This window comes from Magallana gigas, chromosome 7, assembly GCF_963853765.1.
Source record: "Magallana gigas chromosome 7, xbMagGiga1.1, whole genome shotgun sequence".
NCBI classification, from domain to species: Eukaryota; Metazoa; Mollusca; class Bivalvia; order Ostreida; family Ostreidae; genus Magallana; species Magallana gigas.
Window position 1 is genome coordinate 24,587,607 of NC_088859.1, and position 121,896 is coordinate 24,709,502.

General features: G+C 34.8%; 13 protein-coding genes across 27 annotated transcripts in view; 7 read left to right on the top strand and 6 right to left on the bottom strand.

The window, feature by feature from the left end:
* The window catches only part of LOC105332359 (protein phosphatase 1 regulatory subunit 42), a 10,302-nt gene extending 8,455 nt beyond the window's left edge, over positions 1–1,847 (top strand). For 8 of the 12 annotated variants that reach the window (XM_066065360.1, XM_066065361.1, XM_034456504.2 and 5 more), the window contains one exon: positions 1,123–1,847. In XM_066065360.1, the coding sequence (XP_065921432.1) occupies positions 1,123–1,276 (154 nt within the window). In that variant the 3' untranslated portion in view covers positions 1,277–1,847. The remainder of the gene's footprint in view (positions 1–1,122) is intronic. The other 4 variants (XR_004598180.2, XM_034456513.2, XM_066065364.1 and 1 more) reach the window with 1 other exon arrangement.
* A 2,284-nt stretch (positions 1,848–4,131) lies between these two features.
* Positions 4,132–6,292, bottom strand: LOC105345193 (uncharacterized). The gene is made up of 3 exons (XM_011453271.4): positions 5,931–6,292; positions 4,840–4,951; positions 4,132–4,575 (listed from the first exon to the last, which is right to left on the bottom strand). Exons 1-3 carry the CDS (start codon positions 6,178–6,180, stop codon positions 4,338–4,340), a joined length of 600 nt encoding a protein of 199 aa, XP_011451573.3. The 5' UTR covers positions 6,181–6,292; the 3' UTR covers positions 4,132–4,337.
* A 608-nt stretch (positions 6,293–6,900) lies between these two features.
* Positions 6,901–10,563, top strand: LOC105345192 (cartilage matrix protein). The gene is made up of 8 exons (XM_066066385.1): positions 6,901–6,997; positions 7,604–7,666; positions 7,848–8,165; positions 8,690–8,947; positions 9,056–9,073; positions 9,202–9,516; positions 9,895–10,301; positions 10,422–10,563. Exons 2-7 carry the CDS (start codon positions 7,609–7,611, stop codon positions 10,209–10,211), a joined length of 1,284 nt encoding a protein of 427 aa, XP_065922457.1. The 5' UTR covers positions 6,901–6,997; positions 7,604–7,608; the 3' UTR covers positions 10,212–10,301; positions 10,422–10,563.
* On the top strand, positions 10,423–11,303 carry LOC136270062 (cartilage matrix protein-like). The gene is made up of 3 exons (XM_066066386.1): positions 10,423–10,727; positions 10,878–11,126; positions 11,237–11,303. Exons 1-3 carry the CDS (start codon positions 10,556–10,558, stop codon positions 11,239–11,241), a joined length of 426 nt encoding a protein of 141 aa, XP_065922458.1. The 5' UTR covers positions 10,423–10,555; the 3' UTR covers positions 11,242–11,303.
* A 1,738-nt stretch (positions 11,304–13,041) lies between these two features.
* Positions 13,042–26,133, bottom strand: LOC105345191 (uncharacterized). 2 transcript variants are annotated; one of them, XM_020074101.3, is made up of 11 exons: positions 25,910–26,133; positions 19,503–22,496; positions 19,238–19,369; positions 18,600–18,926; positions 18,159–18,474; positions 17,947–18,068; positions 17,032–17,859; positions 15,116–15,281; positions 14,122–14,251; positions 13,437–13,649; positions 13,042–13,328 (listed from the first exon to the last, which is right to left on the bottom strand). In XM_020074101.3, exons 2-11 carry the CDS (start codon positions 22,492–22,494, stop codon positions 13,188–13,190), a joined length of 5,367 nt encoding a protein of 1,788 aa, XP_019929660.3. In that variant the 5' UTR covers positions 22,495–22,496; positions 25,910–26,133; the 3' UTR covers positions 13,042–13,187. The 2 variants fall into 2 exon arrangements, with proteins under 2 accessions (XP_019929660.3, XP_019929659.3); XM_020074100.3 differs by having other exon boundaries at positions 18,600–18,959.
* Positions 26,134–31,203: 5,070 nt separating this feature from the next.
* LOC117684410 (tripartite motif-containing protein 2-like) lies at positions 31,204–33,753 on the top strand. Its single transcript, XM_034456517.2, has 2 exons — positions 31,204–31,306; positions 31,481–33,753. Exon 2 carries the CDS (start codon positions 31,481–31,483, stop codon positions 33,362–33,364), a length of 1,884 nt encoding a protein of 627 aa, XP_034312408.2. The 5' UTR covers positions 31,204–31,306; the 3' UTR covers positions 33,365–33,753.
* A 2,492-nt stretch (positions 33,754–36,245) lies between these two features.
* LOC105345228 (uncharacterized) lies at positions 36,246–49,573 on the top strand. Of its 2 annotated transcripts, none has more exons than XM_066066741.1 (20): positions 36,246–36,496; positions 37,390–37,645; positions 37,965–38,113; positions 38,317–38,420; positions 38,529–39,006; positions 40,509–40,700; positions 41,149–41,247; positions 41,610–41,763; positions 42,206–42,543; positions 42,640–42,837; positions 45,282–45,380; positions 45,556–45,709; positions 46,200–46,316; positions 46,509–46,624; positions 46,918–47,004; positions 47,105–47,176; positions 47,331–47,430; positions 47,554–47,694; positions 47,914–48,002; positions 48,600–49,573. In XM_066066741.1, the coding sequence occupies exons 2-20, from the start codon at positions 37,426–37,428 to the stop codon at positions 48,690–48,692; spliced, it is 3,000 nt and encodes a 999-aa protein (XP_065922813.1). In that variant the 5' UTR covers positions 36,246–36,496; positions 37,390–37,425; the 3' UTR covers positions 48,693–49,573. The 2 variants fall into 2 exon arrangements, with proteins under 2 accessions (XP_065922813.1, XP_065922814.1); XM_066066742.1 differs by lacking the exon at positions 36,246–36,496 and adding an exon at positions 36,839–37,194.
* A 4,125-nt stretch (positions 49,574–53,698) lies between these two features.
* Positions 53,699–55,751, top strand: LOC109620852 (uncharacterized). Its single transcript, XM_020074104.3, has 2 exons — positions 53,699–53,804; positions 54,168–55,751. Exon 2 carries the CDS (start codon positions 54,168–54,170, stop codon positions 55,458–55,460), a length of 1,293 nt encoding a protein of 430 aa, XP_019929663.3. The 5' UTR covers positions 53,699–53,804; the 3' UTR covers positions 55,461–55,751.
* Positions 55,752–57,603: 1,852 nt separating this feature from the next.
* On the bottom strand, positions 57,604–70,336 carry LOC105345189 (adhesion G protein-coupled receptor L3). Its single transcript, XM_066067816.1, has 19 exons — positions 70,177–70,336; positions 67,315–67,466; positions 66,183–66,316; positions 65,277–65,404; positions 64,612–65,157; positions 63,961–64,040; positions 63,649–63,837; positions 63,326–63,503; positions 63,110–63,223; positions 62,787–63,015; positions 62,196–62,316; positions 61,972–62,075; positions 61,673–61,775; positions 61,293–61,446; positions 59,935–60,001; positions 59,694–59,760; positions 59,458–59,552; positions 59,200–59,368; positions 57,604–59,101 (listed from the first exon to the last, which is right to left on the bottom strand). Exons 1-19 carry the CDS (start codon positions 70,232–70,234, stop codon positions 58,976–58,978), a joined length of 2,814 nt encoding a protein of 937 aa, XP_065923888.1. The 5' UTR covers positions 70,235–70,336; the 3' UTR covers positions 57,604–58,975.
* A 4,751-nt stretch (positions 70,337–75,087) lies between these two features.
* LOC105345188 (solute carrier family 66 member 3) lies at positions 75,088–82,887 on the bottom strand. Its single transcript, XM_034456520.2, has 6 exons — positions 82,589–82,887; positions 80,774–80,856; positions 80,047–80,119; positions 79,481–79,547; positions 77,002–77,122; positions 75,088–75,592 (listed from the first exon to the last, which is right to left on the bottom strand). The coding sequence occupies exons 1-6, from the start codon at positions 82,732–82,734 to the stop codon at positions 75,456–75,458; spliced, it is 627 nt and encodes a 208-aa protein (XP_034312411.2). The 5' UTR covers positions 82,735–82,887; the 3' UTR covers positions 75,088–75,455.
* Positions 82,888–82,954: 67 nt separating this feature from the next.
* On the top strand, positions 82,955–92,250 carry LOC105345187 (radial spoke head 10 homolog B). 2 transcript variants are annotated; one of them, XM_011453264.4, is made up of 21 exons: positions 82,955–83,224; positions 83,359–83,434; positions 83,997–84,065; positions 84,504–84,562; positions 84,679–84,793; positions 85,122–85,328; positions 85,777–85,953; positions 86,153–86,294; positions 86,467–86,585; positions 87,041–87,227; positions 87,627–87,741; positions 87,960–88,042; positions 88,146–88,240; positions 88,518–88,571; positions 88,686–88,796; positions 89,129–89,290; positions 89,844–89,891; positions 90,848–90,988; positions 91,111–91,201; positions 91,463–91,615; positions 91,915–92,250. In XM_011453264.4, the coding sequence occupies exons 1-21, from the start codon at positions 83,028–83,030 to the stop codon at positions 92,145–92,147; spliced, it is 2,634 nt and encodes an 877-aa protein (XP_011451566.3). In that variant the 5' UTR covers positions 82,955–83,027; the 3' UTR covers positions 92,148–92,250. The 2 variants fall into 2 exon arrangements, with proteins under 2 accessions (XP_011451566.3, XP_034312410.2); XM_034456519.2 differs by lacking the exon at positions 89,844–89,891 and having other exon boundaries at positions 82,956–83,224.
* Positions 92,251–94,383: 2,133 nt separating this feature from the next.
* On the bottom strand, positions 94,384–111,659 carry LOC105345186 (tyrosine-protein kinase receptor Tie-1). Its single transcript, XM_011453263.4, has 17 exons — positions 111,344–111,659; positions 101,229–101,351; positions 100,880–101,017; positions 99,958–100,095; positions 99,517–99,654; positions 98,695–98,829; positions 98,089–98,226; positions 97,583–97,717; positions 97,267–97,427; positions 96,812–96,998; positions 96,608–96,718; positions 96,192–96,376; positions 95,963–96,076; positions 95,629–95,699; positions 95,303–95,440; positions 95,094–95,193; positions 94,384–94,758 (listed from the first exon to the last, which is right to left on the bottom strand). The coding sequence occupies exons 1-17, from the start codon at positions 111,429–111,431 to the stop codon at positions 94,705–94,707; spliced, it is 2,154 nt and encodes a 717-aa protein (XP_011451565.3). The 5' UTR covers positions 111,432–111,659; the 3' UTR covers positions 94,384–94,704.
* Positions 111,660–111,962: 303 nt separating this feature from the next.
* Positions 111,963–116,486, bottom strand: LOC105345185 (inactive pancreatic lipase-related protein 1). The gene is made up of 7 exons (XM_011453262.4): positions 116,342–116,486; positions 115,653–115,954; positions 115,238–115,466; positions 115,027–115,143; positions 114,525–114,647; positions 113,749–113,988; positions 111,963–112,042 (listed from the first exon to the last, which is right to left on the bottom strand). The coding sequence occupies exons 1-7, from the start codon at positions 116,391–116,393 to the stop codon at positions 112,032–112,034; spliced, it is 1,074 nt and encodes a 357-aa protein (XP_011451564.3). The 5' UTR covers positions 116,394–116,486; the 3' UTR covers positions 111,963–112,031.
* Positions 116,487–121,896: the final 5,410 nt, after the last annotated feature.

The window sequence follows — 121,896 nt, forward strand, 5'->3', positions numbered from 1 at the left end:
CGGCAAAACTCAAGTTTCCTGCATGGTGACATCATCAAACATCTATTGAGTCTTAAGTGCATCTAATACATGTATTAATATGGTCATCCATGCACGTTAGAACTGTCATTATGAAAAATGAGTTTATATTACCTAGCTTTCTGTTGTCAATTCATTAGAAGGGGATATCAATAGCTAGCTTAGGGGAAACCTGTAATTGTTATTTCAGTATCGAATGATTGAAATAAGGACTTAATTAACATTTCAGGCAAGATATTTTCTTCAATAAATTACACATGCAACCTTTACATTTAGTATTGAACATACATGTATATGTATCTTTATCGTTCTTTTACATGTGTAAGAATCTAGTCCATGTATATACATGTACATGTATCTTTTGTTAAATGTGTGATGTCTTTCAATAAGGGCTGGTCCCCTGGGATATGGCCGATCATGTACTTGTTTGATACGTGTGGGGGACACATATTACACCAGTGGTAAAAACTATTGTGCTTTGAGAGGATTCATAGGTTCCATCTGCAATTTGGGTAGCGGGTTGGAACATGGAAAGCATTTTCTTTTTCTTCATCGAAATGTTTTAATTTCAAAGGGATGTTGTTGTGAAATCATTTCTTTCTGTTGGAATGAACGTAATTGGGTGTTTGTGAATGATTTTTTTTATTGTGCTTTATGTGGATTTTTACTTCAAATTAAACAGAAAAAGATTTCCTCAAAGTTTTTCAATTTCAGTCAGAACTTAGCAACCATTTTATGCAAATCCCATCTGCTTTTTGCAGTGAAACAATTCCTTTTAAATATCTATGCAGTGCTCTGTGTGCTTTTTATCTTAAAACTGATTCACTTTCGTAATTTTAAGCAATTAATGATATATAATTTGCAACATATGTACCGTATATGTTATTTCTAGCTACAGTTAATTAATTTTTGCACATATGTGCCATCAAAAAACAATCAAAAAGTGCTTTTTTATTTTGAAGTTTTAAAAAAGTTGAAAGTTAAATTTGTTCTCATAAAGGATGTCTTTATTTCAAGTTAATTGCATATTATGTACTTATATACATGTACATTTATCTGTTGTGATGACTGACTAATCGCCTGTGTTTGTCTCCCCTGTTACAGACCTACAGAGGGTGTTGCCCCTTTCTCGCTCTCTGACAAGATTGCCTCAGCACCTGTCGGGCGGAGGCGGCAACCACTTCCTATAAGCTTCGAGTTCGGACACCTGGATCTAAATCGCCACATACAGAAAAACGACATCATCAACACCACGTAAACACTGACGACATGTGATACACACACAGGAAACACACACACAACAGTCACATATTCACATCCACCTGACTTTAATATATGTTACTATAAGAAGTTAACTATTGCTAGATTGGACTTGATCTGAATAATTTTCAGTACCATTTGTCACTAGATTTAGGATTTTTGTGTTCAATCATTGCTGTGGCTCACATTCAAAGTGTGGAAAGCTTTGGGTCTACTGCATTTTATTTCTCATTCTTAAATATTCTTTTGAAGTTCTCCTGTTCTCCTCAAACTAATATTGCTCAAATTTTCATTACCTTGGAGAACAACTACGTTATTATTTTTCTTGTCAACTGTCTGTATTTATTATAGTTGAAGATATTTTATGATATGCGCCCCATAACTTGTTCTAGACCTAGAAGTTGTTTGCCTCTCTTTATTTTTTATACCTATTTAATTTTCATTGGTGAGATTATAGCTGGTAAACTTTGTTTTTATAGTCAGGAGGTATAAATACAACATGTATTTGGTATCAGTATTAGAATTAATGTATTTATATATAAATTATTGATATGTGTCCATTTTTTTTTTTTAAAATAACAAGGCATTATTCCATTTTATTTGTATAGATGATGTAGTTTCATTGATTAATGTAAGTTGTAAGTACCGGTACAATAAAATAGAAGTGTAAAGACTTGTCAATGCCTGCAAGCATGACCTATGCACCTTTGTGTTGCTGTAGTCCAGTTCTGTCTGTGATATTTGAATAATGAAATGCTTTATTATTTTTATTTGAATGACAACACTCATATTGTCCATTCCATTGCCTTGTCCTGTGCATGAAAACAAAAATTATGTTAGTATTTATAAATTTAGCATACATACTGTTAATTTAAAATGATTAGGTTTTTGTTTTTTTTATTTTCACTAACATTTTCGGCTTATAAAACAAATGAAATAAAGTAAGCTTAAATTATCCGTCCATCATCTCCTGTTGGCTTATTATGATTCGGTGAAGTTTTAATTTTGGCTTTGATGGGCCGTTTGAACTAAAGCTTTGGACTTGCAATGCCTTTGGATATCTTGTGTTCTGTGAATCAGAAAGTGCTAAGTTGACACAATTCTTTAGTGACATTGAGCTGCTTGTTAATTAAATTTTAAAATAATCATTTTGAGTTTTCTTTCACCCTTTTTCTCCATTAGACATCAGTTGAATTTTACCGGAAAGTGAATTCTATGTACAATTATGTATTTATAAATCTGCATGTTTGACACTCACTTTTGCTGTAATTAAATTTCAATTTGTTTACTTCTGTTGTTCAAAGAACTGTTTTCTTTTTTCGCCTATTGTTTGTGATAGTAAATTTTTATGCACATTTTGTACAGTGTTGTGGAAGCAAAGCAATTTCTAAAATTGTAAATCAATATGCTGTGGCAATGGTGCAGTTTGTGATCAAATTTAAAGCAGACTATTTATGTTAAAATATGTGAACAGATCTTTTAATGCATTGTTTTGAAATAATTGAGATTTAAATAAAATGTAGAAAATTAGAGCAAAGATGTTTTCTTTCTACTCATTTGGTGTATAATGTACTGTCAGCAAAGATGTTGACATTGTAGTTCATTGGGTTATATGTACACATTGTCCCTTCTCAATAGGTTTTCAATAGATGTTAGGCCTATAGCAACTGCTCTTTTGTAAAATGCTAAAATTTAAACAATGGTAGAGACTTTTTAATAGAAAAAAATGTGACTTTGTTCTATTTTCTATATTTTCCCATATTTTCTGACACTATTACATAATCTTGTGAAATCACTGCAACAGTGTAAAAATAACATTAAGTTTAGCTAACCTTTTCACATTTTTAACGTCTTCTCCAGAACCACATGGCCAAAATCAACCAAACTAAGCACATAACACCTTTTTGTTAAAGCATCCTCAGGTAGCGTAAATTTAAGTTTGTTCAAATCATGATCTATGGTGGTAGAGTGGGGCCACATTTGGGGGGGGGGGGGGGGGGGAGGGGTAGACTTTTTACATGGGAGTAAATAGAGAAAAAACTTTAAAATTCTTCTTCTCAAAACCTGAAACAACAAATAGGCTATATTTTTATTTATAAAGAAATTTGAAAATCGTTTTAAACAAGATTTACTAAATTAAATTATCCAGATGTTTTATATTTGATTCCATAAAGCTGACCTGATCTGTTACAGCTATTAATTGTTGCTTAGGTGAGCAGTGTGGCCTTTGGGTCTCTTGTTAATTAAAAATTTTGTAATCCACAAAAACTCAAAATTGCTATAGTTTTGAATTTTTTGAATCACAAAACTGTATTGTAAAAAATATTTATGAACATGATAACATACCATTTTGCAGGTTTCGTTGAAAAGTACAATCATATTTGGACCAAGTGTTCTTAAGCGTGTCCCTTTCGGTAGTTCTTGTCATATAGTGATATCAACAACATTGAAAAGGTGATATCACTTATTTGATTAAGTGATATCATTTATTCGAAAAGGTAATTCGCCTAATCATTTTTTATGGAGATATCACCTATTCGAATAAATGAGATCACCAATGCAAAATGAATAGTTGATATCACTAAATTATTCGAACAAGTGGTTTCATTTATTCAAAAATTTGTCATTCAAGCTGAAAGGCTGACATATAACTGATTCAAAAAAGTTATATCATTATATGAGTAGGTGATCTCGTCTATTCGAATAGCTGACATCACTTACCGTAATTGCAAAAAATACCAAAAACGGCCTCTCATAAATCATTGTCGACCAGGAATATATAAAAATACCATACACTCCATCAATCAATATTTCACATATATTACTTGCTTTAATTCATTTATTTTAAAATACAGGTATTATAATCCAATGAATTTAATATATTACTTTGTTAAAAATTACAATAAATAATAATATGATATGTTAAATATTATAAAAAATATAATAAATTATTTATTGATACATTGTTATGCAGGTGATGAAATCCCTACAATTTGGCAGTGCTTTCTGATAAAAGTAATGTTTTCTTCTCGTAGAACCCTTTGCTCTCTAGACAAAGTTTACACACTTTCTTCTAGACTGGACGATTTTTCCCGCAAATATTGCAGAATAAACGATACGCGCTCTTGACGGTCGAGCATTGGCACTGTGACGTACGGTATGTGGAAGCGCGCGTACAGACGCTTCAGGTGCGTGGAGTACGCTCGCAGTTCGTCAAGCGTGGAGACCAGTCGCACGCTGTCGTCAGAAATACACTCGGGCTGGGGCTCTATCAGGAATATCACAGACGTCTGCAACCTTTATCAGAGATAGAGACATGCAATGTTATTTTCAAGTGCATTCAATTGATCAATGTTTCAAAATTGACTTGCAGATTTTGTGATATGTTTTATTGAAATTAAAAAAAAAATAGCAAAGCTTTTATCATTTATCCCGATAATGCTCATTTAAGGTTGTTTTTGATTTCACAAGATTGAAAGAATTGAGGAGGGAGGGAGGGAATACCTTTCTGAATGTGTCACATCTATTTAATTTCATGATATTTAAGTAATAAGGGGGTACCTTGCTATCATGTCGCTCAGTCCCTCCGTGTGGACCGCCCTCTCCAGCGCCTCCGGACCGAGGTACATCTCCATGTACGCCATGGGATCCAGACAACGGTCACACAGAAAACCTGAATATTGATGTAACTTTGTTAATTTGATCAGAAGTGGACCTTCTCTGGATTTTTAGTACTGGTAATAAAAAATAATTAGCAACGATTCAAGCACAAAATAAAAAAAATACGTGTTTGAAAAAATGATTTTATAACGGAAAACATACATTGATTGAATACGTAGAATTAGAGAAATAATGCAATTCACAGATAAAAAAAAAATCTTTTTAAGTATATCTGTTTGAAGAAACAGAATAATTATGCCGTTTCGATTCCTCTGAGATTCATTTTGGCAATTTATATATCCATCGATGATATTGTTATTATCGATAACAAATATGATAATCATACACACCAAACACCGGGGGGGGGGGGAGAGAGTTATGTTCCACATCCGTGTCTAGTCCATGATTTTTTAAAGAAGAGGTATCAGAGACTACAAATGATGTTTGTGACCTGAGGGGATGGGTCGTCTTGACATAGACCCGGGGTCGTTTGACCAACGTCAAGGTATCAGTATAATCAGCAACCTATCGTCTACTATTTTTTTTAAAAGGGGTGTCTTCTCGGACATCACTCGTGTTCTTCTGTCTTATCGATAAAGAGTCATAATGACTTTATCAAAGTAAATACAATTTTGATAAATATCTGAACTATGAAAATTCCTTTAATTTTTAAAACAGACGCAAGCATAAAAAGTATACAGTTTATCAGGTGTTATCATCGATCCGCTCCGTAGTAAAGTTTTGTGTTATTTTTTAAAACATGTTATAACGAGTCTAATTAAATGAAGTCTTGCTCTGACGCACTCACGGTCTTTAAATTATAGTATACAGTGCCAATCTGTCTGTTTATTGATTTATTCATATTAAAAAATATCCTCGATGACGATTTCTTTCGTATATAAATTCTTCCTATCCAAAACTCTCAAACAGCGGTTCGACAAGAAAAAAAAAACAAGAACAGAAAAAACCAATAAAAACAAAAAATCCCAAACCTCTCTGTGCAACAAAATTCTCCTTTTCAAGTTCGATATTTGCTAAAAGTATTTCTCTATTCAACTGCTCAAATAACTCCGGGGATCGGTCGGGATGAAAATCGTCTCGCCTCCACCCGTGACTGTTTATGATCCGCCTGGCCGTCTCTACCTCCACCCTGACCCCCGGTAGATAGGGGAGGAGGTCGTGGATTACGGTGGTTTTACCCGTACTGTGAGCCCCACTGATGTAAATTCTGAGTGACTCCATATCCAATGTTTATGTTTTATTTTCCATTTGATTTCAAGGAACCGATCTTATGTTAAGTATACATGTCCTGAACACGAGATATATACGCATAGATATGCGATACATTATTTCAAAATTAAAAACCACAAAATATTTTACAAGCAGTGGATACGTAAAAGAACCCTTTATACACATGATACAATTGAAGCAAAATACTCTGGGGGGTTTAATTCTATAAATTGTATAGCATATAGATCTATGTGTATACATTGAGTCAATTTAATTCATTTTGAACATGATACTATACAATGCAAGATATAATAGACATTTTTCCACAAACGAACTAAAATAATTTATATATGAAAGTTAAAAAGTGTTCATTGATTTTATCTTTGATGAAATAAATATGAAGTTTGCAGTTTCTAGACAGATTACAAATTATTTTATTTACTGAAGAGTGCAGTTTAAGTCGAGCATGGTATATTGACAGGATACATAAACATTTAATGCTAATGCGTACATGCATGTGTACACGAAGTAGTGGTTGTTCCTATAAACAGAATAATAATTCAGACCAAAACCTTAAAATAATTTATTCAGAGAGAGAGAGATAGAGAGAGAGAGAGAGAGTTTGTGGGTGGATGGCGAGGTATCCGTCTCCAACAAGTTAGAACAGTACACCGTTAGTCTGTGCCCGCGGTTCCCCGCAAATGACAGGTTAGCGTGTCCCGCTCTGGACACCCGATCCCCTCACGCCTGACATCGGAGCAGACGGCGCTGTCCGCGCACTGCGTCAGATTGAGACAGCAGCATCACAGTGATTCCGCGGGGCTCACAGGTAAATCTCAATTCTTATGTGTTGTTTTATTATATGAATCAATTCTGATAAGGTTTTAATATGATTTTTTTTTCTATGTGGTAAATAAAAGACAATGCCAACAATTAAACATTTTTCTTATTAAAAAAGTCATAAGATTATACTCCCTGATGTATGGTTTAAACAGTATATTTTAAACTAATTGGAAAAGCGGTAACCGTCTCTTGCGCTTGCAATATGAATTGAATGAAATATATAGGTAAATGTACGATATAGTATCGGTGCAAGGTGCGGTTTGAATGCGCCAATCTAATTCTCACTTGCTCTAAAAAAAATACTATTTTCTTTGTGTTATTTTTCTCAACTATATGTACAAACAAATTACAGAGATCAAAATGTTTCTTCCGACCGTAAACTCATGAGCAACAAAATTGCAGTTAGAACGTCAGAAGGGTATATGATATAAATGCAAAATAAGTTGTGGTGAACATGTCGCCAACTCCAAGAAACGCCCATGTTGGCGACCATCAATACACGTATAAATGATCGCCAACATGGGTATTAACTTCATCGTCCATATCCACATATCATGCTAGTTTATAAACGATTCTTGAATTCTTTTTCCAGTCAAAATGGGGTTCGGACTTTGTATCCTGGCGTTTGTTGTCTACAGTGTTCACGCTGCGCCTGGTAAGAACCAATCATATATCGTAAGGTCACGACCTTTGTATTCTACACATGTAGGCCTTAGGTTTGCGCTCTGCATGGCCAATTAAAGAATCGGCAAAAAAATGCATGCCATAATGATAATTGGTTAAGCTGTATTCTATAGACAATGCTGTAAGAATTTTTTTACTTTGGAATATTCCAGACAACTCAAGTTGTGGTACTAAAGGAGATATAATATTCCTATTGGACAATTCGGGTAGTATTTCCCAATCGAATTTCGAGCTCATGCTAGATTTTGTGAAAGACGTGGTTAAGAAGTTTGCAGTGGACCGTAACCAGGTACAGTTCGGCCTGGAGACATTTGAGACCGGGGTGCGGACGGAATTTAAGCTAAACACTCACAGCAACAGACAGGAAGTGCTAGACGCCGTGGACAGGGTGTCCTATGTCGGTGGGGGAGGGACTAACACAGGGGATGCCCTGCAACATATCAGAGAGAAGTCATTCTCTAAAGCGTTCGGTAAAGTTTATCTATTTTAACGGCCCATCCCCTCTTCAACCACGTTTCTTCTTAGCAGCTCCTTACCTTATTGTTACAAAGATAAAAAAAAAAGACCAATTTTTTTTTCTTCAAATTACTTAATTAGAGTTTATACAAAAGTTGACCTTAAGCAGAGAGAGAGAGAGAGAGAGAGAGAGAGAGAGAGAGAGAGAGAGAGAGAGAGAGAGAGAGAGAGAGAGAGAGAGAGAGAGAGAGAGAGATGGTATTTGGTGGGGAGAGTAAGAGTCCGACCGTCAGTTGTATTGTCATCAAATTCAATTCATATCATTTTTTTGTATTTATATTAATGTAAGTTTAGATATATACCGCCCATTCGGTAAAGTCATATCATTATTCTTTGTGTAGTGTGTTTTAAACATATGAACCAGTGTGGACTGTAAACTCGAATCAAAATTCTTATAATCCATCCTTGACATCTCATTGCGTTCCCTCAGCATGAAAAACCTCTGAGATAATTTAAAATTGCTTTTAAATCTTTTTAGGTCACAGACAAGGGGTGCCAAAGCTGGCCATAGTTGTCACAGACGGTGTGTCCTCCTCCAAGAACCGCACCAAGGAACAAGCTCGCCTGGCTCACCGCGCCGGTATCACGCTGATGGCGGTGGGCGTGGGGAAAAACACAGACCAGCAGGAGCTACAGGACATCGCCAGTGACCCCGACTCCAAGTACTTGTTCCACATCGACACTTTCGTGGGGCTGAAGATGATAGAGAGCATGCTGGCGTCATCTACCTGTACACGTATGCCATGTCTTAGCCAAGAATTCTCCTCCTACCAATATTCATATATTGTAACTGAAATGTAGCACGATGCACCCAATTTATATTCCGTCTTTTTTTTTCTTACAGAACTCAAAGGACAAGCAAGTAAGATACTGTCTTCTATTAATAATTGCAAATTGGTAAAAAAAAAATAGCCAAACTGAATCTTTACTTATAAATTTTTAACGTGTTCTTTAAGACTGAAGACCATTGTGTTGTTTCGCTTTTGCTAGGTGATTGTGGCAAGAAAGGAGCAGCCGATATTGTAATTTTGATGGATTCTAGTGGCAGTGTAGGGGAAGAAAATTTTGAATTGATGAAGGAGTTCACCAAGAGCATCGTAGACGAGTTCGTCATTGGTTCAAACGCTGTACAGTTTGGAGTAGTGATCTTCAGCACCCCGGTCACAGGGGCATTTAAATTGAACGAGTACACCAAAGCTGACCAACTGAAAGCAGCAATTGATGAAATCGAGTTCCAAAATGGAGAAACACATACAGGAAAAGCCCTCGAATATTTGCGAACAAAGGCTTTTACCGCTCAAGAAGGTATTGAATCATCTGTTAATGTTTGTATGCAAGTATAACCATGAGCACATTTAGAGTTCAGCAGATACGACTGATACCACCTCCATGTCGTGAATGGAAACAAAACTGGCGGTCAAACCTTTTGTCATTAGGGCCTATTAAATGAGTTTTGTTCGAGAGTCTATGATGTTAGACGTCCCCCGATTACTATGATGAAATTAAAACATATGCATCGACAAGGGTGGACGGTGCCGTATCGTGCATAAAATCGTTAACATACGTCTCAGACGGGCGTGTGAGCAGTTGAATTTGCTCTTATATATGCATAATACTTTGTCAAAATTTCATACATCATTTAAACTAAATCCCTATCTGACCAATAACATGGCATCGTTATAGGTTATCGATCCGATCCCAACATCCCAAAGATCGCCATTGTGATCACGGACGGTCACTCCACTCACAAAGAGAAGACCCAGGAGGAGGCGAACAAGCTGAAGGAGCAGGACGTGGAGATCTACTCTATCGGCGTGGGCGACGAGGTGGACAATGAGGAGCTGACCGAAATGGCCAGCAACAAAAACATATTCAGGGTGGACACCTTCACCGCTCTCCAGCATCTCAGACCACTGCTGCTAAGGCAGGTCTGTGAAGGTATAGAAATCAAAGGGTCCCACCACTCTAAATCAATGCCATTCGGGCTTTGTGATAATTGAATAATTAAAAAAACCATGAATTAATACTGTATTGTGCAGATTTCTTATGTGATAATTATTTTGTCTTCTTCCTTTTTTCAGCAAAAAATAGTAAGTACTCTTTCTTTTATTACTTCTGGCGCTATGACCAAGGAATTTTAATTAATGGCATTTGTTGAATAAAATACCAAATTTTAAACAACGAATCCAAGTTGACAAATTGAATTTTAGCTTGCCTGGGGAAATCTGACGTTGTTTTCTTACTGGACTCCTCGTGTAGTGTTGGGGAAGACAACTTCAGGAAACTGAAGCATTTTGTCAGTGACGTCACCTATAATCTGTACATTGATAAAAACGGCGTTCAGATGGGGGTAGAGACCTACGAATGCGAGGTTCACACAAACTTTGAACTGTTGAGATATCACAATAAGGTTAAGATGCAAACCGCCATCAACAACATGGAGTTCAAACCAGGCGGCACCGACACGGGCGAAGCCATCAAACATATGTGGACAAGGAGTTTCAGTTCCGAATACGGCAAGTCGGAAAGGAGTTAAATTAGTTTCATTTAAATTGATGAATTTCTGTAACCGTTATAAATATAGTAATGAATGCAATGCCAACAAGTAATTAAAAAAATATTCATTAAAGCATCTTTATAATTTTTTTTATTATATCTTTGAACAGGGAACAGGGACAATGTTCGAAAGATTGGCGTAGTTATAACTGACGGCGACTCGAAGAACAAGGCGTCCACGTTTTATGAGGCCCACAAGGCACGAGAGAACGGCATCACTATGGTAGCCATTGGAGTGGGCGATATGAATGTGGAGGAGTTAAAGGGAATCGCTAACGGCACGGACTTCCTGTTCACCACCAAGTCGTACGACACCCTCACAGACCTAACACAGACGCTGACCAACATGGCGTGTCAAGGTTAGTACAGAATATTACGGAAAACTCTTCCAATTCATTTTCAATAATCTGAAATGTCTGGTTCTCCTCAACCTTCATACATTTATTTGTTTTATTTCTCTATTTTGCAGCTTGAACAGAATTCGAGAGAATTAATGTAAAATTCAAATAAAACAAATTAAAATGGTTGAAACTATTTGTGTGGTTCCCATTGTGTTCATTCAATTGTATAAGGAATCATTCTTTTGGTATTATGAGGCGATAATTTAAGTCGAGGCGTGATCAAATCCAATGAAGCCCAAAGGACTTTATGATAGATTTAGAAAATTGGCTGTTCCTAAAATGAAACAAACTGATAATAATCTTGAACACTTTCAGTTTACATGGATTAAGAAAGATTCTGGAGAAATGTAAATAAGATTTTTCCTTTGATGGTTCATACGAGCTATAAATTTTTTATTCAGTGTAACATTTTGTGACCATTTTGCCACAATTTGCAGTATTAATAGTCCCTATCCTAGGGATCGTGAAATTTATAATTTTGGTAGAGGGCTTCATAATCTTTCCCATCTTCGCTAGCCAAGAGGAGAGGAGCGGATCGTCACCCTTGGCTAGCGAAGATGAATCTTTCTAAATATGAGGCCAGTTTCTATATGCATGTACAAAACATATATTAACAACTTGAAATTTACAATTGTGGTAGAGGGCTTGTTGGTCTACATAACTATGGATTCAGATTTTCTTTCAAATGTGTGGAAGTAGAGGAGATACTTTAAAATTGTCAAATATTGACCATTTTTGGTCCTACCCCTAAATACATGTTTGGAGAAGAGTCATGAAAGATGTAAATACATGTATAAACAATAAAACGTTTTCTTTTGATGATTCATGCTGGTATTGCAGAAACAATTTACATAGCCCGCGTTAGCTGGCTGTCTTTTTTCTGCAATGTCGCCACCTTCATACTAGCAATAAAGACGAACGATTTTCAAATTTAGTTAAAAATTTTTATTTTTGGTTTGTAAGCAACATTTGGTGTGAGGCAAACCTATGCTTTCATTCTGTAAACACGACAGATATGTCAAAATTAGGCTGCACAGCGTTTTATGCGAAATCTTGATCATTTACTGCCTAAATTGCAAATTTTAGGTATGAATAGATCGTTACAAATTTTCAAAACGATGTATTTTCAAATAATCTCCCCTTGAAAGAGAGGTTAATTTTAACAAACTTATACCCCGTTCACCAAAGGAAGCTTTTAACCAAGTTTGGTTGAAATTGACCCAGCGGTACCAGAGAGGAATTTAAAGTTTAATAAGTTAACAGAGAAATATTTACATCTACCAAGTATTATTCCCTTTATTTCTTACGGAAACTTATAGTTAATTAATAGCTCTATAGAAACATCCAGACTGAAATCTACACGCCCCGTTTATCGATTGGTCGAAATCTACAGTGGCTGAAACTGATACAGTGACAGGACTGAAATTGACACACCCTGTTTAACTATTGGTCGAAACCTACAGCGACCTATAAAAAATCATGGATTGCACGAAATAATCATGTCAGACTCAAAGTCTCACAGGAGACGATTTGGCTGGTTTTTTTTAGCTATCCTCTTTCTGTACATTAACAGTAATTTGGTGAATTTTACTTACCTTTCCTAATTAATTAATTAGTTAAAAGGAAGATGTAAATTTAAACAATAAAATGCTTTATTTGGCGACTCGTTCGGGATATGAAAGTAGCGTTCATTGCAGAATTTTTTTTACATAACCTGCATTAGCGGGTGATGTATTTTTTCTGCAATGTCACTACCTTCATATCCCCAACGAGTCACCAAATAGAGCATTTTTTTGTTTAATTAAATAAGGCATTCAAAAAATGATCAGAAAGCTTTATCAAGCTCAGTGTGCAAAAAATGAGACAAACTGTGTTACAATCTATCAAGGTCTTTATTAACAATCTTATAAAAAGACTGAACTAATTTGAAGTCACTGACTAGAATCAACAAAAGAAACATGGCCGCTTCCTGTCAATAATGACAAAGCCCACACTGCTGGGTTTCCTGGGTGTCCGTACTCAGATGCCATACATGTCCTTCGTGTTTTCTATGCACGCCTCCAGGACCGTCCGGACAGGGATGTTCTTTAGCCGGGCCACTTCCTCTGCCACCGTCACACACAGACCAGGGTGGGAGAAATTCATTGCTTCTTTGGGAATCTGAAACATCATCATCAAACATATGTCACAAATAAAACAGTTTAGGATAATTCACTGAACATGTAGAAGTATGCAATTTTTTTAAAGGTGTGTTCAAAGCACACTTACAGTTTTAGGGACGAAGTAAGGAGCATCACTCTCCAGCAGCAGTCTCCTCAGTGAAATGAACTTGGCCACGTCCCTGGCCCCTGTGGCTGTCCTATAGGTCACGAGTGGGGTCAGTCCAATGTACAGATTGGGGAAGTGGTCCAGCCATAACTTGGCTGATTTAAAATCTCCAGTAAAACAATGACAATGAATTTTGTAGTCCCGGGGCACCATCTGGAAGTATTCAAGATAATATATGAAATAAGCTCCACCAAAGCCTCTCTTTACAATAGGAAATTTATTGAAAATATGAAAAGCCCAAACAAATTATCCCTTTTCACTCACAAATTCTTACGGAGATTTATAATGGGAAATGTTTACATCTTTTCTCCATTCCGGACACCTCGCGCAATTTTTAAACGTTATCATCCGGGCTTATTAATGGTTGATGCAATGCAAAATCCCGTAGACTATCTATTTTGGGATGTGTATTGAAACCTGAAGCGGTAGAGGGGGCGTTTCAAAACAGATAATCTGGACATTTTCATGTTAGTGGATGACAGAGTTTGAGCACAAGGGTATTTATTATATCGAAATACATGTATCAAACAAAAAGTGGTGGAAGCAAAAACTCGGGACAGAGTATAGATTACTCTTCTTGGTTATTTATCCGTTTCCTTCCTCATTACTAGGTATTTACACTGACCTGCTTCAGGATGTCCAGACAGTCCTGCTCGGCGTCCCTGCAGTGGATCACCAGGGGCTTCTTCATGTCCAGTGCCATACCTATCTGCTTCTTGAACACAGTTTTCTGCAGTTCTTTGGTCTCAATAAACCTTTAATTCGACAAAAAGCCAGTCAATAAAACAATGGGTTTTTTTTTAAATTTGGTTACAATGTAACTATATTTAAATAATTCTGTATATGTCACATGTAGCATGATTTCCCATTACAAGACACATTACTTTAATAAATTGAACAGTCTACATTAAATTTCTCAAGAAGATTTCCCCTTATAATTTCAAAGCAATATGAGCTGTATTTTTTGGAATGTTATTTTGCTGGAAAAAGCTGCTTGTATGATAAGTCTGCATATAACTTAAACTTTTATGATAAATAAGGTTTGAAAAAATCATAAATTTTTGTCAGAGGAAAGATTTCTCTTCTAAGGAATATATAGCAAATCAATTTTTGTACAGGACGACAATAATTCAAGTTTGCTCCAATTAAGGCTTCTTAACGGCCTTTTACACAAAAATATGGCTAAAAGATGTTTAAAAACCATAATATTTCTGTCATTTTAGTAGAAAATAACATTTTCGTAAACAAAAAATTCAACATGAAAATTGCAACTAATATTGCTTTAATAGGAGCCGTTCGTTTCCTGTTCTTTGGATTTTATGCCTTTATTTCTCATTTGATGTGCATACTCTGATTGTATATAATGCATTGACCTGTTTATTTGATGTTAGGTTTTTTTTGGCTTGAAAAAGTGCATAAAATTTGATAATTTCATCGCGACCAAATAATACGGCTATGCTCTTAATATGTATGTCCACACAAGTGAGACCTCTACAGCGAAATACTTTAAACTGTTAAGAGGTCTGCAGCTTATAAAGCCAATATAAAAAGCCAACTGGATCTAAAATTATGAAGAATTTAAAGTGAGCAAATCTCACCCTCTAAGAACATCCACTTACATGCCCGAGTAATCCAGGCCTATCTCTCCCAGGGCCACCACTCGCTCGTTTCTGAGGCACCTCCTCAGGCCTTCTTCACACCACCTGCCAAAGTCTCGGGCATTTTTGGGATGACATCCAAATGCCAACCAGACATTGTTCTCCTTGCTTAAACTCTTCCAAAGACCTTAAGGAAAAAATCAAAAGATTTCCTAATTGATATATCTTTTCTTTTTCATCCGAATAACTGAAAATCAAACAAGATATGTTTGTGAAACACATAAGCCCCCCTCCCTTGGAAACATCCACAAAGAAAATAAACATAAACTGCAAATAACTGGAATTATTCTAAGTCCAAGGGGCATAACTCTGTCGAAAATTGCACAATCGTACCCAATATCAAACTTGACCTAGATATTATCATAATTAATCTGTATACCAAATTTCATTTCAATATGTGCAACTTCTGTGAAGAAAATGAACAAAAACTGCAAATGCATGTCTACATCCATGGGCCATAACTCTGTTGAAAATTGCTCTATCATATCCAAAATTAAAATTGACTTAGATATTATAAATAACCTGTGTACCAAATTTCATATCAATATATTTACATCCACCAAGTACTATTCCCTCTATTTCTTACGGAAACGTATAGTTAATTCATAGCTCTATAGAAACAGCCAGACTGAAATCTACTCGCTCCGTTTATCGATTGGTCGAAATCTACGGCGGCTGAAACTGACAAGAAAGTGACAGGAGTGAATTTGACATGCCCTGTTTATCGATTGGTCGAGACCTACAACTACCTAAGAAAAATCACGGACTGCACGAACTAACCATGATGATATCAGACTCAAAGTCTCACTGCACATGGAGACGATTTGGCTGTTTCTTTTAGCTAACGTACTTATGTACATTAACAGTGATTTAGTGAATTTTACTTACTTTTTACGCTCAATTTATTAATTAGTTAAAATAAAGATGTTAATATAAACAATAAAATGCTCACTTTGGTGATTCATGTGGGTTATGAAGGTAGCGATCATTGCAGAAAATTTTTTACATAACCCGCATTATTTTTTCTGCAATGTCGCTACCTTCATATTCAAAATGAATCACCAAAGTGAGCATTTTATTGTTTAAATGTGCATCCTCTGAGAAGAAAATAAACAAAAACTGCAAATACATGCAAATAAATGGAATTTTTCTACGTCCAAGGGCCATAACTCTGTTGAAAATTGCTCAATGGTACCTAATATCGAACCTGACCTAGATATTATCATGATTAACCTGTATACCAAATTTCATTTCAATATGTTCATCCTCTGCGAAGAAAATGAACAGACACTGTTGGTGGACCAACCGACAGACAGACAGACGGACAGCAGCAAAGCAATATGCCCTCCCTTCTTTGAAGGAGGGCATAAAAACAATTTTCTGACAGAAATTCATTAAAATCTTGCATCTTATATTCATTGGAAAAATTTTGGTACACCTTGCACAATGATACCATCTGCGTACATTTATGTACATACTGTGGAATCATGAATTTTCGTCGGGAATTTTACAGGTTTGTGGGGACGTAATTTCGTGTATTCTCTTAAACCTACAGAGGAAATATGTCTTTATTACCCTAATTTATTAATTCGTGGAGGATATTAATTCGTGGATGAGAGGTACCCACAAATTCCACGAAAATTGAGCGACCACGAAATCTAATGATTCCACAGTATACAAACATCTCTTTTAAACTTAACCATTTCAGGTTTATTTCATTGTAGTAAATGAATATACCGGTAATTTGAACCCTTATGTATTTATGAATAACAAGTGATAGTAATTACAAGTACTGCAGGGACATCTTGAGACAGAGTTAAATATGTGCAGTTGTTGTGTGCGAGTAAAATTTGTTCATGTTTTGTAGTCAACTTTACCTTCTGATTTAAAACTGTTTGGATTACAGAAAACTGCTACACATCCATGGTAACTAGGAGGAAAAGTTTCTGCATTCTGAGCTTGAAAATCTGACCATTTGCCCCTAAAATCAATGCGGTTAAAAAGGAAATCAATGTGGCAGTGAGAGTCTATGTAGTCCACACCATAGTCTCTGCATCTTTCCTGGAAAGCAGTCTTCCAGTCCACTGGGACCGGATCAAACTCCCTGTTCTGTTGCTGGTAGAATCTTCCACATTGTGGAAGGCTGGAGGTGGGAGTGGATTCCGTGGAGCTAGGAGCTATCAGTAAATTACAGCCTGACGGCTCTCTTTCTAGAACTCTTGTGGCTTGAGCTGTCTTTTGGGGGGATCTCGGCACTGTCTCCCTGGATGGATGCAGTCCCTGTAACACAGAGCTTTGGTCTCCACTTGGGTTCTGTGAACTGGAATGATGCTGCCATTGTTCAGAAGATGCAGACTTCAGGTTGTCCATTGGTCCGCACTTGTCTACATTACCACTTCCCTGATTTTCTACTGCGTAGTGGTGCAGGTGTGAATGAGATTTTCTATACACTTGAGAATGGAGATTGTTGAATCGACTGCCTGTCCTGCTTTCTCCCTCAACAGAGTTATCATAAGCACATTGAATTCGCTTGTGTGGTGGAAGGTATTTGCCATTATTTTTCTTTGCTGATTCTTCAGCAAAAACTGCAGTGGTGCTATCATTTGTGTCTTCCATTGTTTTCGTAGAACAAGGATGCCTGTCATGAGTGTTTTGACGATGCCAATCTTGATCTTCCATGTCTCCATGCACTGCATCTCTGTTGCCTGAAAAATATTCTGTTCATAAGATGGTCCATTTCATAATTAACTTGGAAAAGTTCATTTCAAAAGTAAACAAATAAGATCTTTTACTTTTTTCTGATTCTTTCCGAGATCTTCCTGCTGGATGGTCTTGACTCTCATACACACATCGAGTAGAGGGATGTTGGAATCTGGGAAATGATCCAGACTGAGATTCTCTGTACTGCATGGTCCTGTAGGAAAACAGAGTAAATCTAAAATGGTCCCTGAACAAGCTAATGCTAATTGAGACTGTAGAAGAGAAGAAATGAAACAAGACTTACATTTCCCGCCATCCGCTAACCATCATGTAGTAAGGGTAATACATCGGTGAATAATACCCTAGGTGTTCAGGATACATCTGTCCGTCAACAAAAGGCTGTCTGCTGTATCCACCATTCATGTACAGAGGTGGGTAGGGGTAATAAGGGTCTGGATAGAGGCCAGGGTAGCCCCGCCCCAGGCTCACTGCAGCCCCTGGGTAGCCTGCTGTTTGGTGCGGAGAATAGGGAACATAGTTTGGAGGGTAATTCAGGCAATCCATTGACTGTGCAGTTGGGTACATATCTGGATGCTGCTGCTGATTGTGCAGATTTCTGTCTGAATCAGTATTCACAATTAATCAGAAAAATTGACATTAACTATTTTCCAATTCATAAAGATTCTCAGAGCAAAACAGAAGTCAATTATTTAAAGGTTCCATTTATTGTTAAATGTACACTCACTTGCTCCTTGTCTCATATTTGGGTCCAGAATGTTATCCGCTTCCTCACTGGTTTGACTGTTCACTGCCTCTATCAAAAATTCATCTCCAGAGTCCCCATCAGCTAGTTCCAAAGCCTCAGAATCATCAATATCATAGCTACTTTCTTGCTGTTCATTATCAATGGAAATATCCTGTTTTCTGTCCAAGTCCCACCTAGAATCTCCAGGAGGTCCACAAACTCTGTATTGGGAGGCTTTGATGTCCTTTTCATGGTCAGTGCTTCCAATATCAGGAGATTCCTTTGCAAAATCCTTTATTCCACTACAGTTTTCTTTGAAAACCATCCCTGAAAAATCAGGTGACTTAATTTCATCCTTCTCTGCAACACAAACAATGTTTTTAGATCACATACAACATCAATGTAAAATGTTCCTTGATAATTAATGCATAACCTCCCTCTGATGAGTTAATTATTTCCACATTCAGAGATTATTAACCAATTACCGTAACCATTTGACATTGACCAATAAATAAACCTTGCATACAAATACAATTCACCCCCCCCCCCCCCAAAAAAAAAAAAAAATAAAAACAAAACACCAAAAAGCAATAGCTCACTTAATATTCTTGAGGACAAATTCAAGAACCAAAACTTACTTTGAGACTTTCGAGCAGGAGATTTTTTCAAGAAGCCAGTCAACTTCCACTTCTTGAGAACATCGTCACTAATGTCACCTTTTAAGTTGTCATCTGATGGTGCATTATTATTCTGGTCAGCAGGATATACATCTGAAACATATACTTTTAAAGATATATGACATGTCATAATACAACAGCTTATATCCACATTAACTTTACAAAACACATCATTATACAACAATAAAAGCTTTTCAGTATTTTAGATTTGCAAATAGTGACTTACATTGTTGGTTTGAGATCAAGTCTCTGGTAGGACTGCCGTCTGCTTCACTCTGTATCTTGTACAAGTATGGCATTTGACACAAACAGCTTCTCCACATCCAAAACTGAACACATTCAGAAGGGCACTGACACCTTAATCCATTCCTACTGCTCCCTCTACTTGCAGAAACTACATTCCTCTTATCCATTTCTTCCAAAGCATCGTCTAACTTTTGCCTTTTACTTTGGTCTCTTCTAATGGATTTCTCATCATTTTCATCAAGAACTGCAGGTACATGGTAGTTGTCCTTCTGGATTCCATCTTCCAAGGAATCTTCACACTGCAAGTCCGATTCCTCACCTTTCACACTGTTTTCATACTCCGATATGGTGGGTATTTCACTAAGTGTGTTTTGGGAGTTACACCAGCTGCTGGAGGGAAGTTGAATACTCAGACTCTCCATACTGGAAGTTGGGGCCTCTTTATCTTCAGGAACACACTGCTCCAAACCTGAATCATCATGAACCCCGTCACAAGCATCACTAACCCAGTTACTTGGAACCACAGCTGAAGAATCAATGATTTTAGACTTGGCCATAAGCAGTTCCAGCTCCTTTTCATCATACAAACTGTCTTCCCAATTTTCCTCTCCAGTGATTTCTTCACCTGCTTTGTCTTCATCCAAAGCTAATTTTGTCTGATTTGTCAATGAACCCTTACCGTTATCATCACATAAACTATACTGGTACTTCTCTAGACTGTAGTCTGCATTCTTCTCGTTGACCTTTTCACTAGAAGATTTCACTTTACTATCATTGGGTACTCTTTCTCCAAACCATGGTTGTGATGATGACATCAAAGAACTCACTATGGAGCAAGAGGGAGGATTGGTGAAGAATCCTGGAGGATGACGAGGCCAGTTACCAGTACTAAAGGTATTCAGACTGATCTGGCTTTCTTGCTGAGGTGGATGTTCCTCATTTTTAGGCACACTGCTATCCATGCAGAATGTTTCCTCTTGCTCTTCGCCCCTCAAAGATATTGTACAGTTGTCATTTAAATCATTCTCAGTGAAATCAGCACTAATTACATCCCTCTTCTCAGGGCTATCACTTTGTTCAACTTTAGTTCCATCTCCAAAGTGAATGGTTTTTAGATAGGACTGGAAGGGGCTATTGCTTCGCCTGTGTTTACCTCTTGACCTGCTCCCTCTCATTTGTCCTCTAGGACCAAAACTTTGAATAGTTGACATCCTGCTTTCCAAAGCCACTATTTTGTCTTTCAGCAGTAAGTGGTAAGCGTCAGATTGTGCCATTGTGTCATCACTCCCCCAGTCCTCTAATAAGTCTGAACTGTTTGGTTTTGCCCTTACAGACACACAGTCCCCAGCTGCTAAGATACTTTCTTCAACGAAATTGTCTTCAATCAATTTTTCATCCCATTTATCTGGAGCTTTCTCTTTACTACAGTCAGGATACGAGGTATTCCTGGCACCATGGTTCACAACACATTCATCCACAGATACACTATCAATTTCGTTTTTGTTTTCACTGCAGTGGTTAGGTGGTACCCTCTCTTCACTTTGTGTACCAGATAACTCTCCACGATTTATGGCAAAATCATCATTTTGATCGTTCATAAGTTCATTTTCTACTTTCTCCATTCCATCATCATCACATAAAGATGTCTTCATCTCATGAATATGAGATACTTGGCTGTTTTTGTCTTCACACAATTCCTTCAAAGAAGACTGGCTCTCCTCATCAATAGTGGCTAAAGAAATATCCGAAATTTTCACATCAATCTTTTTTATTTTATCAGGATAAATCTCCCTAAAATGTACTGCTATATCTTGACATTCCCAAAGTTCCTCAAAATGATTAGCTGAATCTGAATCATTTCTGTATGTGCCAGTCAAATCATTTGATACTTCATTTTCCTCAAATTTTCGGTTGTTGGTTTTCACAGATATTGACACTGTTTTATGAAGATCCTCATTACTTTCAGTTTTACCAATCTGTATTTGGTCCCCTTTGCTTAGTTCATTATTTTGATGCCCTCCTGGCAGTGTTTCTTGCTCTAGGATGATTTTTGTAGAATCCAAAAGTGGAATGTTCAAAAGCTCTGGCATCCAGTCTTCTCCTATGCTAGCAGGCGTCCCAAATCCTTTCCTTTCATTTCTACCCTTAAAATTACCACATTTTGGATCTGACAAGCCAGGAACTTCAACTACTTTAGTTGATTTGAGGTCTTCCTTTTCTTCAGAGAACCTTTCCAACCTCTTCTTGTTATCCCTGGATCTTCTCCTTTCCTTTCTTCTGTCTTTATCACGATTGCTTGCTGATCTTCTTTCACTTTCTTTTCTTTTGCTTTTAGAACCTGTTTCTTTTGATGACAAATGTCTTCTGCTATTTACAGCCTCTCTACCAGATGTCTCCTGAGATAGTCTGCTTTTTAGCTCTTGCTGATTACTCTTTGGACTTGATCTTCTTTCCCTATCTTCGTTCTTATCTTTTTCCTTTTTTTCACATTTCTGTGGTACAGTTTTACCCAAAGGTTTGTCACTTCTAGCTTTTATGTTTACATTTTCTTTCTCAGTTCTTCTTGTTAAATCATTTTTAATTTCTATTTTATTTTTACAATCTACAAATTTTTTAGGGTCTACAATAGATTCCTTTAAACCATCCACCACCTTCAGATCATCTCCCAAATCAACACAAGCTCCCTTGTCCTTCAATGTCTGAGGCGAGGGATTAAGATCCTCCAAGCTGGTCTGGATAAGTTTGTCTTTATCTGGTGTAGTGCAGTTCTCTTGTGAGGGACCAGAACTCATGTCGGCTGCTTGGTTTGTGCTGTTCGACTGTTTAGGAGATGACTGATTCTTTGGAGGACTAGTGTCCAAGTTTGCTGATAAATCTACCTCATTGTGTACATCTGTTTTTAGGTCCTGCAAAGACCGCTCGAATATTCTCCTCAGTCCACCATCCTGTCTCTTTTTTCTCTCCACAGGCATGTCTAAAAAATTTATGAAATGAAGTTGTGTTAGCAATCAAACCAGTAGTTTCTCCATTACTATACAGATCTTCTACTCTTCAAAATTATTTAATGCGCGTACTTGTAAAAATTTGGATGTCTTTCAAGTAAAGTGTTCTAAAAAATTAAGTGGACAAAACTTAGTTTCCTGGCTGTTAATGTCCAAAGTAAATCAACAATAGACATTCTACCTCTACCTTTATAAGTACCTAATAATCAATTCAGTTATGCTTGATGATGAAGTTTCACATTTAAAGCAGCTAAACATGAATTGAAATGTGAAAATTCATATTTTTAAAGAGCTAAATGCACAAATCTTAAATCCTTATCAAATACATAACAGGGCTATGGGTTACATCACTCATATGAGCGAAATCTTAGAATCTGACTAAATCTGACCCAAAAACATAATGATGGCAATTATAATTCTTAGTATATACTTTCTCGAAATGATCAAATTTTCCCCCAATAAGTCATCCATATTCTGCATAAGACATGTTTCCTATGAACTTCTTATGTATAGTATTTTTGTGATAATGCATGTAGGTAAACTCAGTTGTTTATTTGTTAAAGCCACTCATAAATACATGTACACACAAACCATCCTAGTTGTACATGTAGGTTCCGCGTTTTTGTTTCTTTGTTTCACATGCATTTCCTCGTCGTTTGTAATGCACTGATATGTATAGTTGATGTAACTTTTCTCCTGGCTTGGATAAACGCTTGATAAAATTAAACACAACCTAGGAACAATGACAATATAAGAGGTGACCATGTTACATGTAGATTGAAATACTCTAAACTGTTAACAAGTAATGGATAGCAGCAAAGAACAACATGGCTGACAATGCCTTTCATAAGTCATATTTAGGCATTGGAACCGGAGGGGCGGGGGGCTCCCCTCCCCTTTTTTTGCAAAGTCAGACATAACTATCAGGCACGTACTATCAGGGAGGGGCCAACCCTCCAACCCCCAACTTTTTCTCACAGCAAACATCTTTTTAAATTTACATATAAAAAATTGAAGTATCGCGAAGTTCACCCCCCCCCCCCCCATTCCTTCCGTTTTGGGAGTATGTAATGTCAATTTTTTTTCATTTAAAAAATAAAGCTCAATGGACAAATGCATGAGAAAAAGATTAAGCTAATTAATAAAGCTTTAGATGGAAGTTTCTTTTTCTGAATATAATATATTCTTATGATATTCACTAGTATATCCTTTAATTTACTATTTAACTCTAGTTGATAATTAAAAAGTGCAATGCAGAAGTTTGCCAGCTGAGAAGACATAAAAATTTGTAAACTTTTAATGAGTAAAAAACAGGTTGATCATCTTAATGTGATTGCCATGACCAAAGGAATATAACCAATTCTTACAGATGATGAGGAATTAAGAAAATGGACTCGGCAGAAAACTTATCTCTTTCACCACTGATCCTTATTTTCCTAAAATTAATTTGATCAAAATAAACTTTAATATACACAATATAGTTCTAACCAGTTTTTATTATAAGTCGAAACCTTCAGTAATCTAAGGAAAATCAAAGACTGCATGAAATAATCATGATAATGCCAGACTCAAATTCCCATAAAAGACGGTTAAGCAATTTCTTTTATTCAACATACATCAACATTAACTTAATGACTTTTACTCACTCTCTAAGATCAATTCATTAATTTGTTCAAAGAAAGATGTACATACAAACAATAAACTTTCTTTGATGGGTAATGATGGATAGCTGTCATTGCAGAAAAAATGTTCTTAACCCTCTAATCCAGGTTATGTATTTTTTTGCAGTGTAAACATAACTTAAATTTTCCAAAAAAAAACCAAACACCATTATTTCAAACAACTCTAAACTCCTTGAAATATGATTGCAAGCACAGCTCGCCGGCGCACAGCACCATTGCACAAAGCGAGACACATGCGAATCGAAAATTTGGAAAAGCTGCACATTCAACATATTTTTTGGCATCCATAACTTGGACCAGTATTGCCCTGTTTTCATCGGACCAGCAGTTCCCTGTTAATATGGTTTCCCATTGATTTCAAGCACTAGCTATGTAGATTGTAAATTATATAAACGTAAAGGGATATGCAACATGCAATCCTTTAACCTTTGACATTTTCAAATACAATCGAGTTATATCACAATGGTTTCCTTACACATTGATCTCTCAGAATTTTTTCAGCGTCAGTAAATTTCAACTCACAATGCAATTCAAGGCATTGCAAATGGTGTTCTCGTGTTGATGTGCGAGTCAACTTAAAACTTTTGAGAACCAGATAAAATGTGTAATTTCAAGAAACTCGTGCTTTTTAGGTAAGTAAAACAGTAAACTACGCAGAGTTTTAATTATCAGGGGAGTCTTTAAAGAGCCAGACATCACTACACCAACGTCAACTCTGATCTCACAATCACATTAATCAAGGGGGAAAAACTTTTAACTGTAAATTGAATAACGGAATTCTTAAATCCTCTCAAAATCTTGCAAAAGCTAACGAATGAGGGCATTTTTTCAGAGATATGAAACAATTGTCACTTGGACTCACTTAAATGGTCAAATTTAATAGATTTTGAAAGGATTCCGATGATTTCTACAAATTTCAGGTATTCCTGACCCTAGATTCTTTGGGGAGTTTTTACAAATCAAGCCTACTAGACAACACTATAAAACCTAAAATGCCAATCTGAACTGATGTTTCAAACACTTGTGAAAAGGGAAAAAACTCTGCACTGAACAGTATGTTAAAATCTTTATTTAGTTAAGAACCCTAAAGTTAACATTAACGCTTTAGAAAATGCATTAGTGGACTACACCCAGTTCTACAGTACTTTTAATCCGAGATTCCTCTGACTCTAACCCCAACTTTTATATTGTGACGTGCACACGTCACAATTTTTAGCGGTGGTTAGAGCAGCGACATTGTCTATTGTTAGAGTCAGAGGAATCTCAGATTACAGCACTCTTAAAATCATAAATCAAAACTTGTAGTATTGCTTATATACATTACTCTAGAGAAAAAATTAAGAATATTGAAGACATACGGTATTTAATTATAGTATTCAAATTCATTTATACTTTTTTGTATCCAATTGTAAACCCAATTCTTATTTATAATTAATTTATTATGATACGTATTTACATATTTAATCATAAGCTGTGCTCGCCTAAGCGGTCGCACCGTAAAACATATTATTATCAAACTGTCTTTTGATATTGTAAAAAAAGGGGCCGTGTTCTAAGAAACATGCATGCAGAACCGCTTTTGTATACAGCAGTACCGTAGCGAGTCTAGTCAGTCTACCAAGACCTTGTATTTTTAGTTCTTCCACAAAAAGTACGTCATATTTATGAAAAGATAAAATGGGTCAATAATTTTATAAAAATACCTCAGTAGAATTCTTTGGAATCAAAAAACTTCATTAAAATAACGGTTATCGTTTCACTTTTTTGGACACTCAGGCACCATCTCTTTCCCGCGCACATGTTACTACATTTTATCCCTCCAACACGAAAGAGTTCTTCCCAGACTCTGAAGCAATTTGTTCTTAGAATGCGTTTTAAAATGTAACTTATATTGAAAATACTTGTTTATAAGTAGAAGATATTAGGAAATTATTGGGTTTTTTTTTGTTTTCTAATTTTCATTTAAATAAAAGAGTATGCAGTTTCAACTTAATAAAGTGTTAGCTTGATAAAGTTATGCACATTATGTACATGCATTTATACGCAGATGAAAAGGGTGCAGGAGTCCGACACCCCCCCCCCCCCCCCCACCCGAAAATTTCAAACAATAAACTTGCAAAGTAAACAAACCGAAAAAAAAAATTAACCCTTGGACCCCCCCCCCCCCCATTTTTTTCTTGACAATTTTGTTGTCGGGGGGGGGGGGGGTCCCATTGATATTTATTTTGTTGTGGGGGGGGGGGATTCCAGTGATAATTTTGTTGCCCGGGGAGGGGGGGTCCGAAGCATACTTTTGGTAAGTTTTACAATGTGAAATTAATAAGTTTGAGATTTCAAAGGGTATCTCCTCTAGCACATACCGGTTTCCGTAGAACCACATTTTACGACCCCCCCCCCCCCTTTCGCCGTCATAAAAGTTAAATAAAAATATATCGTTACATTTTATTTTCTTGGATGTTCTTCACACAATTCTCAATTAGAATGAACATAAAATCTGACAAAAACAACATAACACAAAAAATATAACAATCATTTCATTATTTTGCGTAGAGTCTCGTTTTAAAGGCAACAAATTTTGCCGCATAAATTAAAAAAAAAAAACCAACAGCCTCTAATGTTTAGAAGATTTCGGCGATTCGGGCCAAAATATTCAAAACTTGTTCATCAATGCGAACTCCTGGGGCGGAGAAACGTGTATTAGCACTACCCATCAAAATTCTTCTTGTTTCCTGCTCCAGTTGAATAGCGCTTTCTACAATCACTACTACGTTGTTGTGATCAACTCCGTTGATGGCGAATGCCAAAAAGATCTGTTCCGCCAGTTTTCGACGATAGAGGTCGCCACGGTCACCCGAGAGACCGATGTCGTCATGTCTTCCGATTAGGTACGTTAGTACTTGATTCATGCTGGATAGGCGGCGCTCCTTCACGAGTCCAGTGTTATTCATCATCAGAATTATTCTTTCGCATGCCACCTTAATATTGAGGGAAAGAAAATTTGATTTTTAATATTTATATTTATTGACAGGAAAAAAGAAAACAGATAAATATTCGTTCTGTGCTCCGTGTATAATTACATAAGTTTGTATATCACACTCTCTAGTAAATGAAATATTGTTTGATTGCACGTTTATTTCATATTTTCGTTTTCGATTCAAGTTGCAAAACACCATGATAAACGATTATAAAAACACACATATTTGCATAAATAATTATTTTACAAAATCAATTTGACCGCTCGCATAATTTTCTCATGTTTTATATGTAGTATATATGAAGTTAAGTCAGTTACAAAAGCGACCAGAGTTTGTGAAGTTTCGTTGATATAATTTGCGTTTTAGTGTGAAATGCAATTTGAGTGCAAACATATAAAAGGAACAAGAAATTCCTCAAAGAAACAATTGCTCAGACAAGCGTTACATCTGAAGATCACCAGTTAATCGTTGTTGTTTGATTTGACATCTCGTTTTTCCCCTTCTAGCTAGAACATAGATTCTCGACAGTTGTAAAATATCATGGAACAATCGGGAAGTGGATCGGAAAATCAGTCTAATGAAAAAAGGACGGAGAAATAGGAAAGAAAAGCCAAAATATTTTTTCGGTCATTCTAAGTGAATTTAACAACTCTCGAACAAATCTGGAGTCCTGATATTAGGTAGGCAATTTTGTTTCATGAACTTATTCTGAACTTTAAATATATAAATTCTTTGGAAAATCAAATGGTGGATTGAATTGCTGTTTGAAACTAACAAAGACTACTTTAGTTGGTTTAATTGAATGTTTTCTTTAAAATTTCTGATATTTATATTTTCTACATGAATATAATTTTCAAGTAAAAGAGGTTAGTATGCATAATTCAATATGCAATCCGTTACACATGAAGAAAATCAAACTCAAAATAGTCTTTTAAAAATTCACGAAAACTCTATCAGTTTATCTCATATATTGTCTGACTTGGTCTTTGAATGAAACATATTGGTTTAAAAAAAACAACCCCACACTCACCCCTGCTCAAAAAATAAAAGAGAAGAAAACTCACCCATGTATATACACAGGTGAGAATTGTGTCATTTGATTTATTCTATGCATCAGGGACGTATATATACTAACGTAGTATATACGTCCCTGTATGCATGAATAGAATGAAAATAATGTGTAACATGCAATTTTTTTGATTAGCATGCAATAGACAACACAATCTTGTTTCAACAACGACGTTGTATCACCTGAGCTATTCTGTTCATGGTTGTAACAGGAGCCATCATGTCAATTTTAGGGTCCGTTTCCCTGTAAAGGGTAACTGCGGGGCGGATCAAATCGTTAGCCATGGTGTGCAGGTCAACAAGTGCTGAAATGTAAACAAATATCGTGACAGTACATGTATGTTGACAGGATGAATATGAACTTAGTGTAATTTTTTCCCAAAGGAGTAGTAAATCAGCAAAGTCAAAGATCAAACTATCTGGATCTTTATCGATCTGTGAGAAAATGCCCCCCCCCCCCCCCCCCCACGGATCGATTCTGGCGTTTCAATATATATTGAATATTGCATGGAACTGCACTAAATAAACAGTTCGACTGCAAAATAAGTACAGATTACCGCAGTCACAATATCTTTAATCTTAAGCCGTTGTTACGCTTGCGCACCTGCTGATTATAACTGCGTTGTACTGAACTGCTGAATTGTAAGTTAAATCTGTCATTTGTTGCTATTTAACCTAGAGAAATAAAGTCAGTGAAAAGTTGGCAGCAATCTCAAAGAAGTTACAAATACTCTTTGTTCCCAGTCGAGTATTTGTTCTTACCTGTGTTTCTTGGGGTTATATTATTTCACCGTGTCAATTGATCTATTTAGCAACAACAGCCATTTGTAAACAAAATCGCCGAGTGAGGGAGATAACTCCTCGGATACATAGCAGAGAGAGAGAGAGAGAGAGAGAGAGATGAAAAATAGTTGCTTAGACAATTAAGCTGTTTGTTAGGACGAATAAATCGAATTAGGATTTGTAGGAACGAATAATCATGGAAATAGATGTAAACTTAAAGAGTACGAGATCATTCGCGGATCCAAACATTTTTCTTGAGCGGGGGTGAAGGGGGGGGGGGTCTGAGAGAAAATTGTGTTTGCTGGTAAAGGGGGAGGAGGGAGCGAGGCCCCCTCCCCCTCCTGACCCCCTTTAGATCCGCGTATGGAGGTGCCAACTCTATAGGCAACGCAATTTGGTTTTTTTCCGCACAATACAAGATCAAATATATCGTGTCATCTTATGTTTCTGATAGTCACATGTTTCTGATGGTCGATTTTTGTCGCGTGTGACTTTATTTTAAAATGAAGTCATTTTTCCTATTTACTAGTACCTACTATATTACTTGGAACACTCGACGAACGAAATCTTCTTTCGCCTAAACATGGTATATATACTTTAGTTACTAGTCGATCATATTATGTCTTCGTAAAGTTTGAAATCTTAGAAGCGCAATTTAAAACGTTATAAATAATTATCATAAAAATGACGGTTTTTTAATAATCATAAGTGATAAAAGGAAGTTCTTGGGAAAAGTAAATAATTAGACGATTTAAGCTATAATAATAAAAGCTTAGACAACAACTGAAAATATTACATGTTACATTTAAATCTTAACATTTATTAAAAATATTGTTCATGAATCATACTATTGGGAACAAGTGACGCCCATTTTTCATCGGTGGAATGCGGCATTCAGTTTCTTTATAGCTGACACTGCATATGATAATGACTAAACTTTGATTTTGTATCGACGATTTTCGATGCTATGTCTGAGCTTAAAAATAATACAGTTTCAAAATTGTTGACTTAAGAGACGGTCATTAGGGGTAGCCCTCTGACAACGAGGGCGAAAGAGGCGAAAATAAAACGGGGACGAATATTTCCCAATATACAGTATATATATAATTTTTTTTATAAACTGACAAGCTCATCACGGGCACCTTTGTCAGGTGAGGCACCTAAAACCTTACCTGACGTTATATATTTTTCTCATATTAAAAATAACAGCCATATACCTTATTAGGTATAGGGTATATATTTTTATTATGAGAAAAATATATAACGTAAGGTCCCTGTGCTCCTCACGTGTAAATTTTTTTTGACCATTTAAAATGATTTATATTCAAGTTATGATAATATTTGTGAAAGTCCCCAACCAGTTTCGAGTTCTTGATTTACGTATTAAAAGTTGACACTGTAGCCAATTTTGTAATCTAAATTCTAATTCTAATTGAAAACCAAATTGTTTTTATATATTTAAAAAACCGTACATCTATCTTCAATATACATGTATACAAAATTCTTGCCCCCCCCCCCCCCCCCCAATGATTTTTTCAAAATAATTTTAAATTTTCTTATTCAGTCTTATGTGAACTGAACAAAAATTGTTAATATACAGCTTCGTTACTCTCGAAAACTCTTTAAGATTCAGTAGCCCCCGGGGGATTCGGCCCCTGACCCCCACCATTGATCTACAGGATGCCAAACTAGCGTTTAGTGTTAGACTATCGAAAACTCATGACGCCAGGATAATAAACTCCAATTACCTCTACCGACATGCAAAATTGTGAAAGATTTCGAGAAATGAGCCTATATTCTGACAGCAAAATATGTCAGATATTGTATAAATGGCAGTGACTAGTACATGTATAACATTTATGTGTACGTAGGAATTTATGATTTGGGGAGGAAAAACGACATTCCAGGAAAGGGGTGACTTGATCTCAGACCCCCACCCCCTTTCATCTACATCATTGTCACATCAGATAGTCTAAATTAATTGTCAAAGATACTGTTTTTATAAACAAATGAAGTAATCGTCAAATAGCTAATTATTCTTAACAAATACCTAATTTGTCCGAACAAATACCAGAATAGGACTATAGACATGAAACAAGGAAAATTTGTGCGAAGCGATGATTTGTCGTTCATAGGCAAATTATTAAAGGCCTTGTGTAAATGAAATTAAAGATCTCGTATCGGTAAAGTCTCGTTTTATCAAACCCCGACGTGTAAGACCTTGATAAAGCGAAACTAAATGTGACGCAACACTTGTTGAAACAAAGTAACAGGGTAAGTCATAAACGTAAATATCATTGTTTTAGTACATCCACTGAAACAAGTCATATTTTAAACTTCCATGTCAAATATTGCCGTACATAGTACCAAGCATCGAAATATATAATTTATTTTTATATGAACTAGCATTCAATTATAAGCGACATAGTAAATAACTATCGATTTCAGATGGCATTATCCAAGTCAATTGTGCAAAATACTGCTCCAGAATTACCATTGATTGCCCAGCACTATTTACCCTGTGACACTGAAAACTGTAAGAAGAACTGTCAGTTTTACTGCAATGATTGTCACCGATCATTGTGTGAACAATGCAGAGATGAACATCAGAAGGGTCCAGACACCAAGCATCATAAAGTGGTCCCTTACAGACAACGCAAAATACAACTTCCTGTGGAGAAATGTAAGGATCATCCAAATAAAGACACAGACATGCTCTGTGAGTACTGTCAAGTTCCAGTTTGTTCCAAATGTGCTACACAAGACCACCAAAATCACACACTGAAAGATTTAGAGACAATATATTCTGAGAAATTCACTCTTTGTCTTGAAAAAATTCATAAAATCCATCAATTTTATATTCCAAATTCAAAAGATATGCTGAAAGATATAAAAGAAAATGAGACAGATATAAAAGAAATCATGGAAAACATAAGAAGCTCAGTAAAGAATGAAACCGAGTCTTTAAAATGTTTGATGGAAACAGTCATGACTGAAAAAATAGAGCAAGTCAACAAAATGGAAGAGTCACTAATGGAGCAACTTCAGAGTCAAGACAACACATACAAAGATTACATCTCCTATGTTGAGGACCTGGCTAAAGTATTCCATGGCTACCTGTCCTCTACTAAAGTCCAAAACAATCCTATCATTCTCTCTCTATCTGACCGTCTGAAAATCAAACCCATACCAGAGACCACCAAACCGGTCCCTCCAGAGTTTACTGCTGGTCAATACAGCAAGGAGGATGTCACCAAACTACTTGGTAAAGTAACTGTTCCAGATATAAAACCAGAGAACAGAGAAATTAAACCCATGGAGACTGCTTCTACACAGTACCATACGCACGGTTTTTCAGTATGCTTATTTGGTTTTTTGTTGCTATTCGTTTCTTATATGCATGATTTTAGCGTTGTCGAACATATAGGGAAACAGATTAAACAAAGCAGTGATAAATCTGACGTGAAACCAACATTGTCCATGTCTTCGTCTGTCACCAAGGTCAGGGAGTACACAGTGCCAGGTGTTGACAGTGTATATCACATATCAATAGGTAAATGGGGTACAGTCTGGGGTAGTGATATTAAAGGTAATCTTGTTCAAACAGATCTACAGGAGGGGAAACAACTACATATGATACAAACCAGCTTTGCAAATGGCTACCACACTGTCACAGAGGACGGGGATCTGATCTATACAGATAGAAATCACAAAGTCATCAATAGGATAGCATTGGATAAAACAGTCACTGAGTTCATTAAAACAGGAGACTGGGAAACAATCAGCATACACTCCTCCCGCATCAACGGGGACATACTGGTCGGGATGATAACGAATAGAGAGGCTAAAGTCCACTTTATTGGGGACATACTGGTGGGGATGAGAAAAAATGGAGATGGTAAAGTCACCAGGTATACCACGTCAGGTAAAGAAATACAGAACATACAGAGGGACAACAAAGGACAGGGGCTGTATAGTTATCCATATTACATCACAGAAAACATCAATGGTGATATATGTACGTCAGACTTTTACAAACAAGCCGTAGTGGTGGTGAATAAATCAGGACAATATAGGTTCTCCTACACAGGTCAGGGGTCAGAGTTCCGTCCCTTTGGTATTTGTACTGATCTCCTCGGTCACATCCTGGTATCTGATGTTATCAGTGACACAGTTCATCTCCTGGATCAGGATGGTCAGTTCTTGACTGTACTACTAACACTTCAACAATTAATAAACCGTCCCGTTAGTGTGTGTGTGGATGATGAGAACAATCTCCACGTGGGACAAGATAGCACCAACACAGTGACAGTGCACAAGTACCTACCGTGATCATTTCTATGTAAAACTTCTTCTTTATACTAGTCTGTCTCAAGATGCAGCACATTTGGATGATTTTTAATGAAAATACCACAGGCACCTGAATTTTTATCAATCAGTCGCTTAACAAGTCAAATATCGAAAAAAAAACTCCACCCCTACTATACTTGTGTATTTATATATAGAAGGGGTTGATAAAAATTCAGGTGCCTGTGAAAGTACACATACCAATGAATTCTTAGATATTGTGAAATTATTGAAAAAGCCAATCTTATCAAAATACACTTTTTTACAATAGAAGTTACTAGTAATTGAATTTTTTTTCCTATGAGATAATATTATTTACTAGCAGGAATTAAATTTGTTAAGTGATTGTAAGAAATATCGAAGAGTGCATACTCAAGAACGTAAGGAAACAATGAGGAGAGGGATGTCTGTTGCGATCAAACTTATACTGGTATCACCGGAGAAAATAAGATGGTTCTCTATAACCAATAATAAGGCTACATGTAAAATGTTTTACAAAGATATACAAAGATTATATATGATATCCAAACTATAAACATCTTCACCATAACATAGCATGGGTGAGAGTCATATTTTCAAAATTTTCTTTATGAACATGATTTGACGTTTTATATATACAGAGTCAACAATAAAATCCTTAAAAAAAACGATTTCTAGAGTCAAATAACATTCTTAAACTTGTTTTTTGTAAACGGATATCTTCCAAGTTCAACATATACCATAAAATCTGGAGTGATTTGTTTTAGATGAAGATGTTTACTTTTTTTTAAAGGGAAACTCTCTCTCTATGATAGCGTTATTTGAGAATCCCCAAACTTCACAAACATTCAACAAAATGGGTTCTACAATCTTACATGTATCAAACAAATCCAGATGACACTGTGTCAACAATTTATGCAGTCGATCTTTTTTTTTACTACATGTACATATAAGAAGTTTAGATTTTTCTGTGTTAAAATTTAAATTTCATCTCTTACAATAGTTTTCAAAGTGATTTAAAAGTTAATTTTGTAATTGCTGTGCGCTTTCTGCAACAAATACAAAATCCTCAATATATAAAAATATCTGTAAATTCTTAAAACATTTCAGATAAAGTTGGCAAGCCCTCAGTATCAGATTGTGAAATAAAATCATTTAAATCATGAAGATATATGGAAAAAAGAAAGGACACCAAGTCACTTGTGGAGCACATTTTCACAGTTAAAAATAGTGAAACTTCGTAGACTGAATATGCATTGCATATGCGTTTGATATTTCCCACTGTTCCTATTCTGGGCGCTGAATGATTGTGAGTTTGGATGCCGCAATTATTCGTTCTTGAGAAGCGATAATATTTTCTAAGTCCTACACTGCTATCTTCCGGTTAGTGATGGGCTGTCTTAACTGCAGTTCTGTAATTGTTAGTTCTAAATCTTAGCACTTGGTGTTGAGATTGCCAACGGCAATTTTGATTTCTTGAAGTTAACAAATGGTCTTGAATTTTCGATTGTCTTCGGAACTAAAGTATTGGAGCGGCAGCTGTTTCAAAAGTATTACTGGCCTTTTTTGTTTAAGATCTTGGACTGTGCAAAGGGCACTCTCCATTGCGACATATCGCCGACTGCAACACAATGCTTGAGTTTTTTTGTCAGAAATTCCAGCAGAAGTGTCGGGTTTTGTTTCCTGGTTTGGCATCAGTCGATTCTACAGACGAGACTGTCCGTATGCAAGACTTTATTTATTCTTGGCAGAACTGTTCATGAACGAACCTTTGTCGATGATCGCCATTGGGTAAGTATTTCGCGAGAACGGCGTGCAATGGTTGCGTACATGATGGCCAGAAGTATAATCTGCAACACTCCGAACGTGTAGATGGACGCGTGTTCAAGTTTCCGCAGGAGAACCTATTCCTGCACTTGTAAAATGCCGTATAGGATCCAGGTACGAATTGTGGTCATGCATACAGGTCCTTAATATGTCAAGAAACTCCAAAAGCAGCGAAATGAGCGGGGAAATCCTCTGCTTTTCGGCTGTATTTTCTGACATCGGTGTTCCTGTATTTTTAGGAGTTTTGTGGTGAAATGTCTATACATTTTTTGGTAAAAGATCTATTCATTAAATTTGTTTTAACAAATGCATTGCGTTTGTCTTGACATTAAAAAGATTATTTCTTTGGTTTTTACGAAGAGAGAGAGAGAGAGAGAGAGAGAGAGAGAGAGAGAGAGAGAGAGAGAGAGAGAGAGAGAGAGAGAGAGAGAGAGAGAGCGCAAATTTACATCTCCATCGGGTTGCTACACAAAGATGATAGTATATAAATACTTAAATACTTTAACAATAAGTATTGTTATACTTTCATGTTAAATACTGAAATCTGATTGGTTAAGACGCAGTTAATAATATTTTCTATTACCCTCAGCGTTAGCAACGCACTTAGCAACGGGTAACATTAAAAAATGTTACATGCGCGAAAATTATGCGCGTACGGTTCGCTGTAGAATTCACGTTATTCCTATATAAAAGCAGTAAAATTTTCTTAAAAATTAAGACATTCAGTATAACAAAATAAATAGTGCCTGTTTGGGAGGATAACAGTTGAAATTGACACCCCTCGAAAACCATTGTCAACCTCCGCTTCGCGTCGGTTGCCAATGGTTTTCTCGGGGTGTCAATTTCAACTGTTACCCTCCCAAACAGGCACTATTTATATAATGTCCCTTTTGTCTACAGACGCATTATTGTAATAGATTCACGTAAACTCTGCTTTGAACAGTCGGACAAAAAAGGAAGCCGTGCTGTACATTATTGGTCCAGTGAGTAGGTACATGTTAAAACACTTGTAGAAGTGGCTGACTCCCGCGTGACTGGTGCCCCCGGGCACAAACATCAATCACGTCTGTCCGTCAATCAGTGCTTCCTTCATTGGGTGCGAGAGGCAAGGCAACATTTCGCTTACTTTCAAAAGAAACAAAAATATGGATTTGCCATTTGTTTTCGCTGGATTGAATACTTTGTAGTTCATTTTAGTTTTACAATATTTGTGTGGATTCGTTCAAAGGGGATTTAATCGTTATTTGAAAAAGTTTGTTGAAATTTTTTTTCGGATTTTAAATTATTTTCCATCTGCGGTGTATATTGCAAGTAAGTATTATTCTATTTAATTTCGATTGGTAAATATGAAAATGGAACTAGAAAGGGGTTTTATAATAATGAATTTATTAATTGAGAATAATTATATTCCGTTAATTTATGTATTTAAAAAAAAACACTTGATAAATTCAAATATTTTATTAATCGGAAGTGTAACAAGATATGGAATGACCATGACAATATTCTTTTTCGATTTTTATTTTTTTATTATGGAGGGTGGAAATAGAATTTACAGGTAGATATATAGTTGACGACATTACCTGTTCGTTTCAGAAGGTGTTAAGTTGTACGTAATCATAAGACATTCCTGTAGGCTACTCCTATCGTGTGTCACTCGTCGATAAACCAATCAATCGATGGGTCATCGAACACTCGGAAGTATCGTTAACGTAATAATGAGGTCTTGTCTCCGGCACCTATGCCAGTTTATGTATTGTTTTTATTTCTGCAGACTTGCTTTTTTCTGTTGACATTTGGTCGGAGGTTTAACTGGACGTATATTAACGTGTCTGTCAGAAAACGGGGGAAAAACTACGTCAATAGACAGAGAATTCAATTTTGTGAAGTGAAGTTGTGTAAAAGTGGAACATTTTTTTTAAAAGTGATATTTAAAGACAAAGTAAATAAGTCATACGAGTAAGTTAGACTGCTGAAACTAAAGAAACAAAGCAATTGTCCGAGCTAAATCGGTAATTTTTTTTCAATTCTGTATCCATTATATTTCTTTGGTATTTTTTTTTTTGTTTCGTTGAGAATCTATGTGCTTACATTTAATATTTGAGTTTCAGGGTTTATTATAATGGTTAAAATCATTTAATATCAAACGTAATATATCTGTAATTAGATAAAGCATCTTATCTAATCAGAAAAAATGTTTGTTGCAGATTTGTGAGAAATTGGTTATTTGCTACAAAACCAAAATGAAGCCGCGGAGGCTGTGTGAAGAGTTGACTTTGACCTGTGTATTCACTTTCCTGTTGTCTTGGACATCCCTGGCCAATGCTTACAGCCAAGGGGCGGGTTCCCAAGCCTGTTCCTCCCTAACCCCCTGGCATAGTGCAAATCAACCACAAACAAACGCGGTCCCCTATGTAATAACTGTGTCTAAAACATCGTATCGACCCATGGAACAAATTGTAGGTAAGACAGTGTTTATTTTATTATAGTATTAAGTTTCGAATAAATATATGTATATTAAGGGACATACATTGCGCTACTCTTTGGTCAAACTTCACAATGGTTTTGGTCCACCTTGTTCGCCTTTGACTGCCAAGATGGTCAAACTTAAGTAGCTTGGGCAGAGATTTTGAGTTAATCATGCATCTTTTCCATTCTCTTATCTCTTATAATTAATGCATTGAATTTTCTTTGTTTGGTACAGTGCGTAGATATCCTATTTTACTTTTTTAAAATTCACGAGAAAAATTAAAATCAATGTTTTATATGTTTCTATTTTCAGTTACAATACAAGCTTGTAAAGGACACTCCTTCAAGGGCTTTCTGATTCAGCCCAGATTGGCCCAGTTTGCCACACAGGACGTAAAGATCGGGGTATTTGGGATGTACAGCAACGCCCCCTACCAGTATACATGTCCTGACACCCGCAATGTAAGCCATAGTACAACCAGATTGTCATGAACACTTCATATAATAAAAATTCAATAGCATGTAAAAGATCAAACTTTCTGATAATACTAGATTTATAATTCCCTTTCCTTCCACTATACCTTATACTTGTATATATAGCCTCTTTTCCTCACTTTCTAGTATTCATTTGGTTATTAATACCGTTAACGTTGTTATTGTTTCAGGGGGTCCGAGGCCAAGCTTTAACCCACACTTCTAATGAAGACAAGACCAAACTCAGTATCGTCTGGCAGGCTCCACGAGTACCACAAGGTCATGTGGTGTTCAGGTACGCCAATGCTTTGTATTGATTTTAACAAAACCTGGCAATTGCAGTATTATGTATTTTACCATTATCACAGATTTTTTGAAAACGGTGTTATAATTTTTTTTCCAGAGCTACTATATTAAAAGAGTACACAACATTCTGGGTAGCTGTCAATTCCCCCATAGTGTATGATGCGTATAGTTCTGTCAGGCTGGCACAGAGCCAGGTGCTAAGTCTCACCAACAACATTTCACCTGTGTGTAATGAACCAGTGGAGCCAGCAACCACACCCCAGCCCCCTACCCCCACACCCCAACCCCCTACACCAAAACCAACAACCCCAGAACCAACAACACAGAAACCAACAACCACAACAACAACAACTCCAAAACCAACAACAACCACTCCTGAACCAACAACCACTACGACAACAACTCCTCGGCCAACAACAACAACTCCAGAACCAACGACAACAACAAGGACCACAACTACGACAACTCCCAAACCAACAACAACCACCCCAAAACCAACAACAACACCCAAACCCACCACAACAACAATCAAGACAACAACAACAACAACTATGGAGCCTTTCATACCTCCCCAGGTAAACTTTAAACTCTTACACTTTTCCCATCTCTAAAGCAATGTTGCAAAAGTTAGGCAATTAGAAACTGTCAGTTTTAAGATTATATGAAATTCAAAGTTTGATTGTGATAATGACATCAGTATATATGCTTTGCAAAACAAAACCATAGATTAGTCTGAAAACAATGTCATCAGCTTGTTTTCTGGCAATTCTGGCAATTGTAGATTAGGTTTTCAGAAGAACATACTTGTATACTGTATAATGAATACTGTATAAAACAGAGTACTGGTGATTGAGTGGTTATTGACCCATCATTCAGCAGTGAACGAGGTGTGCTACCATTATGGTCTTTTAATAAGCTGTTTTTCTGCGAACAGTGATGAATCAGGATATTTATAGTAAGTGTGTATGTGGGAGGGCTTCCCCAGGTGTGAAGACTGTTGTTCTGTGTATCAAACAAACATTATATCTTTCCAAACCAGGAATTTTATGTCACTGAATGGATTGCAAGTTGATTTTGTCCTTGTAATATAACATACCTGTGTTGTCAAGAATTGGATGGATAACAGAGCTTTAGTTTTTGGAGTTTCATCTAGTGAGCCATATAGAATGGGTTGCAGACACCTATAAAAAGAACAACCTGAAAAGCAATCAGGTTTTTTTCTCCTGAAAAATGACTTCTTCTCTTCAGGTTGTTGGTTTTTATCATTTAATTAAAGGTCATCTGTATATGGATAGTAAATCTTGTACAGACATTAACGACAGATGGAGGTAGACATTTGGTATTAAGAATACCTTGACTTTATGCAGACATAAAAATGTCGTCCGAGACCAACATAATGGGCAACAAATGTTGTTGTGTGTGTCAGCTGATATCTTGTTTTAGGAAACTCAGACAAATCATGCATCCTATAAGCCATCTGTAGTGCAATTTATTTTACAATTATTACATGTTTCTGCTGAAGTGGGAAATGTAATTTCTTCTTAATAAATTCTTTTTGCTATATTCAATGGTGACTCTTTTATATTTTTTTGAGTCAACATTTTAATGGTCACCTATAGTATATGACCTTACAATTACATTTATGCAACATACTTTAAAAATAAGATATCAATGATATTATCATTGCAATACATGTACAATATTAATTTTCAATTTTTTTTTTAGATCAGTATACACCATAATGTTACAATTTCATCAACAAAGTTTTATAGTTACACAGATCAATATTTCTATAGTCAAATAAATGGTTAAAATGTTAAAGATCACACTAGAAATGTTATCTTATATTGCCATAGATACAAGAATTTTTTGAAAAACTATACATGTTACCTGGTACTGTGATGACTATATAATCAATTATAATTTGGTATTAGGAAGATAGAATGACCTGCATAAATGGCATCAATTTTTTGCTGTAGTTTATAAGTATTCCTAATTAAAATTAAGAAATTGTAAACTTTTTGTGATATTAATATTAAAACTGTTTTAATTCACAGCATAAATTTTAAATTTGCAGGGTACATATCTGGCTTCTGACCCAGAATGCAATGTTTCCAAAGGTTGCTTTGATGACTGTAATAGAGGGGTGTGTACATTTATTGTCACCTGGAGGGACCGGCGGGGCTACCTAGACATGGAGGTCAAGGCCCACATTCCAACAGGGGGAGATAAGTGGCTGGCTGTCGGGTTCTCTTATGATAATCGAATGGTAAGGAAAGAAGATTTAAAACATTTTACAATTTATATTTAGATGTTCCACAAGGGTTAATATACATTTGCATGTAATCCCGATAATTTTTAGATGAAGCAGCTGAAGTGATTTAGAGTTCTAAGCCCAAAAAGCTTTTTTAAATTCTTCTGAAAGGGAGGGGGGATGGGGATGTTGGGGGATGGGATGGAGATCTATATTTTTCTGGTTCCTTTGCCCTAGGTTGCTTATAGCTAGCTTTGTCATTAAGATCTGATTTAAAAAAATTATTGCATGCTCATTGGATTATTTAAGAGCTAAAATTAAGAAGATGCTATATAATGACCGCATTTAATATATGTCTTGTTAAACAGGTTATACTGTATTTCTGTATTGTATTTCTATGATAAATGGTCTGTGGGTTGTTGTTTAATGATTTGTACCCGTAGTTTTATGTACGATATTTCAGGGCAGCGATAGTGTGACTGAGTGCATGTTTGTGAATGGACAAGTAGAAGTCTTCCAGTCCTACAACTCGGACACCCACAGCAACTCACGGCTCAGAAATGTGAGTACAATAACATATGTATACATGTATATCAAACCTTTGTGTCTCATATTGTTAAACTTGAAGGAATAATCTGTTTGAATTTTCTTAACATTTCTGGAACTGTCATTGAGAGTCATAGCTTTTATATCAGTGCTTGGAGACAATTTGTGATCTAGTATATATTTTTGGATTCAAAAAATTTTGAAAAACAAAGAACAAAAATCAAGTTACTTCAGATAATTTGCAAAAAGCATTAAAATGATTGAGTAACTAGATGATTGTTGAATAGACAGAATATTTTTAGGGAAAAAATATTTCAAAAGTGAGTAAAATATCTTTATCTTACAAATTTTGAACATTTTCAAATTCAATTTGTACAGCCCAAACTCGGACTGAGTCAGGAATACGGGTCGTTTGTGGATGGGATCTTTACCTGTGGGTTCACGCGAGAGAAGCTGGTTCCCACAGAGAGCAGGCTGTTCAACCTGAATAAGAACTGGTTCCTCTTGTTTGCCCATGGAACAGCTATTGAAGGTACATATATTTATTTTAAATGAATTACTGGTACTTAAAAAACCAACTCCAAATTGTATGAATCAGTAAATGGAGAACCTTGATCTAATGATTTAATTCTGGTGTCTTATAAATGATTGTTTATGCATGGTTTTTTTTAAATATAAAAATTATCTTCAAATCATTGCATAATTCTATAACTGTAATTTTAATGTAAATTTTTTATTTTGCTACATATCCATAGATCCTTTTCAAAGAGGACAGGGTATGGTTTTTATTTTTTAAATTTTCCATTATATTTTTGATATGGGTGGGTGGTGTCAGTTTTAAGATATTATAAAGTCTTTGGATTGCTTTTTATTATATTTTGCCTTTAGATACTATTATTTTAAATATGTATATCATCAGTGTAAAGCATGTAAATTGTAAAGAAAAGATAAACAATATTACTCTACTGTTTTAGGACTAAAGCTCCCTCATATGTATGACCCAGCTCCCCCTACATCCAAGGATATAATAGATTTCCAGGCATATCTAGTTAATTTACCAACCACTACCACCACAAGTACCACTTCCACTACCACTACCATGGCTCCCACTACCACTAGACCAACTACCACCTCAACCACCACTACAGCCAGGCCTACCACAACCACACAGAGGGCTACACCTAGACCCACCACACCATGGCAACCACCCATTACATGGAGACCGGTCACCACAACCAGAGCACCACTTACCACTTCCACCACAGCCAGGACTACCACTACTCAGGATCATCATGAACACTCCCATCTACATGTAAGAATTTCTGTCACTAAACATCTACATGTATTAGTGTTGTATTTATTATTCAAAATGAACACTTTCATTGATATACTTTGTTCCTTCTCTTAGAACCACTCACTACCAGAGGATCGTAGTTGTGGAAACACCATCGGCTGTTTCGCTAAGTGCAGTGGTGGGCAGTGTGATTTCATCGTGTCTTGGAATGATACCGGTGAGCATGTTCAGTTTGAGATGAAGAAGAAATTCCCTGCACTGGACCCCAGCGATCACTGGATAGCCATTGGCTTCTCTGAAGATAAAAGAATGGTAACCAGAAGAAACCGGTGAAGGTGGTGATAGAAGGGCATTACCAGACAGGGTTTGCATGAAGTGGTGAAATGGTAAATAGGTTGATGGTGCATGGACTGGGAAATGTTTGAGACCTGAATTATCATTAGGTTTCAAGTGTTTGTCTTTATTTTAACATTTCATTAATGTGCAATATGTGATGTTGATAATTCAGTGATATTGGTGTCAAGGTTTTTATGATCTATTAGATCATTAACAAATCATTCTGTCAATTGCATATTTCACCAAAGACTTTCTAGCTTGTATGCATGAGGTTAGAGGCATTATTTCCAATGCAACAGCAGAAAATATAAATATTTTAAGATGGTGAAATATGTGCATGCACAGAATCACTTAACCATCTCTACTAGAATGACATTTTGATAGAGGTGCATTGATTAGGCGACTGACAGTTACAATGATTGCCTGATTAGTCTGCATTTGTCAGAATTACTAGTGAACTGACTTGTTACACAATAGCAGTCCTGTTTTCCTCAGGTGAATTAGAATTATACATGTCAGACCGCCTGACCCCAGCCATTAGTCAGTCCCGCGTACTGTGTACTTACTGTTTAGTTACCAAGATCATACTAGCTCAGTGAAAGTCCATCAATACAGTCAATGATCATAATTAATTATGCACCTCTAGATGCAGTGATCAAGATTTCATATGGATGCATCACCCTGTCTGGAGTGCATTCAACTGGAGTGCAATCAAACTAATAAATCTAAATAAATCACCTGGTTACCCCCACCCCCTTTCTTAAAAAGAAAAACAAAGTATACAATTTAGGCATACACACACATTTGCATTTAATTAAAAGGTATACTGAACTACTGTACTGCTATTTTTGAAAGTGTGCATTTGAGTAATTAAGTTAATTTAGGTTTGAAAACAATTTGGATTAACTAAAGTTTTGCATTTTATAAAAAATATATATACTGATCAAATAACAGGTACTGAATTCAACTGCAATTTCGGATTAAAATCAAATGCTCTGATAATTAATCTATCTGTAGCATATCAGCTAGAACAGCTAAACCCAATCAGGTTGCTGCTATTGTGAAAGTGCATGTACATGTTGGTTAAATAGACGAAAAAGTATTTTTGTATTTGTGCATAGTCTAGTTTTTTGGACAATTTAAATATATTTATAATAAGATTAAAAGCTCTGTATAAATTCAAATTTTTAAGGGAAAATATATTGATTTTTTTCACCAAATTATAGTTTCTACCTAAAAAATCATGTTAAAAAAACTTCTGTTCGATCTGATGGGTAATTTGTTTATCCCCCATCCTCCGCAATTGTTTTACTAATATGGCCACTCTCCAGACATATATCCTATAGCTATAAATATGTATAGCCAAATATGTGAAAAGAAAATTCAAAATAGGAAGTTTGTTCACCTGCAATACATTACAAGATTGACACACAAACATGTTAAATTGATAGCTATTACACACACTGTAAGTTTTCACACTAGAGGCTATAAGAAAAACTAATCATGAGGAAAAATTGTTATATCTTCAAGCAATATATATACAGGTTAATGTGTAGGTCTATAATTACTGCATAATAGATTATAAATTTTGAAAGATTTTTTTTCATTACGTATGAAACATTAAACTAAGTAGTTATAAATGTTGTTGTTTTTTAAAAAAATTATTGAAATTAATACCCTCTGCTTTTGAAATTATGGACATTTATATGCAGCGTTTTATTTTTGAAAAGTTGATGATTCAATTTTCTGTTTTAAAAAACCCCAATCAAACTAATATCAATTTACTCATTAATGTACATAATATCTATAATTTAGTTTCTGTAGGCATATTCATTATTAGTGGATTTGACAATTACAGTAAAACTCTGTTATAGCGAAGTCCTAGGGACCAATGGATTTACTTCCTTATATCCATAATTTGTTATATCCGTATAATGAATTCGTAATAATAACTATAGCGAATTCACTATATACATGTTTTCTTTCACCAGACTATAATTTTTGCTAATTGGACTTAAAATAAAAACACATTACTTTGATACCTTTAATAATATTATTGTGAAATGAAAAAAATATATGAAAAAAATTTCATTCAAACTATTATGTTAAATGGTAGTGCAAACCTTTTAAACTGTAAAGAAATTCGATATAAAAGTGTTAAAATTTGTTATTATTCATCTCTACGAGACTCAAAATCAGTTCACTGTATCGGTAAATTCATTATATCCGATTTCGTTATTACCATAAAATATTGCAAAGATTTGTTAAGAATTTTTCCGGAGACTCAATAAAAAACTTTGCTAGAACTGAGAATTCGCTATATCTGTGTTCGTACTAAACGAGTTTTACAGTATATGTACTACGTATGTGGTGTATGTTTCAGGGAGACTGTTATATGTACTATGTGGTGTTTGTTTCAGGGAGAGGACAGTGTTACAGAGTGTGTCCAACAGGACGGATTTTTCACGGTCCATCAGTCATTCAACCATGTCTCCAAGTCAAACACGCGACTTAAACAGGTAAAATATCTAACGGTTAAATAAATCCATTGAATTCATACATAAATTGATTAATTATGACTGTACCTTTTTATATCACCCCAAACTCCCAATTAATATAACCCTACCACCTTTTCAACTCCCAAAGGACATTTTATCTGTAGCTATTTTGACCTGACAGATTCTGTCTTTACAGAGCGGGTTAGGCCTCAGTGACATATCGGGGAGCTATGTCGATGGTATATTTGTCTGCCGCTTCACAAGAAAGAAGCACCTTCCAGATGAGAAACAAATCTTTGACCTGAACAATGACTTCTACATGTTCTTTGCCTCAGGAGAAGCCATTGATGGTTAGTGCCGCCTCCTCTCTTTATTTCTCTCATACAGACAATGTTCTATAGCTGGCCTGGTAATATTCTTTCATATATGTGTCATGCAATGTGAATAAAAATATATTAAACACTACAGGTAAAAATGGTATTAAAATTTGATCGAGCCAGTCAGACCAGATCAGAATTAAGGAGTACTGATGATGAAAAATATTTTAAACAAATTAAGCATGAATAACATTGAGCGGTGCTTGCATGGTTTTGTAATTTAATGTTGATTTCAATTTGTGCATTTCTGAATTTATACAGTCATATACATGACATTTGGTAATTTATCCAATATATTTGATAAATTGAAGCTGCATCCAGTAAAAAAAGTTCTATAGAATATCTAACCAGTTGTAATATGTTTACAGTACATGACATTGTGTGGTTATAGGTGATATTTTAGTTTACATGACATTGTGTGGTTATTGGTGACATTTTAGAATGTGCTGTATTGTTATTACAGGAGTGAAGATGCGACACAGTGTGCGAGATCTGCCAGTGGTGTCTGCTGAGCCTGTAGACCTGCAGAAACACAGCCTGGTGCAGGGAAAGGCTGTCTACTTCCTGGTCAAAGTTCATGGTAGGTCATGTGACTCACTTTGAATTTCGGATTTAAAACAAACTACTTCAATTTTTTGATATGATTATTCTTATTTTTATAACAATTTTGCAAGTACTACATGTACTGGGTTGAAGAATGTTAATGTAGTGATTGGAAGAGTTATCTCCCATTTAATGTGTTTAAGTAAGTAGTGTGTTTGGTTTTGAACAGGGTGCCTGATGATCGTAGCCTGGGTGTGTCTGGCCAGTATAGGCATTGTGGCGGTCAGGTACTACAAGACGGTCTGGCTGGAGGAGACTTGTATGAGGGAGAGGATCTGGTACCAGGTCAGCTATAGTCAACAGGATAAAATATCACATTTACTGTACTATTCATAATAATGAAGGGAATTCTAATGTCTTTTTATAGGTTTATAACATATTTATTAAATGACTTGCTTAAATTTATACATACGATTGCACTGAAAATTGCACTTAATTCATTTTCAAACTGTCATATACATATGACAGACTCCTTTAAAATGCATGAATGCACATGCCATTTTGCAGGAATAAATACTCAGTCTGGTAGCTTTTGTTATTCAAAGAAAGCCTTTCATTATAAAATTTTCATTTTGCAGTCCCACAAATTCTGCATGGCAACCCTGTTTCTGTGTGTCATGGCTGGAATAGTCCTGATTTTTGTCGAGATTCAAGGTTACAGTCAGGTATGAGGATTAAACGTGTATCCTGCGAGAGTTATGCCCCTTTTGTCTTAAACAATTCAGTTTTTGAATAACTGTATAATTGTGATTTTATTTCTTTCAGATTGATGGCAAAACATTTCACCAGGCTCATCCTATCATGGGCTTGATAGTTACTGTCTTTACAATTGCAAATGTAAGTTAAAGCTTTTTTTACAAGTACCTCACAATTTTAAAAAAAAATGCAAATAGTGCACTGAATGTACATTTTTATAAGATTTATCCATTTAAAAAAAAAAAAAATATTTTGTATTGAAAAATAAAATTATGTGTGTATTTTTCATTTTTAGCCAATTATAGCAATTCTGAGACCCCTTCCAGGCACAGTGAAGAGAAAAATATTTAACTGGATTCACTGGGCAGTGGGCACTGGTGCCCATTTCTTGGCCAGTAAGTCACCACTAAATACACCTGTCTTTGTCTTTATTCAATTGCTAATTGAGGTTACAATCACGTAGATTTAAACTCTATTCAATTTGATTAATTGATGGATTGTGGATATTTTTGTTGCAGTTGTGACTATATTTGCGGGTGTGGAATTGGCCAAGGCCCGGGCCAGCTTCTACATCTCCTACATTCTGATCGCCTACGTCTGTTACCTCTTGATTGTTTTCTTCATACTGGAGGTTCACAGTTTTGTTTCCAAGAGAGCAGGTAAAGGACTTAATTAATTCACAACTTTGAATAGATATAATTGAAAGATTTTTTAATGCATGGCAAAAAATACGTGTATTTTGAACATGAGTTTTTGTTTGTTTGAAGTACTCTTAAGGTGACCTCCTCGTACGGGGTCACTTAACATTATTACATGTACCTGTATTACATCATAAAGCGAGGGTGGATGACTCATCAATGTTTATTGCTTCATTACAGAACACAAGAGGGATCAGACATACATGTATGAGATGCACCGAAAGCCCTACTATTCCAGTGTGAATCACTCCCTGGACATAGAACCTCCGGTAATTATATAAATCAGTCACTAGTTCATATACTTGACCAACCACCCACTATATACATGTACTCATATTAATCATGGTGAATATTGAGGTCAAACAGACATAATTTTCTGAATCCAGATTGTCTTAAATTTCCCCTGAAAATATGGGTCTTTGAATTTAAATACACTTATGTCCAAGTTATGTATTTGTACTTATAGTGTACAAAGATCAAAATAATAAAGTCAAATACACTTGAGTATATTAATACAGTCCACATTTATCACTACAAATATCATGCAATCCATACATGTATATGTTCAAATTACAACTAACGTAGAATATAATGTTAAGGGTGACAGTTACAATTTGTTCACAAGTTAATGCATAGTATCTTGACAGTAACTATTTTACATTCACTCTGCATCTAATTCTCAATTTCAATGGAAAATTTTGTCAAATATAAAAAAAATATCTTTTAAGGCAATTTTATATGTATTTAATTTTCAAATATTTAGCATATAGAATTGAATTACCAAAACAAATGCTTTATTTATTTTTTCTCATTGCTTTGATATTTAATCTAAATGTTCATTTTATGTTCTCTCTTTCATTTTACAGTACAGCAAAATGAAGAAGGCCATATTTGGGTCCCACATCCTGATCACTGTGACTGTGACACTTATCCTATGTACTCTATTCTCCTTGTCATAAAACGTACAACTAACTCAAGTCCTGAGGATCAACTCTAACTGGTTTAATAAAAAGGAAGAAACCAAAACAGGATAACCTGTTTAACTTTCAATCAATTCCAAGACTGTTATCTTGATGAAGGAAGTGTAAGCTTTTTTACCAAAGTGAACACATTACTTTTGGTTCTATATGTCAAGGTCAGTAATGTTGAACTTAGGCCCTGGTTGTGCTATGGTTCAGTGGTTTATGACTGATAGACTGGTTCTTAGAGCTGGTACCTGGTGGGAACTGTCTACAAGGATTTGCATGAGTTAACATTTAATATGTCCCATATCTGTGATGTCTCTGTGTATTGATAAAGATTTGATTAACTGAACTACATGTATTTCTCCTGAATTAAAAATACTTTACTTTTTTAATACAATATATTGTTTCATAACTGCTAAGCAAATTGGTTAATTAGCTTAGCAAATCTGTATGTAAATGAAATTTTTGTCATTCATTTCCAATGTAAATATTGCTATTATTACAGTTGATATTCCTACAACCCAACTTAATCCATGTTTTCTCTGTTAAAATAATTACACCCAAAACTTCTAATAAAAAAAACGCCTTCCAACATCCTACACAGCATGTTGAATGACATGAAATAGCTATATATTATATTATGGGTGCTCAATATGTGTGATAAATCTTATTTAGAAATATATTTAAATTTTATAATTTAATGCTTAATTTTGTAAGTTTTTCAAATGTAGAATTGTGGATGTGCAATTCTTTTTCATATTTTGCATATCATTTCTGTAAATGTTTGAAAAATTTGGATACCTGAGTGCTTTCTAGTCAAGTGTATTTAAGATTATGAATGAGAGAGAGAGAGAGAGAGAGAGAGAGAGAGAGAGAGCGCATAAATCTGCATTTAAAGATGAATGTATATGTATATGTATTTTTATAAATACATTGTAAATAAATTAAATTTATATTATAAAATGGGTTGTTATTATTTATTAAACAATTGTTTTAGATATATATACATTGTTATTTATTGACTACTGTAATTATAATGCTGTCAAAATGATGCGCTCCCAAGTTAGAAGAGTCTGACATTTTTTAGCTGATAGGCCCCCCCGAATCAACTTTCATTTTTTTGTTGCATGATTTTCTTGTACATTTAAACAATAAAATGCATTTGCTTTCTTTGGCGAATCATGCGGGACATAAAGGTAGCGACATCACATTTGCTTTTTTTCCTCATAGTCAGTGTAAAGAAAACGGAATGGGTTTACAAGAACCTGTTTGATAAAACTGGTATTGCTTTTGGAATGCACGTCATCATGAAACAGAAGAGTCAATCAATATTTTATCTTCGACTTTACTGGATTATTTCCATTTGCTCACAACGAAAGTGAATGAAAATTAAAAAAAATATCATACAACATTCGGTCGCGGCAGTTTCAATAATCAACGTTTTAAACATTTGTTCTATTGTATTTAGCTATAGATTTATTCAAATCATTTGAATGAATTCGGGAAAGTCACATGTATATTTTATCGCTTCTCAGTACACTTTAACACGCATACTAAGTAAATTTCTTGCTCCATTAAACTTTTCTAGTAAACTTACAACAAATATTGATTAATTATACAACATAAGTTTTTAAAAACACTAAACATGTGTATATAAAAAAGATGGGGGAATAAGATGGCGCAACTGCCCTTTTGATTTAGTCGTAAAATACAATTTCAAATTTAGCATTTTTTCAATTAAATGTATTTGATATGTTATTATACAAGTTTACAAAATGGTAATTTCTAACTATATTCAGTTTGAAATATTTCAAAAAGATAAGAAAAAAATAATAAATATTTAAGTTTTGGTGGTATCGAACCCACAACCTAAAAACTCAAGTTCTATAAAGTTTCCTAATGGCTGGTGCTCTAACTACAGAGCCATTTCATTCACAACAAAGTGCGTTGTTTAAATGCTATATGAGACTATGACCACGAATTTACGGACTTGTATTATAGTTCAATTGTTGAGCTACAAAATGAAATTTTTGAACTGTAGTGGGTCATCTCTCCACATTTTTGTTGAGTACAATAGGTTTAAATTACATTAAACCACATTTAGACTGTAAAAAAAAAAATATTGAGCTCAGACCCACTCTATGAAAGAAAATGCATTGAAGTTATAAAAATTACACTATTAGGAGGTTTTGATACGCATATGCCAGTTTAAATCAATATATTGCAAGTATTTAAAATATTTAAAGATTACAACCCGATGTTACGTTAAATATACATTGTTTTAATTTTTTTTTTTAAGTATCAGATTTAATGATATTTTAATTTTACCGTATCTAATCATTCCTCATATGGGCATTTTACACGCCTTATTCACTCATCTTCTTTGATTTTATTCTTTGCATGTACTAGACAATAGATCTAGGGTTCGCAAATCCCGGCAATATTTTCGGAAAGCTATATTTCTGTAGCTCAGCAGAATTCTACAGTCATTTATGAAGCACTTTTTTTTTTGCCTTCATGTTTCATTATTTATCGCAAATATAGCATGGATGTATACGCTTCGGCCGATGTAGCATTGCGTTAAGTGATGACACTTTCTATAACCGGTGTGTATTTCGATTGCGAGTCGCAACAAACTGGCGCATTTATATAGGCCCGACTATTTGTAAATGCATGTTGACAAAATGATGCTAACACTTGGAAACAAATGTCGAAGAAAGTTCATAATAGAGCTGTACTCGCGAGTTAAAAATTATTTAAGAACAAACGGGGCGATGTTTACGTACATATGTAAATAATGTTATCTGTTAGTGAAAAAATGCCCCCAAACCAAAGAAAAAATTCTCTAATACATATAGCAGGGACGGGCGCATATGAATTAAAGTCACTATTTGTACTTCGCTCATCGAATTGCGTTATTCAGTTCATTGTGAAAAAATTCGACAGAAACTGTTTAGTTAACAAAATTATTATATCTTACATTACCGTTTACAATGTACCATAAATGTATATGGAGTATCGCATGTTTTTTCTCACAAAAAAGCTAGCGTTTGCTGCAAATTAGAGATACACGAGCTGACACGCCGTGAAATCCATAAGACGTTTCACAGCATATGTAAAAAAAAAAATCTGAACTAAAAATCTTTGAAACGTAAAATGTAGTTTATAAAAATTTAAAATGGCGACTCGATTTGCACGTGAATTTTACAATCCGACGTCGATTAGCGTGTTTGAGAGAAAGTCAGCAGCAAGTAAAGCGTCAACACCAGTAGTAAATATTGTCTGATGAATATTGAGGTGCCTGCATGTAATAAAATTAATGTTTCTACAGTCTGAGTGAGGTACAAAATAAGGTACATTGTAAATCACAGGTCAGTCGAAAATTAAACACATTTATGTATCGTAAATTTAAAGTTTTTTGTGTGTTTGAAAACACATGCACACTTGTAGAAGAAACTGTGCCATTGATCGGTTGAAGTTCAATAAAATGTAATTTATGTAATATTCATTGTCAGTATCTGTTGTGAATTCTTTGGAATAAGCTACAACAACGAAAAATATACTGCTCAACTAAAACTAATGCGTTGAAAATGGCTGAATTTATCGATGAAGCATAATTGCTGAAATATGAAATGGCAAACCAGTTTAAATAGTGTGTTTCTGACAATTATTTATATCATATAAAAACAAGAAGCAATTATTGTGAGATCTCTTGACCAATTATCGCAGTGATATAGTTTATGCAGTCATGATACAGAGTTAAACGTCAAAACTGGCAGTTGGTGTTTATATTATTAATACCGCGTATAAGCAGACAGGGTAACGGCTCATTTAAAATAAAACAAAATTTCATACATTATTTAAATGTATGTACAAAATAATTAGCAGCTATAATGCTTAAAATATCTGATAAGATTAAAATTAGTTCTCATACTGAAATCGACACGTAGATAAAACATTGTCTGTACAACACTGCATTCATGTACCTAACAGAGTTATCGTTCGTTATCCGCTAGGGTCCCCGAGAGAAATACTCTTCCGGTCAGGACCGTAGCAATAGACCGTGGCTATTTATAGCCACCGTCTAAAAAATACAGAACCCACTTTAGCGTGCTATGTAAATTTTTTTTGCAATGATCGCTACCTTCATAACCCGCATGAATCACCAAAAAAAGCATTTTATTGTTTATATTTACACCCTTCTTTCAAGAAATTGATAAATTAATTGTAAGATGTAAGTTGAATTAACTACATGTAAGTCACTATTAATATACAGCAGTACGTTAGCTAAAAGAAACAGCCAAATAGTCTCGTATGAGAATTTGAGTCTGACATCATCATGATTATTTCATGCAGGCCGTGATTTTCCTTGGGTCGCTGTAGGTTTCGACCAATCGTCAAACGGGGCGTGTAGATTTCAGTCCTGTCAATTTCCTGTCAGTTTCAGTAGCTTTAGGTTTCGACCAATCGATAAATGGGGCATGCAGATTTTAGTTCTGCAATTTCTAAAGAGCTATGAATTAACTAGTTTCAATAAGATTTAGACGGAGTCATACTCGGTATACATGTATGTAAATATATGCGGTTCCTTGCTGCACTCGGTAACATAGGTGCTTGAGGACAGGACCGACCCCCCCCCCCCCCCCCCCCCAATTCACGAGAGAAAAAAATTACAAAAATTTCTTAAAAAGGCCTTATTTTAACCTGCAAGTTATAAAGAATCTAGGAGCTTCAGGTAGTTTTGCCAATGGGAACCTCAGGCAGCCCCAGACCCCCTGCCTACAACTGACACCCCTCTTACTTTAAATTCTGGATCCGTCCATTACGTACATGAATTATCTGTTACTATGTAAAATATGACAGCTTGGAGAAATAACCTCAAAATATGCTTTTATAAACATATTGGCAAAAAATAAGATTAAATGATTCAAATAACGCGTAACAAAGTCAATTATCCGAAACTATGTTCATTGCTTTTTTGACGCAATAATGTTTATGACGTCATAATGATCAGTCACGTGATCTATCGCTAAGCAGATAAATCGAATTGGCACGCAAATATCTACGCTCTTCAATCTTCTATTTGTTTTGGCAAATAATTTCAAGGTAATGTTTGTTTTACAGTTTTTTCCCCCAGAACTCTTATTCAATTTTTGTAATAGTAATATTTATGGATGGTGAACTAGAGCTGATAAGCCTATAGTAAAAAAAAGATTTGTTTTACATGTAGTATGATGCACATGTAACATATAACAAATTGACGTTAACAATGTAATAACTAAAGTTTGTCGGACTACTTCAAATAAAAACAAGAAAGTATACCGCTATCATCATTCGTTTATGACAAAATATTTCCCAGAATATAGGATTTTCTTTCCTCTTTTCACATAACTTGTCTTCTACTAAAAGATTTTTAGCTTCTTGTTCCTTTACAAAAATTAAAAAATTAATAATTTTTTTTTATTTCAGATGGGAAGAAAGGAATCAAAACTCACAAAGAAGCCAGTGTTTATGCACGACAAAATGTACAACATCGTTCCAGACATAACGACAACTAATCGTATGCACGGATTGGAAGAGATTCCTACCATTCCGAGGCAGAAACCCCTTCCGCTCACAGCTACCGGTAAAAAGTACGAAGCACTGCCAAATCTGGGGGAAGTTCACGCTCCATCTAGATGTAACAACAATGTCGCGTTAACCAGACCCAATCCCTGCATCAGCCCCGACAACTTATCTCAACCTGACGTAAGGAAACCCAGAGTTCCTCTAGCTTGCTTGGACTTAAAGAGTATCAAACAAAAAATGGACAAAGCAGAAAAGAAGGAAAAGAAAGCCAAGAAAAAGAAGTCCAAACCTGCTCCAAAGCAAATGACGGCATACCAAGAAGATAAAACAAATGAACAAAACGAGAACATTCTTCCAATGGCGCATATTCCTCGTCCCCCGGACAACCCATTAGACCCTTCAAAACCAAGAAGGATTGTCCGAATCAAGCAGGAAATATTCTCCCAATCCCTTGGTCCTGAGAAGATTGCAGAAATAGTGAGCATGGTTACTGGTAATCAAGATGGATTTGGCTACCTTCAACAAACAGGTGAAAGCGACTACCTGAATGGAGAGGAGCAATATGGGTACATTAATCCCGACCCCTTCTCTGGATACATCCATCCGGCTGATACGTTGCCTGGAGTCATTGATCCAAATCAGGAAGTAGGATTTTTCGATAACTTCCCTGGATACATCCATCCAGCTGACACGCTGCCTGGAGTCATGAACTTAGATCAGGAGATGGGATATTCCTTCCCTGGATACATCCATCCAGCTGACACGATGCCTGGAGTCATGAATTCTGATCAGGAGATAAGATATTCCTTCCCAGGATGTATCCATCCAGCTGACACGCTGCCAGGAATGATGGAAACAGGTCAGGATATGGAATATTCATGTGAAGTCCCTGGAATGAATTCGTTCAGATCAGAGATTTGTTCTGACAGTTTAGGCGGGTTTCCTCAAATTCGGTGCACTACAGTGACAACACCCGAGGATAAGTCAGGCTACGTCAAACCAAGAACCGGAAAAGAGAGTTTGGTAGCAAACCCCCTGATCTTCACTAAACCTCAGAGGCAAATGTTTAAATGCGCCAGTCCAGAACAATTTAAATCTTTGCGTCAACGCAGCACTATGAAATCTACTCACAAACAACGCTCCAAGAACACCAACCAGAAACTCCTCTCCATCAACTCTAATGTGACCATCTGAACTGGATTTTAAACTGTCTTGATGTGCAGTTTTTGCAATGAACATTTTGTGATAGAATCTGAACGCTTGATGCTGCAACTTACCGTGCTTGGCGGGATTTATAACACGAACGTTAGGGAGTTATGAACTGTTGTGCGTTTACTGATCAGCTACAACTCGAATATTTGAAGACGTTCTAGATTTTATTTATTAGTACTCCTACAAAATACCAATTTGATTCATGATCAAGGACATTATTGATTATTTCCTTCAGGTTCCCGACAGAGATTCAAAACTTTTCTTTATTTTTCTTCAGTAAAATCTATTAAAGTATATATGTGTAAAGTATATACATGTATGTTGCTTATTTTTGAGAGAGAGAGAGAGAGAGAGAGAGAGAGAGAGAGAGAGAGAGAGAGAGTTGATGGCAATTTTCTTTGACATTCATTATGATAGCAATATGCAGAAATACATGTATGTTGAACCAAATATCATGATAAAGTTTTATTTTTAAATGAAATATGAAGTCGTCTTCAAAACAAAATGTGATCTTTGCTATTTACGCCTTAAATCCCTGTTAAATTCCAGTGAAATTTCATATATACAACTGTATATAATTGTGGAAATAATCATAATAAATAAGTACCTACATGTGAATTGAAGAGGTTTGGACACAATTTCTAAGACCTTACGATACACACAACTTACATGTAGTCATGTATAATATAATATGAACATTTTATCATTGTTAATAGCATTATACTGCTATACTGAATATCGCGGATGACAATGCTGAAATTTCACCACAACAGAACCTTTTAAAGGGACTTAGACACGATTTGAGCTTTAAAATTCAAAATGTTATATTTCCATTTTCAATATTTAGAATGGTTGATATGGGTATTTTTAATGCTTTGTCAAAATTAGAAAGTCAAATACGGAGTTAAAAGAAAGATAAAGAATTAAATATTCTTTGTTTTGTAAACAAAGCGCGAGTCTTGTTATTGTTTACATATGTGTTTTATTGGTGTAAGTTTCATTCAAATGTTGCTTTTTTCTATTAATAATATCATTTATGATCACATCGAATCAGTTTACCTTCTTTTTAATGAATCATTTTCTTAAAGAAGTGGTAATTTCATACTTTATATTATTTGTAAACAAACATAAGACTCGAGCTTTGTTTACATAACAATAAATTCTTACCCCTGTATCTCTCTTATAACTTGACTTCTAACATTCAAATTATGGTCAATTATTCAAAATGTGCAAGTAAATCATTTTATGCATAAAGAAATTGAAAACAAAATTTTGATCTAAAATCGTGTCCAAGTCCCTTTAAAAAGTTTTACACATCTCAATACGAAGAATGGAAGGTTATACACGTATTTTAAAATTTTCTATCCAATTAATATTCTAGGTCAATGAAATATTCCTGTTACAAAAAATGAACTAAAAATGACAGTGTGCATGGTTTCCCTGTGTCAAAACGAGGTATCTTGTCTTGCTATACCACCCGGTCCTGGTATTTCATCATTGGAGAAGACGACAGGGTATAATTTCATTATCCAATTTGATATTAGTGTACACGTACTTGAAATACTATTTTCTCTTTCAAATATAATACAATAAACTCCAGAGAATGGGGTGAAGGTCAACTGTTTCCACCAAATGTCTGTGTCTCCTCGGTAGAGGGCACACTTCATCTTAATCCCCTGTAGTATTCGTGGAACGTCCATGTAAGGTCCTGTTTGTAATGTATGTCATAAAGATGGCTCAAGTGCAAGAGGAGGAGCTCAGGGTCAATTCGTGTATCTACTGCTCTCATAGCTTGGCTACATGTACATACAATTAATTGCGTAGGGTACCGTTATCCCAAAAGTCATAAAAAGCATGATTAACATTTGAAATTCCAAAATTGGAATGGGAAAAACGCTCGATCAAATTGGGCGAAAATCAAATTGAGATACCCCATTGCTTCTGTCGGTCCTAGTATGACAAAAAAAAACCTTCTTTAGATTTTACACATATCCAAAAAGTGAACAAAAGGGTCGAAGGGAGAATATTTTAGAAAGGATTGATTTTTGTTAACAAATTAGAATATACAGTATTGACTATTGTATTTGGAAACTTGGTATTTTTGGGGGAAATGTGAAAACAAAACTATCCGTAAAACAATTTATTGTAAAAGAATGTATAAAATTGAGTACAAAATGATTGGTAAACATGTAGACAAACGTTAGTACTTGGCAGTGAAGCATCATTTATAGCAAACAAAAACAACAAACCTTTACAGCTACAACAAAACAAGTCAACATACAGACGAACAGATCAACAACATGTACATGTTTGGTGGGTGTGTCCTCTTCTTTTGTGTAAAGTTTCAGCAAAATGTCAACTTGAATGTTTTAAATACTTAAAACAATATGTATTTTAAGCATGCAGTCATACTGTTATATTCTGGAAGCACTAAAAGGAATATGATGTTATTTAATGAGGATTCCGGATATTTTTTTAATATTAGCAGTGATAAATGTACATCGCTAAAGGACCTTGTGAAATTATATATATACAACCCTGAGCAAAATATCAGTACATTGTATATTATCATGAAAAATAAACATACAGTACGAAACACATTTCTATACGAAAACTGGGTTTTATACATTTCATAATCTCTATAGAAACTTTTGTGATTTTATACATTATTGCAATTGTGTATGGGACTTTTTTATTACAGAAAAAAGTATAATATATGCACTTATCAAGTACAATAAATTTGGGTCAACATTTTAAGAAAAAACTATACACAACAAATAAAACAGACATAATTTCTACAAATTCATTTTCTCGTCATACAAAAAAAATAAGAAAATGTCTTTGTTACCCTTAAAATTCTACAATTGTGCTAAAACGATCCACAAAAATGAATAAGAAAGAAGAAAAATCTATTTACAAAAGCAATGATCCACATTTAGTTTATCTCATTATGACATTTCTATAATACTGCAAGTCATTATGATATAAAAATAAAATGTACACGTAAACATAACAGTATTGCACGAGTTTGATCCGGGAACTTTACTCAGCCTGAGACAGAACTCGGTAAATTTTAAGCAAAATAAAAGTGTTTTTTTCTACTACACATTTAGATAAGATGCCCACTTCATAAACACTTTGCATTACATTTATTTTTAACCGTTTTATCTCCTTCGGCGGTCAAGACTCCTATTAGATGACACATAATTGTTTTCCTTAAACTATAATTACATAAATCATTATGTATCTTTAAAAAATATTACGCCTATCGACTTTTGAACGACCCCCCCCCCCCCCCCCCAAACAATGCGTAGTATCTTATGATCTCTTACACTGCTTAGGGCATGCGCATCGTTATAAATCACAGTTCTAGATCTGTACAACTTTGGATCATCAATATTAGTGTGTTATTTCACACGATCAAATGTCAGGTAAGTGCACTTTATAAGACGTCGCAATCTGCAAACAGCACAAATGGCGATTGGAACTCTTCAAAGTTAGGAGGAAGGAACATACAGTTCATAAGATCCACTCTGCTTCCGGGCGGTGTTCGACTGTGGTTTGGTGGTTGTTGAGGGCGCTCTCTTGCTGAGACGTACAAGTTTCTTGTACTCACCCCTTACCTATAATTTAACAAAATAAGAGTAAATTTGACTCAAAATATTTGAACACATATTACGCTGATTTAGGTGAAAAAGTAGATCTTTGTTGTTTTTTTTACCTTTCTATTCATTGCACAGTGAAATATAAAGATGAAAAGTCCTTGAAGACTGTTGAGTATGGTGAATATGTAAGCTACTGCCACCGTCTCCTTATTGATGAAAAAATATCCAAACACCCAGGTCAAACCGAGCAGAACCTCGATAGCTAAGGCTCCCTGAATCCAGGCTCTTAAAAATAAAAAGTCGCTGTTAGATTATGAGAGAGAGAGAGAGAGAGGGGGGGGGGGGGGGGGGGGAGTGAGTATATGTGTATGTACCTAAACGTTCCAGATTGTGAACGATCTTGAGAAAACACGTAAGCGGAATGTCTGCAAACCATTGACATGGAATAGGAGAGGACTATGGCATTTACCTACAATCATGAAATGCAAAATTAATGTTACAGTATACTAGTATTTCATGAGTTTCTAACTTTATTGGGAAAAATAGCACACATGACACAACAGAGCAGATTAAATCCCTGGGGATACCTAGAATGTCATAAGATACTTACTGCCAACACAAGAGCAACCGGGCCCGCAAAACTCCAAATAAACCAATTCTGTGTCGTCAGCCAACAACTGTACAGCAAAGAAACCAATGTCGTAATCATATTGATATTAATTTTATCACTCAAACGTTACCAAAAGGGAGAAAAAAAGTTGAAAAAAAACCATGATATTCATAAAATGATTTGTTAACTTAAAACTTAAAGGCGATGGAAAGGATAAAAAAGTAGAGATAGCCGCACTTACTAGTTGTCGGTGCCGTACGCCGTGAAGTCCGTGGTAGCTGTGGTAGCGACCACGATGACCGGGGCACCTGTTGGAGAAGTACACAGATTGTTAGGACATATACTTATTATATCCAGGGTCTTTGTCTGTGATGAATCGATTTTGTAATGTATAGTCCAATACAGTTTATCAATGATTATTTTAATATCTAATCGTAAAAAATAGCTGTAAATTATTTGCATGTAAAATAAAGCAGCGACAGCAGACACTACAGATTGCTTATATAGACAAGTTAAATCTATTTTATATTTCATTTTCAAATATTAGTATGATATTCAAGAAAAGTAATTCATAGATTGTTTGAATATCAACTTTGACAAAACTGGTTGTTCTTTGAACGTAATCCAAAAAAATCATGAATTGATTAACTTTTGGTTTTTATTTAAACAATATAAACCAACCCTGCCTTATACTTCTTCATATTTTTGAGTGTGATATGCAAGATTAGAAATTTTGTGTAAACAACTTAAGTATTACATGTAATAATTAAAATCTTAATTGGGTTGCGCCTAAGACACATTTGTTTTTTTTTTGTTTTTTTTACATGTAAGTATCAATTAAGTAGGGTGTTCAAAAGCCTAACTTGAGACAGACAATTTTTCTTTTCCATTTCCTGTTTTGGCAAATTAACACGAGGATGAAATAAGATCGAAACCTAAGACCACTTGAACGTTCGACCTTCGGAAGAAAGGGCGTAAGCAAAACAGAATATGTCCTAAGAGCAAATGTTTAATTAGATTTTGCCTATTGTTGATTTCCGCCATATTGAATCTTAAAGACTTTTAAATTTCATGATCAATCTCATTATTTTCAGACAGTAAACATTTGCATCCGGCTCAAAGCTCACAACTGTACGTCACAATTGTTTATTAGTTATTGGGTTTCTTGACTCTTAAAGAAGGGAATTAAACACACTATCACCTTTTTTGCCCCCCTCCCGCCCCCAAAAAACCATAAAAGCAAAAGCAAAAAAAACCAAAAAACGACGCATGTACATATATAACAGTTGTTATACTATAAGCTCCTTGCTAAATGGATTGAGACAGCTTACCAAAAGCAATAAAGAAAAGAATACTGAACATGGGCCTATCAAAAAAGTATTTTCCTTTCTTAAGAATGTAGGCTTTTGTATTATGTGTTTTTCTATTTTAGTTCAAGTTTACATCCTATACATACCGGTATATGTAGTAATTACATCAGTCGGCATTTTAAGTAAGTTATTTTAATAAAAAATAGAAGTATCAACATCTATTATCAAATAATATACAATATAGTTAAGGTACATTAGATGTGATGATTGAACAGTTTATCGAACGTACCGTAGCCAACGAGATAGTAGTATTTGAGCCGGGATTTGGCGGCATCAAAGACTTGTACCAACATGACAACGATATGGATCCCCTCCATCAACATCCAAGTGAAGGCAGACAGAAAGAAGAAGTGCAAGAGAAGCGCTATGGCGGCACAGGCGACCTAGGGGGGTAAAATAGAACCAAGGTTACCGGCATGTTTATCTAGTGCGACAGATGGGTTCTGTCAAAATGTTTATAAATCACAAATTGTTTGACAATAATGCATGAAAAATCTCATAGCTTTGTGAAATATAGTAAGAAAGAATAATTACTTGATGAAGGGTGTGTATAGCTTTCCAAAAAGTTATAAATACATAATGTCAAATATTTTAATCAGGATTTCGCACCTTTTGTTCCGTTCTCCCAATGCCAAAAACAAAGATAACCTCTGCTGCGAAGAGACAGAATACAAGATTCTTGTGAATTGAGTTCCTCTCGCCTTGTAATGACCTAAATAAAGAAAATAACTGTTACAAGGATTAAGGATTAACAAACATAAAGGCTGGTTATTAAATTAAGATTTGATATATTAGGCAAAATCCTGGCCACGGCACCATACACTTGGTGAGGTCACAAATTGTATTCCAACAGTACAGTGCAATTAAAAAGTTTTAACGTGAACAATTGTATTAAAATGAGTTCTTACCCTAGACATTGAAATGTTAACCAACTGGTGGCCAGAAAGATGATGGAAATGATACAACCAATATAACTTATGAAGGTCAGAGACAACACATGTTGATAACCCAGCTGTGGAAATAAATAAACAAATGAACTATCTATTAAATAAGAGTTTTATCATCATTTTTTTATAGAAATTCACAGAATTCATCTGGAGTAATAAATCTTTTCAACTTGTTTGATACTGACCTCTACTCCCGAAACGTCCATCAGAACCGCGAAGTTTGTCAGGTGATCACACTGGCAAGTCACATGTGTGTTGTTCACTTCCTTCAAAGAACAGCCTTCCTGAGACCAATCGCCTACTTCTCTGCAAAAGATTAAAATAAATACGTATATACTCAAAGTAAATTACATGTACATTGCATATAAAATCCTTATTGAAATATAGTTGGAAACTTACAGTATCGTAGAGTGTATGAATGCTTTTAAGTTTAGATAATGAACCCTGTCTTATTTTGATATATTTGGTATAGACTTTGTGATCTTTAATAAAGTGGTTTATTTTCAAGGTTAAGATTATATTCCTTAAAGGAAAAATGCCATACGGAGAAATGGATACTGTTACCTGTCAACACAAAAAGTTTAGCTAAATATTTTTCTTTGCAAGACCTAAAACTTTTTTTTCTTTCCAAACAGCATTTTCCTTGTACATTGTATGGCTAATTTTAACAAAGATTGAAGAAAACACGTCTTGTATTGACAAATCCAAAAGATTTTAGATATCATTGAATGATTTTGTAACATGTTTGAACGGAGTAGGAATTCACAAAATATTACCCTTTTGAGAAATTCCAGAAGGAGCACAGAGGAGTAGCTATTGAGGACCCTGAACGTCTGCTCCTCTGTAGCTTCATGGTGAATGTTACAGGATCATTTAGATCCCTCACATCAAAACCAGGAATGGAGGCACTGAGAATGTCTTTTAGAATCGTGTAGTTAATATCAGGGACCGGAAGCAGATCAGCGGCGTTTGAGTGCTTCATAAACACAATCTTTGTCAAACCATCTAAAATTCAAAAGTAACAAAATCATACGTGTATCAATTTGTGTAATGCAAACTACACTCTTAAGTATACGAAGATGCGAAATGCAACCCTTACTTTTATTATATTGTTTTATAGTGTGTTCAGGGATAAGAAAGTTGGAGCCCGAATCATCGGTGTTGAAATTCAAGTCGGTGACGGAGGCGGCGTCCAAAACGTAGAACATGGCAACTGCAGGACAAAACCAAAAGCATTTCATTTTTTCCATTTCATAGTCTTCATGATTCATATTTTTTTTCTTTTAAATGATCACAAATTATGAATTTGTCTTACGTATAGTGTGGGATTTAGTTTGGAAAGCTATTGGCTTGTCAATGGAGTCCAACAGCTCGCTGGCGACTTCCTCAACGGCCGACAGAAGGACGGACGCCGCGCGCTTTTTGTCAGCAGACGACAGGTCTGTCGAGTCCATTGTTTGTTTCACCAAAAGACTGCCGATCGAAATAGTGTCCTACAAAATAATTTGTAAGACAAACAATTTACTTGAAAATGATAGATATCGTACCGATGGTAATCAAAACTATGTTGTGTATTAGGAGTTACATGTACTATAAATTAAGGAGTGGACATTCAGCAGCAATTCACTTTAATTTTACCTGAGCTAGTGTTCTGAATTCTTCCTCGTCTTTAGCTTGAATGGCCGGGATAGACTTGAGGACCCGGGCTGTGGTGACGATGTCTGCCACTGTTCTCCCGCCCCCGGCCTGTAGCGCGTCCACTAGATCCGCCGTCAGCTGTGACACGTCCTCTGACGTACTCAGTGTCTGGTCAAGGATTCTCTCAATCTGAAGAACATTCGGATTATAATGATAGTTTATACACTTTAGTATAGACTTCTATATTCATATATAGATGTGTGCTTTACATGTGTTACATTTAGAAGAGTGGTTTGGATGTTTTTTTCTTACATCTTTTGATACACAGTCGTCAATATTCGGCATTTCTCTCCATTCTGCTGTTTTCTCATCGCAAGTCCACGTGGCAAACCCTAAATAAAAACACATAGAATTCATTTTAAAATACTTGTAAACTTGTATACTTTTTTTTGCAATGATCGCTTTCTTCAAAGACCATATAAAAACCAACAAAGAAAGCAGTTTATTGTTTATGCTTACAATCTATCTCCGAATCCTTCCTCAATTATCCTTAAAAAGTGACTGAAAATACGTATCGTTATTGTTGATCAACACGTTATACTTAAGGAACAACCAAATCTTCCATGTATGTGTAGGTTACCATGGTTACCACACCTACTAGGAAGTTTAAGGTCAGCACGTGCAAATCCGTGGAAAGCATGCTTTCAAAGTTGCTTAGTTTTTCAAACAACGTATAGTCACGTCAAAAGTACATTTATAGTACAACGCACGCGGACGAGTTGATACATAAAGTACTAGTACAGTTAGATAGTTCTTTTCGTTCTTTTCATTGCTTTATGAAACACAATCGGATTTCTTGAGAAATGGTGGAGAAAATAGTCATTCCTTGTAAACATATGGCTATCAATACATTTAAAAACTATGAATAATAATGACAATTACTATGATATAAAGGAATCGTACCAGTTCCAGTCTTGCAAGGGCGGCTGACTACTTCCCCCTTGGTTGCCCTTGGCCAAGATATATCGTACGCTTCCAGAGGGTCGCATTGGATTTTTTCTACATTTCCGTCTGCTTCGTTGGGGGCAGGTGTTTTGTGAAGTCCAGAAGATGATTGGACTGAATCCATATTCAAAAACATTCTTGTCGTTTTATCACGACGAGAAGAGGCAGATTTTAAAGTCGTTTTCACAATATTTGATGGCCTTGAAGTAGTCAATTTACCCGTTGAAGAGTTGCTGGTGGGGTCTGTAGTATGTGTTAGAGGTTTCTCTTCTCTCGACTTGTCTGACCCAGTGGTCATTTCTGGTAAGCTCTCTTCGCCAGGATGTACAGATACTGTCTCTCGTTGTTTGTACCCAACAGTAAATGTCTTGTTCAGGTTGAAGAAGGTGGTTGTCTTCACTGTGTGCCCTGGATTCCTCGTGGTGGGGGTGAGCATGTCCGTGGTTGTGTCTGGGTCGTCCGTAGTTGTCGCCACTGTTGTTGTGGAAGGTGGCGGCAAGGTCGCTGATAAAATAAACCAGATCTTCTAAATTTCTTACATTGCACGATAATTCAAAGAAGAAATTTTTGTATATGTATAACAATGAAGAGTAGTCGAAACAATCATCAAGATAACTACTTACGAGGGTATTGCTCGCAGATGAAAGGGTTGAGGGAGTCACACTTCTGGTCGTTCAGTTTGCCCTGTATGTTCATCTCCCCACATTGTTCGTCTCTCAGGGAGTTGTTGGGCTCACCAGGTTTCCAGGCACTGTAATATAACCAACACACATGTAAATAACAAAAATTCATGCAAAAACATGGTTATTGACAAGTAAACATGAAAAACTGTAAATGTCATGATTAATTAGGTGTATCCATTTAAAAAACTTTGTAAATATTTCTCGTTCATGGAGGATTGCAATTACCATTAAAAAAGTTTTGTAACAATGATTTGCAGATATAGAATTTAGACTGACAGTTGATAAGACATTTTGGAATGGGGGATGGACCTTTCCGAAGAAAGTCCTAAGCCTATCAGAATAAGACCTACATGTAAATATCCGCTGCTGTCCTCTTGCGATAGAAGAATGACAACTTTGAAGCCATTAACCGAGAATATTCTTCGGTAAGAGATCACAGACGATTATGCCAGTATTAAGAATCGACATAATCATCCATTGTTAACTAGCTTGTCATGAAAACCAAAATTATATAGTTAACATTACATTTTTAATAATCGTCTAAAACATGTCAATATTAATCTGAAAAGTTCAGCAATACAAGTTCCGCAATACACATTGCAGAAATTTCATATTAGAAATAGGCCTAATGATGTTGACTATTTCGCTTTTTCTTGATAAAAGGAACTAGGGATTAAAATCTATTTACAAAACGTAATTATAAGTATATTATTTTTGTAAATGAAAGCCAATCGACATCACATGGTTAAACCCTTATCCAGTTTTACGTAATAATCAGTATGGCGTTAGGACCCCGCACCGCAATGAGAATGCAGTATGCCGCCCCCCCCCCCCCCCCATTCTTACATGACACTGGTTTGGAGATCACCTCCGTCCTCCCACTTCCACTTGGCGATTGTTTTATTGAGGGACAGCCCCAGCCACCAGTGCTTCATGGACGCTGTCCGGATCAAGGGGTGGATGTTTATCAATACCCGCACCTACAAACAGATAATACAGAGGATGTTCAGCAATGCTCGCACCTACAGACATATAATACAGAGAATGTTCAGCAATGCTCGCACCTACAAACATTCGCAGAACTAACTTTTCCAGCCAGAGTGTGTTACCATTATTAAACAATTAACCCAATGTCCTCGGTGATAAAAAACATTTTTGGAAGAAAATTTTACATCGATAGCTATCAATAATCTTGACCCGTAATTCATACCGATCTGTTAATGTGTATGATATTAAATACATGTATATAAAACTGAAATCTTGTTTAGTGTGAAAGATAATGCAATGATTAAAATCGTTCTCAATGACACGTAAAAGAAACTCTTACAAACGGTGTGACTTTCATTTTACTTATTATAATATTTTTGATATGAGAAGTTTTGGTCAATTTCAAAACTGATTCTCTAACTTTTTTTTCTCTAAAACTCCATTGATTTGGTAACACGGTGCTATATAATCAAAAATGGAGTAGACAACACATTGAGGAGCTTTATCTTTAAAGTTTAGTAATTGTGTTTGCCATACGTAATTTCTAGTTATTATAAGTAATCATAGATATAGGCTGGGTTTTTTGTTGTTGATGGAATTGCTAAATAAAAAATCTAATGGCCCACATTCTTTCGTGAGCTCTCGCTGTATTTCGGGGGCGGAGATGGGATTAGATTTCGTTTTTATTACATGTTGTATATCTCACTGTGCGGGGAGTATATATTTTTAATTAACCGTGTTTATAAGTGATGTTTATATGAGGAAATCGTGATGACAGCTGTTAAGTAACATCTATTCTCTCTCTCTCTCTCTCTCTCTCTCTCTCTCTCTCTCTCTTCTCTCTCTCTCTCTCTCTGTGTAATCAGTTACGTAACACCAAATGTAATACCTACATTCTTCAAAACAATTTTCCTTATTAAAATTAGAACAAATAATGTGATATGCTCATAATGTGATAATTTGATTGTAGCGTTCTAAGAATACTCCTTACCGCCTCTGCTCTGCTCGACATGGACGCCAGGTAGCCCCCGTTTCTTTGACAGACCTGCTGAGCATCGTACCATGTGGACAGATGCCTGTTGAACATGTAACAGCCGCGGTGTACTTTTTTCCACGGCGGGGTACATGTGACCTTTGAGTTGACTGTAAAACAACGGGAGATTCAGATTATACTGTTCAAAATGTCGTCTGTTATATATACATGTACATGTATAATATACTATATATACAATTCATGTACTCACGTCGTATTATTTAGCGGGTCGATGTAAATCCCAAGTAATTAGAACATATACAATATGACTTAATGTTTCATGTGGTATTTAATTATGTGCATGGATATAAATATACAACATATAAAATTACATTTCTTTTATCATTCTTATTTTCACTGCCCCTAATTATTCAAATATAACATGTAACTGTACGAATAAGCAATATCAATGTATGTACCTCCATGTACGTAAATTAATGATATAAGTATTGTAAGAATTACAATATAGGTTATACATTTTTGGCATCACATGACGATGACTCAATGTTATTTACTCTTCAGCAATATAATTATGAAGTATTTTTGAAATGTATTTCCTTTAATCAGTTTGTAAGGAAACAGGTGGTGCGAAACGTTTCTTCTGTAATTCTAAGCAGAAGCTAATTCTATAATCTGTCTCACTGTTCAGCATAAATCTTTTTCTTCAAAAGAAGTAAGAGCGACAATAAGTACAAGAATGCTGTTATTTCTAATGTTCTGTAAACGCCTTATCAGTGGCAAAAACAAACCCAGTTCTGTATTAATTTTCTCATCTGTTGAAGGCAATTGAGCCTCGGCGTGTCAAATCTGTGGTGTGCACAATGTTTCGTCTAGGGGAGACGGGGGACAGATGTGGGAAAATTCGCCTCGTAATTTGTACAGCTTATGGAGCATGTTTGATGCATGTTTTATGTATGATGTCTGGGACATTACAGTGTACTAGTATTCAAAGGCAACCGGTATTGATGACAATGATTAAAACATTCTCTCTTGAGAAGAATATGCCTCTCCATTTCTCAAAAAAAGGAATAATTAAAACACTAAGAGAGAGAGAGAGAGAGAGAGAGAGAGAGAGAGAGAGAGAGAGAGAGAGAGAGAGAGAGAGAGAGAGAGAGAGAGAGGGGGGGATTTTGTTCGTAGTAAATTTCAAGCAAATTATCTATTTTTATCATACTACGACAGTAAGTCTTGAACACAGGACACACAATCACTCTGCTGTGACCCAGAGGGATGGTAGTGTAGTTTCCTACATCCCATGTTTACAGCCCCAAAGTATATACAGTGGCGACAGTGAGGCGCCGAAAAGTCTGAAATTACATCATTATCAGTACCAACCTTAAGTATGGAACAAAATGACTTTTTGGGATCAAGAAAAGCGATCTACTTAAAAAACGGAAAACACTTCTTTGACTGTATCTGATAAACTTGGTTTCTGAAACTCAATTAGGTATTATCTCATCAAAAATCAGTAAACTTTTTATGTTAGTAAGTCAATTTTACTGATTTGGATTACAGATTAATTATAGGAATTGTCTTGGACTGGGAACGTATAAATTTTCTCTCTATTAAATGTAGAAACATATACGCCCTATATAAGTGTGTAAAAAGAGAATAATCATTATCTACTATATAATGTGTTTGTGTTGAACGTCTCTGAACAATTATGTTGTTATGTCCAAAGTTTGATGCAAGGCAAGACTAAAGCCTAATAAATTTAATGTACATGTATATGTACAAATAAACCATTTACAAAAACATAATATGTTCATTTACAGAATGCCACAAATACGACAATTTTCATCATGCGATTTATGTACATGTACATTAATGCTACACTATGCACCCTATAAACATGTTAGCGAATAATTTTATACAATTGTGTAAAAATTCATGGGAAATTAAGGGGAAAAAAAGAGAGAAAAAACACAGAAAAAAATTCTAAATTTGCAAATCAATAGGAAATCTTACACTTTATTACATGTAGTTTATATATACAGTGTATTTTATATAAAGGACTTCCTGATCTAACTTAACACTCGCGTGTCCATAGAAGAGACCTAGGCATGTGTAAGATATAAAATGAAAAATAGCTGCACACTTGTAATTCATCATTTGATCGAGACAAATTCATATCGTCAGTGTATTTAAGTCGGAGAGGAACTGACACATCCAAGCGTGATTTACAAATATAACTATCTCTTACAATTATAGCCTCTTAGTTTTAATCGTGTTTGGGGAGGGGGGACTAAGCCCTCCTTTAAATATTACTGTTCCCCCGTATTTATATCTTAGGCTACTTAAACCTGAGATTGTCATTGTTGGATTTTCTATGGCGGTTTCCCGTCCCCTTAGTACAAATACATAACGCACTCGGTAGCTTCCTATCCTTTTCTGAATTAATGAGACCGCTTCTAATTAGGGCTTGTGTTTCAATGGGACAGTTGATTCCCAAATTCAGCAAACTCCATCATGTTTAATAACCCCATTGTTTGTTTTTTGTTGATTTTAGTATGACTAATTTTTACTTTGTGCGTAAAAGTTTGCCACAGTTTGACTATTTTGCATAAAATATACGCAATCGTTATGCTCATTTGCATTTTGAAATTGATATGCATCTAATTTACACTGCACTGAAATATACAAATCACGACAATGAATTTCTAATATTCTTATTGTGCATATTCGCAATAAATTAAACTCTGCACATCAAGGGAATTAATTGAAGACAGAATTCGGCGAAAAAAATGAATTAATTCAGAAAAAATTAGAAAATAAAATTCCAATTTGATTAAACTTCTTCAAGCAAATTAATATGCTTACCTAAATTGTTTGTTGTGATTATCAACACCGTCAAAACAAATGTTATTTGCTTCCACATGTTAAGATCGCATTAATGTTCCCCGAACACAGAGCAATAACAGACACCGCAGCCACTGTCGATAGCTTTATGCTGTTGATGTCAAGGCAGTCACGTGACTCATCTTCAAAACAAGGCGCCAAAGCATGCGCAAGAAACACATAAAATATGTTAATGCAATCAATTTAACAGCATGATTGCGCAAACAAATAAAAATCGATTAAAAGTGATAACTTTAAACAGGACATATTATTATTGTGTAATTTTCGGTGCTTCAACACAAATAACAAGAGTATACATTGAACATAGTTTATTTCTAATTTCATATTTTAAATTCAGCTCCCTGCTGATTTATTTTCTTATATATTGATATTGAAATCAAAACATTTATATTAACAATTAGTCGTAATTAACATTTTAACAAATCAATATTTTTTCGGTCTCGGTGAGTAATGCAAAATACGGGGTACCGAATCAAAAAGTAATCATACGAAGATCCCTTTCAAACAAACCATTTGATTTTACTAGTATCTTTTTTGTTTACGATGCTTAAAATGCATATTATGATTAATTTTTGTTAGAATCGATGAAAAAATCCTGGTGATAATGAACAAAGTCAGCAATAAGCTGCTCAGCAATAAGGAAAGAGTTTGTGTTTGTATCACACAGGTGCTTGCTAAGTTTATGTACACATGCGTTCCACCAAAACAGTTCAACCTGTCAAAATATTTTCCTGATAATAATTGTTGCAAAGATTTATTCATTTTATTTTGAATTGTAAAAATTTTGAAATACAAATTAAGAGAAAAAAAAGGATTATAGAAAATGTTACCACCCATATTTGAAATAGTTTAATGAGTAGGATAGGGTAAGAGGAGGTCCGTGATTTTTGAGTTGGAGGAAAAGATGATGAGGGGCGAAGGAATCGTCGGAATCTCACCGCCAGCTTGTACACGCCTACAATGCGAGGATGACCGTGGGTCTCCGTTGATGGAGTGAAGATGGTAACAGGTGGTAAGAGGTAGGGGGGGGGGGGGGGGTGTGAACAAAAATTATATGGAGTAGAAACGGTGAAAGTAAAATATGGTGGGAATGAGATACGGTATAATGGATGTAGGCGACTAATATTGAGGGTCGGTGGATGGAAAGCATGGTATTTTAACACCCCCCTCCACCACCCAAATACTACACGCGTTACAAAACCTTTAATTTACTATAACAAGTACTACTAGTAATACTACACACTTCTGGGTCGGACAAAGTTTGTACCTTTGGTCCTATCAAGCCGCTACCGATGTAGCTCGCCAACAAGAAGTTGTTTGCTAATTAGCCTTAAACCGTCCAGAAGAAATCTGAGTACAGGAAGCCGTCATCAAGGGTTTGAATGACCCTCGCTCCAAGTGCTTGTTTACCTTCCAGTAATCTCAATGTCATGCACGTCGCAATCAAAGAGAGAGAGAGGTACACGTGTGCTGATGTAGATATAAATTGTTTTAATTGCGTCAGATAAAAAAGCAAAACTCAGGACCACAGTTGTATGTGAACCAATGCAGCATATACATGTACAAGAAACAGGCATATATCTACGACACCCCCCCCCCCCCACAAATATCAAAAGTAAAACTTTGAAATAGCGAAAGCTCTTAGTTATTTCTTATGTTTGAATTTTCTTTACATGTATAAATACACGTACCACCCAAATATAACGACTAATTATTAGGTTTAGGTGGTTTATATTTATTCAATTCCTTAACTTTTCACAATGTACATGTATAAATCTACATTATCGGCTTATAGTGTGCAAGGTTAAGTATCTCCCTCAAAGTACACATAACAAAACTACAATCAACACAATAAGACGCACTGATACTGAAACATTTATAACTGTAATTACGACCGCTATTGTAGTACTCGTTAGTAACCCACTATGCCAAGTGAAAAAAAGAGAACAATGAAATATTACAAAACATTTATTGTTTTAGCTTAAAAACATAGGTAATCATAGATTACTAAGCTCACCGAGACGGAGCATCACCCTTATGAGACATCACCTTCATAAGACCACCTTTATCATTTTATATGAAAATCATACTTTATGATCTTGGATATTCATGGATTCTGTTTTGACAAAATATCGTATATCATCTGATAATTTTTTTTATGATAATCATATGTTCATATGTTAATCAATACAATGATATAAAATTAAATATTGCATCATGTCATATTTCTAATATAATATATATCATATAATAAATAAAATACCGTAATAAACAATAATGAGATTTGATATTGTAACGTATGATATGACATTGTATTGTGTTATACCTTATTGTATTTGATCACATAATACAATATCATAAAATATAATACAATATAGTATCATATTACAATATCATATTACATAATACATCATAACACTGAAACATGATATTATATTGTATAATATAGAATGATATTGTATTGAATGACACTGAAACATATTTGATACATTATATGATATTATATCATATAATACAATATAATTTGATTCCAACATTGTATCTTATCAAATGATACAATATTATGTGATATGGTAAAATATTATAAAATACATTATTATATTATACATATTGCATCATATGACACAATAAAATATATTACAATATCATATAATACAATTTCATGCGATATGATAATATATCATATAAACCAATATCATATCATACAATATCGTATGATACAATATTATATAATATTACAATATCATATAATACAATTTCATGTGATATAATTCTATATTACTGAAACCAATATCATATTATACAATATTGTATGATACAATATTATAGAATATACAATATTGTATCATAGGATACAATATAATATTTTGCAATATCTTATGTTATTGTATCATGTGATAAAATAATAAATTAAAAATACAATATAATATTATACAATATTGTATCATAATATACAATACTATACATAACAATATCATGATACATAATCATATCATAAAATATCAAAAAAATTGATACAATATCATATCGTATCGTATAACTTTTTATAATATAACATATGATATCATATTGTATTATATCAAACAATATTGTTTCATATCATACAATACTTAATCATAGGAATCATGTTATATCATTTATCAACAAACACATCTATCTATCGAGCTGGTTTGTGTGAGGTAGGAGATTTCTTTAGCATCCTTGATAATGGAGATCAGGCTCTGCTTCTGAAGCAACCTCTGCATTTAATTTATAATAAAGTTAAATCAACTATGCAAGCTATCATCTATAAAACATGTGACCTGTTCCAAAAAACTAAACCTCATCCAGCATCCGAAACCTATGGCTCAGATTCAGCATTCAAGCCCATCAGGTGCATTTGTATCATAAGACGCATCATCCATGCAATTTTGGTGAAGTTTGGACCAGTAATAACTAAGATATCATCATCAGAGGGCATTAGCAATTAAAACCTTAACTTCCTCCAGCATCCGCAACCTATGGCTCAGATTCAGCATCCATGCCTGTCAGGTGCATCTGTATCATAAGACACACCATCCATTCAAGTTTGGTGAAGTTAGGACCAGTAATAACTAAGATTTATTTTTTAGCATCCTTGATAATGGAGATCAAGCTCTGCATCTGAAGCTACCTCTGCGATTCATTCATATTACAGTTAAATCAACTATGCAAGTTTGAAATAGTACTATCATCTATTAAACATGTGACCTGTTCCTAAAAACTTAACTTAATCCAGCATCCGAAACCAGACTATGCATTCAAGCCTGTCAGGTGCATCAGTATCATAAGACACACCATCCATGGAGGTCTGGTGAAGTAAGGACAAGTAATAACTAAGATATCATCATCAGAGGGCACCTGTTTCAAAAACTTTATCTAACCAGCTCTTAAAACCTTAACCTCCTCCAGCATCCGAAACCTATTGGTCAGATTCAGCATTCAAGCTTGTCAGGTGCATCAGTATCATAAGACGCACCATCCATACAAGTTTGGTGAAGTTAGGACCAGTAGTAACTAAGATATAATCATCAGAGGGCACCTGCAACAAAAACTTAACCAGCTCTAAAAACCTTAACCTCTTCCAGCATCCGAAACCTATTGCTCAGATTCAGCATTCAAGCTTGTCAGGTGCATCAGTATCATAAGACGCACCATCCATACAAGTTTGGTGAAGTTAGGACCAGTAGTAACTAAGATTAATCATCAGAGGGCACCTGCAACAAAAACTTTAACCAGCTCTAAAAACCTTAACCTCTTCCAGCATCCGAAACCTATTGCTCAGATTCAGCATTCAGGCTTGTCAGGTGCATCAGTATCATAAGACGCATCATCCATACAAGTTTGGTGAAGTTAGGACCAGTAGTAACTTAGATATTGCTATCAATGGGCACCCGCAACAAAAACTTTAACCTGCTCCAAAAACCTTAACCTCCTCCAGCATCCGAAACCTATAGCTCAGATTCAGCACTCAAGCCTGTCTGGTGCATCAGTATCATAAGGCACACCATCCATGCAAGTTTGGTGAAGTACAGACCAGCAGTAACTAAGATACTGCTATCAAAGGGCACCAGCAACAAAAACTTTAACCTGGTCCAACAACCTTAACCTCCTCCAGCATCTGAAATTTAGGACCCAGATTCAGCATCCAAGTCTTTCAAGTCCATAAGTAGGTCCAGATGCATCATCCATGCAAGTTTGGTGAAGATATGACAAGTAATAGCTTAGATACAGGACCTGCAACAAAAACTTTAACCAGGTCCGGACGCCGACGCCGACGCCGACGCCGACGCCACCGCCGACGCCGAGGGTATAGCATAAGCTCTCCTTGACTTCGTCTCGGTGAGCTAAAAATCCAAACATTAAGCACCATATCCAAGTGTACTAGCACTCATCAATCAAACATAACTATAAAAACTCTATATATAAAATTGCGTATTAAATGAGTACATCGCTTTCAAAAATCCCTGTGTAAAATTTTGTTACAAAAATCTAAATCAAAACAATCTTGTATATGTAGTTGTAATTTGAGATATCAAAGCAATTGCTTTTGAATGTTTTTCTTTCTGTTCATTTTTCACTTATATTAAAAAATTCAATAAAATATCGGAAACCATGCAGTAAGTACATTTTTTGCACTATCCAGTAGTTTCAGTGATATTCGCCGTAAAAAAAACGCACTTCACAGTTACTCTGTATATATATACATGTAATATACACATCTACTCTTTCTTGGCTTTGGCTTGCTGTCTGTAATACACGATCATACAGGAGATGAATACATTCATGGACGCAGCCACGCAAAAGTTCAGTATCACCCCGGGGTCCCCCGTCAAAACGCATGACGTCACTACACGTGCTGTAAAAAAAAATCATAACAGTTTATAAAAATACACGTAAATTCAAATGATACAAAGACGTAAAGATGATTTTCAAAAAACAAAACGAAAAAACCAAGAGCACCGCAAAGCGGAGCATCCCCTCGCGAAATGAAATAAAGATGTAATATATATTAATTTTTTTTAAAGTTGAAGAGACTAAATTATCTTTCTTTTAAAAACCACTTTGAATTGAAATATTTCGTTTATTCCTATCCCCATGAACGCCCTGGGTGTATCCGCAGGGGGGGGGGGGGGTTGGTTGGTTGGTTACATTTACATGGTTGTACAATGCCTCCCACTACAAGCAAAAACACACCAGAAATGTTTTTAAACTTTAATAATACAGTTTTATTCTCTTTATTCAGTGACATACATTACGCATTAAGACGTTAGTTTCATATTGAATTTGAAAAGTAGCCAAAGATCTAGCGATTTACATTAATAGAGTAACGTATCGACAGCGATTAAAATGATATGAATTCCCGGTTAATTATTTTGACGATATTCATCAATTCATCAAAGCATCTTTTGAATTATAAACCTGTTCTTCTCTTAGTAATTCGAGTACATGTAATATACCGGTAGCCCGAAATTCGGCTCATACGGCGGGTTGCTTGGGATAAACTTAATCACCTGCTCGCGTCAATTTTTCACTTTGGACATCCTTCCAACAATCTATTTCTTCAAAACGTTTGTTTCTTACATTTAAAGCCTAAATCCAACAAATATCAAGTTGTTGGTTTGAAATGTTTGCTTTAAAGAATTGGAAAGGTATATTTTCAAGTCGTATACTTCTATCTTAATTTTAACGATATTTTAATAAATATTTACAAGAATTCCCTAAAAATGAATAGGATTTGTCCTTTAACCATGCTTTTGAAGTGTACGTTGTTTGATAAACATACATGCGATTGTTTTCTTTAAATCTTGCTCTCAAGGCTGAATGGACACACATACATATGTATCCAATGTAAATTCCCTCTTTAAAAACTCGTTCAAATCTTATTATATATATTCTGATATTTGTAATGGTTTTGATGGTTTGGATAAATTCATTCACCTGACACCACGTAGAACATTTAATTTTTCCAATTTCTGAAAATTTGTGTTGAAAACGACTAATTAAAAAATGGCCGAATTGAGCAAAAACTAGACGTTGGACATCCTCCCCTCGGAAAAATTCCTGGATTCCGCTCATGTGAAGTTTAACAAGAATTCTGCTACCAGAAAGAAGCACTGCAGGCAGAGTATTTAAACATTTTGAAATTCTGTCTTTAAAGACTAAGGATAAATTAAACAAAGTATCAGTCAACTTTTTTTACATTAATTTTCGGTTTGTGAAGTAATAAACCTATTATAGGTCGGTGACGCAAGGCTGTGAACGTACCCGTGGCTCCATAGGCGACGATGGCCCAGGTGGCCAGACTAACCTGTCCAGGGTTCTTACTGGTGTACAGCAGCTTTATCTGAGCAAATTTACTGCTAAAGGACAATGGAGTCACCAAGCCCTACAAAATAAAACAAAATCAAAACAGGACTGGTCATAAATAATCAACATCACTTATTTATTGGGACATTTAGAAAGCTAGTAGCCATACACAGGAAAAACTAGCTTAATTAGACAACAATGAGATGGTGACCATCTAAAAAAAAAACCCGCTGAAATAATTGACAATGGGATTAAAAGAATTTCAAAGAAATTTCAAAGGATTTTGCTTTGACCGTGACCTTTAACTTCAAAATTTTCCAGCTGGCATAAAACTTCTAATTCAATCTCATTACCCCTTACATACAGGCATATTTGTTCAATATGAGCAAGATTAAACAAATGAGAAATTATGGTCTAAAACTTACTAGACATTGGAATAAGATCACTGCAAGCCATTAACCTAAAAGCTCTGTTTAAGTAAAGTATTACCCAAAAAGGGCTAAGTAGAGAGTATATATATGCTCTTAAAAAGGACTTATGTGTGATCCGATATGACCTTGACACTTGAACCTACGAATATAATTCAAGGTCACTGCATACCCTTTGATCAAAGAACCATGAAGGTGAAGTATGAGCCAGATTGGAGCAAAGAAAGAGAAGATATGCTCCAGTCTCCAGACAAGGATTTTTCATATAATTCTGCTATGACCTTCACATTTGACCATGAAAATTGGTTCAAGGTCACAACACACCCTTTACTCAAAAGTTCTTTTTATGTGAAATATGAGCCAAATAGGGCTAAGTAAAAAGTGTCTATGCTCTGAAAAATAGATTTTTGCGTGGTCCAATATGACCACGACCTACAACTTCAATCAAAGTAACCGAACATCCTTTGACCATAGACATTCTGTGAGTGAAGTATCAGCCAGATTTGACCAAGGGGAGAGAAGATAGCCCTGGACAAGGATTTTATATATAACTCTGCTATGACCTTAACTTTAGACCTGGTTCAAAGTCACTGCACACCCTTTACCCAAAGGCACTCTGTGGGTGAAGTATGAGCCAGATTTGGCCAAGTTGAGAAAAGACATGCTCTGGACAAGCGATCTCGAATGGACAGACGGACCAACAGACAGACTGATCACTATAGGTCATCTGCAGAGCGGGGCCTTTATTACTTCATACTTTTCTTTAAAAAGATGCATGCAGCACCCCCTCCCCCTACCCAGTTATTAATTATAGACACAATGACAAGAAAGACTAGTGAAGTGCCAAGGATAAACAATATTGATTTGCTATGAGCATCATTCATTACTGTGGAATCATTAGAATTTGTGGTGGCTCAATTTTCGTGGTTTTCATGAGTAGCTATTCCCCACGAATTTAAATCCTCAACAAAAAAAAATTTTAAAAAGAGTATTCTTTTTTAATAATTTAAAAGGTGAAAACTGACGCAAGCACAAAATCAAATCCCCACGAATAAGTAAAAACCAACAATCCACGAAAATTGGCCCCCACAAATTTAAATGTTTCCACAGTATATCAAATAAGTTTATAATTATACAAATATAGTTGTATATGTTTCAAAGCTTCAAGAAATGAAAACTGACTTTGCTGTTAGCATGAGTTCATTATAAAAGTGTTTGCTATGATCATGTTCTTCTCTACTGTTTCAAATGAATGTTTTGAAATATTCCTTCAGGGATAAGGGATTTGTTTTACTTGCATTGTCCTCTTAATAAATTGCCCTGCCCATGCAGCTCAATAATTTCATATCTGCAGCAAATGAATGTTTGGGTGACAGTTTGAATCATCAATGCATGCAATGACTCAATAGTCCATCTGTTTTATCCCTCAGCTGTTGGCGTAAATGGATACTCTTTATAATATAAAAATAGCAACTGTAAAAAAAGAGTAATAATCTGTTCTTGAACATGATACCTATTTAAGATGTAAATTCACAGAATAAGAGCATTTGGATTACACAAACTTTATACTTTGAACCTTTAATCTATGTATGTGTAATTCATACTGGTAAGTCATAAATATAACTAATTTTAATTTGATGATAAGTACTATTTCAAGATAGGTATTAGCCTTAAAGCACAACATAACTTAACCTTGCAGGAGTCAGAAGCTCTACTGTATCATGCAATCAGCTACTAACATCTACCAGTATAAAATATTATGACTGCAGTATTTTGAACCTCTCTCTAGTTTTCACTGCTATTGGAGAGGGGGTTCAAAATATTTTGGCCATGATATATTGGTTAAAATTTCATATCGTTCACAATTGTCAGAAAATAAAAGCCAGATTTTAAAATATGCGAGGTGTGCTTCTCTTGTTTTTAAGCAGATATTAATTCAAGAAATCTAGAGTGCTCTTTATCTATAAAATACTCAGATATTAAGTATGTTTAATGTGAAATTAACTTACAATAACAGTTGTAAGGACAAAATCCGGGAACCATCTCAATGCTATTCCAGTGTACACAAGGAAATATCTGAGTTCACAAGTCAAGTGGTCAAAATTATATTGTGAGGTATCATTGCATGTAGTGTGTTAAAAAGCTGTAAGTCTTTTGTTACTTAGTTTTTTATATATATATATCCGAAAAAATTTAATATGTAGTTGTGACTTTTCCAACAAGTTTTCTGTTGCAGATCTACAATCAATGTGGTATGGGACACCTTAAGAGAAATGAATGAATTAAAGTACGTACATCATATTAAAAATGTCACAATTTTAAGATTGTCAAACTGCATGTACAAAATGTAACCTTAAAATAAATTACGCCTATAATGGCCGGGTTTTGAACTCTTGACTTTCGACAGGTCAGTAGCAGATGCGCTTATAAGGCTTCAAGACACCAAAATTGTGAAAGGAAAAAGAAAGAATTTCACAATTATATAGAGGTGTCCCATACTTTAAATGCCAAGAAGTACGTGTATCTACTGTTTCAAGAATGACAACTCTTACAGACACGCAGAGGTAAAGGATACAACAGAAAGGCTGGCAAGGTCTGGATTTTCAGAAGACCATCAAAGTGAAGAATTGCAATTATCAAAATGAAATCTACAAAACAAGATCAATATAAAAATTATCATATATAAATCTGTAATTCATTAAGGTAAATATAGATAATGAATTCATGAAAACCCAGCTTCTTCAACAATATTGCAAAATATATCTGATCTGACTACCGGTACATGTAATAAATATACTGTAGAAGCATATATTTTCGTTGGGTCAAAATTTCATTGTTTTTAAACCAAATGAGATTTCGTTGGCATTTAATTTCCTCATATCGTAATCTCTTTGTATTTATTAATACTTGGGTTAAAAATTTGTCATGGGTTTAATTTCGTTGATTTATAGTGCCAACGAAAATAATAAAATTATATCCTCAACGAATATTTCTGCTACTACAGTATACATTTATGTAAAGCACAAAATAAAACCTCTCAATTTAACAGAACATTGATTATTGGTACATAAAGCTTTCTGAAAAAATAAAACAGTTTTAAGATCAAATCATCAATTAATTCTTCTGTTCAAATTTCAAAGTCAAAACTGTCAAAAAGTAAAAACCTCCAAACAATTTTTAAGATTTACCAGTCATTCCCCAGACCACTACTTATATTTGAAAATAATTTAATAAATCTGATGATAATGAATAAAATTCAAACTCTGAATACATGTAATACTCCATTCGTGTTCATAAATTACCTTGCAGAACCAGGACAGTGTATTCAAAGTAGGAAGCAAGAGGATAGCCCAGAGCAAAATTATAGGTCAACAAAATTGAATATCTGAAAAAAACATACACCAGTAAAAAAAATGAGGAAAGCTCAGTAATTAATTGCAATTAAAACCATTTCACCCACATTGAATTCATTTGAAAAACAAACAGAAGAAAATCTTAAAAGCTGCATTTAATTAATTTCTGCTGAAAAAGTCTCACATTTTTACATCATATGTAAAGCAAACTTTAAAAGTGTAGCATTAAAGCCAACAATATATTCATATACCAGTAAAATAAATGCATTAGTTAATTAACAAAGTCTATGAAATTAATCACCTGTTTTTAAATGAAGTATTCTGTCAGAGATCAAGTGCAAATCTTAACTGATTGCATTTAAAAAAAAAAATCAGTTTTTGATATACATAAATGTCTTACTGATGATGATCTAATTCTTATACTAGTCCTCTACATTGTGTAATCCAGATACAAAAGGAATCATTTATGAAAGATCTAGTTTATCTTTACAAACCCTTTCAATTAATTATTATTTGTTTACTACAGGAATGTATATCAGAAAAGAATTTACAATCAGTCAATTACTTATCAAAGAGCTTTAAAGAAATACAGGTATTATATTTGACTTCTAAATGCATGTCAATTGGCACCAGATGCATTTGTGGTGAGATTTTATGTAATATAAATCCACATGAAAAGATAGATATCTTACTAAAATAAGCAATTTATCATAGTTCTCAAAAATTGTTAAGCTCAAAAGTGATTAAATTCACGCTGCCTGTAAAATACATTGTGAGAAGCTTAAAGGGTTTGCAGCCAGCAGGAACTGTTTATCTACTTCATATACCATTATCAGGCTCTAACTTCTAGTTCTTCATGTCGTGTCTTATCTAATCACCATAAGAGGTCAAAGACATTTATTTAGAACATGTATGTACTACTGATAGGTAGATAAAAATTATCAACGATAGATGAGTTTGAATCAACCAAATAATGAATATTGTCTTCCTGCAATAATATCACTCCCAAGAATATAACAGTACTTCAGCTTTGAATGAGTTTTTCAAGGAATATTGGTACATATTCTAGATGGTACTTTTATCCTTTCAAGACTATATGGCTGGAAACAAATAGGGCCTATGGTGACACTTAGTCTCTGTGTACTAAGTGAATGAGGATCATAGAGCAGCTCCGCTTGGATAGGATCCTCTTGATGTATTTATAGTCACATGTTGACGTGTGATTATCCTTTTTCAGCTGTGCTATCTTAACTCTTGAACCATATACATTACTGTGCCTTATCCAAATACACATAGCATCTATGTCCACATTGGGACTTGAACCAGCAACCCTTGTGTAACTTGCCAAATGTGTGCCTATGAAAACTGGCCAACAATGGACTTTCCTATTTAATATTCATTACATGTACACAATAATATTTCTAATTCTCTTGTTACATGTATATGTGTTACAGTTTAACACACACTGTGTGATGCACGGGCTGTATACTGCATACTAGTCTTTGTAACTCAGTGTTGATCACAAGACCTCACTTTTAAATTGTTGTTCAGACAAACTATATATATTAACATTTAACAAACTGAAAAAAAATATGATGTAGTGACTCGGAAAATATGATAATTAATATGAAGATGATATAAATCATGTGATAATATATTGACCGAGCAGTGCACATGTAACATGTGTAATGCTATACTGAGTTGTACAGCTACATGTACCGTGTAAAACTGTATACAATGCTGATCAGCTGATATATATCTTACCCTATTTCTTCCAACAATACGCTGCTTAAGCTTAATCCCTTTGTGCTTCTTGCATTTAAGACAGATAAGATTTGAGGTACTTTAACAAAGAGACTCGTCAAAATGACACTGTAACTCAGATAATGACTAAATGAAACAACATCCATTTTTTCGTCTGTCAACTTTCACTCGCTCTATAAACTGGTCCTCATAAGAAAAACTGGTTTTTTTAAGTCCTCTCTCCTATATCGTAGCTTATTACAGTATTATTAATCTATTCTGTGTTGTTGTGATTACTTCCAAGAATATATAAAATTATAAAATCGAGATGAAAATAATTCATCCAAAATTTTATCCATGTTCGAAATAAATTGAAGTACAAATTGTCTATAATCCTTTACTGCGGGCCAGCGATTGTTTACATTGACTTCCGACTTGACAACGAATAGTCGCAAGGAAAATGCCCAAAAAACCAAAAACTAGCGCTAAAAAAAGCGAGGAGTCTATTGCAGAAGAGGACAAAAAGGATGAATCGCTTGCACTTGAAACTGAATCTTCACCAACGGAAGATCAAACTGAGGTTTTGGACCCTCCAAAAGATCCCTCACCAGAGCCTATTTATGATGAACCTGTTCTTTCTGAACTAATTATCGAAACGTGGGTTTTAATTAAAAAAAAAGAAATAAATAAAATGTTGTTTAAATTAATGCTGAAGCATTCAATTTTATGTATGAGCGATAATTTATTTGAATTTAGAACTATCAATGTGAGCTTTAAAAAATTCATTGCAGTTTTGAAGGTGATAAAACGAGAGGAATGTATGAGGGAGAAGGCTATGCCCTTTTTACAGGAGGTCATACATACAAGGTGAGATTGATCATCTCATAAAGACTCGAATAAATATATATCTACTGGTTCATAACTAATACAAGAGGATTAATAGGGTGTACATCCCCTTGCCAAGAAAATTTAATATATTAATGTCAATGCATCAAGTAGTGTTAATTTTAACTCACTTGATCATGGTGGGGTCTATTATTGACTGGTTAATACCCGATGCTCTTTATCTTGGGAACTGATTCACTGTTAAACTTGGAAATTTGGTTACCAGTAGGATTCGACTTATTACAATGCTTATATGGAGGATGCAAACCTTGATGATTCCAAGTATTGAAATTCCATTCAGTCTTGCCCACAAAAATTTGTACACACACAGTCACTTAAAAGAAATTTAAATGCTAAGTTAAAACATCATCATGCATGTATATACATATAGTTAATGATGCTAAATGTAAATGATGTGTGCAAAGAGTTGTGATAGAAATTCATTTAGGATTATATTTACTATTACTTTATGTTATATGACAATGAAATAAAGTTATGCAGCCTAACTATAAATAATTTGTTTTGTTTACATGTTATTTCATAGGGGCAGTTCTGTGAGGGTCTGATGCATGGTCACGGTCAGTATACTTGGAGCGATGGAGTGGTGTACCAGGTCAGTACCTATCAGTTATATGTATAGCTCATTTGTTCTGAGTCTTGTCCTAGCTTACGTTGGTAAAAAACAAGAAATCGCGCGGCAATGAGATCCAATAATGATCTGAGACACAGCTGACTATCAACTTTTATTAAAATATATTATGCAGTAACAATGAAAAATCAATAAAAATACATGAAAAGAGGGAAAAAAGATCAATTTAAAATAAGGAATGATATTAATACATTTGATCATTATGTTGGGTACATTTCAAGTAGAGTTCTGTCAGATGTATTACAAATGTACATGACGTGTATTTAGTTACAAATATTGAAAATAGTTTTTGTTTGGAAATATGACATTTTCTTACTTTAAATCTTATAAAATATTGTACTAAATAACCGCAAATTGAGACAAAAAGAACCATAGTAACCCTATTGTTTATCTTACCTATAGGGGGAGTTTTTCCAGAATCAAGTGACTGGAAAAGGAGTTTATAGATGGCCTGACGGGAGGTGAGGAAATACACAGTTTGAATATAAATTTATGCCATGTACCTCAAAAGTACATGTATAGTTTTTAATGTGTATGGCTTTGGGGTGACTTTTTATATCCATTTATTTTCTTGCAGTGCTTATGATGGTGAAGTTTTGAATGGGAAGAGGCATGGAATTGGAACCTTCAAGTGTAAGAACAACAAGTTATCTTACTCAGGTGAATGGTCACTGGGCAAGCGTCATGGCAAGGTGAGTGTCCTGTTGCAGATAATTCCTTTTATTAGATTCAAAATCATTATAATCAATGTATAGATATGTATATAAGATATATATGTAATACTTCTGTTTTTAAAAGATTATAAGAAAAATGTCATGATGCAGATATTAGAACAAATAAGCACAGAACACTAAACAAATTGCCATTTAATTGTACCAGTAGATAACTTAAAATGTTTGTAGCTCTGTGTATCCAATCTACTTAAAAACAAAATTAAATGTACCCGGTACATAAAAAAGTCACTTGGATGGAGGAGTGAGAGATAAGTTCAGATAACTCTGTTTTCCTTTTGTTTAACAGGGCAAGATGGACTACGATAGCGAAGGTCGATCTTATTATGATGGAGATTGGATCAACAATGTCAAACATGGCTGGGGGACTCGTCAGTATCCCTCAGGGAATATCTATCAGGGGATGTGGTTCAACAACATTCGACATGGGGAGGGAACCATGAAGTGGCTTGATAGGAATCAAATGTACACAGGAAACTGGGAGAATGGAATTCAGGTAAATTAAAGGAAATATCTTACAGTTTTTTTTTTTCAGAATGTACACTGCATGTGGACAATATCCTCACAGGCAGTTAATCAATTGATCTCATTATTATTCTCTTGAGAAATGGCACTTCATGTATTTTAAATCTTATAGTCCATTAAATGTACATACATTATAATCTCTGTAAGATTTGGTTTGGCTTATTTTAATTTTCATTTATAACGGTAATCATAAATTATACTTTCACTAGTGAGAGCACAAGTCTAAATATTTTAACCAACAAAAAATTTTGCCAAGGTTAGAGACATAACAAAATGAATTGAAATGCAAAATTTGTTTACCGTAATTACATGTAAAAAGTTACTTAGATTTTTTACAATAAATTACCTTCAGTATTAATTTATCAACTTAAACAAAATGATTTTAGAATCATAGTTCATGTCTTGATTCCACATTACAGCATGGAGTAGGTCAGCACCTTTGGATGCTGAGGAGAGTATCCGGATCTCAGTATCCACTCCGGAATATGTACGACGGGGATTTCGTGAATGGCCTGAGGCATGGATTCGGTACTTTTTACTATGCTAATGGAGCTAAATATGAAGGAGGCTGGAAAGATAATATGAAGCATGGGAAGGTAATATAAAAATGCGCTTTTTCTCTCTCAGTTACTTGTTTTGATATATACCTCATTGAAATTGCTTATAAGGTGTAGCAGAGGGAATAGCTTAAAATATTCCACCAGTTTTAGGTACATGTTACCAATAAAATCACACGGACATATGCATGCGCTGTCACATAAAATTATATCCTCTCTTTTTTCTTTCATTGAATAGGGAAAATTTGTTTTCAAAAATGGAAGGATATATGAGGGAATGTTTGCCAACGATCACATTGTGGAGTATCCAGATTTCACCATGGACGGAACCACCACTCCAGATATAAGTCAGATCCGAACAAGGACTCCTCTTCCATATGGTGTGTTAATTTTGTTGAGCTTATATTTGAGCTATTAATTCAAAAGTATGCTCTTGTTCTTTTGATATCAAATTATGTTAAAAATTTCAACAAATTCTATTATATCTTTCAACTTTATCAATAAACTGAATTTTTTTTCAAATGAATCACTGTTTATGAATGGTTTTTACAGACAATCTGTCAGTCCACAGTAATGAGAGCAGGAACACGATAAGTCCCAGCTTCCAGCTCAACATAGAGCACCTGCTGGCCGAGTTCACTGATACTGACCGAGAGGAGGAATCCAGCCAGGTAAGGTCTGCTTGACAGACAGACAGACAGACAGACGTACACAACACACACCTGCCAAAAGTATACCGTACATGTACAGTCAGAAATGTAATAGTAAATGTCTAAAATTCAAAGCTTTAATAAATTCAGTGCAACCAGTGAAAGACAAATCTCTCATAGAGTCTAACTCAGTAAACAAATTTAATGATATATTTAAAAAAACAACAAACAAAGTAACAAAATCTGTTAACCAGGCAGTCTGTTTTAAAGTACGGTTGACATGGCATGCCTATTGTGATAAATTTTTTTTGTACAAGCATTTGCTTCACAATCGTGTAAATTAATAGAAATCAGATTCACTGCACTAGATATACATATAAATGAAGTCATGCATTTATGATTTCTTAAAGATTCCAAAGCTGAAAAAATTCAATTCAGTAACATTGGAATGATATACATGTATTTTGTGAACACAGGTGTTGTATGTAGTGATGCGACACATCAGTGCTCTGCGGAAGATCTACAACTTCTACAGCAGTCTGGGATACGACGAGAGTGCCGACAATACGTTTGTGATGAACAAGATGCAGTTCTGGAGATTCCTGGTGGACTGTGAGTTCCACCACAGCGAGACCACTCTGATGGAAATGGACAGGCAGTTGGGTAAGTTATAAATTCATTCTCACCACATTTTCAATTATAGAGAAGTAATTAGATACTAAGAAATCTAAAATAAAAGTTGTTTTTCTCTCATTGAGATTAGTTAGAGTCATTGTTTAGCAGCTAGTATACAAAATATCCTTCCAATTCATTATCAACATTTTTTGTTCTTGTAAAAGTGTATGATATTGGAGTCCCTGGATCACATGCATACAATGTACATGTATGTGTAGGTGAAAAGTTGTGACACATAATTCAAATATACAGTAGCAATAGATATTTGACCTTATTAAATTAATTAAAAAACCTTGTTTTAATAATCATATTAAAATCAATTAATGTTGTCACTGATATAATTATATGGACCAATATTAAGATTATGTGAAATGCTTTTTTCAATAGGCCACAATAAAGAGAAGTATGAACTGCACAATCCTTATGAAAAGATTCTCCTGAGACAGTTTGTCAACAACCTCATTGTGCTGGCCTACCATATGTACAAGGAAGAGGCTGAAGAGTAATTAGCTATTATTGATTGATTGATTGTAATATACATTTTTGATTTTTAATTTTTTTTTCAAGTATAAAACTGTATACCACTTTTCCATGATAAAACTTTGGTTTATCTTGAGTAAAGTACTAGCTGTTTTGTTTCATTGTTTATTCAGTGTTTTGAAGACTTGTTTGTGTGTCATATGAAAATATTAAGTGATTGTTTGTTATTGTCATTTTTAGGGAATGCAAGGGACCAATTCTGCATTGGTGCATGTCCAAACTGATTTCTGAAAAAATTCTTCGACATGCTTGCAACGTCAAAGGTAACTGATTAATATGATTAACTTTAAGATTAAGAAATCAAAACATGATTAGCATTACCATCATATTTTATAATCAGTGATTGACCTTAACAATCTTTTCCAGGACATTTCTACACTGAGCCTAGGCGTGCTGTTAATGCCGTGGTTCACTGGGACCAGGGCTATGAGATCTATCAGTCCCTCTCCACCCCTAGAAAGGTCAGACAATGTATAGTTTGCTATTAAAAACTTTTTTAATCGAAAGAATTAATTTGGCCAAATAAAATTGGTTACACATTTACCCCATTTAAAAAGGATATGCAGTTTATTATAAAAACAAAAATTTTTGTATTCAATTTTAGGTGCCGTTTTAAATACATGTAATCATATGTTTGCAAAGTTTGTTGAATCTTGTGAAACCATTTCATACAGGTGTATACATATGTTTAGTATATTCATTATATATAGCAGTATCCATTATTCTATTTATTTACAGAAAAAACCTTATGATCCAGCCATTAAAATGAGAGAATTCTTGTATCTGATGAAGGTATGGTCTACGATTCTACATATCAATTTAAAAAATCTTACACAAAAAAGAAATCATAAACAGAGTACTTTGATTAAAGCAATACACAGTCATATTTTATAATTTCTGTTTCAGGATTTGAAGTTGATTAATAATGACCTGACTCCCAAGGCCATCATTGATATTTTGTCAAAGGATGACCCCAATGTGGCGGATGGGGAAGGGTGTTGTAACTTGGAACTAGAGGTAACTTATCTTCAATGCACAATATTACAGCAATGTATTTGTGACAAACTGTGTACAAAAATACAGACTCACAAAGATTACTGTGTTATTAAGAGTTTTTCGATACCATTTCTATATGTTGTATCTTAATTTAACAAAAGAAAACCATTCCAATTACTGTGTCATTACCAAAACTTAAACTTGCATGATTAGATTTATATATGTGTAGTTTTTTTTGTATGACAGAAGAAGCAATTTATGATCAAATGAACCCACATTTGAATGATCCATCACTATGGATAATTTTATGCATTAAAATTAGCCACTAAAGAGTTGGTTTTTTTATTACACAGATGACATTCCTGGAGTTTTTCGAGGCACTGATTGGATGTGCTGAGGTATTTGGAACTGAGGCGGTCATCAAAGACCCCACCACGCCTCGCCCCAGCACTGTGATGACCCCAGAACAAAGCATGTTCTCAATTCCAGTGTCAAGGTCACGCCTAGACAGCCAGGTAACCTTGACCTTTGAACTCATCTTTGTTACTTTGCACTCAATGATTATGTCAGCATACTCATTTTCTTGGTTGGCCAAATCAATGTTTTTATGGGTCCTCCACACCTGTAGAAAAAGTTCCTCAAATATGTAATACATGTATTTCAAATTCTAGCATGTGTATGATTTGAAAAAGACTAAGCATTTAAATGAATATAACAATTTTGGGAGAAAAAAATGAAGCCATAATTTCCAAAATGATTTTGCAATGCAAGTAAACAAAGTCTTCAAAGTTGGATATATATATATGTCTGACATGCCATATCCACTGTGCTTCACGTAGTACTAAGTTAGACAAACTATTGTGTAAACAATTTCCAAAGTTTAATCTCTTTGTTTTGATTGTACTGTCATAAAAAGTACAAGTTGTGGAGGACCCCTAATGTACATGTAAAATGCCAAAGAACCAAGGACTGGGTTCCACAAATGTATACCAGATGTTTCATTTTAATCAAATTCATATATATGCATGTATTTCTTGAAATTTTGCCTAACTATATTGATATCTATAGGAATTTACACAACTTAGCCTTATAACTTCAAAGTCTGTCAGTTTTGTGGTAAGTTCAGGAATTCAAAAAAAAAACAACAACAATATCTTCCTCGTTTGTTATTTCTTTTTTTTTTATTAATCATAATACCCTTTATATCAGTCTTTCCCCCCTCCTTTTAAGAAACTTATTTAATTTTAATATTTTGAAAATCATAATTTTAGAGTTTAATGGTGAAGTGTAGAATAATAAATTCTTAGTGTTAATAGATAGCGAATTTGTAGTTTTTAATACATTTACTTATATTCAAAATTATTACAATATGTAATTTGGTGCTTATTTTTACTGTAAATAAAAAAATCTTTAGAACTATTTTTGGAAAAATGAAAGCCATATTGTAATTTGAGCCACATTGTATTGAATTTACTTGTTTGTTGAAGTGATGAAACTGTTAAAACAATGCTTTTAATTTGTACTTGAAGTTTGAAGTTTCTATAAATGCATGAATATATTGTTATATATGTTTACTTTATTCAACTTGGAGATTTTTTTTTAATAAAACAGAGCTTGTAACATATTTATTTATAATGAAAAATTGTTTTTACAACCCCACCCCAAGTATTTATAAGTGTAGAGGTTTTATTATTCATTATCCAGACGGGAGCTTTTAGTTAATTATATATACTGATTAGCTAAGCAGGTACATTTATTGATTAACTAACCTCACCTCTGCTTTATTAGATTCAGAGAGTTCAGAATTATCGAGTCCATTAATGTATGAACATCATGTATTCAGAGAAACTGTAGTTATATATACATTTTTCTTAGTATGTTGACAATTCTGTCTTCGTAGAAATGTTTCAACGTTTTGCATTCATATTTTGAAATAACCTTAAACATTGGAGTATTTTTAAAATTAGATTCTATAAATTTCAAAATGCTATAAATACAAAAGTATTTCACTTTTCCCGCATTCAATGATAATTACACGATAGCTAGACTTTGTTTGATATGTCTTATTACAGGTAGGAATCGATGGGGCTGAGTCCCAGGGCGTGGTCTCTCCCAGACAGAACACAGCCTCCCCGGAGTCACAGTCCCCTACCAGAGCTGTGTCGTCTGCTGATGGTACCACCAAAAATGGCGATATTGCCAAACCTTCAGAGGTCGGTCAAATTTGTTTGGTTTTCAGACTTGATTATCTCTCTTTTCATAGAAAATTCAAAACTTCATCGAATTCATATATAGAAGGTTTGATGATGAGGTTACCTTTTATTTTTACCTCCAGGTCCACCAGTCTATATCCAATGTGACTGGGGGAGGTTCCGTCAGCATTGGAGTGGATGGGGGAACAACGAGCCGACATGAGTCCACAAAAGGTAATAGTTTAAGTCAAATATAGACGACAGGCCCTGGGGGCCATAAAACTTAGACGAGCTCACTTTTGATCTCAGTCTCACTTTTCCACTATGTGTTCCTTTTGTAAAAGTGAGACTGAGGTCAAAAGTAGGCAGCTGATGTTGATTATTGAGAACAATTCAACTCTTGGTATTATATGTTATGTAAAGGATGGAGATGGAGTTACCAATTTCTAAAAGGCATATGAAAAAATGTCTAATTTTTTTTTTGGTTTTATCTAGATTTGGCGCCAGACGTACAGAAGAGTAACTCGTTTTACAGTACTCACACCAATGCCACGGAAGATGGAGGACTAATGCACAGTTCTGTGTCTGTTGGGGGTCATACCACAGAGGGACACGACGGGGGCGAGGATGACGAAGAAGGGGTTAAAGGTAAGACGATTGTGAACGTAAGCAGTCCTGTTTAACAGTGAATTTATTATTAGTCAACTATTGCCTTCTTATCAGTTGAATAATGCGTACATCAGAGCAAGCATGCGAAATTGTATACCTAATAAATCTTAAACTTAATATTTGTTCCAATCAAAATCAAGGTTTTCCTGTAATCGGTCAAAAAAGGGAGAGAGATAATTTGAGAAATCGTAAAATACAGTTTCATTAAAAAAAGAATTAAAGTTTGCTATTAAACATTACAATTTTTAACACTGAATGCAAATTAAAATTTTTAATAGGTGGCGTTGCTATTGCTGAGCAAGATGAAGAGGAGGAGGATGAGCTAGACGAGACCACTCGACAGTTCAACTTCTGGACACACCAAGTCCACATCTTCTTCGTCAGGAAATTCTTCCCTGCAGCCGAGAAGTTTCTTCAGCTCCGTCAGCTGGTGGAGCGCAGGAATATGGAGATGACCAAACAGAGGATCTCCGAGACTCCATCCAGGAGGGAAAGTGTCAAAGTGAATTAATTTTGTGGTTCTCAATCCACACAGCCTGTGATAATATTGAAGAAAAATTATAAGGAAACTTTTTCTTTTGTAAATTGAATATTAAACTTTTGTGTCCAGTTAATCAGTGAATTGGTTTTTTTTTTAATTTATAGACTAAAAAGCTCAAAGAAAATTTGAACGCTTAATAATACAACTAGACAAGTAATGAAATAAACTGGTAATGTCGCTCAGTTTTTCACTTCATTGGCATAAATAAAGAAACAAATAGATTATAGCTGTGAAATACGCACTTTTGATTATCAAATAAACCTTTGAATAAGTGCAGAACTGCTTTTAGCAAGCAAACTGCAAATGATTTATTTTGGTGAAGTTTTAGTTGGTAGACGATTTTGTGATGCTATTAAAAAGCTGTTGTTAACATCATATTTCCAAAACGTCGTATCATGCTCAAGAATAGTTATTGCGGGATGGGGGGGGGTGTTTATGGAGTACTGAAAGGTTATTATTTGTCTACAAAATTATTATTATCTTCAGATGTTAGATGTATTTATACTAAGGCGTTCTCAGTCGAGACTTCTTTATAAATGAATTGTATTGTTATGAACGATATCGTCTAAATAAACTAGTACTAGTCAGACATTATTATATTAGTCGATAATTGGATAAATTGGCCACAAAATGTTTTTTTCTGCAATGATCGCCACCCGCATGAATCATCAGAAAAAAACATTTTGTTGTTAATATTTACATCTTTCTTTTAACAAATTAATAAATTGATCGAAAAAAGTAAGTAAAATTCGCCAAAATTACTGATAATGGGCATCAGTACGTTAGCTATGAGAAACAGCCAAATCATCTCTTTAGGGAATTTGACATCATCATGATTATTTCGTGCAGTCCGTGAATTTTCTTTGGTCGCTGTAAGTTTGGACAAATCGATAAACGGGGCGTGTCTATATCCCTGTCAGTTTCAGCCGCTGTAGATTTCGACCAATCGATAAACTGGGCGTGTAGGTGTTTCTTCTAAACTTTGGTGTTTCATACGGGATATGAAGGTGGCGATATTTTTTTCTGCAATGATCTGGACTGGCTGTTCCGATAGAATTATGAATAAACTGTTATAAAATAGTATACAATTATTTAATGCTTGAGCAGTCAATAGACCAGAATATTTGTCCCGAGGTGCAGGGAACAGCTCAGTATGATCTATTGCCCGAGGCCAACGGCCGAGGGCAATAGATCATACTGAGCTGTTCCCTGCACCAAGGGAAAAAATTCTGGTCTATTGACTGTTCAAGCATTAAATAATTGTTTTATTACCTAATTCCTTTTTTACTTTTCAGGGTTTACCATCTGCATATTGCAGATGGTTTTCGTGCCATTATGCAATATACTAAGATTTTTTTTTCATCTTTTACGTGCACAAAACCTGTTGCATGCATTACAACATCTCAATTCAATATTAGTTTACACAAAGAAGGGGGAGTCTTCAACCCATTAGATTTTAAATCCATGTAGTCTTTTACCTTATATGAGGCTTTAAAACTGTTGATTATTTGATACTCCATTTTGATAGCATTGAATTTGGTTTCACCAAGTACTAAAACAGCGTCTATGTAAAGGAATATACATTCCATGAGAACTATCGAAAGGATGTTACATTAACATACCCGCGTTCTGAAATACGTTGCCGGTCAAACAGATCGCAGTCTATTGACCGGAAGTCCAATAGATCGCAGTCTAGTATTTGACTAGATACACAATGAAAAATGCATTTAAAAAACAACTTTGACCATAAAATACTGTTTATGTTTATTTGGTTTGCATGGTCAAAACACTATAAAACAGACTGTAATCTATATATAGAAGTCAAAACGCTCCAAAAATAATGGACACAATAAAGTTTAAAAGATGTACACAAACAAGATAGATGTAAATAAATAATTCAGCTTTGTTATTGACATTGAGATATTAGTACATAAGGTATAATAAATTAATCATTAAATATACATGTAGTTCTTTACAGTAAAAAGCTCCTGCAACAAATTTATCACATATTTCTATTAAATTGACCGAATTGCTTGAAGTCAACAATTAAAAGGTAAACTGTACCAGTCTGTCACTGTATGTATCATCTGTACATGTAATTTGTATAAACAACAAACACCTTTCGGTGTATAAGACTCGGGATAAATACGTTTTTCCCCACAATATAGTGTGATGTATCACGCGTATGGTGGTCACGTGTATATTCCCCCATGCTGGTCACGTGTATATCCCCCATCTAATCTCTCCAATAGAGTCATCCACGAAAACACCTCTATGAGGCTTTGTCTTATTTATCATACTACTAAACGTTAAGTAATTATATCTTTATTAGAAACAATACAATTCATGCAAATATCTGCAAATGTTATTAAGTACTGCAGAGGATCTTCTTGGTTCGACATGTCGTGATTCCTGTGACGGCGAGTCCGCCTTCTTCCCGGAATGCTTGAATCGTACATGGAGCGACGCTATTAGTTTCAGATTTGAATCTATGATAAAAATATTATAGATTTGGCGAAATCCAGCTTCACTTAATCTCGGCGTAGTGGTTCCCTTCATTGACATCAAGATTCATGTACACCTGATTAAAAATAAAAATGAATCGATGATAAATAAAAGTCTTTATTTATGATAATTCCCTTTTTTGTACTTATTGTAGCATTGTTGTAACCCGTCCCTTGTTATCAGTAGTATTATTGACTCTAGAATTTTTGACTACGTCGTTCATATGTACTTTTCGAAAATTTTTATGGTCATCTTATTGTTTTCGTAACCAGAAAACCAGGATATCATAAGATGACTTTGGTTCCATGGCACAACCCTGACTTTACGTTAGATGATGTCTCAAGTTACTCTCATTTTAATATAAGCACATGTAACATTATTTTAAAACAGAGATCATGCAATGAGCTTTACCTGACTGTCTTCGAGCATGCGCTGTAACCGGAGGACAATGTCACTAAAATATGGACGGGAATCCGGATTTTCGTTCCAGCATTGTAACATCATTGCATACCTGCAAACGTCACTTTTTACTTCTTAAATTGAACTAGATACACATAAGGTGTATGTTACTAAGAAATACAAGAAAAGAAAAAATGTAATCATATGGTGAATAAACTTACAAAGCTGGTTCGCAATTTCTTGGTCTGCGCATGCGGAATCCCTGTTTCAGTAGATGACACATTTGGGCGGTGTCTATACCATGGTAGGGGGTACCTCCGAGAGTGCAGACCTCCCATAGCAAAACCCCAAATGACCATCTAAAAAATATTTGTTTTTAAAATTGAATGTCTTTTTCATATATCATATTCAAGCAACCCTTTTTTTCAAAGCCCCCCCCCCCCCCCTGAAGATCAGCTGTGAATAAATTGATTACGGGACGTTTGGTCGTTTTATTAGTATCTGATATATATGACTATTTAAGTACAACAAGAGCAGTTTGACTCACACATCACTCTGTGACGTATAGGTTGCGTTGAATAATGATTCTGGTGCCAGCCATTTCACAGGAACTCGAGTCTAAAAAATGAAAAACCAAAATCTATCATTTGTTTTTTAAATTTGTATAATGTTATCATTGTTATGTTGAAATCAGATACTGCTGTTTCTTTGTGTTAAATCTTCAGGTGAAATCAAAGTACGTCACACAAAGAATCAAAAGTAAAAGCAATTGAAAAGATATAATGACCCGCTATTGTTGGCATTAATTGTGCTTCATATAACTGTTTACTTCATGTTTAGCATTTATCTAAAAGCTTTGGAATAGTTCCAAGAAAACCTACATTTGAAGTTTTGACATAGGTGTCGTCATTTTTGGACAGTCCAAAGTCCGCTACCTTGGCTATCAGATGTTCATCAAGAAGAACATTGCGGGCGGCAACATCTCTGTGAATTATCTGGAAGAATAATACATGAGAAACATTTTTATTGCTCCTCTTATGTCGATCAAATAAGCACAGAATTTGGAATGTAAAAATGTGTTTTAGCGTGACGTGCATGAACCGGAAGTACCTGTCTGTCTGCAAGGTGTGACAAACCGGAAGCAACTTCCAATGCAAATTTGAGCAGCACCGATTTTTGGACTGGTGAGATTACTTTGGCATTAGCGTACAGATTATTTTTACATCGCTTCATTTTCCTTAAGTAAGACCGCAAATCGCCGTTTACGCAAAATTCCATGGCAACGTACATAGTTCCTAGATGAAAATAAAACAACATATCGTAAATTACATAATTTTATGATAGCGATTACGAACTCGACTATTACGACACCAAAAAAAAAAAAAAACTCAAAACGTGACAGAACTTAAATATATACAGAGTAACATGTCTGACTCTTTTAATGTTACATCATGATGTTCAGTTCGGTAAAAGTCTTTCATAAACAACACTTTCTGAATGAAAAGCGATGGGAGAAAAATAGAAACCTTGTATATGACAAGCGCCCACCAGGCACACCACGTTTGGATGCTGACCCACTTTCTTCAGAATGTTCAGTTCATTCATAAAATCGTTCTTATCTCTTTCCGATGATGACTCTGAAAACATAAATAAAAGCTTTTACACAATAGCCCTTTGAAGTTGTGGTAACTGTGTTATATCAGTGGGTCTATTTCCATCGTGGTGCTCACCCTTCAATGACTTCACCGCCACTGGTATCTTGTGGTCTCTGTCTTGTTTCACATATCCCTTTTTCACCATCCCAAACTGTCCGTGTCCAAGTTTCTCATTGGTTATTACAAGATTATACTTGTTCAACTCGAACGGGCCAGACAACACCTGCTCATACAAATGCAGTTCTGGACTTTGTAAGCTTCTCTGAAAGTCGAAAAAAGATAGATTATGAAATTTCACAAATGAGCAATATATTACTAAAATAAAAAAGATTCCTATAGAAAGGTAGAATGTTAAATGTCGCTTTGACTATTCCACTGAGAATTGTCACAAAATTTCAACCGCCACGAGTTATAAATAGCAGGAACAATCTACATGTACTTCAAGTTGTTGCTTGGAAAAAACATCATAAATATTTGTATTTTTTTTTTCGATAGAGAATCAAAATATCAAAACTATGGTATAAACTTACAGTCGAGAGCCTATAGAAGCGACTAAAGAGGCCATGTTTGTACCGCACACACACGAAGTACATCACTGTAGCGGTGAAGAGCAGTAATAGGACCACGATCACAGACACCAGCACAGACATCAAAAGGTTGTGTGTCAAAGGATTGGCAGCGCCATCAGAATCTATAATAATGAAAGCACAAGGCGTTACTGTACTTCCCTGCTCAATGCCACCAAATCGAGAAAAATACAATTTAACCCTTTTCGGTGTTTTTATAGTGCTTCTTTTAAAAAGAAAATTATTTTGTGGCCCAAAGAATATAAAAAAACTAACAAACCTATACACATGGATCCTTTAAATCCCTCCATGCAGCCCCCGGTACATGTACCATTGTTAGGCAAACACGCCTCGCCCTTGATGCAGTGCCCACACTTGAAACTGCACGCTAGCCCGTATGTCCCTTTTGGACAAACTTTAATAGAAAACATGTATGTCAATTTAGGTGTGCTTCAACAAAAAGTCATACTTCACTATTTATACCATAAGATTAAAACAATTAATTTGTAAATTTATATTTGCCAAAAGATGTTTAATTCATATCGATTTCGTTAAAAGAAAGAGATCTTGTTTATGACGGCGCTGTTTAACTAATCAGGGAAAAAGTTTTACAAAAATTGTTATTGAACTAGTTTTTGCTTGAAATGTACTCAAATCTGTTTAAAATACCAGTAGAAAAAGTTTTACAAAAATTATGTTATTGAACTATTTTTTGCTTGAAATGTCAGTTTAAAATACCAGTAGTGTGCTTATTTTCGGCAATGTAATATTTAGACTGGAACGCACCTTCATCACAGCGAGGCCCCCTCCAGCCACTGGAGCACCCCTCACATATACCCCCGCGGGTAGGGTCACAGTTCTCCCCTCCGTGACAGTGTCCGCAGGCCAGAGTACAGTTTGGACCGTAAGTATTATTTTTGCACTCTAAATATAACGCAAAGTCGAAATTAGAGCACAACCACCTTAAAAAGTGCATAATTCGTCAGTTTATCTTCTTAAATTGTTACATTTGTCAAATAAATGAGAAACTTTTTGCTTCTGTTCCTACGATGTGCTACCAGACCTATTTATTCACACAAAGCGATCTAGTGAGTAACAGAAGATCGTGATGAAATGTTTACAAAACATGCAGATAGACGCCATAACAGCTCAATTTGTTAGGATCCAGATGGAAAGAGTTGTAGATAGCATGAAAATTTACTCTTCATTATTACATATAAATTTCGTCTTTGTGGAGTGCAAATGGAACTCCAAACGCATCAATTACAAGCTTGCCTTTGTTCATTTTTTATTTAATCCGAGACATGTGAAAATACCAATGGGTTTATATGATCAATGCTTTCTTGTGCTGCTTTGGAGAGACACATAGTTAAATGTACTAATATGACTCACTGTCGAGACAATTTGACCCAGTCCATCCTGGTTTGCATCCTGCTGCGCAACGTCCGGTCACATGGTCACACGCACCATTTAGGCACTTTCCACAAGCGTTTTTACACTCGTTACCAAAGAAACCAAGACGACATCCTAAAAATATGAAGTTAATTATGTTCATTCATTCAATTTATCACGTTATCGGCAAGAATTAGACAGTTGTTTCTAAAGATACCAAGACCACATCCTACATATCTAAAGTTATGTTCACTCGGTTAATTATAGAATGTCATACTACAAGTATTCGACAGGAATGTCGGTTAGTCGGTGGTTGGCCCACTCTAACGATATTTTTAGTCAATGAACATGATGAGATCAACAGGTGAGGGATCATGTAAAAATATTCAGGCTGATCATCCCTACTACAGGAGATTTAAATCATCAACTTGTTTTATGTTTATCCTTATATCTAACTCTTTGGACCCGGAGCCATGATCACATCACAAAGAGAATAACAGATTGTTTCAAGTGTTGGGTACTCCAACATCAGTCAGGACTACTGAGATACAGTGGGGAGGGCGTAGCTCTAAATGAAATAATTATCTCATTACAACCGAATTCATTCACAGAAAAACATACAGCAGGCAGAAAATAAATCTTTGACGATAAAAAATATCTTTGGGCACGCAGTGTTATATTGGCTTTTAATGATTGCACTCTTTGCGCCTCGTGTGCTTCATGACGCCACCTTCAACGCTTTATCTTGTTTACGTTTATCATTCAGCAAATTGCCTGAATTCTTCCAATATACACGTTCTAAATTTGACAGAAACTACGTACGTCGGTCGCATTTTTCTCCGGTCCAGCCGTGCTCACATCCTGATGTACATTGACCCGTAACGGGGTCACAAGTTGACCCATTCCCACATTTTCCACACGCCATGGAACAGGCTATCCCGTATGTCTGAGGAGGGCATTCTAGAGTTTTGAAAAAGATACCAATATTAGAATGTTTGGAATTTGAAAAAAATGACATCATAACTTGTAAAACACATTCAGATGCCAAATCAAATTTAATAAAAGACCAAAATAGATTGCTTTGGTCAGTGTAAAGGGACAAGGCTTTCTAAAAAAAAGTTCGGGTCTGTAGACATGAATTTTCGAGTTAGCAACAGTTTTGGAGCTAAGGTTAGGGTTGCACTTTGGTTTAGGGGATGTTTAATAGCATTATATTCGTATATCAGAGCATGCCTCTCCGGCGTACCCCGGGTCTCCCCCTACCTTGGTCACACCGGGCCCCGCTGTAGCCTGTCTGACATCCCCCGCTACATTTCCCAGTGATGGCGTTACAAACTTGTCCAGAGTTACACTTCCCGCACTTTCCGGAACAATTAAAGCCATAACTGTACGCCTCACACGCTGAAAATGTTTAAGAAATATATAATATTTTTATCAGTGAAATTGTAAGCAAAGTGGATTGTTCTAAAACATGCAAAAATTGTTGAACGAAGCCCTACTATCATTATCTATCAAAGAAAAAAAGATATGATTTTGATGAATTTGGATAATAGTAAAATTAATCAAGCTCTGGTAGCGAAAAAGATTGCGTTACTTTTAAACTTTGTGGTCGAAAATCTTACTTTTCAAGTAACTATTAACATAAGCAATGATAAAAAAGTTTCCACTTTATTTTATTTGTAATTTCGGGAAAGTAAACTATTAATTCTAAGATTTTGCGTTGGTTGTATTTTTTTCTCGGAAATCCAAACTAAATCATTTGCCTCTGTTCAATAGCTAATTCTTTTACAATCTTGAATCTGTATAACGTCGGTGCTGCATATTAAATTCATTACGTCATCAGCCAGCCACCTGGTACATGTATCAGGCCGGAACTTTTTATTTTTGATATAAGTAAGCATTTGGGGTTTTCTGTATTTTCCCGTAAAATTTTGATAAGGTTTATTACAATTAAATTGCGGGCAGGGAAGTAATATCATTTTGCTAATATGCATAATTTTGATATGATTAAATCAATTTTTCAAACCCTCATTGATGAATGTAGCATCGTCCTATGAATCAAACAATTCTAATATGAAAGTCTCTAAGTACATGTAGTTATTGATTCTGAAGGCAACCAATCATTCTTAAAACTATTAAATTGATAATAAGCACTTATTAAGCAGAGTGTAGCGTAGGTTCTTACGATCTTTGCAGAGTTCCCCCTTAAAGCCGGGTAGGCAGCCGTTCTGGCATTGACCGGTATTCAGGTCACAGGGTTCTTCATTGAGACAGTGTCCGCAGTGTAGCTTACAGTTTGGTCCATACGTGTAGGAGTCGCATCCTGAAAGAGACACAAAAGCTCAGATCATTGGTATTTTAATTTTTTAAACCTTTAGAATGACATTGTCTTTTTATGTATTATTTTAATTATCATATCAGATGTATACGTATATAGCTACAAGTATGTTAAGCGTTTTTGAAGAATGTTTTTTAAATTTTAAATTTTTAAATTGGGGGGGGGGGGTTATGAAGGGGGTAAGGTAAGGGCTTACGTTCGTCACATCGTGGCCCTCGCCAGCCCTGAAGACACCCTCCCAGACATCTCTCTGTGCGCGTGCATCCCTCCTGACAGTTTTCTGGACAGGCGTTGGGACAGTGCTCCCCAGGGATACATGCTGCAAAAGTAAGTTTTCCAGTTTTTTAGTAATATATAGTACAAACCAGTACATCATATACAACGGTATTAAGAGGAATTTGCTGGAAACTTTAATTCGCTCTATCGGTATAAAACTTGTATACAAAAAAAAATGACATGCAAGCTCATCGGTATTAGGAACTAATGTATTATTCTATTATATATTTCAATTATTTGCTGGAACACTACATTTTGATCAATATGAAAATGCTAAAAATATTTTAAATTGTTTTTATTTCAATTATATTTCAATGTTTTGTGTTTTTAACCTTATTGTACCTTTTTCAACCTAATGTGATCCTTTAGTACGAAAACAAATCTTATTTTTCACAATAATAATATAGAGCTCAAAATTAGAAAGTTAATGAACTGTATTCAATTGGTTGTAATTAGGATCTAGACATTCCTGTCATCGACAAAATAATTCTTTTGAAATATATTTGAAATTTTGATATTACAAATGCTCATTTCATCACTTTAGAATCAATAGTTTTCATTTTAAATTATCCATTCATTTGCGTCCGCCGAAAAATCTAAAATTGTTCAGTATGAATAGGTATTCTTAAGAAAGTAAACCGCATTTCTAGAAAACCCCTGTTATTGTTCTCTTTCATATTCAGTATAACATAAGTCAACCACCGTAAGTTTCAATGAAATATCACTGTACAAGTACTTAATTGGTTGTTATATAATTACTAGTACGCGGGACTAGACAGACGGATACTAAAGTAAGGCGTGTGGAGATTCTCAAATGAAGTATCTTCCTTAGTGGAATCACATGTCTATTTAAAATGTTCACTTGCGGTTTAAAATACGTTCAAGGGTGCAAAACTTACTTAAAACCAGGGAAGGTTAAATTTTTTGTATTAATCGATTGAGTTCTCATTTTGGAAAGAAAAAATATGTCAAGATCCTCCTTTTGACGCGACGTTATCTTTTTAGAAAATAAACAAATGGAAATGCAATACATACTGTTCACATAAACGCAGATTAAAACATAGGCCAAAAAGTTAATTGAAAGGTGGCGTTTGACCGGAAGCCGATGTAATAGCGAACAACGTCATCACACAGAAACCGCTGACGCAGGTAATTTTTCACAACATTCATAACCATCAAAGAAAGTATATTGTTTATATAAATTATATAATATAAATATCTGCTTTTTAATTTATTGTAATCAGAAACTAAATCAGTAAGATGCAAATTTCATCGGGAACATGTGTACATGTTCGGATAATCTATAATGGACCATACTTGTCTAGAATACATGTAACTATTCGCTCCAAGAATCAACTGGCATACATGTACATGCATACGTAATTCTGACTAAAACATTTGCAACCTTAAACAAACATAATGTTTCTTTGAAACGATAATATCGATTTTAAAAAATCGTGTTCTGAAAAAGACCTTTCCCTTAAAACTTTTATCTTGCTAAGTGATCTCTTAATAACGTATTCAAGTGAAGATTCTCTTTTGGTATTAGTTCTTCAGTTCCGTCCTCATATTATCAAAACAACGTGATTGCATAATATATCGCATTGACAGTGTCAAGGACACAGGTCAGAAGACTCCCGGGGTCGGTGCGTAGTCCACTCGGTGAGGAGAGAGTTGTCAGCAGATGCAGAAGTAATCGATAGCGAGCACCGGAAGTACTTCTAACGTGTTGACATGTCGATTCAGGTGCAGTAGGCTGACGACAACTGTCGATGAATGGCCCTATATATCTAGTGTCTCTTTCTCAGATTTCATCGCTCAAAACTGTCTAATGGCATTGGAGGTGCACGTACTCAACTAATCAGGGTTATAAAAGAGCTCTTCAGGAAGGAGCTAGCCATTGAACTCATATTCATCATGGTTTTTACTTACACATCAATAATGAAATATCTTTTACACATTAATAATGAACAAAAACTCATCTATGTAAATCTTTAGCATTAATTTTTTAAATTTGGATTGTAAAGAAACTCTCGTGAGATTTATAAAACATGTATTTTTTAATTCAATTTTAGGTTTGCCTCATGGGTTGGTTATTAATAAATGTTGTTCATTTCGCAAAATATTGTCTATTAATGCGACTATCGCCTTCATTTGTCTAAAATAGAATAATTGCAGCTTAAGTTCATCTAATATAACGTCTGCGATGCTTCAAGCTATTAATTACAATATTGGTTTTAAAATGAAGGTGCGTATGTAATAAAAATTAAGTTGCTAATGAAATATGAGACATTTGTAAGTTTGAATCAAAACAACTCAAAAACATGTCAATTTTTCTCGTCAATTTGAATTAAAACACTAAAAACTTTTTGGTATAGGATATCTCAAAATTAGTTTCGTGAATACTTTTTGCGCTTCGATTTTACTAAAAAGGTAATCAAATTCTACGAATGTTTTTCTCTTTCTTTATTTATACATGTAAAAATATTTGGACCCAATTATGTCACTTTCACTAAAATTTCGATGATATGCCCCTTACAAACCCGATCATTCTTATAACATGCTCAAGTTTAATTCAAATTTATCTGTGGAATTATGTGTACAGGGCTGCGTTCAAGATCGTAGCTGCTACGTAGGGCTACGTAGTTGAACGGAAAGCTAGCCTAGCCGCTATGTAGATATTCTTAGCCTAGATATTTTATGCTAAACATCGAATTCAAGATGGCCACCTTAGTTACCACTTTGTAACAAACACGAAATCTAATTATATAGTAATATTTTATTCCTCCTTTAAGTTATAATGAATCTTAACATGTACATGTATATTTCCGCTTGAAATTAACAAATTATGTCAATGTAATAAGTCTTTAGTTGAATATTTCCAACTTCAAATTAGACATCTAGCGGCTAACCTAACGGTCCGTTCAATAAACCTAGATATCTACGACCTAGCGGCTAGGCTAGCAGCTACGATCTTGAACGCAGCCCATGTGTGTGGTCCAGAGGAGTCGTGACATTTTTTGTTCAATAGCATGTTTATATATAATTTAAAAAAAATGATAGCTTCAATTTACTTTAGGTTTTCTTGGATATTTTACGTAAAATTGAAACCCCATTGTGGCCCCTACTGAACCCATATAAGGGACCGACTAAATTTGAAAATTCTGTATCATAGCTTTCATGAAGATTGCGTTTTTATGTTTATTTTACAAAAACATTTATCTTTTTTTTTTCATTACCATTCTTTATTTGACCCTTTGCCCAAATTGTTTCAAACTGTAGCTCCTAAATGACAAGGGGTTAAATGGTATAACGCAATCTCTAGACTGCTGTCCTTTACAAAAATTTAGATTATTGATAATCAAATTTGTTCATGACTTTCCCGGAATGTCCGTTAGGATTTTCCCGGCAACGTCCAGTACAGAAAGGTTTGGGGCGATTACCGACAATAAAATTAGCACCACCAATAAGGACTACTGTACAACTCGATCGACATTCGGTTGTACTATGACCTGATCAATACTCGGGTGGTAGCCCTCAATTTGGTAAAAGTAACCGAGTGAAGTCCAATCAGCGTTTCAACATTTATTACGGATCTGACAGTAATTTTGATGCAGATCGGTGATATCGGGACTGCTGTCCGATTCCGACTAATGTACAAACGAATCTCAACAGTATATAAAACAATAATTATTCCACAGGGAATATACGGCATGACCAAACCTAAGCATTCTAGATCTGTATATTACATGTAACTACTAGTATCTTGTTCTATGATTCGTCAAGCTGTATCAACTCTACAGAAGAATATTTCAATTTTTTTTTCGATTACATACATATTTATTTTATCGATTAACTATGAACCTTCTTTGTGGCCCCCTCCCTAATCACTGAAAGTGAAACAATCTTAAATCTACCATATATTGAGAGGCTTAAGTAAATCTGTTTATATTATGTAATTCTTATGGTTCTTGGCAAGTTTGAAAAAAAGTCCATCCTATTTTCATAGATTTATCATCATCATCTCCATTTATAAAGGAAGACTGGCCCTTCTTTTGAAGAAAATTTGCATGTTTTGAGCATGCTGTTTCAGCATTCATCAGCCCCCACAACGGAGGGACGTGAGTGACCACGCGTTACAATTGAACACGACCTTGCTTTGTTGAAATTCGAGGCCATCTGAATGCATTTTTAAATCTGAATTTAAGTGTTTCTTTATCGAGAGGGTCAAACACTCAATATACTGGTATATATAAAAGATCATTTGGCATTGTTTTACGGTATGAATCGACACCCCAGAGGAAATAAAACAGTAGAGCCCTGCTCATTAGTGCTGTATTCCGTAAGCGGCCACTTCCCGATTTGTGTGTCGTAATTATTCAAGTTTGCCTTAGAAGTACACACAGCATTGAGCCTCCCTAGTGCGAGAACCCAGTGCAATGTGTTTTTGTCAGCTAGGCACGCTACCATGGTGAGAAGTTTTGCATAGTTCTCACCTCTAACGGACGAAATACTTGCATTAATGATTTGGGAAGAAGTTGCCGATAGTATCAGTGGGCTAGTTTAGAGTACAGATTTTATATGCGGTGGCGGGGACCAAAAATAAAACCCTCACTGTCATCTCTGTCTACCAACAACAGCCATGCTTATTTGTTTATTATTTGAAGTACTCCTTTCAAAACGGAAATTATTAAATGTGACACGATATTCCTGTTTTTCTGTATTGTATTTGCTATATTACAAAATCTATCCCCCCGTTTCTCCCTTCTATCATTCAATACAGCTTTATAAAGAAACGATATCAGATTCCCTTTCCTGTTTGTGGAAGAGTTTCCAGAGCTGAATATCTATAACATTAAACAGCCCACAATGTTTCTCTCCGTGTTAACATTAACGGGGCGGTACGAGTGGGTTTCTGTCCAGTTATCATCAAGACAAAAGGCAAAAGCCGAAGTGTTAATCAGTTTCTATTACCGAAAGGTTTGCTGCCTGTTTACATGTTGCTTTGTGAACAACGCCTAGATATACTGCCTCTTTGAGTCCGGACACAAAACTCTTGACACACCAAACTGTTGAACTTACTTGTATGTACTTTTTTATAACATCGGAAGCAAGTTAAGTTTGACATATAAATTACACGGAAAGCCCATGGCATGGTAACACATGTTTTGGTTACTAAACTGTTATTTCTTTATTTTTTGTGAGAAAATAAAACGCAAAAGTGTTTTAAAGTGACATGGTCACGATTTTGGTCAAATTTTATGTTTCTGTTTTTATTATTTGCAATGCTTTAGGAATGTATTTCTAATGATCAAATGAAATTTGGGTGCCAGTCGTTGAGTTTTAAGCAAGATACAGGGCTTACAATTCTTCGTCTTGTAAACAAGGCTCGTGCCATGTTTTTGTTTACATAGGTTCAATATACCAGTAAAAACTCTTTTTAAAGCTGGTTTGTCTATCTTATTATTCATTTTAAGCATAAATAAACAGTTCCTAGCGATTAACACATTCATTTTAGGTCTAAAACTGGAATTTTCACTTCAACATTCAAAATGTAAACAAACGCTTTGTTTACATAGCGAAGAATTGTAAGCTCTGTAACTAGCATATGACTCATCAAATGACACTCAAATTATGGTAGCCTATTAAAAATGCCTAACTGAGGCATTGTAGACATTAAAATTGAAAAAATAATTTTTGACCAAAATCGTGACCATGCCCCTTTAAGGTGTAAATCCAAACATGTTTAGCTATCAATTATTATCTTTTTAACGAATCACCATAGTTGGAAACAGAATTTCAAAATTTGAATACGCTATAACTGAGTGCGTTGTGATAACTAATTTATTTTAAAACCCCATACACGATACCAGTCCTAGCAGGTTTAAAATTCCTCAAGTAACAAATTCAGAAATTACAAATGAAATATGGCAGATTTTAATAACGATAATTTCAGAACCTAAAAAACAAACCATAAAACATTGAAATGGCACCAACTTTCTTTTTAAAAAACATGTCTTGCACCAAAATTTGTTTGAAATTATTTGTAAAATTCCAATAGCAACTCAGTTATCGGGCTAATCGGTCTATTACTCAATGCATGTCTGGAGGAAATCAACAATTTGAAATTCGGAGAAATATGTCTTAGTGCTAATTTTGACAGTACGAAGAAATTGCTACAGATATCAGTCTACCGCGGGCTTTTCTCACTTTCTTTTTATTCATTAGTTCGTCCGTTGTCTATACTTCGTTGTGTTCAGTTGTGTCATTTGGTTTGACAAAAACATCATATAGTTATTACGTACTACTGTAGAAGCACATATTTTCGTTGGGTCAAAATTTCGTTGTTTTTGAACCAAATAAAATTCGCGGGCATTTAATTTCGTCACATCATAATATCTTTGTATTCATTATTACTTTGGTTAAATATTCGTCATGGGTTTAATTTCGTTGATTTCTACTGCCAACGGAAATAACGAAATGAAACCCTCAAGGAATATTTCTGCTTCTACAGTATATTAATTTTAGTAATTCAAATCTTTCAAGAAATGTACAGTATGAATTAAAGTACCTATTAGAGCGCTATATAAAAAGGGTTAATAAGTCAAACGACTGAATGTTATTACAATTTGGAACAACTGAAAATTCTAATCATTATTTCTTTCAAAAAACTAACTGATTATTGACCCAAAAACATTGTGAAATCCTAAAGTTGGCTGACTTTAGCAATAAAGGTGACACGTCAAATTTGTCTGCGGTGTACTTTCTATGTTATTCATATCGTTACAACAATTTCATGTTTTTATAACACGTTGATACACTCAAATATGTATTTCTGACATCAAAAGAAAATATGATAGCATGGTTTTATTTATACGCTCGACCGACAATAAAAATGGTTGAAAGGCATTCAGGTATCTTTGTGGTATGTTCACCCCAGAAATACAAAATAAAGAGCATAAAAAAGATAGCTGAAAACTGACACTTCTTTAACTTTAACAGATATTAATACTAATTATAAATTTTAATACAGATTTGTTTTATCAAAGCCTGCATCTGTTCGCTTTAACACCCAGAACGGCGTGTATACGCCTGACGAGAGATCTAAAAGTAGAGCATCGTTATCAGTTGGAATTGATAACGAGGCTTACTATTTCAGCGGCAGACGGCAACGTGCAAATTGTCCCCCCGTCACCTGGGTTTTCAGCAGCAAATTAATTAGAAAACCACGAGGAAGGAAGTTTTATGCAGCTTTGTTATCAAGCAATTTACGTTCTGAATGAACATTTTTTGCAAAGGTTCATGGGACTTTTCATGCAGCAGACGTCATAACTCAAAACCATTTGATTTAATTGCATGTTTTATCGAAATACTTTCGGAAATTTAGACAATCTGTAGATTTCCTAGTGACACACTGAGTGTAATGCAAAGACATACCAAAAATAAAGATTACATTGTAATTTATGTAATACATGAAGTTAAATAAACGATATGGATTTTGTAATTCAAGGCCAGTTCAGATTCTCTTGATATTTATATCTTACACTATTTTACACTCGAACCTTGTTATTTACATTGCTTGAATCAATTTTAAACACAAAACTTTAAGCCTTTGAAGGAAGAAAGTTGCGCCAAACATAACGCAAAATTTTTGATCCTCCATCTGATTAAGATTTTTTTTTATCATGCCCGCTCTTAAACATAATTCAAATCTTTGTTCAACTATGACAACTTCATCCCTTTGGACCTCATTCTTTAATGTTTTAAGCAACACTATTTTTTTTTCAAAATTAATCAAAATTGTTCAATGTGCGATATTTTTTTGATATTCATTTTTTTTTCAAAATGTAAACCAAAGTTTTTTACTTCAGTTCCTCTAAAATTTAAGGAGGTTCGTTGGTCAACAAATTAACCGTTAGATCTACCTAAGATTTTAAGATATGATTTATTTAGTTATAAAATATTAATTAGTAAAGAAAAAAGCCCATATTATTTACCGTCTAAATTTTCGTAATTTCCTATATTTTTATATTGAGCTCTTCTACTAAAATGGCCATGATCAACGAGCTCTTTTAAGGAGTAACCCGACAATCTTTCAGAATATCAGGGACGTACATGTAATATCAGGGGGGCCAGCTGCCCCTCCTCCACTTTTTCTCGCACTAAAGAACTTTTGGAAAATTTACCTATAAAAAATTGAATAACCATGGAGTTGCTCCCCCTACTTTTTTTGGGAGTATGTAAAAAATTTAAATGAAATAACGAAATTAAGCTATAGATAGAATACGCTACCCCCCCCCCCCCCCCCCCCCCGATTAGGAATTTCATGATTTGTGCTTCTCAAGATTTTTTCGATGCGTCCCCCCCCCACTTTCAAAAACGATGCTACGAGCCTGAAAATTACTGGTGGTATGGAGCAAAAAAGTTTCATATTAGTTCCGTTTGTCTTTTAGGGGGATAGAAAATGGTTTTATACTACATGTAATGATTTGCTATGTGTTTTAGATGTACCCATATTTGACGAAATTCCCTCATCATGCTAAGGAATATGAATGCTGCAGCTCAAAATATTTGATGTTGGGATTTTAAAATGCTCAATAATGCTATCGGTACAAATTAATATAAAATGTAGCTAATCTTTTCAATAATGCTATATAAACTATAACTAATCTACATCTTAAAATAGCTGAATTATTTTTAATGTTTTAGCATTAATTATTTATGTATTAAATTTTGGTTGTGGGAAGGATCGATTTTGAGGACCTTTTTTTTTATATACATCATAGAGCTTTGAGATGTTGAAACTACGTACATATCAAACAAACGTTTGAGGGTCTCGTTGAAGATTTGATTCTGGTCTAAAATTGACCAGAATAAAGATTGAACATTCTCTATGAAAGTTCTTTTATAAATTGCAAACTGTTACGTATTCAGAAAAACATTTAACAGACTTAGTAGAGTATATGCTTCTTTTTTCCATAAATCTCCCGTACATACATGAATGAATATATTGGAACAACTTGCAAATTAATCAAGAACCCCACCCTTTACCGCTGCATTGGTTTCTGTGTAAGTATTCTTGACTACTGATTACAGATGGACAGAAACGGGCAGTAAATTAAACTTTTTCGAGTTTTAGAAGAAAATCCAATCTGTATTCAATTTTTCAAATATTATAACATTTCATGCTATTTCAAAAGGGAGAACCCAACAGCTATGCCGAAATATTTATAGTTTTTCGGACCTTAAGTATTTGAAAGAAATCGGCTTTTCGTGTGCCTTTTCAAATAAAATCCATATGAATAGTCGTAATAATGTAATTTTTATTTATTTTATTTATAATTTGTATTTATCATTTATCTAATTTAATGAATTTGGACTTTTTAATTACAATTTTAAAAAAAAATTGATTATGTCATTTCTAAATTGACGTTATAAAAAAGGTTTGAGCATCCTGTCCACTCCTTAGCCCCCTCACCCCTAAAGTGAAGCTTCCGATGACACTTAGTGGATTGTTTCTATTCGTGACCAGGGCCAGGTCATTCAATAAAGCACTCCAGTCAGTGACTACCGCACAAAGGTAATTACAGCTCTGCTTCTTGCAATTAAAGATATATCAAGATCGGCGCACTCGAAAACAAAGGCACTGACAGGCCGAACAAAGCGAATGCCTTTCCTTTATATGAAGGAAATCCATAGTTAAAATGACTTAAACTTGAAAAAAAATAAACTAAGCTGTTTTGAAAGGATTGAATTGATGGGGAAAACAACAGTTATTACACACATACAAACAAAAAAGGAGAGGAGGAGGGTGACAAAAAGCTTAATCTATATTTTCTACATTATTAAAATTAAACTAAAATTGGAAAAATACAAAGCAATGTACATGTATCAAATCAAAGAATTAACGTACATGTACAACATGTGCTAAAGGAAAAAACCCCCACAAAGAAAGGTTTTTTCAACCTATAAAAAACTTCATATACTTGAAAGATTTACTACATTTAATCCTCAAAATGGAATTATTATAATTACCTGCAAAAGTCGATCTGGTTAAGTCCACAAAGACAATAGCAAAAATGACAGTTGACAATCTGGATAACGGTTTTCTCTGTAAATCCATGTCACCATATATCAAATTCAGTCGAAATAAATTAATGATTAAGAAATAAATTAAGTGATTTTTTTCGCTGTGCCACAGTTTATGAATGATCGCAGGAATTGCTTCAACTCTGCCGACTAGTGTATATTGGCCCACATCCTTAATTCTAATGACACGACTGTTACCAAACGGCTTCACGCTCTTGAGATTAAGAGAAATGATGTCAAACTTGAGAGCTGCCTCCGTTTTATTTTTATTTTGTGTATATATGTATTTTTAAAGGTTTCGCTGTGTAGACATTAGATCTCAGCGCCTTGGTTTTGTGTGGTGATCGTGAAACATTGCAGAGCGCTATTATAACGACTCGGGCTCGGGATTACAATTAAACTGATTGTAATGAGATAGTTTCAAACGTCATTGTCTGATTAGAAACGATGAAAAATGAAACAGATGTACAATGAGGAATGTTTTTTATTTCTTTTCAGAAGCAACCTTGTTTTCATGGTTGAGAAGTGGAAATTATTCAATAAATAAACAAACATATGAAGAATATTCATTTTGGAAAGGTTTTATAAAATAATAAAGTTGCATTTACAAGTATTATCATCCAGTGCTTGAGTCTCAAGTATTTTCTGAAAAAAAGAAGAAAAATCATTTAAAAAACATATAAATGATAAAAACATAACAGAAGCGGCGCACATCGACAGCTACATTTCCAAATTTTAAGAACGATACATGATATATACTTTCGCAGGTTAATAAAGTAAGATTGACACTGAGATCTATAATTAAAGAGAGGAGTTAAAGTAAAAGTTAAACCATGCTCTTTCTACCACCCTTTCTCTCCTAAAGATTTCCCATAAGACTTTATAAGTGAAGATTATGGAAGAGAGCCCCTCACTTTTGTTGTTCGGTCTTCAAGCCCCGGATAATCTTTCCATGTGCTTTAAAAAGATAAATATTTGTGCGTATGTGTCACATTTTTTTCTTTTAAGACCGCTTTTGAAAACACATTTTTTTCAGCTTAAATGTGACCCCCCCCCCCAATGCTAAGTGTAATTTAATGTGTTGAACACATTTCAGGTTATCAACAATATTGTTTTGGCATAAATCAAGAATGAGAAAAAGCAGTTTTGCCTTAAATTGATATGAATAAAATATTTCCGGCGTTTACCAAATGAAAAGTAGAGATGCGCATTTGTTTAAAGTGTATGATGATAGGGTTGATTGCAGCAAGTTACAGTTTTCTGGGCAAATGGTTTTTAAGAAGAGGATTTTAAAAAAAATCTCTTTATAATCCTAGGTAAAAATTCGAGGCCCCCCCCCCCAATATGGCCCACCCTGATTTTGACGAACATGATCCCAATACGGCCCACCCTGCTTTTGACGAACATGATTTAATTAAACAAACTTTATTCTACTCTACCTGAAGATGATTCCAAATCAAGTTTAAGTTTTAAAAAATTGTTCTCTATATACACTGTACTAGCATTCCTTTGTAAAAATTCGACCCCTTCTCCCATTGTGATCTCCACCTTACCCCAAGGGATCATGATTTGAACAAACTTGAATCTACACTACCTGAGAATGCTTCCACACAAGTTTCAGCTTTTTTGGCCGAATGGTTTTTGAGAAGATTCTTGAAAAATACCAACACGTTTTTAATAATTCCTAATTATCTCCCTTTGAAAGAAATGTGGCCCTTCATTTTGACAAGCTTGAATTTTCCTTATCTAATGACGCTTTGTGCCAAGTTTGGTTAAAATTTGCCCAGTGATTCTGGAGAAGAGTTTACAAGCGGACAATCAGACGGACGGACAGACGGACGGATGGACAAAATCTCAATATGGTTGGCTAAATTGTTTAAAAGAATATCTCTTAAATGATGGGTTAACATGACACTAGTCATTCATACAGACGACCTTTCTTGTTATTAACATAAAATTTAAAAAAAGCAATCAAGAAAGTGAACAAACATACAAAGAAAGTTCAAACGCATCCGTTTTATCGAATCAAAAAACAATAACAGATTATATCTCATATTAAAAACTCAGTAAACCGCCACAATACACGTAGTTAAAGTAATATCAATTACAGTGTAATGATCGACATTTCTAATTTCAGCACTCGAAAATTACTTAATCTTCTTTCGCAAATGCCAAAAGCAGGTGTGACTCTTTTTTCAAATTCCACAGACAAGGTTAAATCATTGATAATGAATAGTTATTTAACTTTATGAAAGATGTTTGTTTCGCAAGATGTTTGTTTGCGCAAGGAAGAAGGACATTTGAAGTTTGGAAAAAGATTGGAAGATATTGGAAAGGTTATTCCCACTTACTGCAGTAAGGATTCTGAGCGTTCGTGACTAGGTAGAAGTTGCCCCGTCTAGACTGCGAAAGAATTGCGTCGTTTCCCATCACAGGGCAAGGGGAATCACCGCAAACATTGCAGGTACCCTTAACAAAATCTTCATAGGAATCACAGGGGTATGCGGTGAACTTGCACGGCTCTGCCGCCAGTGACTCTGCGAAGTATATATAGGAGCGCTCGTGGCTGCAGGCCACTGAAAGAAAAGCCTCTGTAAAAGAAAAGAGAGATAGAATTGAGAAAAGAAGAGAGAGAGAGAGAGAGAGAGAGAGAGAGAGAGAGAGAGAGAGAGAGAGAGAGAGAGAGAGAGATTTAAAAAATCTCATTGATAATAACGAACTGATTGACTTATTTATAGGATAGTATGCTTATAGTTTTTAGTATCTTGATTTTGAGATTAAAAAAGGATCTTATGACAGTTGTTCATGTTATGGAAAATATTCAAGGCACCAAGGCGGTGTATCTTTATCACAGAAATGTGTATCAAATGATACTATATAAGGAAAACCATAAATCATGCAATAAACATTTATATATAAATTCGTCACAAACTACCTTTGAATTTTATAGAATAGTTGCCGTTTGATAATCTAATAATTACTCAACACTAATAAGTTTTCTTAGCCATTCAAATTTGTCTTTTTTTTAATTAGTAAAACTTTGACTTTTTGAAATCTTGGTGTATACTTTTTCAAAAGTGACGGATACAAAAAATGCTACATGTAGCGGTTGTGCGCTCTCACTGACCGTTAAACCTGAGGGTCAGGAGTTCCTCCACCCCGGTCTTATAGGCGGGGGGACATCCTGGCTGATGGCCTCCTCCGTTAGGGAAAAAGTCAATGTGTCCACAGGACTTCCTGGTACCAAATCCTACCGGAACAATGTCAGATAGGTAAACATGTACTACGTGTGTTGGGGTTGTTACTTTGTTTACCGGCATAACAGAACTTTAAATAAAATTTTGACAAAATGACATAAAATTAAATTTCGATTAGCCAAACCTAGGCGGCAACTTTAATGGGCCAAATGAATTACAATGCTAAACGAGAAAAGATTAAACTAAGATTGTGACGCACTCAAAACTTTTATACTAAGTTCAAGAACAACTAATAAGGCCAATGTTATATCAAAGCCCAAACCCAGCGAGTAAATTGTAAATGTCATTTTCTAAAAAAAAAATTAAATTAAAAGATTATTACATTCTGCTTTTGTTTTGCCACTTTCAAAACAAAATGATTTAAGTGTTTACCGGCATCTTCGATAGGAAGTGCATCAGAATGAATGACGTCAACAAATTTTGCGTCACTAGGATCTAATCTCACTTGCTCTGCGTATCGTTCGAACAATGGACCAGCCGGGTCCATACCTGAAATGCAAATCAGTCTCCTCACAATGCTTTTGAAATTGATCAATTACTTCCAGTAATAGTTAAATATAGAATTGCTTATTAAAAAGTCCACCTGTGATTCGGCCCATATTCGGAGTTCGAGACCCAATATATCCACTTGTTTGGGCCCCAAGACTATGCCCGATGACATGGACGTTTTCCATTTTGACGCCATGTTTGTTCCTAAGCATTTCCAGGAACTTGGCGACGGCAGCCCCCACTACACGTGTGTTGGCGGCGGAGGCCGGATATATTTTCCTGGCCCCGTTTTTCCAGTTGACCGTTATGACGTTACAATCTTCCTACAAATGGAATATCCAGGGTATGATGTCATCTGTTCTGTTACTTCGATTCGATTAAAAACGAGAGGAGTAAATCTTAATTAACATTCGGTCTTTCCAAGTATATGGTTAAACTATCATTGCATAAACTATATTACAAATAACAATTGTTATTATCTATAGTGTATTCAATTTTCTCTGACGTACCTTCTTCAAAAACAGACTTGAGATATTAAGAACCCAAGGTTCATTAGCGTTAGCCATGTAACCATGGATGATGATTTTTACAGGGTTGTTAGGATTAAAACTGGACCTAGCCACTGAAGCGGAGTCATTGTAGCCTAAATTTACACCGGTGCGAGAGTTGCTTCTGGTATAGAGTGTCAGACCAAAATGAATGGCTTCGGGAGATTCCGGAAGATATCCGAGTGTATTGTCGAAAGGGTCGTCAATGGAAAAGCAACCCAGGTCGCCATAACAGACCTTCTTCCCTTCGTTCAGGAAAAACTCTGAAGTATATCAGACACAGGTATAGAAAGCAACGAGTATCTCACTAGTCCAAAATACTGGAAACTGTAAAAACTAAATGTAAGGCATTACTGATCCAACATAGAGTTTATATGTGTATTGCTTGTGGCGTTTTGGTAAATCTAGAGGATATCCAGTCTACCGCCCTTGATACGACACCCACTGCAAATAACGATTCAAACTCAGATGGAACCTTATTAATAATTAATATCTTTATAGACTGTTAGACTGACCTCGCCAAACAAAATTATATACGTACAGGTTTGAATATCATTGAAAAACTATGCACTTTGGTATACCGGTGCATAAGAGACTGCACCAGATGTTTTTACTCTCTCCCTACATTATATATCAGGAGAAAACCTTACCAAAGGACGATCCAAACACTAACACGAATACAACCAGGCCCAACGCATTCATCTTGGTTCATTTGATTTTGTTTCTATGTGGTGTTTGAAATCAGAGAAGATAAGAGATTGTCGTCGAGGTCATCTAAAGTACGAACGAACCGAGATATGTAATACCATCGCCCTATTCTCTTTAATTTGATGGACATACTACATGTAGTTTGTAAACAGATTTACATGTATATTGTATTGATATTCACCATTGTCAGGTTGTGAATCGCTTTGCTTGGGAAATTTGTAGCTAATTGCAACACGGTGCAGTAAAGTACTCTTTTTATGAATGTCACTATTTATTGACCCTGATTCTACTCTCGGGGAACCTTTATCATGCAAACGCTTGTCTTGAAACGTGACCTTCAAGAAATCCGCATCTTAAACTTAAAAAATAAAAAAAAAGCTTGTGTAAAGGAGTAGCTTTACTTATACTTGGATGCAGAATTGTGTTGTGCTTCTCTGCCATTATGTTGACAACTACATGTGCATGTAGCATTATTTTATGTACATGCAAATCATAGCTGAAGGTCTGTAGCTCCCGGTCTGAAAGAATATGGATGGACGACCTGGGAGCTACAGTGCCCCCCCCCCCCCCAAGTACAATCAATTTACGGTGCACTAAAAATTGCGCTAGGTTTGGACTGATTAACCTTATTTCAGACCAATTCTGTGGAAAAAAATTGTACCATTATATTCTTTAGTCATTTTACTACTAATATTGCTACTTTTTTTGCCTCAAACTTTATCTTAAACACGCAAATCGACATTTGAAATTGAAGTATGATAAATTCACATCGAGATCAATAGTCGCCATTTTAAATGTAAACAGACTGCACATCTTCACTTTACAGGACCGGATTATGTTTAACAAAACATGCTTATTAATCACAAACTTATTAAAATTTTAGTTTTAATGACTGTAAAATATAATTATAGAAATCAAAATAAGAGTTCAAAACCAGCACAAGTCTTTGTGCGCCGTATATTTGGTAAACCCTCGCCTCTGAAGACAATCCATCTTTATTAATGATTAATTCTGCAATTTCCCCCATCATTAATATAAGGATGCCCATTCCACATCGATGTGTACGAAATACAAAGAAACTGAAAACTCTTCTTTTTAGAATTTCCAACTGAATTAAACATCCACTTATCAGGTTCAGTTTCGGCGTTCTACAACGCGTTCAGCCTGCCTGATATTGTTCTCACGCTTTTTCAGGCTTTCCCGATTATTAAAAGTTATCAATTACACCACTCCAGAGTCATGATTTCAATTTTATGAGAGTTTTTGCAGTATATATGTGGATGCACTCTTGTGACCTGTACTTTTACAAGTTTCTTGTCAGTTCTCTCCCTTAGACCAAAAGAAAATACTGTGCATTGTCGATCATTCGAAAGTCTGCATGCAATCATATGATGAAGTTGTTAAATGTTTTAATTATGATAATTCATTATATTAATTTGAGTAAGTCTTCTGTTCTATCATATTTACGACCACTGCATATTTTCTCCTCTATTTCGATTGTAATAACCGATTGTGATATAGAAACCGACAAAATGATACTGTTAGAAGGTTGAACTAAAAGAAACTCATTCAGTTTTAAATGAGATACATTTTGTAAAACTGGGCTGAAGAAATAACAATGACATAGAAAAAAGTGAGAAGTTTTCACGAAAGAGAAGTTTCAGTGAAAATGTCCAGGTACTTTAAACATTCTTTATTTATTTTCAAAACAAAAATAGATCTTGATACATGTACATATATTAAAGAATAAGGGTTATGAATGAACCATATCTCTATCCCCTACCATTGAACATTTCTGTATTATTGTACCGATGTACCATATTAAATGTTAGTTGAACTAGCTGGATATTTTTTAATTAAAAAAATTGATTTGAAAAATGAATCAGTTAAAGGCAAAATGATTTTGATAACTTATGCTCAAAAATGATCGGCAGAAAGTAAGCAGGATTTCTATTTAAAAATAAGTACTGAACGACCAAACTTACAGTTTCAACCAGGCAGAACATTTTTAGAGCCAACAAATTGAAAAGAGTTATCTTTCTTCTCTAAGATAACTACCTGCTGACCTGGTTACTGTAGCTCTTTTAAAAAATACGATAAAAGTTTAGACTTTATATGTATAAAGTGTACTAATCAGTTTAGTTGTGCATGAAAGAAAATTGGCCTATAGCACATTGCCGGATAAATAAGCCATAACAAAGGACGGGTTTATTTAAAATCTTATAAAATATCGATTCCAATTGATCTTCCATCATTTATCTGTTTATTTTTATAAAGCTTTAAAATTAAGTGAGCAACACAGAAACCAAATTAAGATAGAGTACGAACTTAAAAAAATATATGCAATATAACTGATCATCGACTTTATGATTAGTATTTTATGGATATTAATACTAAATATACAGAAAGACGAATTGATTTTAACTACTGTTGTTGTACATGTATATGTTGATGGTGATTCGGCATTTTCATAACTACATATACTGAATTTACAATCACTGGTTATATCCAATTTTTTCTATTTCTTTGTACAACCGAGTGTTATTTATACAGAAACTGACAAGACTGAAATTTATGTGATCCAGTAAAACAATCTGTCCGCGCATAAATAAACGCATTCCTGTATCTGCTGTAAACTCCTCTCAAAAGCATTGTTGAGATAATTACATATATATGCTAACTTTATTTGAGTACCTATAATAAATAGTATTGCATCCTTCATTGATATCTATTCTGTAATTTTTGTTTTATGTTTAACTTTGCGTGGATTACATTGTATTTCTTGATCGATCGAAACTAATCGGCCCCCGACGGACTTGCTGGGGCTGACCTCAGAAGTTTTATGGTCTACTTAAATATCTTTATCTGCAATGCAGCGATATTAATACCACCAATAAAACTCCAAACAGTTCATTGTTTATGTGAAGCACAATTAGATTTCTTAAGATATACAAATGTAGAGGAGAAAACACTCAGTGATGAGAATATTGTAGTCTAATTTTCATTCACTGAAAAAAAAATAGTTAATCAGCGCCAATTTGATTAGCGTATAGGATGCACACAATGTTCCCGGAAAGCATTGTTTTCAAATCATATAACCGTCAAACAATTTTTCATATTTTTAATTCAACATCTAACTTTCATTATATTGTAATGCCGTTTGTATTCGTCATCCTTGCTTGTACCAAATCAAATGATAATTGTTTAGCATTTCCGTGTGTATATGACGTGAATTCGATCAATATTACATCATGCATTTTCTGCGTGGACCCACGCAAAGATCGAGATTTTATATGTATATATAGTATTTAAAGTGAAACAATCAGTGGCTCAGAAAATTAGTAGATATATTAAATCAGAAATGTTAATTCAGATGACATTTCATTGAAAATCACCCCCTTATAGCTTATAAGCCGTTGACGTATATGTTGTTATGGACATTGCATGATTGTTGTCTAAAAATTAACAATAACTCTGGAAGCAACAGTAAAAAAAAAAACCCGTAAGCTTTGACGATTGAAATCAGAATGCATTTATATGATTGTACTTGGACTGCATCTTTTAAAAAAAGATTGAAAAAAAAAACAATATCAGTACAGGAAGCTTGGATTTTTGACTGGCCGCTTTTCAACAGCACACATTTTTAATAAAAGTGCGGTAATTTAAAAAAAAAATCCACACAAATTAAGAGCTACTCGTAAGTTGAGTCACATGTATATTAGAATACGACTTAAAATGCATCCCGCGCACCCGTCAATTGACCTTCTCATTTTTTACCATGTGAGTACATATGAATAATCTCTTATTTTTGTTCAAAACTTTGGGCTATGCCAGAAAAAAATAGATTACTTATTTTATGGAGAATAATGTCTGGATAAATTTTAAAGCAAAAGCTTATGAATGAACATTACATGGAAACATACGTCAGTTATGTATCCTGTATCAAATATAATACATGTATCATGATATTCACATGCCATAATGTTTATTTTAAATGATAATGATTTAATGGCGCTGTACAACATTTTTCAATTACTTTTTATTAATGAAATGATTTACTTGGTTTGAATTTGAGAAGAGGGTTAATGTTTAGACACCTACACAAATTTTGCTTCATACTAATAAAGAAACAATCGTTTGGTCAGCTCGGTTTTTGTTTTCAATTTAACTACATGTACAGTAAGGTTATATTCTTCTTTCCATTCTTTTATGCTTACCCCTGTTTGCTGAATATGATGCAATCGTATTTTTTGATCTCAAAAGAGAGAGATTTTCCGGAAAAGTTTCTGGTACAATATATTTTAGCCTCGAAAGCGCACTTAATTACATGTTTATGGCTGTTCGATCAATTATTTATACCCGTGACAAAAAGCATTGGATCTTATGTGGTCTCATTACTGCAACGGTGTGTGCATACGAATTGAATAACGCGCGCAAGCGCATTACGAAAATTTATTTGCACATATCGTTGCAATTTTTAGACCACATCTTTCGAAAAAAATAATGTTTTATTGTTTATATTTTCGTTTTTTCACCTTTATTCCCTTTCCGCAATTATGATTGATTTTCCAAAATCTCTTTCTTATTCTACGAGGAATGTGCAATGAACGGAAGAGCTGTATCAGGACAGCTTTTGACTTATAAGCAAAAATTATTTCAACAACACATGTGCATTCTTTGACATTTAATACTCTTGTCATTAAGATAATGAATAAGCACGCGCTTTTTCGTAGAATTCAAGGTCACATAAAGAAACACAACCAATTTCCCTTTAATCTGCAATAAGTAGAATACTGTACAGATTAAATAAGAAATAAGTTGAAATCTATCTTAAAAATGCATTATTATAGAGTTTATTCACATTACAAATTTTTTAAAGATTTTTTTTTTCAGTACTAGTATGAATTAATAAAAAATTAAGAATGATAATGCATGGCTTATACAAAGCGATGTAGGCATACTCTTTAAGCAAGAACATTTGAAGATTATTTTTGACCAATTGGCAATACTAATAATCAGTACTAGTAATCAAAACAATAAATGTAACTTACTTAGTGTAGATATCTAAAATAAGTGAAAAATTTTCTGTCGCCAAACAGAAAAAATAAATTCATTCCCGGGCGGGCATGTAGCAACGAAGAATTGGGGGGAGGGGATTCGGGGTCCCTATTAATGATAGCATAAATGACTTAGACCCCCCCCCCCCCCCGGATTAGGAATTTCAGGTTTGTCGGAAATGCTGAAGCTGTAGATTGCCAGCCCTGATTCTACCGATCTTAAGAAAAAGCTTCAAAGCAGCCCCAATAAAAAATCCCCATCATTTTACAACCATAGGATGGTCTTAGGACAAAGTAAGTAATAGGACAAAGTTTGGTGGTTCCTTTAGGAAAGCTTCGAGAAACAGACCTAAGACTGGGATGTATCCTAAGATGTACTTAGGACGCACCATTGGCCTAAGACAGCTTCGTGAACTTGCCTACAGGTATTGAGTGAATAA

What these genes read in the sequence shown, in the direction of transcription:
- LOC105345185 (XM_011453262.4), bottom strand. Translation starts at nt 116,393, where the DNA reads ATGAATGCGTTGGGCCTGGTTGTATTCGTGTTAGTGTTTGGATCGTCC. An exon ending in AGTGTTTGGATCGTCCTTTG is followed by an intron (nt 115,955 to 116,341) that starts GTAAGGTTTTCT and finishes GATATACTTCAG; the next exon opens with AGTTTTTCCTGAACGAAGGG. An exon ending in GAATATGGGCCGAATCACAG is followed by an intron (nt 115,144 to 115,237) that starts GTGGACTTTTTA and finishes TTTGCATTTCAG; the next exon opens with GTATGGACCCGGCTGGTCCA.
- LOC117684410 (XM_034456517.2), top strand. Translation starts at nt 31,481, where the DNA reads ATGGCATTATCCAAGTCAATTGTGCAAAATACTGCTCCAGAATTACCA.
- LOC105345191 (XM_020074100.3), bottom strand. Translation starts at nt 22,494, where the DNA reads ATGCCTGTGGAGAGAAAAAAGAGACAGGATGGTGGACTGAGGAGAATA. An exon ending in GTTAGCGGATGGCGGGAAAT is followed by an intron (nt 18,069 to 18,158) that starts GTAAGTCTTGTT and finishes GTTTTCCTACAG; the next exon opens with GACCATGCAGTACAGAGAAT. An exon ending in TCGGAAAGAATCAGAAAAAA is followed by an intron (nt 17,860 to 17,946) that starts GTAAAAGATCTT and finishes AATATTTTTCAG; the next exon opens with GCAACAGAGATGCAGTGCAT.
- LOC105345189 (XM_066067816.1), bottom strand. Translation starts at nt 70,234, where the DNA reads ATGTGGAAGCAAATAACATTTGTTTTGACGGTGTTGATAATCACAACA. An exon ending in CTACTATCTCGTTGGCTACG is followed by an intron (nt 60,002 to 61,292) that starts GTACGTTCGATA and finishes CTTCTCCAACAG; the next exon opens with GTGCCCCGGTCATCGTGGTC. An exon ending in GCGTACGGCACCGACAACTA is followed by an intron (nt 59,761 to 59,934) that starts GTAAGTGCGGCT and finishes TTTGCTGTACAG; the next exon opens with TTGTTGGCTGACGACACAGA.
- LOC105345192 (XM_066066385.1), top strand. Translation starts at nt 7,609, where the DNA reads ATGGGGTTCGGACTTTGTATCCTGGCGTTTGTTGTCTACAGTGTTCAC. An exon ending in CAGTGTTCACGCTGCGCCTG is followed by an intron (nt 7,667 to 7,847) that starts GTAAGAACCAAT and finishes GGAATATTCCAG; the next exon opens with ACAACTCAAGTTGTGGTACT. An exon ending in GGCTTTTACCGCTCAAGAAG is followed by an intron (nt 9,517 to 9,894) that starts GTATTGAATCAT and finishes GCATCGTTATAG; the next exon opens with GTTATCGATCCGATCCCAAC.
- LOC109620852 (XM_020074104.3), top strand. Translation starts at nt 54,168, where the DNA reads ATGGGAAGAAAGGAATCAAAACTCACAAAGAAGCCAGTGTTTATGCAC.
- LOC105345188 (XM_034456520.2), bottom strand. Translation starts at nt 82,734, where the DNA reads ATGGATGTTGTTTCATTTAGTCATTATCTGAGTTACAGTGTCATTTTG. An exon ending in ACCTTGCCAGCCTTTCTGTT is followed by an intron (nt 79,548 to 80,046) that starts GTATCCTTTACC and finishes TTGTGAACTCAG; the next exon opens with ATATTTCCTTGTGTACACTG. An exon ending in CGTCGCCTATGGAGCCACGG is followed by an intron (nt 75,593 to 77,001) that starts GTACGTTCACAG and finishes TTTTTTTTACAG; the next exon opens with CACGTGTAGTGACGTCATGC.
- LOC105345186 (XM_011453263.4), bottom strand. Translation starts at nt 111,431, where the DNA reads ATGGATTTACAGAGAAAACCGTTATCCAGATTGTCAACTGTCATTTTT. An exon ending in TATACGTCACAGAGTGATGT is followed by an intron (nt 95,441 to 95,628) that starts GTGAGTCAAACT and finishes AATATTTTTTAG; the next exon opens with ATGGTCATTTGGGGTTTTGC. An exon ending in AGAAATTGCGAACCAGCTTT is followed by an intron (nt 95,194 to 95,302) that starts GTAAGTTTATTC and finishes TGACGTTTGCAG; the next exon opens with GTATGCAATGATGTTACAAT.
- LOC136270062 (XM_066066386.1), top strand. Translation starts at nt 10,556, where the DNA reads ATGGGGGTAGAGACCTACGAATGCGAGGTTCACACAAACTTTGAACTG. An exon ending in GAGTTTCAGTTCCGAATACG is followed by an intron (nt 10,728 to 10,877) that starts GCAAGTCGGAAA and finishes ATCTTTGAACAG; the next exon opens with GGAACAGGGACAATGTTCGA.
- LOC105345228 (XM_066066741.1), top strand. Translation starts at nt 37,426, where the DNA reads ATGAAGCCGCGGAGGCTGTGTGAAGAGTTGACTTTGACCTGTGTATTC. An exon ending in TCTCTTATGATAATCGAATG is followed by an intron (nt 40,701 to 41,148) that starts GTAAGGAAAGAA and finishes ACGATATTTCAG; the next exon opens with GGCAGCGATAGTGTGACTGA. An exon ending in GCAACTCACGGCTCAGAAAT is followed by an intron (nt 41,248 to 41,609) that starts GTGAGTACAATA and finishes CAATTTGTACAG; the next exon opens with CCCAAACTCGGACTGAGTCA.
- LOC105345187 (XM_011453264.4), top strand. Translation starts at nt 83,028, where the DNA reads ATGCCCAAAAAACCAAAAACTAGCGCTAAAAAAAGCGAGGAGTCTATT. An exon ending in CAGGAGGTCATACATACAAG is followed by an intron (nt 83,435 to 83,996) that starts GTGAGATTGATC and finishes GTTATTTCATAG; the next exon opens with GGGCAGTTCTGTGAGGGTCT. An exon ending in TATAGATGGCCTGACGGGAG is followed by an intron (nt 84,563 to 84,678) that starts GTGAGGAAATAC and finishes ATTTTCTTGCAG; the next exon opens with TGCTTATGATGGTGAAGTTT.
- LOC105345193 (XM_011453271.4), bottom strand. Translation starts at nt 6,180, where the DNA reads ATGGAGTCACTCAGAATTTACATCAGTGGGGCTCACAGTACGGGTAAA. An exon ending in GAATTTTGTTGCACAGAGAG is followed by an intron (nt 4,952 to 5,930) that starts GTTTGGGATTTT and finishes ATCAATATTCAG; the next exon opens with GTTTTCTGTGTGACCGTTGT. An exon ending in CTGAGCGACATGATAGCAAG is followed by an intron (nt 4,576 to 4,839) that starts GTACCCCCTTAT and finishes TCTCTGATAAAG; the next exon opens with GTTGCAGACGTCTGTGATAT.